The sequence below is a fragment of the Vipera ursinii genome (genome assembly GCF_947247035.1).
Source record: "Vipera ursinii genome assembly, chromosome: 2".
NCBI lineage: Eukaryota > Metazoa > Chordata > Lepidosauria > Squamata > Viperidae > Vipera > Vipera ursinii.
The window spans coordinates 241,142,012-241,243,969 of NC_139513.1; the positions used below are offsets into that span (position 1 = coordinate 241,142,012).

General features: G+C 38.1%; 1 protein-coding gene across 4 annotated transcripts; it reads right to left on the bottom strand.

Moving 5' to 3' along the window:
* Window positions 1–9,282: 9,282 nt before the first annotated feature.
* CSNK1G3 (casein kinase 1 gamma 3) lies at window positions 9,283–77,601 on the bottom strand. 4 transcript variants are annotated; one of them, XM_083356253.1, is made up of 17 exons: window positions 77,415–77,547; window positions 76,649–76,799; window positions 74,227–74,308; window positions 66,436–66,506; window positions 63,199–63,631; window positions 51,809–51,849; window positions 42,043–42,112; window positions 40,440–40,588; window positions 36,060–36,294; window positions 34,579–34,664; window positions 34,395–34,479; window positions 27,271–27,419; window positions 26,042–26,137; window positions 22,647–22,742; window positions 19,190–19,296; window positions 18,041–18,064; window positions 9,283–11,530 (listed from the first exon to the last, which is right to left on the bottom strand). In XM_083356253.1, the coding sequence occupies exons 5-17, from the start codon at window positions 63,371–63,373 to the stop codon at window positions 11,476–11,478; spliced, it is 1,368 nt and encodes a 455-aa protein (XP_083212379.1). In that variant the 5' UTR covers window positions 63,374–63,631; window positions 66,436–66,506; window positions 74,227–74,308; window positions 76,649–76,799; window positions 77,415–77,547; the 3' UTR covers window positions 9,283–11,475. The 4 variants fall into 4 exon arrangements, with proteins under 4 accessions (XP_083212379.1, XP_083212381.1, XP_083212382.1 ...); XM_083356255.1 differs by lacking the exon at window positions 76,649–76,799 and having other exon boundaries at window positions 77,415–77,601; XM_083356256.1 differs by lacking the exon at window positions 18,041–18,064 and having other exon boundaries at window positions 77,415–77,549.
* Between the last annotated feature and the right edge of the window lie 24,357 nt (window positions 77,602–101,958).

Below are 101,958 nucleotides of genomic sequence, written 5' to 3' on the forward strand. Positions count from 1 at the left end.
TTTCATCAGACTTAGTTCATGATGAACTTAGAATACTAAGTTCTGTTTTATCAAATTTATCATGAAGACAGCATAGTAGGCTGCCATAGGGGTGAAAAATTGTGGGATAGCTTTCCCACGTTTATATACTGCAGGTGGGTATAGTAAAGATGGAATATTATTTTTTTTTGTCTTCTTGGAAAATGATGTGTTCCACTTTAATAGAGGATACAACTTTCACATATATAGTATGACATAAATTAAGTTCCTTTTGGAAGGACTAGCAGTGGGAGATAATAGATGTCTAATACAAGTGCATATGCTGCCTTCAACATATATGTGTTTAATTGATGGAGTCATGTTACTGACAAGATAATGAACTACAAAGAAATTGTTATTAATACATAAGTTAAACATTTTGTTTCTATTTCTTTACAACTGCTGATAAAAAATGGCCTGGCTATGTTCAAATTATACACACAAGAGAACAGGCTTAGGTGAGGGGGAAAGTGTTACAATTCAATCTATTTATGAATATGAATGAATAAGTCCATAATTGCTCAGTGTATTTTAACAATGATATAGAACTGTGCTATGAGGAGCTTACAATTTACATTTCTTATTCTTGGGCAATTAATGACAGAAAGAAAATGGATTGAAAAAAGTAGATGCAAAAGTAACATTAGATAAATATGAGAAAATATAGTTGCATATACTTAAGTAATTTATGAAAAAAATGCTTAAGATTACCACTTCAGATAGACGAACAAAATCTGCAAGAATCCAGATAACCACTAAAATAAACCATGACACACAGTTCCTGGCTGAGGGAGGTGACTCCCAGCCCCTCCAGGCCACACGGAACGATGTGGTCAAACCAAATTAAGTCAGTGCAGCAGTTTGGGGCCAATCCGTGTAAGGTGATGTGTCTCCCACAATGCACACTGATGGTGCAGAGCTTGCAGTTGCCGAGCCAGACGCCGGTGTGGGGCAGCAGCAGGGTGCGGGCAGGCCGAGGTGGGAGCAGGTATTACAGGCCAGGCACTCCAGGATGGCCACGTAGGTGCACAGGGCGAGGCGGCAGCGGCGCAGGTCCAGCACCGGGTAGGCCGCCAGCTGGCCCAGCCCATGGAAGGTCAGCCACCCACTGCACCCCATGCATGCCACTTCCACACCAAGTGCCCGCAGCCGCCCTGCCAGCACCGCCTCCACCCCACCTGCCCCGCACAGCCCCATGCAGAGGGCCCCGCGGCTCCCACAGCACCGTGGCGTAGCCACTCCCATCTCCTCCAGGTATCTTCAGGACTACCATTAAAAAGAGGTGGAGAAGGAAATTGTGTCCGCCATGCCTTGCCTCCCCATTGGCCCAAGGGTCTCACAGGGGGCAGGGTAGACTTGACAAATGTGAGTTATTTGAGAAGGGGGGTTCTTTGCCACTGTGTTTTCTCCTTCTGACTTGTGGTCAGCCTGCCTGACATGAGGTGAGCACGAGGCAGGAATTTACATGGACTCCACTTTTTTGGCAGGGCAGAATTAAGTGCTGCTCCCCACCTCCCACTCCTGGTCTTCTCTTACTTACAACTAGGAGATGGTGTAGTTGGGCAGCAGGGATGGGTGAAAAGTTCTTGCCAACTTGCCTTCGTTGCAGACAACTTGCATGTGCAACGTTTGCCGGCCGGGTCTTTTGGCGCGCTCAGCAGCAATTCCTATTGGCTTTCGAAACCCAATAAAGGGAGTAGCACAGCTTGTGCAAAAGTTGAAAAAATCCATCAAAAAAAGGTGTCGGAACTCCGTTCTGAGCATTCTATGAGAAAAAAAGCCCTTATCACATCAATATAAAAAAAATTCTATCCAATCATTCTGATTGCCTTATCATAGATCCTGCTACAATCCTTATTTTAGTTTGTTTCTCCCAGCAAATTCTACATATTCTTTCTGGTTAAGATTTTCTCAAAAATTAATTAAATTTAAAAATTTAACTCTATTTTTTCCATCTCACATTTTTACATTTCTTAAGGAATAGATAAAACAGTGGAAAAAAAGAAAGAACAAAAGTAAGGAAACATAAAAAATAACAACTACTTAAAATATATATTCCTCCTAAGCTAATATATATCTTTCCAAAAAAATATTCTTTTTAACCATAATTAAAATGTTTAATCTTTAAATATTCCATTTAATACATTTAGTCATCTAGTCTTTTAACTCTTATTCAAAACATTTTTATCCATTATAATTTTCTTAAATTCAATTACATTTAAATATCTAAAACATTTCCTTTATCTAAGTCATTTCAACTTTTTTATATTACTCATATCAAGAAAAAGAATAAAAAATGGAAAAAAGCATACTATATTATTTAGGGATTTCATCCCTCTTAGAATGACACATATATTCCAATTCTTTTCTATTTCTTTAACCATATTCAAACAAATGTTTCTTTTTTTAAATATTCTCTCTGGTAAGTCCCATCATCTATTTTTTTGGTTGCCACTTTAGTCTTTTTCTTTTGCCCAATATCTTTCTTAGTCAATGTATTTTGCTGAATGAAAAGATTTTTCTATATGTTCGTAAATGTTAATGTAGATATAAAAAGTAAATCAGGTGAAGTGTCTTTGTACGGAGCTTCCGCCTTTCCACGTTTGTTGAAAATCTTTTTCTTTCTTTTCTTTTCTCTTCTCTTTTCATTTCCTTTCTCTCCAATGTTCCTGACATCTCTACAGTCCATTTTATCCAATCTGTTTTCTTTTCCTCAGATTTATTTTATAGTCTTAAGGGATAAGTTGTTTTTCTCAATTCTTGTGATTTTTTTCCACTAGAATTAAATCATGTTTCCTTGTTTTGTTAAGTTCCATCTTTAAGTCTCTATTCTCAATTCTATATCCATTTATCTGTTTTATCTGCTCCTTCTCTGTTGTTGTTTTCTGGGATTTTTTGTTGTTGTAGAGTTAACTTGGAAATAGATTGATTTATATTTTCAAAGTTATTTTGGAATTCTTTGTGGTTTAAAGTCATTGCTGTTTGAATTAGTTGCAGTATCCTACATATCTCCTCCTGTGAAGTATTTATGTTTTCTTGATATGTTTTTTCTACATGTCTCTGATCCATGATGGCCAGGAATTTGAGTTTTTCTCCTTTCTTTTCTCTGCAAATAGCTTTAGAGTCCCAATTAAATAGATATTTGTAATCCAAATAGTTCAAATAGTTTTTTTCTGAAATTTATAATTCTCTTTGTCTACAGCCCAGATTATTGTTGTTGTTTTTTGTCACAGCTGTTCTTTGTTGTTAAAGAACAGGTCACAAACACAGATTAGTTTTTCCCAGGTTTTGCCAAGTCTTATATTAAAGTCATAGCTGTCACAGTCTTCATCCACCACTAGGTGTCAGCAACCATTTATTTTTCAATTTCCAAAATGAACAATTATCTTTAGAATGAGTCTTAACCATTCAAACAATTTTAGATTTATCCAGATTTAAGTTTTAAATTTCAGGTTTTATATTTATTTCACTTCCATATGTTTTGATCCTCCATAAAAAGGTTATTTTGCCGCTTCTGTTAGTATAAGGGTGAGGCGGAAATCCCCCTGCTTCCCTTTCAGAGGTATTTTGATTCTTGGGGATCTTTTCCAGGAAATTAAATAGAGAATAGAGAAGATTGAATTCCTCACCCAGTTTCAAGTACGCTATTCACAGTTGTGCAGGTTAGTACTTTTAGACTTCGGTTGCTAGTAGCTTGGGCTGGTCGATGCAATACGGCCAGCCTTTCTTATGTTGGGTTAGAAGGCTTTCCCCAAATCAAATGGAATGGCTACCGCCGTTCCACAATCGCTGAAGCACCCTTCTTTCTTTACTTCCTCTCTGGGGTGACTTAGACCCATTTAGGTTCCCCTGGCACGGCGAAATTACCCACGGGGGTGTGGAGAATCTGCAAGCCTGCGACCAGTCACTACTGCGCAAAACCGGAAGTCCAAGAGTGATCTTTGTCTTTCAAATCAGATGGACTGCTGAATCTTGTCCTGATGGGATTTGTTCTATGTTGTGCCATGTGGTTTGTGAGGTGGTTGCTTTGTTTCTCAATGTACAGATCTGCAGGTCTTCATTGTACTGCGTATATCACATTGCTCAGTTTGTGTCTGGGTATTTTATCTTCAGAGTGGACAAGTTTCTGCCTTAGTGTATTTGGAGTTTAAAGTGTGCACGTATATTTTATTGGTTGAAAATCCTCCTGAGCTTTTCAGATATTCCTGCAACATTTGGAATGACAATATTGCTTTGTTTGTTGTTCTCTTCTTTATGGAAAGCTCCTGCTGGATCTTTTTTTTTGGGGGGGTGGGGGCAGGATTTCATGAAGGCCCAGTTGAGATAGTCACATGTTCTGAGGGGCTTGATGTGTTTTAGTTCTTTTTCTTTTCTATCTTTGCTTTTCCATCTTTGTTTACCATTTTCCTGCCTATTTTAATTTGTATTCCTAGTCTGTATTTTAGGAATGGGAGGTTCAGCTGAAGTAGCCATAACCTAAAAATGGAGCAGGCATGTATGCAGAGGGCAAAAGGTTGTCAAAATAGTCCCTTTGAGAGGTAGATAAGAAGGAATCAAGTTGTTAAGGATCACAAAAATGTTACCAGGAGACAACCAGACATTGAGCACCCAATGGCAACTATTAGATTTGTGGATCAACAAGAAAAAATCTGGGGCTTAGGCAAACAAAATCTGAGGGCACATTTCTACCATGTAGATTTGGTAGCTTCCGATCCTCTAGTTCAGGGGTCCCCAAGAACTGGTCCGCACAGTGAAGCAAAGCCCCATCTGTGAGATGCAGGCAGCACACAAAACCATGCACTCTCCAGTCCACGGAAAAACCTTTCTCCACGGAACCGGTTCCTGGTGCCCAAAAGGCTGGGACCTCTGCTCTAGTTAGTGTCTGGCAGCCTAACTGAGAAGGATGTGGGTGAGTAAGGATAACTGTTTGAGAGCAAGCACAAATGTACCGTAGTTTCCGGCGTATAAGACAACTTTTTAACCCATGAAAATCTTCTCAAAAGTCAGGGGTTGTCTTATACGCTGGGTGCTGAAACTTTAGGGACAGGGCTGGCTGGAAAACCTGGAACGGATCTTCCATTTAGTCTGCGCAGGGAAAGCAGGACCAATTGGAGTAGAAGCTGCAGTCTGTGATTTTTTACAGGCTGGGGTCTGGGCATCTTTCCTTCTAAAGTTGAAGAGCAGCTGTAAGCAGGTGGGGAATGCAAGGACAACTTGAAAGGCAGGTGGGGAATGCCGTAGCCAGAGCAGCTGCTTAGGTCTAAGGACACATTTGACTCAGGAACTGGGCGGGCTGGCTGGAAAACCTGGAGCGGATTTCCCATTTGGTCTTTTTTTTTAATCCCATTTATATCCCACCCTTCTCCGAAGACTCAGGGCGGCTTACAATTTAAAGCACAAATCAATGTGCTTAGCAATAGCCTTCATTCTATGTATATGCCTGCTTATTAGAGCTTTCACCACCCCCCACAAGCAGCATTATTACAAAGTCAGCTTATTGCTCCCAACAATCTGAGTCCTCATTTTACCTACCTCGGAAGGATGGAAGGCTGACTCAACCTTGAGCCTGTTGGGATGAGAACCTGCACTAATTGCAGGCAGCTGGTGTTACTTAAGGCTCTGCGCAGGGAAAGCTTTAGAGTGAATTAGGAAAAGTGAAAAAGTGAATTAGGAAAATAGGAAACAGTTGCTGGAATTGGGTATGTGTAGTTTAACGAAGAGAAGGGTGAGGGGTGACATGATAGCAGTGATCCAATATCTCAGGGGCTGCCACAAAGAAGAGGGAGCCAAGCTATTCTCCAAAGCACCTGAAAGCAGGACAAGAAGCAATGGATGGAAACTAGTCAAGGAGAGAAGCAACCTAGAACTAAGGAGAAACTTCCTGACAGTTAGAACAATTAACCAGTGGAACAACCTGCCTCCAGAAGTGGTGAATGCTCCAACCCTGGAAGTTTTTAAGAAGAGACTGGACAGTCATTTGTCTGAAATGGTATAGGGTTTCCTGTCTTAGCAGGGGGTTGGACTAGATGACCTCCAAGGTCCCTTCCAACTACTTCTTCTTCTTCTTCTTCTTCTTCTTCTTCTTATTATTATTATTATTATTATTATTATTATTATTATTAAGTTTAATCCACTTGCACTGTTTTATGTTTACATGTTTGATGACAAACAGCCTTATGTTTATAAGTGACAGTTTTCCTACTAAGTACCTGCATGTCATAAGCATTTGAATTAAAATTACCATATTAAACTCAAATCTGATGTTTTTTAATTTTTATTTGGTGTGCGTTGGAAGAGGGGTAGTCTTATACGGCGAGTATAGCCCAAACCCTATAATTTAACAGGAAATGTAGGGGGTCGTCTTATACGCCCAGTCGTCTTATACGCCCAGTCGTCTTATACGCCGGAAAATACGGTACATTGTAATCTGTAAAGTTTTGCTGCAACTTTTAATTCATTGGGTCTCAGTTGAAAATGATTTCCATGTGCTCCTACTTATTTTCTGGTTGTCAACAGGACTGTTTGTCTTGCAACTATCTACCGTAGAAAAGCCAGGTCCACAGCAAGGGCAGCTGAGAGATTCACCTGCCTTGACACATTGTGTGTGTATCAGCAAGTGACTTATGCTTAGTGTGCGTGCAACATAAACTAAATATTCAAGCAATGCTATAAACTACCATTTTATTGTTTCAGTACTATACTTGAGGTCCTCATTTAATGACCATTCATTCATGACTATTCAAACTCATCAGTGTTGAACCAGCGGTAGCTGTGACCAGATATCATGCCCTTGGAGTCAGTCACAGTACACAATGCTTCAGGCATTTACTTGGAACACAAGCACCCCTCCCCATGGCAATTTGTCTCAGGGATCTCTAAACCCCGCTCACTTTGCAACTTATGAACAAGCATCAAAATGCTGAACCAACCAGCAAAGCTTAAGGAAAGATTGGCAACAGTTGTACACACTTAGCAGGGAACTGATTTAACCCCCATACAAACAGTCTTCAGTTGCTAAAAGCAACTTAAGCATCTGGCTTCACATACCACGATTTAAGTAGAATTCTTATGATCTTGGCTTGTTAACTAAGTCCTCATCTCTTCCTCGGTTTCAGATTGATATTGGATTACTCAGCTAAGTTCTTGTATACAATGAACTGTGCTTTCCTGTTTTTGCCATTTGTTTTACCTTGCTTTGCTAATTTCTGCTGCCTTGAGCACTTTGAGCAGAGCTCAGTTTCTGCTGGTGCAGTACCTCCACTGTCATGCAATTTCGATTTGGGTGCCCTGCAACTGCCGCAGATTTACAACTGTCACAGCATTCTGTGGTCACATGCATCTTTCCTCTAACTTCCTGCAAACCAGGTCAATGGGGAAGCTGGCAGGAAGTTGGAAGTTGAGATCACACAAGATTCCCACTTAATGATAGTAACCATGAATCTCTGTCATTAAGTGGCATGACCATATGATATTCTGCTTTATAACAAAATACTTAGCAATAGAAATTGAGTGGTGCAGTGGCCTAGAGGTGAAGACGCTCTCCCCCCACTTGGAAGGTTGAGCGTTCAAAGAGAAAATATCTGCTGTGAATTCCGTATAGATGTCAAGAAGGGCATCCAGACAGTAGACACTCAGCTCCACTCAGTCGCCCTGCCTCCACCCCAAAACAAAGGATTAAAGGGTTGTAAAAAGAAAAAAAAACCTTAGCAATGCAAATTCTGGTTCCAACTACTGTTGTTGACCAAGGACCACCTGGTACAAGTAGAACAAATAAGTACAAATAAAGATTTCACTTTGTTTCATTCAGCATGGAAAATATATGTAGAACTAACGCTTTGAGAATATCTAGGAGGTAAGAAAATGAATATTAATAATTACCCATACGTAACATTATTTTTAAAAAGAGTGCAGTATAGCTATTAGAGACTTTTATTTTGAGCAGCTCTAACTCCAGTTGGAATATTCCTCCTTGTAAGTTTGAATTTGTGTCCTATTAAGGAAGTAATTTAGAAGTATTAAATAAGAGTCAGTGGGATTTTGAAATATTTCTGGTCCTCTTTCTCTCTCTTTTGATAGAGTCACAACAAAAAGGTAGAATAGACACATATACAGACATATATAATCTTATTTTTAAATAAAAGGGCAAAAGGGATTTTTCAACCCAATTCCCATACTGAATGTGAAATCAATGATTCAGTATATTAGGAATAGATTTACTTGGCAGAAGATTCTTAGGCATGATGGATAGATTAAGAGCTTTATTATAGACAAAAGTATTATACAGATGATTTGGCCCTCTCATGCAGTCTTTTCTAAGTTGGTATTCCAGAAATTAAATTCTAGGCTTTTTCCTTCCACCAATGAGCGTTAACTTGGCAGTTTGCTTGGTGGCCTTAGGCTACATAATAGTCTTCTCTAGCCCGAGAACCACTAGTTGCTGCCTCACTAGATTTAGCTCTTTTTTAAAAAAATAAAGTCTTGCACTCTGCCAATACGAATAGCCATGGAACTGAGCTAAGCAAAGGAAAAAATCAATGAATTCATTCCAATGTGCTTCATGAATGTAAAATCAAAATGTACATTTCTCTGGAAATTTTGTGTGGTTTCAAGCATGGAAGCTTTGCATCAATCTATTTCAAGGTTGTAATGGTTCATTTCAGTTTTCTGTGACTGTAACATTTGAATTTTGCTGCTCATAATGGCTAAGTTTCATTTTCAGTTTGGAACAGCATATTTTGTTCTGACCTTGAAACAAACTCTTGGAATACATACATGAATATTGTTTCAAGCTCATACACTTGAAAAGGTATCTTGAGCTTCATACATTTTTCCATACTATTAATCTAAAGTATACTGATATTTTATCTTTCCACCTTGCCACCCATTTGTTTTTTTAACCAAAACTCCTTTCTATGTCAGTGCTTCAAAAAAGAGGATCTACAATTCTCAAAGATGAGGAGTTTTTGATCCCTGAAGATCTACTTCCCTTTGGCCCATTTCCTACCATTTTTTCATTTTCAGAATTTTAAACTAGTTTAAGATGGATTTTTAATACTAGGATCACGTTCACCCATAACCTTTTACTTTCCAATTATTCCAGGCATAGGCACTCAACATTAGAAAGTATGTAATAAAATTAAATATCTATGATATCTGGCGTAGTCATTAAATGAAAACACCAATACATGAAGCTGTCTGCAAACATCCACTTTCTTATCACTTCAATTCATTAGTTCAGTGCTAAGAAAAGAATGAAAGCAAGGGTTAAAAAAAACTACCTTTATTTTTTCTTCTTCATCCATTACATATTTTTAAACAGGGATGTGTTTTATTATTCATACATTCAGGCAATGTTGATTTTATTAGTTTAGACCGGGAAAAAGCATATAAATGCAGACATTGTTGATTTAACCTGAACACAACTGTATAACTTTCTATTGGCCAAGTCATGTGTGAGAACATTCTCCTTAGCATTAAAATGGTATACTTAAAATATTGCTAAACAGCAATGTCTAGATTCCAGTATTTGCAGAAAACAAACAAGCTTTACATTGATTTAATCTTCATCATAACTGGATTAATATACACAGTGTTATGTGTAAGGAATTCAGATCATATACACTGTACAGGGCAAAGAAAACCTTGAAAATGAAACGGCTAGGTGTATGATAAGAAATATATTGCAAGTATTTACAAATATAATAGAGAAAAGAAATTTGGTCAAATACTGCAAAGAAGGAGATAACCACCTACCTTCTTCTTTTAAAAAAATCAGTTTCTTTTAGTGCTTAAAGTAAAATCAGCTGAAATGGTCAAGTGGAAATTTTTTACCAAATCATCTAGTTGATGCTTTTATTGGTCAGATCAAGTTGGTAAATTGAGAATTTATTACACTAACAGAAACAGTGATTAACAATAGCCAGATTTGCACAATGTGTTTATATGTGTGCCTAATTCAAGATAACACACTGCAGTTTGGCAGTTAAGAAAAATAAATTATAAAACAATCCCTGTAAATGCAATAATGAATTCATCTGGTGTGCATTTATCAATTAATACACGCTTTGAATGTTACCATAAGATATTAAAAATAAATAATTATGCCCAAAGGCATGCACTGATAGACAAAAGTTAGCTCTAGGAAACCCTTTTTATAAGAAGACACATAATTTGCATTTTGGTCAACAAATCTGTCTAGCCATTTTATTTCCTTTACTCAAATCCTTATGATACTGGCAGCTTAACATGATAAACATACGCTTCTGTCATTATGGCTTTAAACAAAGCAAACTTTAGGGAGAAGGAGGAAGAGAAAGAACTGCTTTTTCTAATGAACTGTTATTTCATAACACAGGCACTTTAAGGAATTATCAGGAAAGTACCTAATCAAAACAATCAGCTGTATTTTAGTAATGCAGTATTCTGTTGAAATGTAAGAATGTTCTAGAAACCCCCAGCGGCAATCATAAACCACAGGCTAACATTCACTGAAGGAACATTATGGTTAACCCACTTCCATTTTCCTTTCTTAAATCAATAATATACATACCTCAGTTTATTACTTGGCACATCCAGACCTTCATTTTTAAAACTGTCATTCAACAATAATTTTTGAATAACGTTTTGTGATTTCCCACTCTACATGTTTGCAATAATTTCCTAGTAGCGTGGTTTTATAACCCTTTCAGTTGATGTTTCAGCATTGATGTCATACATAACTGGAAGCACAACTTGCATTATACAAATATTTGCATTTCAGTACAAGCACTATTGCCACTTTAACTACACTGCATCTCAACTAGAGGTACAACAAAAGCAGATTTGAAAGCCCAGATTTTACAAACACTGATACACCTCCTCCCTTAGAAAGCACAGCATTTAGGCTTTGTCTTCAAATGATTCATCTAGCTTCTGTCTTAGTACCACCAGGCAGTGACTCTAACATATTTGTAATAATTTTAAGTGGCAAGTTTGCAAATGTACTACCACCAGAGCAACAACTGGAAAAAAAGTTAAAAAAACCCTATTACTGAGAAAAGAAATCTTAAAGCAAGATATTTTAAATGCTTGGACAACAATAGCTTATTTTCCAGTGTTCTCTCTTTTAATCACTTTCAGTATGGCATTCCCCAAACCTTAGCAAATACCAGGTTTATAAATTATCTGGTCTTCAGCTAATCACTGCTAATGTTTTCTAAGTCAATTTTTCTGAGGAAAAAAAAAGCATTTGTTTGTATCTTGGTGATCAAAAGATATTTTTATGTTGACACAGCGTTAAAGCTTCCAAGAGAGATGATCCAAATTAAAAATATGTTGAACCACCAAATCAAATCAAGTATGAGAACCTTCTCACTTAAAGATGATGCTGGAAAAATGTGTGGTAACTAGAGAGATGACTTATCATGATAAAGCAGATGAGCAAGTGAGTAATTCCACGCCGTCTGCTTTCCTCCAAAGTCATTTGTGACGTTGAATGGTTTTCCTTTTCCTTCGCTTGAAGAAACAGCAGCACCTAGAATTGTTCATAAAAACAATCTTATATGAACAGAAAAAAGCACGCTTGGTAAAGTTTACTTCATAAGTTTTCATGAAGTTTTGAAATTGAAGCCATTCAGGTAATATTAAAATGCATTATAGCAAACAAAACCATATAAAAACAAAGATATATAATACAGGTGACTCCATTACGCATCTACAGTAAATAGATGATGTGATGAGATAGTACTGTCATAGCAGAATATCAATATGAGGACAATGCAGGCATTTTCTTATAAATCTGATTTAATCAGTGTGCAGAAACAATATTATTTATGTCTCATTATTACAAATAGCCTATTATTTTAATACAGTGAACAGATTTTATGGGTATTCAAGAAGGTAATCTTAAAAAAAAAGGATTCTCCTTTTCCCTGGACCAGGGGTAGGCAACCTCGGCTATTTTATGACTCATGGACTTCAACTCCATGACTCATAAAAGAGTCAGCATAGCTGACTCAGGAATTCTGGGAGTTGAAGTCCATGAGTCATAAAAGAGCCGAGATTGCCTATCCCTGCGCCTGGACAGCTGAGAGAGCAGGATGTGTTACTAAAATTAGGACAAGTATGTAAAAATACCTCTCCATAGTTCTAGGATTTCTAGGTAATTTCTAGGTAATTAATATCTATTTAATTTCTTTTGTTGTTTAATGTTAACTGTAGCATTACTAAAAGCTAAATGCTCATAGTACACTGTAGAATTAAGACTGGCAAACAACAAAGGTAGTGAACATTCCTACTAGTTTATCAATAGGAAAGCATTCTGGACTGCTTGTGCTGTTTTTATAATAGCGTACAGAGCATATTATAAAAGATAATTACATCAAGTAAAACCATGTTATTAACAAAATTGGCTAAGATCCTGGAAGCCAAAAAAAAAGACATTGCAGTTTACTAAAACCTTGCACAGTAGTTGAGCTTCAGAAGACTACATTGGGCTTGCATGGTAAAGATAAATATTCAAGTCATTTTGCCACTGCACAATCTATACCTATCATCTGTTCTATTATTATACTTCTTGTGAATTTGATGCCAATTATCCCTAAAATAAAAGAGCTTGAAACTTTTTTTAGTTAACATAATTCCCTAGCCCTATTCTGAAAAGGATCAAGTATCTTATATAGTAGTATATCTATAATATGTGTTATGTTTATACAAATTGCTGGGAAGGACATTTCCGTCTTTCTTATATTTTCGTATTTTTGTTTCAAGCAAAACAAAAACAAATTAATATTAAACTTTGTCCTAAGTAGCTATGGCTTTCTTTGCGAAGTATCATTTTAAGGCAACTGTAGAACAACAAAATGGAAGTTCAAATTTTTTTTGGAACACTTTACATTCTAAAAATGTTATATTTCAGATATATCCATCTGAAAATTAACATTTTGTATCTCTTGCTGTAGTCAGCACTGCCTACAAAATGGATGCATCTTCCAAGAGATATCAGCAATTAAATGAATAGCAAATGTAAAGAAACTTGGCAAATCTCAAAATTTCTTCAAGGTTTCGCATTTTTGTCTATTTTACAAAGAACTATTATTTCTGCAAAGTTCGTTCAATTTCTAAGGAAGTTAAGGTAATCTTTACTTGAATAAACAGTAATGAGAAAACTCAGAAATTCAAGGGTATGAAACAAGACTTAAACTTGTACCTCCAAACTGATTTATTATAAAATCAGGGATTTAAAAAGCAGATCAATTTGAGACTTAACCAAGCCTTGTTTTAGAACATATTTTGTGGGGTTAGATGAGCATAATCAGAACTCATCCCCTACCTTTTAAAACCATGATTAAAAACATATCAAACATATTGTCCCACCAGAAGACTGTAAACTGCTCTTCTTCTAAGTATTTTTTTAATTAAACTTAAGGGATGAAATATTGATGGGCTTCATTGTAGAACTAAAGAAAATGAGAACAGTAGCATGTCTTAAATTATAACATCATCTCTGTTTCTTTGGGCTTAGAGACATTCTGTAAGATTTCAGCTATGTTAAAAGTATTTAAATACAAAAAAGAACTAACTGCAGCAAAATGTGTGCTCTTAAGTAAATGATCACTAGAGGGCCTCACTCTCATATGTACTAAATATTTGTTATTTCCAAATTCTCTTTTTCCCCTCTCTTCTCTTTTAAGGGCTGAAATATTTGTGAAGCCAGCATTCATACTAAAACTGTTATTAAAAGTCATAGTTAGTCTACACCTTATACAGGAAATTGAAATGAACTGTTTAACAAAAATTTGTTGGAAAACATTTTTCAGAGAAGCTATGTTAGAGAATGCAATCATATGTTAATCTATTAGCATGAATACAGTGGTTATTGGATCTTAAATGGGATTAATCAGCTAGTCCTACTCAGAATGGTGGATTATTTTTCAAGAAACCATTGTTTGCCTTATAGTAGGCTTTTTGCAGTGATGATCTCTGGAAGAAAGGTACTTTTAATTATGGACAAAACCCAACCATCTGCCATAATATGAAATTAAAACCAGGAAAAGGAAAAAAAAACAGGGAAGCACTTTCTCTGAAAAGATTATCTCGGAAATGCTGATAATAAAAAATGTGTATGGAGGATACTAACAAAGAATTTCTTTGGCCTAGTTTCTTGCTATTAGGGGCAGAAAAGAGGAGCTGGTTTAGTTTAGTTTGATCTTGATCATGATATAGACATCATGGTGTATTCTAACTAATACAGCAAGTATATTGTGTAGTCTGTGTACCCCAACTGAAGCTTCATTGCAAACTAAAGATATTCACCTTCAAATGTTAAGCCCTTCATCCTAGCCTTAGATTCAGGGGAAGGCTAGAATCACACATAGTATTGTATTATGTATTTAAAAGGGTTCTACTGAACACACTGGAGTACAATACAAAGCATTTCTTTTGAAAGTGTTCACACTTGTCATTTCACTTGATATCATGCCTGTTCTGAAAACTTGGATGGTGTAAGCATTTGATTAGTTACTTGGGAGTATACAATTAAAAAGATTAGCTACTTTTATCTTCTAAGAATGAGAGTAAAAAATGGGATCTTTAATTTATGGCTAGGCATCTAAATGTTCTCCACAGAGAGAAATTTTCCAGCCAAAGCCGTCCAATTTGTGAGCCTTGTAGTCTAGTGGCTAAGGCACCAGGTTAGAAAGCAAGGCACTGTGAATTCAAGTCCTGCCTTAGCCATAAAAGCAGGCTGTTTGACCTTGGGCCAGTCTCTCTCTCTCTCTCAGCCCAACACATTCACAAGATTGTTGTTGTGGGGAAAATAGGAGGAGGAAGGTGTGTTGGATATGTTTGCCACCTTGAGTTATTTGTAAAAAACAATAAAGGCGGGATGAATGGATAGACAGAAAGACAAAGTTTATATATGGCAGTCAAACCAAATTTGCACCTGAGGGAAATAATTTCATTTTTCTTGTCTTCTCTTCTGTCCATATGACAATGAAATACCCAAATGTCCAACTTCCTATTTATCTCTTTAGTTTAGTAGATGGGAGAAAACAAAGTACAATGGCTGACAAACAGAAGAGAATGCCTGGAGACAGCTGGGCAACTGTGAGTCCCCATCCTTGAACATTCAACACAGAACTCTTGATTCTGGTGGAAGGCTATATCACTCATTTGGCCCCCAGACTAAACAGTGGACGAGAATTACAGCAGACCAGTACATTCAACTGCTAATCCAAACTCATTAGTTTCCTTGAATTGGAATCAAACACCCCTCCTGATGTGATGACCACCAAGAAAAATGATATTGGATAACTACCAGTAGGTAGGTTTATAGTCTAGTCTAGTTTATAGTCAAACTCTCGACATCACGTGACATCATGTGACGTATCAGAGCTTTTTCTCCATTGCCAGTAATGGGGTGGGCGTGGTTTCCTGATGACACGTCCGGCCCGTGGGCTGGCAGTTTGACACCCTTGGTCTAGACCACAGGTCTGCAACCCGTGGTTCCGGAGCCGCATGCGGCTCTTTCAGCCATCTCCTGCGGCTCCCAGTCTTCTGCCATGTGCAGTCCAAAAAAAAAAAAGTGGGACTAAAAAAGTTCAACCAATCAATTAAAATATGCAGGGTAGGTTCATATCTCACCTTGGCTCCACTCTTCAGTCAAACCCTGTTCTGCACATGCACACATGTATGCGCATGCGCACATGTTTTTTTGCGGCTCCCAGTTTTTCCTTTTGTGATGGAACCGGTTCTGAGTGGCCCTTTCACTGTTTCAGGTTGCTGACCCCTGGTCTAGACTGTCTCAGCAGCAGAAAAATAAAATTCAAATATTCCTATCAACTCAGTTACCTCCCTCACAATCCTTACTTGTTCCATTTCAGCTATGTAAATGTCCATCTGTATTAGTTTCCAGGTCCAATATATTATATGGTGCTGATTTTGACCTATAAAGCCAGACATGGCTTGTCATCTGGGTCCCTTCCCCACCTTGTCCAGCCAAATTCTGACTGACCAACTAGATCTAGTTAGGAAATTCCACACTTTGGGGGGGCTGAGGCAAAGAGTCTGTTTTCTGTTGCAATGCTGACACTGTGACATGGCCCCTCCCTGTGGAATTTAGACTGCTACAAGTACCTCAAGATCAAGATATTTTTTAAGAGTCTTCTCCTGATAAAAGTTGTTATTGTTGCCATCTTTTATTTTCTTCCTATTTTTCTAGCGCTGTTGTAATTTTATTTCCTTTTAAAGTTGTTTTCTTTTTATGTAAACTGCTAAGAGTCATTTTTTTATTTGTAGCAGCATACAAATATGTTTAATAAATAAATAAATAGGTAGATAAAAATAGAACTTCATTATGCATACTTTTTTCCACCTAAAATCTGCAACTGAAAGAACGTTATTTTTGTGGTAAAATTCTGCATTACTTTATTTTTCCTATACTTTCAACTCCCTGGTAACCCATCAATAAAACTCATTTCATAAATTTATTGAATTCTGTAAATTGTGATGGCTTGTGCAAACAGATATAACGGAAAAGACAATATTATTGTGGTTACCATACAGAGTGTAAGGGCTGAATTATATGGTAACACGGAAAATGAAATATGCTTCACTATATAAAAATACAGCATAAATTCAAAATAATGCTATCTATAAAACATACAAAATAAATACAAAATATAGTTACATAATATATATTATCATATATATTAAAAATGTTTAAGTGTACTTATAGGGACTGCAACTGATAATTTTTCATCGACAAAAATATAGTTGCATGATTTTTTAAAAATATTATTTGAATAATCTGTCCTAACCAGAGCAATTAAAATTTAATTTCAAGCATGAAAAACAGGTTAAAAGAAACCAACAGATAGAAAATTGAGACATAATTGACTGTATTGTATTATTTAATATATTCTCCTACAGATACCTTAGGATATATTATCACGGTCTCTCCAGAATCTTCCTTAAAGGTGAAGGTATATTAATTTATTAGAAGGGTTAGTAGCTTTATGCAATGTCACTGCCACTGAAAGTGTTTTCTGTAGTTTTACTGTAACATTTTTATACACTATTATATTTGACGGTATGGTTTTTATAATATACTTATGGTACTTTTATGTCATGATTAGTAGCTAGGAATTAACTTTTTTAAGCCACTATTTTCACCTGCATTTTTCTGTTTACATCATGTATGGAAGATTGAAAACTGGAGGAAATAAATGTTTAATGAATTTATTTCCTTCAGTTTTAATAATGAAAAGGATGAGAAGTTATGAGGAGAGGGGCTGAAGAGCGGGGTGCTTTTTTTCAAACCAATAAATACAGTTTCATTAATTACATCCAAATATTTGATTATTTAAAACATAAAAGAACTTCCAATGATATTATGAATACAGCTTTCCTATCTGGTGCAATTGTTAGCATTCAAAATTAGAAAAAACAACAACCATCATTTTAGAAAATTTGTCATTCCATCCAAAACTAAAACTTGCCAATAATAAATTAAATGTGAAAAATGTTTTATAGACTGCTTTTTGAGATGAGTACAATGACTGAAATGTGGAAATGCACTAAAATATAAATTTGAGAGGAGTAATTGTTCCCTGAGTTTATTAGTTAGCAGTTACCAATCACTAACAACTCAGTAAATATGGGTGAAAACATATAGTGTAATTTAGTGCTATTAAAATATTTAATTATTTATGAAGTTAAGGTATTACTGTGGAAATTAAAATACCTGAAATTGTTGTTTTCCCTTTAAAATGGCAAATCGATGGGCAAAACAACTGTATTAAAGCATAAATTAAAATTAAAGCATAAATTCAGGCGTATTAGATAAAAATACATTAAAGCTACATCACTTGAAAACAAATAAGAATTGAAGCAGGCAAAAGTGCTCCTCAATAAGCTAGCAGGTTTCTTATATTAAAGAAGACCAATATTAAAACAATTAAATTTATTTTGGGTTTTTTCCAATTGTAATTTTGTTTTTAAATGCTCTGGAGCTATTTCTGCCTGCCTGTGCTTTAAAACTCACCACATGTTCAACACTTTCTGGCAGCTAATATGAGGAAAATACAAGGAAGGGGGAAAAATCAGAATGCAGTATATTGTAAAGAAAACTTACATTTGAACATATAGTCATATAGTCAAGTAATGAGTAAGATAATAACATATCATTTAAATTAACGGAGACCAAATCAACCAAACCAACGCCATTCAAAGTATTACATTTCAGCTTGTAGTTTAGGAATTTCTTCAACTAGTTTAGGGCACAACAAACATGCATGTCTTGCTGATTTATTTGTTGCATAGATCATATTTCTTTCTGGGTGTTTTAATGTGGTATAGAATTTCAAAACCAGAGATTGAAATATTTTCAGTTAATTTCAATTGTGCCTGTCACTAACACCATCCTTTGTAGATGGCAATCTTGACTCATTTGCAATGCCAAAAAGAAAGCTAAATGGTTAGATATACACAAATATCCCACTACCTAGAGACTTTTGGTGCACCTCAGGAGGGGAAAATGAACTATTCTGAAGTGCTTTCATGTATAAAAGCTACACCCTTTGCTGAAATACATCTGTATTATGAGTGAGAGTATTTTGTACATTATTTTAAAAAGTTCAGGCAATTTTTTTCCTTGCTTATAAGTGAGCAGAATGCTGTTGTAGACAGCAGCAAGCTGCATAACGGCATAAACCCCTCTATCACATTATTGTACTAGTATTTATTCTAGTAGTATTCTATATGAAATATATTGTGAGGAAATTGTACTGCCTGGAAAGGCTAATAGCTTCAATTAAACCATTTTATAGACAAGTAAATGGAATTTCTCTCATACACATTTCCCCTGTCTCTTAGAGCAGAGGTCCCCAACCTTTTGGGCACCAGGGACCGGTTCCATGGAGGGAGGGTGCATGGTTTTGTGTGCTGCCTACATCCCACGGATGGGGCTTTGCTTGTTTGTGCAGACCGGTTGCTGGTATGCCGCGGACCGGTACTGGTTCACGGACTGGGGGTTGGGGACCCCTGTCTTAAGAGTTAAAAAAAAGAACTGTTTAGGGGCTTCATGTATTACTTGTCACAGTTAAGAACTTAGATATCATTGGAATTTCAATTGGAAAATTCAACCTCATAAAATGAGCTGTCTCCAAAGATATTATTTCAAAGCAATACATACTTGGTTTCATCCATAACTTCTACTTCAGCAGGGGCTGTGATGGGTGCATTTGAACGGCCAGCAGTAGGATCATCAGTGTTGAGTTCTCCATTTGTTGAACTTACAACCTGCAATGGAAACAGATTCAAAAATTATGCAATAATAATTGTATAATTTACATTTACTACACTGGTTTATTATGACATCAAAGAGTTGGAATTAGTGTTATGAGCATATTATTTCATAAGTGGTAGTACTTTTTTATTCACTCATGTGTGTCTATTACTAATTATTGCAAGATCCAATCTGGATCGGTCACCGGGACCAGATGTTACTCTTCCAAGCTTTTAAGACTCCTCAGGGAACTTCTCACTACTGGAATATGTGCTTTGGTCCTCTGAGGATGGGGTCCAGAACAAGTCTAAAAGCTCAGAAGAGTATACATCTGGTCCCAGTATAGACCCAGATTAGATCTTGCAACATTATTTTGGGACACATATATCTGTCTTCATTCATTACTAATCATTCTCCAACTGCTTGTAGAAAAAGCCATCTGCAAAATAGGTGCTAGCAATATAAAATATTACAATCCTAATATATAGTAGTTATCCTTGAATAAATCTCTGGCTAACTACCCTGGAATAAATTCAAAGAACTTCACTAGATATGTAAGATTGATTGATAACAATGACGCTTTAAGCTGATAAGCAATAACATCTGTTCTTATTAAGTAATCCTGTTGCACAGAAAGATGGACATCCACTTTGCAATTGTATATAATAAACTGCCATACAACCATTAAAATCAATTCTATAAATAAGTATGCCTATGAAATAGGCTGCAATTTTAAATAATGACATTGTCATAGTTGCCTGCATAATTACTAATGCGAACATCCTGGGTAAGGTAATATAAATGAGGACACATATCCAGAAAGACTAAAACTGAGAAGGGAGGCAAGATAATTAGGTAACATAATACCAAGCATTTCATTACTATTTAGTTTTTATTCCTCATAAGTCTTTCATTGCATCAACAACTTAGTTTTACTTATGACATGCCCTGGTAAATTATACATGTTCTAGATAGAATTCATAATACACATATAATAAATATGACTTTTCCTTTTAAGAACATCACCTGGTACATTATTCATTCATTTAATGCCTTAAAGTCAGTTTTTGACTTCTGACAACTGTCTGGACTAGTCCTTGCAATTTTCTTGGCATGGTTTTTCAGAAGTGAGTTTTATTTGTGGCTATATAAACTGTATAAATAAATTAAATGCATATCTGTCGCTCATTTGTTGCACAGATCAAATTTCAAATTTATTTGGGATGTTTTTAATATGGGATCAAGGAAAGAGGAGAATGAATCCAGCTAATTTCTCTCTATAACATAAATCATGTTTTCTTTAGTGGAAATGCAAAACACAGAATAAAACCAAAGGAAGAGTATAAAAACAACCAAATTGCAATTCTAAGTGACTTAAAAATATAATTATTACCAATTGATTAATTCAATACAAGTCAGAGAATTTTGATTCCAAAAACATTATCTTTAAAGATGCTGTTAATTGCTTTATGATTGCAAAATTTAGTAATGTAGACTAGTATCTTAAATGCTAGGAAACTATGTTAAAGAAAGAAAATGACTGTAGCAGGAACAAAATGCACAAACAAATAAACCATTTTGCATAGATGAATTACTTCTTCTCTCATCACTGACAACCTTTAGTAGAAACTAATACTTATGTTTCTTAGTATACAGGTCTATTTTCCCAAAAACATAGGATAGGTCATGGTAATGGCATTAGATTCCCACTCACAGTACAAAATAACAATTATTTCCTATGCCCATTACAAAGGTTGACAAAGTGATTACGGAAGTTTGAATAAGATGAGAAATACCGCAAAGAGAAACAAAATCATCTTTCTGGCATGCTCTTAATGTGCTGTTACATGTTTTCAAAAACTGTAGTAAACAACCCTGAAAAGAATTTAATTGATGGAAAACATTTTTAAAAGTCTATGAGTTGAAGACTACAATCTAAAAGATATCCTACAGCAGGGGTCCCCAACCATGGACCGGTACCAGGCTGCAACATGCCAGCAACTGGTCCACACAAAGAAGCAAAGCCCCATTTGCAGGATGCAGGCAGCACACAAAACCACGTACTCTCTGGTCCATGGAAAAACCTTTCTCCATACAACCGGTCCCTGGTGCCCAAAAGGTTGGGGACCTCTGTCCTACAGCAACAACATAAAAAAATAATTAACAAAATAATGCATTTCCTTGGAGATATTATACTTCAATATAAGTTACAATCCACATATCTTTTTTTTACTTAGGAATTATGGCCAGGTTTCAAAAAATGAAGCAGTCTAATTTTCTTTCAACAAAGCAGAATGTATGATGCAGAAAAGCATTATTATCTCTATGGCTTATCCCTAAATTACTAATCCTGATTCAGATGCAAATTATAGTAATTTAATATAGCAAATTAGATTATCATTAAGTATGAGAGACAACAGCAGACAAGCCAACTACAGCTAGACAAATGATTCTTCAAATATATCTTTTTTGGGGGGTCTGGGTGATTTGAAATGGCTATATAGCCATTTAAAAATATACAAGAAAGATATAATTGACAATGGAGAGATATTGGTGGTAAAAAAATGAAACAAGCCCTTTGGCAGAAGCAAAAGAAAAGGACATCAAGGGAATAAAAGAACTGCTGGGAAAGCAGCAGGAAATTATCCAGATCCTATTGAAACAGAGAAAGAGTAGTAGGTGACAGGGAACTTTCCATTTGTTTCTCCCTTTTGCACAAATTTATGTAATCATAGATACATGAGCTCTCTTTACATCACATGGACTTGCAACAACTTTTACTGGATTTAGTAAACTTGTTTTTCAAGACCATTTTAGAAAGAATGAACAGCTACATATGCATAATATATTTGAGATGTATTACTCACTAAGCAATTATAAAGTTCACAAACCAGGCAAATGATATGGTAAGGCAGAGAATTTGACTACACTTCCAACGGGTTATTATAACAAAAGGAATATCAGTATTGCTTTCAATCATTAAGCATAAAAGGACATTAAATAGGGACTAGAAATTGTTACTATAAATGGTGATTCGTACGATCAAACTATTACTAGTAGTCAGCAATCATTTGAAGCTCTAATGGCACTGCCATTTCCACTACACATCATTCAATGACAATTTTACTGCCTAGGAGTCGTCCAAATATGTTTTCTTCAAAATGCAGATGGCTGTTCTTATACAAGCACTTGTAGGGAAAAAAAAACCAAATTTTGCCTGATTTTTTTTATTACGGCTTTTGTAACAGAAGACATCTAGTTATGGACACAATTAGAAGTAAATTTTCAGTGGCAACTAAACACATGCCATTTTTGTCCAAGGAAATTAAGATGTGGAAATAGTCATGCAAAAAACAGAAAATACCTGTACCGAGCCACCATGTCTGTCTGCTGCCAGGTGAGCTCTCAAGTGATGGGGATTGGCCTGATGGGGGTCCCAAGCTGCCCTGTGGTCCATTGACTGCCAGTAACATAGTGCATTAAGCATGCATACAAGAGGAGGAAAAAGAACCCAAAATATATTAAATATACCACTCAGCTAATCAATTGTATTTTATTCTAAATAAAGAGCACAAAAATGCATAGAAGCCTATGCACGTATACTAAAACATGTACAAATGCAAAATAATAATATCAGTTTAAAGTCCGTACCCCCCCTTTTTTTAAAAAAAAAAGATGCATAACAATGAGTGGAATCATTTAACAACAGTTCAAATGTGGAATTCCATGCAGAATAAAAATATTTGGGGAACTAATTTTGGAAATTATACACTTTTTTTAGAAAACTAATTTCTACATTATTCTGAATAATTACAGGCATGCAAAATGATTCCAATGAGAACCATTTTGGTTATGAAACAGCTGATCAAGCAATATGTTCCTGAAATAAAACACCCATGATCTGAGGGTGTTTTGAGAGTTTGAGAATGAAACAAAACTCAGGTTTTTTTTATTGTCATCATTTCAAGTATTGCTTCAAGCAACTTGAGTGTTTCTTGCTTCCTATGATTGGGATTTTATTTTCTAAATTTAATATCAAGTTTAATGTATGCTTAGATAACAGAGAAATGAACTACTGGAGCAAAGCAGTGGGAAGGTAATTACACACCACATGTTTAAGTCATTAGCCATTCCCGATTGAACTTTTCTTGATGGAAGAATAAAAGGAAGAACAGGAGTGCTGTGAGGGACTTGCGATTAGGCTGGAGTCACTGTAGCTGATGCTTGTGTTGCTAAGTTTATATTCTATCTGTGTGCTCTCTAAAGCAAGCCCTCTTTGGGAGTTCATTTTTTAAATCTTGTTTTAGAGCATTATATTCTGATCTTATCTATTTTGCTTGTTGATGTGGAGTTATCAGAATGCATTTATAGTAATGAAAAATTGCTGTCTTAGTGTAGTTTGCTGAAGCTTTCTGCATGCAGTCTGGGGATCATCTTGGGCCTACAAATAAGAAATCTCCAGTATGCATTTAGAAATGCAAATATGATTTTATGTTGATTTCACTTATTGAACCAAATTGAACAATAGCTAATTGAAGAACACACGCACACATATACACCCGCTTTTGGGGAGAAAGCTGTAATAATAGACTGCTATCCTACCTATTCTTGCATCCTCATATGGATGAAAAACAAAGGGCCAAGGAACTTGTTCTGAGTGTCCATTGCTACCAATGGCCACAATACTTGAAATGTTTTTAGTTCTGTTCCATTAAGACATAGAATAACTGAACACAGCCAACTTAAAATATTCTACAGAATGTTTTAGGTGGGCTGTTCTGTTGAAAATACTGTTTTCTTTCCAATTTCATAAACACCTCAAGAATTTTCACTGAGGAGCACAAAATAATAAAACGAGAACTTCAGTATTTCCGTGGCATGCACACTTAACTTATACATACTGAATTATAGTCAAATTTAATGCCTAATACTAAAACATAGGGACGCGGTGGCTCAGTGGGTTAGGACGCTGAGCTTGTCGATCAGAAGGTCGGCAGTTTGGCGGGTCGAATCCCGAGTGCCGCGTAACAGAGTGAGCGCCTGTTACTCGTCCCAGCTTCTGCCAACCTAGCAGTTCGAAAGCACGTAAAAAATGCAAGTAGAAAAATAGGGACCACTACAGTGGGAAGGTAACAGCGTTCTGTGCACCTTTGGCGTCTAGTCATGCCGGCCACATGACCACGGAGACGTCCTCGGACAAGCGCTGGCTCTTCGGCTTTGAAACGGAGATGAGCACCGGCCCCTAGAGTCGGAAACGACTAGCACGCATGTGCGGGGGAACCTTTACCTTTACCTTTACTAAAACATGGTATGTCCATAAACTATCTTACTAGATTTTAAATATAGTATTTTATATTTAAAGTTAATGTCGAGATATACACTTTATTACCAGCAAACCTGTGACCCATTGGGTCACTGTTTCAGAGATATTTCCTTAGTGAGGAACAGAGAAACAGGATGACCACAAGCAGCGAGGGGGAACCATTGGAGCAGAAGCAACTTCTGACTTCCCACCAGCTTCCCTATCGAGTTTCCTTGTGGGAAGCTGGTAGGGAGTGCTGGAAATCTTCCTTTCTTCCCTTCCTTTCCTTTCTTCCTGTCCCTTCCTTCCACTCTGCTATTTTATATCCACCCTTCCTTCCATCCTCGTTTCTTCCCTCCCTCTCTTTCTTTCCTTCCCCACTTCCATTTCTCAGGTTCCATGCAAAAGAGCTGGAAAAACCTGAGTATATACAAATACAAAAATACAGTATAGTATGTTATCACTCATTCTTGCTGACAAAAAATATTTTCCATGTGGTTATTTTTCATTCCGAAAATTCTAAGAAAAGCCAAATTGGTTACAGGAATTGTAATAATAATGTTAACTTTACATTTAAACTTCATTGTTTATTTTAAAAATAAAAAATAAAAAAATTAGATTCAGAAGATTCAAAATAAACAACTTCAATGATTATAAAAAGACCAAATGAAAGAAGTGGGACTACTTCTACAGACGAAGTTTTCCTTTCTTAGACCAAATAAATTAGTTAATAAGCATCAGTATTATCCCCCAAAACGAACAAAATTCAGTAATAAAAATATGTAAAATATGAGTTTGAAGCTGGCTTCAAATCCTGTCCTAAAGAGGATACTGATTATACAGAACTCTAATTAATTCCCATGATAATATGTTTAACCACTGTGAAGACAGAGAAATTTCCTTTGAAGACTGCAATGGGATAATCTCAAATCCACTATTAAACTTTCACATTCCTTTTAATTATGTCTGTACTAACAATAATAACTTTTAGCATTATATTGTACAATATAGTATTACACAATATTAAAGTCTAGATATTAATAAATGTTTCTTCAAAGAAACAAATGATATATATAACCGTTTACCGGTGGAGCTCCGGATGGCTCCCGACCTTCGCTCCTTCCGACGTGACCTAAAAACATACTTATTTGAACAAGCCGGCCTGGTCTGAAGGGTTGGGGTATTTTAAAATTAACTGTATTAATTTTATTGGAATTGGGCTGTATTATTTAATTCTTTTTTAACTTTTGTACATTGTATTTTTACTATATTTGCCCTGTACACCGTCCTGAGTCCTTCGGGAGAAGGGCGGTATAGAAATTAAATTATTATTATTATTATTATTATTATTATTATTATTATTATTATTATTATTATTATTATTATTATTATTATTATTATTATATAACTCTAGTCACAATCTATTACTATTACAATGCAACATGAAACAGGCATACCTGATTTTTGGACTGCTGCATCTTATCTCTGTGTGGATGTGCTTCTCTATTGGAAGTTATCGCAGGATCTGAATGGATGGAACCCACTGGAGTAGGCTGCACAAAATGCATTATAGGTACACGATAAGAAAACTGGGACAACAGTATTTTTTTTTGAGAAATAGTGAAAGATTATTTTTAGTTTCCAAGATGACTTGCAAGCCTTTAGTACTGCAACATGTGGACAGAGGGGAATTATTTCATTGGTTTATTATAAGATTAACTTATAATAAGTTAATGGTATCTTAAAATAATTTATTAGTTTTATAGGTGTATGAAAATTATAATTCAGGAGTGCTCATCAATGTTTTCCCAACAAATTGAAGCAAAGTACTACATGGAATTCAGTAAACATCTCTATTCTTCAAACCACTTTCATGAGAAAAGGGAAGCAATGGTCCTACAAAATTCAGAGGTGACACAAAACTGTCCTAACAATAACCTAAAAGAAAGAGATAATACTCAAGATTATATTGCTGTGTTAAAAAAGAGGCTGAACATAAAAGACTGGAATTTAACTGAGGCAAGCGAAAAGTTGTTCTAAGAAAAAAAGTCAGTCACAGATGTTCATTAAAATATACTATGGCAGTGGTTCTCGACCTGTGGTCCACGGACTCCTGGTGGGGGGCAAAATGTCATCACATGGAATCTGGGAAGGCTTGAAATAATGTTATGATTTAAACCTTGAGTTAAGTCTTGGGATCTGTGTCATGGTCTATGGCCACAAAATGTATTTAAAGGGGATCTGTAGTGGAAAAAAAGTTGAGAATCACTGTAGTATGGGATACTGGAACAGTACTGATTGCAAAGTGAATATGGAGTAATAATGTGCCATAGTTCGGTCTCTCTCACCCACACAATATAATGTTTAGCAGAGAGAGGAGGGGATGGTTTTGTGTGAATGAATCAACATCTTCTATTTAGTAGTGCCATTCTAATTTGAATTAGTTTTAATAGTGAACTGAATGGTTTTTACAAAATTTTAACTATGGTATGTATGCCTTTTTACAGCCACTTTGCATCAATGCATAGAAAGCTAGCATATAATCTTATCATAAAGAATGGAGCAATAAAACATTACCTAAGCAATAAAAGACAACGTAAGCTAAATAAAGGCTACTACATTTTTATACTGTCTATTAGAACATTCAATTTTTTAAGAATATAAAAAAATATTGAACTATACTTACCAGTTGTTTACCAATCCAGTCATATTCATAATCAAACATATAACCCTTGCGATCAAATAAGTCTGTAAAGAGCTTTCTTAAGTAGTCATAATCTGGTTTTTCAAAGAAATCTAGTCTTCTCACATAACGAAGATATGTAGCCATTTCTTCTACAGGAATAAAGAAGGATTGGTAATATTAACTACTAGAAAAATTAGTGTTCAATTACTGTAAGCCTTGGCTTTTTAACATACAAAGAGAAAATATCTTTATAAATTAGCGTTCAATATTTATTTATTTATTTTATTTTAATCCCATTTATATCCCGCCCTTCTCCGAAGACTCAGGGCGGCTTACACTCTAAGCACAAATCAATGTGCTTAGCAATAGCCTTCATTCTATGTATATGCCTGTTTATTAGGGCTTTTGCCCCCCCAAGCGGCATTATTACAAAGTCAGCTTATTGCCCCCAACAATCTGGGTCCTCATTTTACCTACCTCGGAAGGATGGAAGGCTGAGTCAACCTTGAGCCTGGTGGGATGCGAACCTGCACTAATTGCAGGCAGCTGGTGCGAACCTGCACTAATTGCAGGCAGACCTGTGGAACCGTTTACCGGTGGAGCTCCGGATGGCTCCCGACCTTCGCTCCTTCCGATGTGACCTAAAAATATATTTATTTGAACAAGCCGGCCTGGTCTGATGGGTTTAGGGGTATTTTAATGTTATTGTATTAATTGTATTGAATTGGGCTGTAATATTTAATATTTTTTTAATTTTTGTATTTTGTATTTTATTGTATTGCCCTGTACACCGCCCTGAGTCCTTCGGGAGAAGGGCGGTATAGAAATTAAATTAAATTATTATTATTATTATTATTATTATTATTATTATTATTATTATTATTATTATTATTATTATTATTACTTAAGGAGGCATTAGCCCACTGCTCCACCAAAGCTCCAGTACATATTTCCAGTCTTATCAAGTATATTTATTAAAATTGAATATGTCTTTCTAACAAATTTGTGATTAGAACAGGGGTGTCAAACTCAATTTCATTGAGGGCCGCATCAGCATTACGGTTGCCCTCAGGGGGCCGGGTGGGTATGGCCAGGGTGGGCGTGGCCTACTGGGTGGGCGTGGCCTACTGGGTGGGCATGGCTAGCGTGCGTATGGCCTACTGGGTGGGCATGGCCAGCTCTACATCGTTCGCATCAAGGGTGCCTATGGGGGCCTGGGCAGGAGTGGGACAGATCTGAGGGTCTCTGGGCCAGGGCCAAGGCAGTGGGGGCCGTTCCCTCACTGTTTCCAGGATGGCTTCGCGGGCCACATGAAACCACTTTGCGGGCCGGATCCGGCCCCCGGGCCTTGTGTTTGACATGTCTGGATTAGAAGATCTCTAAGAGAGAAGGGAGTATAGAAAAATTGTTAGTCAAAGATTGTTTGACTAAAAGTAACATGTTTTTTTCGTAATGCCATTAGTATACCAAAATATAGGAATGGAATGATTAAGCAAGCACATTTTACCAATTACATGCGTCACTCAGATTGTACTGCATCAAATTATTTGCATAGACTTAATAAAAGAAAAGAAAATCATGGAAACTACTTCAATATTTTTGCTTAGTATAGGAACCCAAATTAAGGCACTTCTGACAAATGGCTGTCCAGCATCCACCTGAACACATTCCGTAAAGGGGAGGCCATCATTAATATTATCTAACAAACCCATGCAAGTTATAATAGGTTCATCTTTTGACTATGTCATTTTGATATAGTCTTAGGTAACCTGTACAATGCTAATTATCTTCTTCCTACAGTACAAGCTGAAAATTTTCTACAGCATTAGTATCTTCTCTGAACAGAACTGAAATACGTTTCTACACAGGATTGTAACAGAAATTAACTATCTCAAAATCACTGGGGCATGTATATGTAATTTTCAGTGGAGAAGCTCTGTAGTAGAAATTTATTTCAGTTTTATGAAAATAAAATTTATGAAAAAGAATGCCAGATCTTCTAAATAAATTCTTCTTATAATTTGTAGGTATTCACAATATATTTAAATACCATGCCACAAACATCATGATGCAGGTTACAAAATGAACCTTATTTTTGGTAATGTGAATTACCAAATGAATTACTTTCTGTGTTCTTACATATAATTTTTGAAGTTCCACCACTTGTACTCGAAAACGTGGATCTTAATTGATATGCTTACAAACTGTAAGTGAAGTTAGTTCATCAAAAAAATTCTTTTTCATGCCTTTTGGACACTTTAAAAAGTGCTAGAGAAGCAGTACATGTGCTGGAAATTTAACATAGGTGATCTGAACCTTCTACTCTTTGGTTGTCTTGTTCTGGTTTAGGTTTTGTATTTTAATCACTATACTATGTAGAATAGAATTAACATTTAAAACTGCACATATAATGTTGAATGATGTATTGAAAACTTAGAACTTCTTGAGTTATAACAACTTTGGGTATATCACTATTAGGATGTAGCAAACAAGATACTGGGCAGTTGAAAAAAAATACAACCTCAGATGTCAAATCTTGAATGGCTTTTGAAGTGGCTCTTTATAAATGTAATGGAAAGTCTGACCAATGTAATTCATGAGAGCAAAATTTAATCTAGCTAAAAAAGAAATGAAAGTGGTTTGTGCAGTCATTGTGATGTATTTTTTACAGCAATAAAATATATTGAAACATTTTTTTCAGTCCTTAAGTGCATCAAGTGCTTATCTTGATGTTTCAAATTAATCTCACTAAATTTCTGAAATATTCCAGCCAAGTAAATAATATATTTTTCATATTTTTGTATTTATTGCAGACATTTTTTCCATATGATAGAATCTTGAATAATTCCACAAGTTGTATCAAACGGTCTTAAAAATCTACCAAATAACCATGTTTAAAAAATGAACAGACTAGTCTAGTGTTTATTATCTTAACAAAGTTGCTGAAATAATTTATTCCTTTGAAATTAAATTTAATCTTATTTATTTCATTTACCACATTTAGTGAGTTGTGTATACTTGGACATAAAATGGTCAGCAAAGTGATGATTCTTGTGAAGTATACAGTGAATACAGAAAAGATTTGGAGCTGATTCTTCACAAATGCCATAAATCTGTAATATTTTCCTTCCATACAACTTTTATCAATTACACAAGCAATAATTTTTCTTAATGGAATACTGGCATTTTCAAAGTATGCTTTTAATGCAGCAAAATTGATTTGCTATAGCGATTTGCTATAGCTATAAGACTTTTTGTAGTTGCATATCTTCAGGATAAAGTTATCTTCAAAATATAGTATACAGTCCATTAATAAAGCTTTGCTAATAAAGCTTTATCCAACTGTAGGGAGTTATCCAACTATTTTCAATATCATTACCCATTTCATCAATGCTCTTTTGTACCACTCTACTACTATTTGGTAAGAGTTTCAATATTTCGTTTAGTTTGATGCATTACTACAGAAATAACTTCCTGCAAACATGGTATTATCAATGTTATGTTAGCAATAAACTCTGGAATACCGTAAAATGAGTAAGTCTGTTTGGCCTTCTTAGAACATTTTTTTTAAAAAGTATTATTTAATGTTTAATAAATAACCCATGAAGATTTCTGAAATATTCCAAGTCTTTATTATTTTTGCCTGGATGTTTTTCATGACAATGATTACAGAATTGAGACAGTTTCACTGCTTCAGTTGAAAATGTTTCTAAAATAGTGAACACCTTTGAAGATTCTTGCAACAAGAAGACTCGATGTATATACCAAGTTGTTTGATAGGTAATGGAAGACAGTTACTTATATTTGGGAGCATGGTTTCAAAACGAGGAACAAATGGATCACTTCTTATATTTCTCATGGCATGTTAACAAATATATAAGAATTCAAATAATCAATTAAACTCTTCATGTAACAAGAATTGTGCATGCTTTTAAATTACTGATACTTCTACTGAGTTATAGATGGAATAACTCAAGATGCCAAGTACAAATAAAATAGCAACATGTTCTGACAAACACATAAACAAGGAGAATTGAACATATTTTTAAAAAAATTAACCAGATGAGCAAGTTCATTACTTTCTTCTTTTTCATTGTGTTCATCAAAAATCAAGAAACACTCATGTGAGTGGTGGAAGGTGAGATTAAACACTCAGATTAAAGAGCATAATGTTAGAGAAATGGGTTAAAAGCAGAAGAATAGGGCAAAATTCTTCATTCAGGGAACAATAATCAAATGTATATACAGTGCATTCAGAAAGTACCCTTCCCTTTTGTTAATTTTGTTATGCTGCAGCTTGATTCTACAGTTGTTAAAATTCATTTTTTCTCATTAATCTACACTCAGTACTCCAATACAATACAGAAATTTACAGGCCTGTAAATTTATTAAAAAGAAAAAACTGAGACATCACAGTGCATAAGTATCTGACCCTTCACTCAGTACTTTGTTGAAGCACCTCTAGCAGCAATTACAGCCTCAAGTCTTTTTGAGTATGATGCAACAAGCTTTGCACATCTGGATTAGGGAATTTTCTACCATTCTTTCTTTCAAATCCTCTCAAGCTCAGTCAGGTTGAATGGCAACCATCGGTGGACAGCCATTTTCAGATCCCTCCAGAAATGTTCAATAGGGCTCAAGTTAGGGCTCTGGCTGGGCCACTCTAGGACATTCACAGAATTGTCTCTAAGCCACTCCTGTGTTGTCTTGGCAGTGTGCTTAGGATTGTTGTCATGTTGGAAAGTGAACCTTTGGCCCAGTCTGAGGTCCTGAGCACTGTGGAACAGGCTTTCATTGAAGATATCTCTGTACTTTGCTCCATTCAGCTTTCCCTCAACCCTGTCCAGTCTCCCAGTCCCTGTTGCTGAAAAACATCCCCACAGCACAATGCTCCCACCACAATGCTTCACTGTTGGGATGGTATTGGGCAGTTGATGAGCAGTGCCTGGTTTCCTCCAGACATAACATTTAGAATTAAGGCCAACCGTTCAATCTTGGTTTCATCAGACCAGAGAATCTTGTTTCCCACAGTCTGAGAGTCCTTCAGGTACTTTTTTGCAAACTCCAAATGCACTTTCATGTCTTTTGCACTGAGAAGAGGCTTCCATCTAGCCTTTCTGCCATAATGCCCAGATCGGTGAAGGGCTGCAATGATGGTTGTTCTTCTTAAACCCTGTCCCATCTCCACACAGGATCTGTGGAGCACAGTCAGAGTGACCATCGGGTTCTTGATCACCTCTCTTACTAAGGCCTTCTCTCCCGATTGCTCCGTTTGACCGAGTGACCGCTTCTTGGAAGAGTCCTGGTTGTGCCAAACCCCTTCCATTTGAGAATTATGGAGGACACAGTGCTCTTAAAAACCTTCAGTGTAGCAGAAATTTTAATTCGCCTTTCCCAGATCTGTGCCTTGCAATAATCCTGTCTCTGAGCTCTGCAGGCAGTTTCTTTGACCTCATAGCTTTTGCTTTGCTACCGTATGCATTGTCAGCCTTCTATAGAGTGATGTGTGCCTTTCCAAATCATGTTTAATCAATTTAATTTACCATAGCTGGACTCCAATCAAGGTGTAGAAACATGTCAGCAATTATCAAGAGAAATGAGAAGCATTAGAGCTAAATTTCATGGGTTGTTGCAAAGAGTCTGAATACTTATGCCAAGGTGATATTTCAGTTTTTTCTTTTTAATGAATGTAAAGATATTTCAAAAATTCTGTTTTCATTTTGTCATTAAGAGGTACTGAGTGTAGATTAATGAGAAAAAAATGTATTACAACAACTGCAGAGCCAGGCTGTAGCATAACAAAATTGACAAAATGAAGGGGGTCTGAATACTTTCTTAATGCACTATATATACGGTACATGTTTCTCCCAAAAATAAAACCTATCCCGAAAATAAGACCTAACTTCATTTTTACATTTGCACCTAATAAAATCCCTACCCCCAAAATAAGCCCTAGTTTTGGGGCAAGGCACACATGTAAAAATCAAGCTAGGGCAGGGGTGGAGGGGTGTGGCTGCCCCACGCGCCCCACACCCGCTTATCTTAGGACTTCAGCCAGGCCTCCCATGCCCCAACACCTGTCGCACCAATGGCTGAGTTCTTCTGTATCCGCTTGCATCTGCATACCATATGGCATATTGCGGCAGTGCTGCCGCACCCAGCAGGAGGACACGTGGTTCATTGCACCACTGCCACCTCTCACCCGTGCCATGGCGCAATGTGCCATGTGGCCTCCTGCCACTTGTGACGGAATCAACAAGCCATGCGACCGCAGAAGAACTCGGGCAGCGGCATGACAGGTGTCGGGGCAAGGGAGGCCTGGCTGTGGCAGTCCTAAGGTAAGCAGGTAAGACATCCCCTGAAAATAAGATCTGGTGGACTCTTTTGGAGGCAAAAAAATATAAGACCGTGTCTTATTTTTGGGGAAACACGGTATATAGGCTGGAGGATACTTGCCTTAGTGAAGGCATTTGTAAAAAAAGGTCTTTGAATGATTGCAAACTGAATACTGTACAGGCAGCAATGTGAATTTAAAGTTTAAAGTAAATTTAAATGACACCAACAAAACAAAACAAATCATAGCAATTATTCTATTTTATTCTACTTTGTTAGGATACCATATGAAATACTATGTCCAGTTCTAGACATTTAATTTTAAGAATAATTCAGTGACAGTGAAACAGGTTCACAGAATACTAGAAATATTAGAAGAGTCAGCATTCTTCAAAATACCTATTAAGCATATCATACAAAAACTAGGTCAAAACCTGGTATCTTTTGTTGCAGACTTAAGAAAAGGAAATGGTGAATCTAAGTTACAGGAAGGAAGCTAGATTCTGGCTGAATGTTACATAAAGCTTCCTAACCATATGAGCAACTTCATACTGCAGTTAATTAATCAGAGAACTCATATGCTCCTCATCATTTGCAGTGTTCAAGGGAAGTCTAGACAGATTTAATTTCAATTCCCGAACTGTGCAGGAAGCTATTTGGTGGCCTAAATGGCCTTTCCAACTCTATGACTCTAATTATTGCAGCATTAATTGCACAATCTGGCACTATAATATATTGTACAACAAGCAATATAGCCACCTCATAGCCTACTCAATAGCAGAACTCTTTACCTGGAAAGTTTTCACATAGTACTTCAATAGGAGTTGCTCTCTTCGTATCTCCAATTTTCTGATACCGTTCTTTCAGTGTATCTGCCTGAGTTGAAAAAAACATCAAATTAACTGCTTCAGAAACATTCTATAAAACTTTGGTAACATCAGAAGAAACAAGGCAAATCAAAAAAATTCATACTACCTTTAAGCCTTGCCAGGGAAGGCTGCCTCTTAAAAAATACATGAACATATGACCTAAAGCTTCCAAATCATCTCTTCTACTTTGCTCTGAAAATGTAAATTGAAAATATGAAGGCTAGATTTCTGAACCGATGTATGAAATCAATGGAAAATATGTACAAATATGAAAGTGTATAAAATAATAACATTTTCTGAAAATTAGAAATAAACAACAAATTGGGAGTTACAAGCTCCATCAAATAAACCTAACAAATCCCATGAAATGCAAAAGCATTAAATGACTACATAGATCCATCACTGAACTAATTAGAATGTTATGATTCTTTCTTTTTTCTCTTTTTTCTTTTGACTACAGATGTCCAGGAGGCAGAGATCCAGAAAACATTTTCTCCAACATTTTAACACGTTTTCGCAACAATTTACAAGCTAAAGTAAGAAGAGAAAATTGTAAGCCTTCTATAAATCTATATACATCCTCATCGTGAAAATATGGAAGAACTGACACCGTACTATTTTTCAGGTTTGAGTTGAATAAATTTGTTGTTGACTGGTTTCTCCTTGATAGCTATTTTCTTTTGTTTTCCAATCTGTTTTATTTTCTGTAATTTGCTACTGATGTTCTACAGATAGTTCTCAACTTATGACTGGTCACTTAGCAACTGTTCAAAGTTACAACAGACTCCCCAAAAGATACTTACAACCCAGTTCCAAAGTTTCAATGGCCAGATCCCTCTCATGTGACCAAATTTGGGGCACTTGGCAACCAGCCCACATTCACAGCCATTTGCAGCATCCTACAGTTACATGACCGTGATTTACATTTTTGTTGAAAACCAGCGTTTACTTGCAGTTTTTGGCAAAAATAACCCACAGCAAACAACAGGTTCCCTTTACAACTGTGGTATTCACTTAACAACTGTGAATTCAGTTAATGACCATAATGATTCGTGTAACGACTGCTGCAAACAAAATCATACAATCAGGTTGGTTACATGATGAGCCAATTTACAATTGTCACTGATGACCAAAATGGACAGGTTCCACTACGTTCGTAAGTCAAGGATTGCCACCCAAAGCTGTTGTATGTGAGGTGGATGGCTATACAAATCTAATAAATAATGCTGCATTGTGTATATAAATAACTGGCCTAACTACTGGATCTGGTCACACTAAGAAATACTAATTTTGAATCTAGTTTTGCAATAGCACAAAAGGAAAACTGTGGAGTTGTGCAAGCTGTTTAGAGCTAAACTTTCATTAAGAAGAGTATAACTGAACTTGACCGTTTATTAAAAACTTTTATTAAAAATTAGAATTTTGCCATGCACTGATAACATTAAAAATTATATCCATACTCCTACACATATGTTTAAATGAAATAGACTGAGTTTGTAAAATAAATATGACTAATATATAAGCTGCTTACTAAAATCTAGTGAAGCTGCTGTGTTCATGCTTTTACTTACATACTTATATACATACCTTTTCCTAAATGTGTATTTATACTCATGTATCTAGCAGTTCCTGTAAGGCTTTTGTGTTCTCGATATGGTATGTGCTTCTTTGTTTCTGGATCTATATATTCTTTTGCCAAACCAAAATCTATAATATGAATAATTTGTTGAGTTTTGTTTCCTGGTCGTCCTATTAAGAAGTTTTCAGGTTTCACATCTCTGTATATTAAGTTCTTTGAATGAACATATTCCATTCGGGAAATCTATCAAACAGAATGAAAGAAAGTTTTTAAAAAATAAAAATTATCATATCTTTAGTCGTCAAACAAATGAAGGAGTTACTGTATTTTCCTATCTTGAACTTGAAATTCAAGATTTTTCATGAATGAAATTAAAAATTAAAAATTTCCTAACATTATTTTGGTTCATAATATAAATATAGCTGGTGATATAAATATAGCTGGTGATATAAATATAGCTGGTGACCTGATTTTTTTATCTGGACGGTGGTTGGATGATCTTGGTGGGGGCTCTCCATTTATTATGCCCCTGTCATGGACCGATCATCACCTCCTGCGGCTGGTCTTCCGTTTTGCCACCCCCCGCCGTGGGGGTACGGAGCCAATTAGATGGTTCCGCCCCAGACGCTTAATGGATCCTGATAGATTCCAAGCAGCGCTGGGGTCCCCACCTGCCTCCATTGCTCACAACTCGGCGGATGCCTTAGTGGAAGCCTGGGAAAGGGCAGCCACTGAGGCACTTGACCGGGTTGTACCCTTGCGGCCCCTGACCCGGTGCAGATCCCAGCGAGCTCCATGGTTCTCCGCGGAGCTCCGGGAGATGAAGCGTCGGAAACGGGGCCTAGAGAGCTGCTGGAGGTCTAGCCGATCTGAATCCGACCGGTTGCGGTTAAGAACCCATATTAGGTCTTATCTCGCAGCGATGAGGGTGGCGAGGTGTAATTACTTCTCCACCCTCATTGCGTCCGCAGATAATCGCCTGGCCGCCCTGTTTAGGGTGACTCGCTCCCTTCTTAATCAGGAGGTGAGGGAGGATCCCTTGCAGGGTCGTGCCGAGGAATTTAGTCAACATCTGTCGGATAAAATCGCTCGGATTCGGACCGGTTTGGACTCCAGCTGGGCAGAGTCTGGCGATCAGGACACGGGCGGTCTTGTCGATGTTATCTGGGAGGAGTTTGATTCTGTGACCCCTGATGAAGTGGACAGGATTATGGGGAAGCTGAGCTCCACCACATGTTTATTGGATCCGTGCCCTTCCTGGCTGGTTTATGCAGCTAGGGAGAGGACACGAGGCTGGCTCCAGGCGGTCATATCTGCTTCTTTGAGTGAGGGTTATTTCCCCACCGTCTTGAAGGAGGCGGTGGTGAGACCTCTCCTCAAGAAGCCTGCCTTGGACCCAGCTGTATTGAACAACTTTCGTCCAGTCTCCAACCTTCGCTTTCTTGCGAAGGTTGTTGAGAGTGTGGTGGCGCATCAGCTCCCTCTGGTCCTGGAGGAAGTGGATTATCTGGACCCTTACCAATCAGGTTTCAGGCCCGGGTACAGCACGGAGACGGCATTGGTCGCTCTGGTGAATGATCTCTGGAGGGCTCGGGATAGGGGACATTCCTCTGTCCTAGTCCTATTAGACCTCTCAGCGGCTTTCGATACCATCGACCATGGTATCTTGCTGCGGCGTCTCAGGGGATTGGGAGTGGGAGGCACAGTTCTTCAGTGGTTCTCCTCCTATCTCCTGGGACGCTCGCAGTCGGTGTTGGCAGGGGGGCAGAGATCGGCCCCTAGGTCTCTCGTTTGTGGAGTTCCTCAGGGGTCGGTTCTCTCGCCTCTCCTGTTCAACATCTACATGAAACCGCTGGGTGAGATCATTCATGGTTTTGGAGTTGGGTATCATCAATATGCTGATGATACCCAACTTTTTATTTCGACCCCAAACCACCCCAGTGATGCCCTCGCTGTGATGTCCCGTTGCCTGGAGGCGGTTCGGGTCTGGATGGGGAGGAACAGACTTCAACTCAACCCTGACAAGACTGAGTGGCTTTACATTCCGGCATCCCGGGACATTCAAAATGTTCCATCCCTTTCTATGGGGGGTGAGCTGTTACCCCCCGTGGATAGGGCTCGCAACTTGGGAGTCCTCCTAGATTCACGACTTACCCTGGAAGATCATGTAGTAGCCGTGACTAGGGGGGCTTTCGCCCAGGTTCGCCTGGTGCGCCAGTTGCGGCCCTATCTGGACCGGGATGTCCTGTGTACGGTCACTCATGCGCTCGTGACCTCTCGCCTAGACTACTGTAATGTTCTCTACATGGGGCTTCCCTTGAAGACCACTCGGAGGCTCCAACTGGTACAGAATGCGGCCGCAAGAGTTGTCTTGGGAGTTTCCCGGTACTCCCATGTTACACCTTTGCTCCGCGAGCTGCATTGGTTGCCAGTTGTCTTCCGGATGAGGTTCAAGGTCTTGGTTATGATCTTTAAGTCCTTACATGGCATGGGTCCGGGATACCTCGAGGACCACCTGCTGCCAGTGTCAACTCCCCTCCGCCCTGTGCGTGCCCACAGAGAGGGCCTCCTCAGGGTGCCTCCAGTCAGGGAATGTCGACTGGTGGCCCCCAGGGGGAGGGCCTTCTCTGTGGGTGCCCCGGCACTATGGAACCAACTGCCGGTTGAGCTCCGGATGGCATCGGACCTCCGATCCTTCCGTCGCGGGTTGAAGACCCATTTGTTCGAGTTAGCTGGTCTGGCCTGAAGGGGTATTTGGGTTTTAATTGGTTTTTATTTCACTATTGTTATATTTTAATTTGGGCATGGTTTAATTTTCTTTTAATTTTTGTATACTTATTTATATATGCCCTGTGAACCGCCCTGAGTCCCTTAGGGAGAAGGGCGGTATAGAAATAAAATAAAATAAAATAAATAAATAAATAAAAATAAATAAATAAATAAATAAATATACTGTATACCTGTCCATTAAAGACAGTACTTTTTAAAAATATCCCGTCATTAAATTATACACTAGTTGCCAATATTTATTGTTAATAATAGTTCATACAACAAAGGCATTTTTAAGCTTTGAAACACTGAATGTCTTGTAAATTAAGTGGCTGCTAGATATCCATAGATTTGAGAATATTTTGCTACACCTGTACCATTTATGTGTTAAAAAAGATACCACCTACAGAATCACACTATAATTCAAAGTTTTTTTCACTAGTAAATTTACATTATTTTTACTTATACAGTTATCCTTTTTATGAATTGTGCAGTTATTGGCTATATGGATAGACACTAGTGCAACACAGAACCAACAACTATACTACCTTCTAAACCCATGAAAAGATCCCTTTATCATATATCCAACATCTCAGAAACTACCAAAAAATTACAATAACTTCTATGCATTATGGTAGCAATAAATAAATGATATCTATCTAAAGCTATTTAAGCAAAATCTAAAGACCAAAAATATTTACAATATATAATGCAAGAACTGTGAAAACCATTACGGGGGGCAGAAAATTGAGAGAAAATATCCAGGAATGTCAACTGGCAGTCAGAAGTCATGATTAAAAAAAACTCCTTAGTTTCACAACAGACAACTTCAACCCACTTTTTAAATAGGGAAACTGTAGACATCTTAGATTAAACCAGATGAAAAAAATGATAGAGAATTCCTAAAGGCATAGCACCCTAATTAATCACCCAAAGTAAAATAAAAAGACGAACAAATCTTTTTTCATCACACACTTATTAATCAATACCCAGATAAAGAACCAGCACCATTTAAACAGAAACTACGAAGCTACGAAGCTGCCTGCAATTAGTGCAGGTTCGCATCCCACCAGGCTCAAGGTTGACTCAGCCTTCCATCCTTCCGAGGTAGGTAAAATGAGGACCCAGATTGTTGGGGGCAATTAAGCTGACTTTGTAATAATGCTGCTTGGGGTGTGTGAAAGCCCTAATAAGCAGGCATATACATAGAATGAAGGCTACTGCTAAGCTTGTAAGCCGCCCTGAGTCTTCGGAGAAGGGCGGGATATAAATGGAATTAAAATAAAATAAATAAATAAATATCCCTCTCTATTTTTTTTAAAATAAAAGCAACCTCAAAGTCAAGGATATCTCCATAGTTTACAATAATGCCCAAAATCAATCAAGGAAAATCCAAATCAAATCAGATAATATTACCTACCACTTATAAACAGTTAGCAAAACTTCACTCTCCCATTCACTGATGAAGTTACCTAGAGTGGTAATGAAATATCGGCAGGAAGAGAAACAAGCTCAAAAAACACCAGGAACCTAATGATACATTTTTTGTACATTCTTTATATTTTCATATTATTTAAGTATAAGACACAGAAGACAATTTATAGAGAAGCTGTACTCACCAGTTGTATGGCTATCATAAGTACAGTTTTCAAGGAAAAAGTCCTATCACACAAATCAAATAAATCTTCCAAACTAGGTCCCAGTAGTTCCAGCACCATGGCATTGTATTTGCCGCAGGGGCCAAAATAATAAACCTGAGGTATTCCATCTAAAAAGAAAAAAAAAACAAATGTTATTCATCACATTTAATTGCATTCAGTTCCTAAACAGGATTTTCTTTATTTTAGTATTTGCAAATGAAAATTTATGTTGCTTGGTTGTAATCATTAAATGAAAAACACAACAGGCAACAACATCCCTTCATGGAATTTCACAACAGTCCAGTCTCAGCCTTTTATTTAACAATAACAGTATCAAGTGAAAGCTTAAATATATGGAAGAACATGTTATTCAATACAAGATATTAATGGGTTTATTAACTATACAAACTATCAATTTCACATTATTAATGCTTTTAATATTAGGATTTCTGTTCTCTTAGATTTTGGGCAAAATGATTCATAAGCAAATCAAATAATGAATCTGGATAAAATCTGTACAAAGGCCGAACCTGTAACAAAGATTATTTCTCCTAAAAATCACTGTGTGTCCTCAAATTTCATTGTAACAAATTCCCATTTCATTATAGATAAAAATTTTAATGAGACTACTTTAATAGTAATGAAGGAAATAGCTAATGCTTTTTGCTGCAAGCCTAACCACTAGATATACTTTAAAGCTTCAAGGACACCTTTCATTAGTATCTAAAATAGCAAACAGGTTCATTTTGAAAATCAATGAAATCTTAATTTATTATAAATTTGTTCTGAAAAACTTTATTTCACAATGATGATTTTTATAATGCTAGTTATGTGAAATAAATGTGTATAAAAAGCTTGTAAATTTTTACCTAGCTCTGTCCATGAGAAATAGAGCATCTTGTTTGAATAGATACCTTATCAAAGCTTATTATAACTTTTAAAAAATTAAACATGTACCTTATGTATGTAGTATCAAACCTATAGCCACATATGACTAAAGCACATTAACTTCTTTTTCAATTACAAGGCAGTTTGAAAAGGATGAATTATGAGGATGAAGGTACTTTGATGGGTGAGTTTACCTGTGAATAGCCTATCAGGCAAATGCTAAATGTCACTGCACTGAAATGTCTAATTTGCTATGTATCAATAATACATATAATTAAATGTTTCACTGTCTAGTACAGCAACAATGTTCTAGTTAATAAGCTTTCATAATCTAAATGGCAAGTTCCCAATTTAATACAGATACTGCAAAGTAAAATATTGATTAAAAATAAAGTTATGATATTTAAATAATTAAAATATATTTAAAGCAAAATAATAAGAAATAATTAATTAACCAGGTTATTTAGCTTTTATCTGCAAGTTGACTTAAGCGTAAAAGGCTGACTAAAAACTGATCAAATCTTGCCTGCCAATGAAAGGACAAAAGCTATCCTGACTGCCTTATCAGATTTAGAGTCTGAGAAGACTTATTAAGAAAACTTTCTCATATTTCTGAGGCAAACCAATACTAGTATACTGACCGATACATATTTGTTTCAATAACAATTTCTATTCCACTACAAAATATACTTACCTCCAGACCCTAGCTGCTTGTAGAATCTGTATTCCAAGTGCAGTTGTGGTGCTCTTGACTTCATTGGCTCCTGGAAAAACCAAAATGGTTATAATACTGATAATAAAAAGAGGCAGGCAGAAAAAGATTTATTTGCAGATATGTAACTCATTTACTGCATTAGTGATTGCCCCGTTAGTTTCTCCATGGAAAAAAGAACACCTAAGCACTCTTAATATATGAATCAGATGCATGCCTAAATAACTACAAAATATATATTACGGACACAGTGTTTCTCAATCTCAACAAATGTGTGGACTTCAGCTTCCAAAATTCCCCCACCAGCATGTGATATATACTTATTCTAGTTGGCACCATATACCTCCTAGAGCAGGACTTTTCAACCTTTTCACCCATTGTACCACTTTTAGGCTATGGCAACATCCAAGTACCACCAGTCACCTAGCAAGGTGTCAAAAACTTGATGACCAAAAAAAGGAAAAAAAGTGATGAAGTACGGGTAGTCCTCGACTTACAACAGTTCGCTTAGTGACTGTTCGAAGTTACAATGGCACTGAAAAAAGTGCCCCCCAAGCCACAGCCAAGCAAGACACCTGCCTGCCTGCCCGGCAACATTCTTCCTCCTGTCCGAGTTTTCATTGTTGAGCATTTCTGTTGAGGATTGGCAGCGGGGGTGGGATGGGGGGTGTTTGGTTTTTATTTCACCCCCCCCCCCGTTGGGTGGTTGCAGCAGGTTTTGGTCACTTCACATGACCCTGGGACACTGTGACCATCATAAATATGAATCAGTTGCCAAGCATCTGAATGTAAATCACAAGACCCTGGAGATGCTGCAACATTGCAGCTGATCAGCGCTTCTTCTGGGCTCAGAAGCACCAGGATCAGTGCCGAGCTCCAGCTGGAGCCTGGTGCTGATCCTGGACCTTCAACTGAGCCCTGACAGCACTGCAACTCCAGCCATCTCTCGCTCAACCTTGTGTGGTGCTGCCACCAGTTCACCTCATTCCCTTTTCCCGCTACCACTTTTCTAGGATGGTCGCGTACCACCTGCCAGGTGCCAATGTACCACAGGTAATACCCGTACCACTGGTTGAAAAGCCCTGTCCTAGAGAATAAGTATATTGTTTGAAATGCTCAAAGACTCATCAATCTTACTGGAGCATAATGTGACTCTATGGCTATAAACATTTATTACCAGCTCTGATTGGTAAATGAGTTTAATGCTTTCTGGAATAGAATAGCTAGGCACCATCACCCATGTTTAAATTATTGCAATACGACTTATATGGATCTACACAAGTTCCTAATATTGAAGTTACAGTGACATACTTAGACATGTCCAATGTTGAATCAAAAGTATGACCTACCTATTAGCTACAGAGTCAGGTTCAAAGCTTTGCTTTCAGCACTTTCAGAAAAAGCCTAAATAACTTTGGATCAGAAACTGCCATTCCAGAAACAGGCTTGACAGGGGGTAAGATTATCAGATGCTGTCATATGATTTTTGCCACAACTTCACATATACTTTCTCTGTAATCGTACCTACATTCTGGAATGTTTTGTACTGCAGTATTTAGAAGGTACCTGATATTATATAGTTTAGGTTTTTTTAAGAGTTATTTCTTCACACAGGCCTACCTTATCAGATTTTGTTCTGTATCAAGCATTTAAATATCAGAAATTTTATTCTCTGTATATTTCAAGATATATTAACATTCCAATTCAATACCTAGAGTTATTAAAGAAATATTCTACAACTTTCTAGAGCAGACTTTAACAATGTGTAGGGACATGCAAAAGGAGATAAAACTGCCTGACGCAGTCAAAATCTCCAGAAAATTTAAACAGAAGAAAACAATTGGGAGGGGGGGAGGGAATTGAAATACATGCAGTACTTTTTTTAGTACTCTTATAGGTATGTTTTGCTATGCATACTATAAGTATGCATAGTACACAGTCCAGGATTTTCCCCTTGAGAATCAGTCCTGAAACCTATTTTATCTTTAAGATTCTTAATATATCCTTAATATTCTTCCCTTGTGTGCTTTATTCATGATTGTCCAACGATTATTTGCATTTGGTAATTATTGCTGGGCTTATCAATGTGAGAAATTAATTCTCACCCAATGCTGATGATACTCAGATCTATTAGTCTTTTGAAGTCTTTGATGAATACACACAGTCTGCTATATTGAAATGCCTTATTAATGTTTCATCTTCAATATCCTTTCATCACCTCACTTTATATGGTTGATATGTTTCAGCCTGATGGTCCTTTTCATTCTTTATTGTGTTTTCCTCCGGTCTACTGATTCCCAAATTATTCCAGTGTCCTCCACTGGAGCCTCAGGGTTTTGACTTATGTTCATTCAATTCTCTTCCAATTTATGACTCTCACAAAGAAGGTTGTATATTTTTGTTTCATAAGTATTCAAAGGATTAGGGAGTTTCTTTTTTGTGTATTTTATTAATTTTGTAGGGTTAGGGTTAAGGTTAGGGTTGCTTTTTTAAAAAAAACATTCTTAATACTTAGCAAACAGCATATTGTCTGGGTTCATGTATTTAAAAAACAATAAGTAACAGTTAATTTCTGTATTATAATCAATATGTTAATTAATCACTCAATAATCTTCTTCTTACTAGTATATATTCAATGTTACATAGTACATTTCAAGTTCCTTTCTCTCTAACTCGCTTTTCTAGCCATTGGTAAAAATTGTCCCATGTTCTAAAGTACACTGAGTCTTCTTTCTCTTTTATTTTTAATGTCAATCTGTCCATTTCTGCACAATCTAAAATTTTCTTAGTTCTTCTTCCATTGGTAAGTTTTCATTTTTCCAAAATTGGGCAAATACAATTCTTGCTGCAGTAAAATTAGATATATACAATCTTTCTCGTAGTTTCCTCCTATTATGCCTAACAGAAACAATTCTGGTTTGAAATCTATGTTTTTAGTCATTTTTTCCAAGCATATGTGTATTCTTGGCCAAAATCTTTTAGCTTTAGAGCATGTCCACCAGTACCTGGTTTTTGTTTACATTTCCAAAACTTGTTTGATGTATTTTTAAACATTTTCACTAATGTCACCGGTGTTGGATGCCATCTGTAAAACATTTTGTATAAGTTTTCTTTGTAAGCCACTGCTTTCGTTAATTTAGCATTTCTTTCCCATAATCTTTGCCAGTTTTCTAATTCTATATTATGTCCAACCCCTTCATGGATTACTGCCTTGTCGTGGCGAAGGGGCTTGCGTAATTCAATGAAGCTATGAGCTATGCCGTGCAGGGCCACCCAAGACGGACAGGTCATAGCAGAGAGTTCTGACAAAACGTGATCCACTGGAGAAGGAAATGGCAACCCACTCCAGTATCTTTGCCATGAAAACCCTATGGACAGTACCAAAAGGCAAAACGATATGACGCTGGAAGATGAGCCCCTCAGGTCGGAAGGCGTCCAATATGCTACTGGGGAAGAGCAGAGGGCTAGTACTAGTAGCGCCAGAAAGAATGAAGCGACTGGGCCAAAGCCGAAAGGACGCTCAGCTGTGGATATGTCTGGTAGTGAAAGGAAAGTCCGATGCTGTAAAGATTTTTTCTCCATAGGAACCTGGAATGTAAGATCCATGAATCAAGGAAAGCTGGACGTGGTCAAACAAGAGATGACAAGACTGAACATCGACATCTTAGGTATCAGCGAACTAAAATGGACAGGAATGGGTGAATTTAATTCAGATGACCATCAGGTATACTACTGCGGGCAAGAATCCCTCAGAAGAAATGGAGTAGCCTTCATAGTCAATAAAAGAGTAGGAAAAGCAATACTGGGATACAATCCTCAAAATGACAGAATGATCTCAGTTCGAATCCAAGGCAAACCATTCAATATCACAGTAGTCCAAGTCTATGCCCCAACCACCGGTGCTGAAGAGGATGAAATTGACCGGTTCTATGAAGCCCTACAGCACCTTATAGAACTAACACCAAAAAATGATGTCCTTATCATCATGGGGGATTGGAATGCTAAAGTAGGAAGCCAAAAGATAACCGGAATAACAGGCAAGTTTGGCCTTGGAGTACAAAATGAAGCAGGGCACAGGCTGATAGAATTTTGTCAAGAGAATACGATGGTCATAGCAAACACCCTTTTCCAACAACCCAAGAGACGGCTCTACACATGGACATCACCAGACGGTCAACACAGAAATCAGATTGACTATGTACTCTGCAGCCAAAGATGGAGAAGCTCTATACAGTCAATAAAAACAAGACCAGGAGCTGACTGTGGCTCAGACCATGAGCTTCTCATTGCAAAGTTTAGGCTTAAACTGAAGAAAGTAGGGAAAAGCACTAGGCCAGTCAGGTATGAATTAAATCATATCCCCGTTGAATATACAGTAGAGGTGACAAATAGATTTAAGGAATTAGATCTGATAGACAGGGTGCCTGAAGAACTATGGACAGAGGTTCGCAACATTGTACAAGAGGTAGCAACCAAAACCATCCCAAAGAAAAAGAAATGCAAGAAAGCAAAATGGCTGTCTGAGGAAGCTTTGCAAATAGCTGAGGAAAGGAGGGAAGCAAAAGGCAAGGGAGGAAAAGAAAGATACGCCCAATTGAATGCAGAATTCCAGAGAATAGCTAGAAGAGATAAGAATGACTTCTTAAATGAACAGTGCAAAGAAATAGAAGAAAACAATAGAATAGGGAGGACCAGAGATCTTTTCAAGAAAATTGGAGAGATGAAGGGAACGTTCAATGCAAAAATGGGCATGATAAAGGACCAAAATGGCAGGGACCTAACAGAGGCAGAAGAGATTAAGAAGAGGTGGCAAAATTACACAGAAGAACTATACAAGAATGAGCTTAACGTCCCTGATAATCACAATGAGGTGGTCACTGACCTCGAGCCAGACATCCTACAATGTGAAGTGAAGTGAGCCTTAGAAAAGCTGAGCAACAACAAAGCTAGTGGAGGTGACAGTATTCCAGCTGAGCTATTCAAAATCTTAAAAGACGATGCAGTAAAAGTGCTACACTCAATTTGCCAGCAAATTTGGAAAACTCAACAGTGGCCACAGGATTGGAAAAGATCAGTTTACATTCCAATTCCAAAGAAAGGCAGTGCCAAAGAATGTTCAAACTATCGCACCATTGCACTCATTTCTCATGCTAGTAAAGTTATGCTTAAAATCCTACAAGCTAGACTCCAGCAGTATGTGGATCGAGAACTACCAGAAGTACAGGCAGGATTTCGAAGAGGCAGAGGAACTAGAGATCAAATTGCCAACATACGCTGGATCATGGAAAAAGCTAGAGAGTTCCAGAAAAACATCTACTTCTGCTTCAATGACTATGCTAAAGCCTTTGATTGTGTGGATCATAACAAACTGTGGCAAGTTCTTAAAGAGATGGGAGTACCAGAACATCTTATTTGTCTCTTGAGAAACCTATATGCGGGCCAAGAAGCAACAGTGAGAACTGGACACGGAACCACTGATTGGTTCAAAATTGGGAAAGGAGTCCGGCAAGGCTGTATACTGTCGCCTTGCCTATTTAACTTATATGCAGAGCACATCATGAGAAAGGCAGGGCTAGATGAATCAAAAGTTGGAATTAAGATTGCTGGAAGAAATATCAACAACCTAAGATATGCAGATGATACCACTCTAATGGCAGAAAGTGAAGAGGAACTGAAGAGTCTCTTGTTGCGAGTGAAGAAGGAGAGTGCAAAAGTTGGGTTGAAACTAAACATTAAGAAAACTAAGATCATGGCATCCGGCCCTCTTAATTCCTGGCAAATAGATGGGGAAGAAATGGAGGTAGTGACAGATTTTATTTTCCTGGGCTCCAAGATCACTGCAGATGGGGACTGTAGTCAAGAAATTAAAAGACGCTTGCTCCTAGGGAGGAAAGCCATGGCAAATCTAGACAGCACATTAAAAAGCAGAGACATCACCCTGTCAACAAAAGTGCGTATAGTCAAGGCTATGGTCTTCCCAGTTGCAATGTATGGCAGTGAAAGTTGGACCATAAGAAAGGCTGAGCGCAAAAGAATTGAGGCCTTTGAACTCTGGTGCTGGAGAAGACTCCTGCGAGTCCCTTGGACTGCAAGGCGATCAAACCGGTCAGTCCTAGAGGAGATCAACCCTGACTGCTCTTTAGAAGGCCAGATCCTGAAGCTAAAACTCAAATACTTTGGCCACCTAATGAGAAGGAAGGACTCTCTGGAGAAGAGCCTAATGCTGGGAAAGATTGAGGGCAATAGAAGAAGGGGACGACAGAGAATGAGGTGGCTGGATGGAGTCACTGAAGCAGTAGGCGTGAGCTTAACTGGACTCCAGAAGATGGTAGAGGACAGGAAGGCCTGGAGGAACATTGTCCATAGGGTCGCGATGGGTCGGACACGACTTCGCAACTAACAACAACAATTATGTCCAAAGTTCTTTGCCCATGTTATCATTGCTTCTTTTACTTGTTCCTCTTCTATCTCTAAGTTTAACAAATATTTATAGTTTCTTAATCAATTTTTCATCTGTTTTTAGCAGTATCTGGTCAAATTCTGTCTGTTCTTTATAAAATCCCATTGTTTTAGCATCTTTTTCATATCTTGTTTGAATTTGCAAATATGGCCACCATGATAGATCAATACCTTGTTCTTGTAAACTTTGTCTTTCAATTTCCCTTCATTGACCAAAATATCTTTATAGGTCACAACTTTCTCGTAATTGATTAAATTTGGGTAAGCAAATGTTTCCATCGTTAAAAGCCATCCAGGTATTTTAATATATTTTCACTTTTATTTTTTCCCATTCTAGAAGAAGTGCATTTCTTATAAAGTGGTTTTGAAAGTATCTATGTATTATTCTTCCCATACCACATGCCATCCAAGTTGTAGGTCATGCCCCTCTAGGTATAATAGTCTTTTATCTCTAAGCATTATCCACTCTTTTAGCCATGTTAATATACGTAGTTGCTTGGTAGTATAGCGACCAGTCCAGCAATCCAAGTCCTCCACTTTCTTTCGCTTCTTGTAACATTTTCAGTCTAATTCTAGCTTTTGTTCCATGCCAGATAAATTTCAGTAGTTTTATTTTGTTCATCAAAAAAGGTTTTTCTCAGTTTTATAGATATCATTTGAAATAAAAAGAGTATTTTTGGTAAGATATTCATTTTTACTGTTGCTATTCTCCCCAGAATTAAAAGTTGTAAATTTTTCCACTTTTACAGATCCAATTTTATTTGTTTTAACAACCTTACATAGTTGTCTTCTTTTATTGTTGCACATCTTGCTGTTAAATAAATTCCCAAATATTTAATATTTTTGACTATTTGAAGGTTTGGGTTTTTGCTAGTTGTTTTTTTTTCCTGTTTTTAGTTAGTACTTTAGTCTTTTCTCTGTTTATTTTCAACCCTCCCACTTCTCCAAATTCTTCTATTTTCTGCATAAGCTTAACATTTGTTTCAAGCAGTTGTTCTAATATGAAAACCAAGTCATTTCCAAATGCTTGCAGTTTGTATTTTTCATCTTTTATCTCCAGTCCTTTAATTTCTATATCTTGCCTGATATTTCTATTCAATACTTCCAGTGTTAGTATAAATAATAGCAGAGATAGTGGACACCCCAGGATCAGGGAGTTTCTGATGGAGAAATTTAGTATTTTTTCTGGTTGTTTCCCTTGGTTATTTCATAATCAGATTAGTACAGTCATCTTTTTGCAGATGCTCCTGACTTCTCTCTCCATCCTTTGAATTCAGAACACTACACCTGGGTATTTCCAAACCTTCCATTCTATACTTATGTCTCATTACTCCACCAATTCCCATTTCAAGCCAGTTTAAACTACCAATGCTTTTGTTTAAGAGCTTCTGACTCATCAGTATTTGCCTGCTTGTTTCTCTACAATCATCCTCTTCCTACATTTGAGCAAGGCCTTTTTAATATAGATTATAAATTCTGTACAGAAATGGCTTCCCCTGGCAACTGGCCCCATGATGCTGAAATTGGCTTCTTGTTCCTTTTATTTTTGTGAAGGTTTGATAACCCTTCAAAGGGGGTTTAAAGACCTATTTACTGACTTGTGGGTGGCTGTTGGCCTTTTTTTCCCTACCTTATTGGCAGCAGTTTCTAATTTAAAACCTGTTTTATATTAATTATCAAGAAAGCAACTGCCTGAAATATTGTAAGGTAATTCATCATTTAATACATATAGCATTTTAGAAAAATGTATCAATTCTTTTTTTCAATAAATAAAATCGGTATACTGATTCCTTACCTCCGCCCGGCTTGTTCCACGGCCTCATGGTAGCGGCATTGCGAAAAAGGTGGCAAACAGTGCAATGTGGCTGTTTGACACCAGCTGCGGCCATTTGCCACCTCACGCGTTGCACCCAATGCCGCTGCCATGAGGCCACAGAACAAGCCGGCGAAGGTAAGGAATTGCTATATCGGTTTCTTACTGCCACACAGCTTGTTCTGTGGCCTCATGGCAGCAGCACTGGGCAGGAGGCAGCAGATTTCGGCATGACGTGGCTATTTGTGTGTCTTGCAAATGTGTAGGCTTCTCACACAGTATTTATCAGACGTAATACTTAAGAACTGAATTTCAATAAGGCAAAATTACAATATTGATACTTTGAATAGGAAGTCATATAACATCCACAGATGAACTAGTGATTGCTAGAAAAACCATCAAAGCTATTATCATAGCACATGCATCTTTTTATTTCATTAGAGAGAGTAAAGTATTGATTGCTTCCAATAATAAGCAATAACCTCATTTCTGTCCCCAAATCCTTAAAAACTTTTCTATTCTGCTCCATATACAATATATCAGTCTTTGTACAGTATAAACAGATAGATGAATGTGAATATAGACCAACGGTGTGCACAAAAATCATACTTCAAGTTCAAAAGCAGGGCCTTCAAACAAATTACACCCAGCCACTCCAGAAGTTCTTTGAGTTTGAGCTCAAACATCTTTTTCGAGTTCTGGATATTTCTGGCATGGTCAGACCACTTGGTTATTGGGTCAAAGTGCTTTGGGGTTTAAAATATTATGTGCAATTCTAAATATAAGCATGCACACTCAAACATTTCACCCCTTGATATATCAATTTTCCTCTTTATCCAGAGATAAGAGTTTAGGCTACAGCTGCAATTCTGGACATGTTTACAACTTTTGCATTACTTTATGAATATGGGATAAAGGCATTCTGTATTTCCTGCATTAAAATATACATTGCCATATTGTTTAACTTTCAATTATTAACGATTAATCATGAAAGAGATTGGAAAAGAGAATATTGCTCCTGGGTTGCCTTTTCTTGACTTTATAAAAATTAAAAGAAAATGAGCTATGAAAGCATAAAAGAAAATACACTTCATAAGAAAATAGTCTTACTTTTTAAAATCAAATACTTTTCTTCCAATCCTAAGAAATAAGGTTTTTGGATATGAATAATGAAATTATATTGTTTTCAGAATTATTTCATGAGGCCAAACTCTTACTATGTAACATGGTACAACATCAGCACAAAGTTTCTTTATTTTGACTTTCATGTTAAAGTGTATAATTTGAAGGGATATATATGTTACAGTCTTGTAATTTAAAATTTCAAAGAGTGATGGGGGAGGGATATCCAAATAAAAAGAGAAAGCCTGTATTTCACTGAAATTATTTGAACAAGCTCAATGATTTTTTTTAAACTTCTTGAAAACAGATTAAAATCTTGTGTATTTTTATCTCAAATAACTAATGTTAACTTACCAGTTTAATTGCCACATATTCATTAGTATACAAATTTTTTCCTTAAAAATGAAAAAAACAGAAATGTTAGAATTTATACCTCTATATATAAGAAAATTCATCCTATCAGTCAAATTTCAATGAAAGTATAGCAAAAAACAAACATATTTTAATAGCTTACGCAAAAATGGCATACATTAGTGTACAGATCAAAACATACTAATATAATTCAATCTTTTGGCTTATCTTATTATTTCAATGACTGAACATTATTTTAATATTTTTACTTGTGCTCATAGTAACAATTTAATATATTCAAATGTTATCTTACAGTTAAAAAATATCAATGCAGACCTTAAAACAATGTTTTTAATTCTCACCTTTCTTCCATAATACACAAAGGACCCTCTCTCTTCCCCTTTTCAGAGTTATGTGGGAGCTTGAAAATCTGAATATTAGGATTTGTAGGAATGAGTGAGAGGGGAGCATAGATGAAGAGTTCTCTAATTATGTTAATGGAAGAACAAGCCACAGCAAGTACATTATCAATATGTACAGTATTGTGCAAAAGTCCTAGGCCACCACCCGCTTTGTTTTAATAACCATTCATAATTATTTTTCAGTCTCTGAAACAAAAAATATAGGAAATATGTACACAAAATTTAAACAAGCAGAGTTTTCAGAACAAAATGGCTTCTTCAGGCAAAATGTCAATATTCAGTGTGACCTCCCTTGGCTCTAAGCACATCTTGAACTCTTTTGGGAAGATTGTCCTGAGGTTTTCTATAAATGAATATTTACATTTCGTGTTAAAAACACACCATACACCAACAAAGACAAAAAAAACATTTACAATATACAAAAAATGAAGAAATCAAAAAATTGAAAACCATTTCAAAAATTTCACATTATATCTACTTCTAAACTAACAATTATATTCCACTCATTAAGTCTCTTATAACTATTCAACTCCAAAGCTTATTCATTAACAAAGACTATATTACTTCATTTTTGACCAACCTCCAAGCCACCCTCATTTCTTTAATCTTTTATCCATCCAAATATACCATTTATTCCATGATAGAAATGCTGGTGTCTCTTCTTTACCCTTCAACTTCTTGCTCAATGTGTCTACTTCTGCACAATCAAGTATTCTCCTAATTATAACTTCATCCGGCGGGGTATGATTTGCCTTCCAAAATTGAGCATACCCCGTCCTTGCTGCTGTTAAGATATGTAAAGCCAAATACCATATTTCCTACTTAATATTTCCAGGCCTGGAGCCAAGCAGATACGTCTCTGGTTTAAGATCAACTAAACACCCTGTGATTTCCTCTATCCATTTTTGGATCCTCATCCAATATCTAACCACTTCCGGACATGCCCACCATAAGTGATAGTATGTGCCAATCCCTTTACCACACACTTCCAACAATCGGCCGACAATCCGGGAAACATTTTGGAAAGTCTAGCCGGAGGGAGATGCCATCTATAAAGCATTTTGTATATGTTCTCCTTATATGACGTGGAAACCGCCAGCCTCATATTAGTCCACCAAATCTCTTCCCATTTCTCAAGTGGAAGTGCATAACCAAAATTCTTCCCCCAGGCAATCATCGCATCTTTTACAACCTCCTCCCCTACTACCCTAGTTAGCAACAATTTATAGCACTTAGATATCATCCCTTTCTCCAGACCCAGCAGAATCTTATCTAATTCCTGCAGATTCAGATAAATACCCCTTCCTTCCTTCCTTATCCTTCTTATACCTTGACTGGATCTGCAGGTAGGCCCACCACTCCAATTGAAACCCTTGCTGAGCCAGATCTTGTCGTGTTTTGAGTTCTCCCCTGCTATCTAAAAGTTCTTTATAAGTTGGTCTTCTTCCCTTCTTGAGTAGGGTCGGATGGGTCAAGGCTTCCAAAGTTGATAACCAACACGGAATTTGTGCATAGTACGTAGCCCTTATCTTATCCCAATTCCAAATCAGTATATCCCTTATGTAGTGGCGAGTAAACTGTTTGCTTGGAGGAGTACCTTCCCGCCAAAGAGCTGCATGCCATCCCTGCAGCAAATCAAATCCTTCCAAACTCAACAATAGATTATTCCTTAGACTTATCCATTCCTTGCCCCAAACTACGAGGGCAGCCTGATAGTAAAGTTCCAGTTCGGTAGGCCAAGGCCCCCTCATTCCTTAATTTCTTGCATCATTTTTTTCCCAATTGTCCTGAGGTTTTCTGAGGTAATCTTCTGGTATATTATATCAGGCTTCTTTCAGCACTTCCCAGGGTTCTTCTTCATGTCTTTTCTTTCTTTCTCTGTCCAGGTGATCACATACTGCCTCTATAATATTCGGATCTGGACTCTGTGGAGGGTAGTCCATGACTGTCAGTGTTTTATCTGCTGTTTTCCTTCCTAAGTATGATTTAACTGTAGTAGCAGTGTACTTAGGATTGTTAGTATGCTGAAAAATAAACCCATTCCCGATCGGGTGTTTTCCAGAAGGAATGGCATGATGAATTAAAACTTGTCTGTACTTTTCAGCATTCATGATCCCATCAATACAGACAATATCACCAATACCACTGACAGAAATGAAGCCCCAAACCAGGACAGACCTTCCATCATGTTTCACTGAAGGCTGCAAGCACTTATTTGTCCATTCTCTCCAACTCTTCTTCTCACATATTGCCAAAAATGTCAAATTTGGATTCATCACTCCATAACATTCTTTTCCACTGATGCTCAGTCCAGTTTTTGTGAGCTTTAGTATACCTTAGCCTTTTCACCTTGTTCCTCTGCTACTCTTCCATAAAACCATTCCCAATCAAGCTTCTCAGACTGTAGAGGGATCAACTTGGCATCCTGATGAAGCTGCCAGATGCTGAGTCAGGTCCTTGCTGGACCTTTTCCAGTCTCTCAAAGAAGAAACTCTGAGGAACTTCTCAAAAGAATTTGGAAGTTTCCTTGGCCTTCCAGTTCTTCTCTGTCCTTGACCTCTTCTGATTTCTCAAATTTCTTTATAACAGCTTGAATACCATATCTTGAATATCCAGTTTGTTTGTTGAGAGTGGCCCTGAAAAACTATGATTTTATGTCTGTCACATTCTGTGATCTTTGGCATTTTGACTGGAATGATGTGATTGAAAATAGTCTTATTAGCAAGCTTCCAATGAATTACAGTCATAGAACATGTGTATGTACTGAATGTAATGCTCAAGCATGTCTTGCATAAACCTGGTGTTACAGACCTTTTGGCATTTTGGCATTAAATAGTAGGTGTTAGCAATGACAGCATGTAACGTTGCATCCCATTGAGGTTTACGGGAGCCAAGTTAAGGGGAAGTCATACTACATACCTGCCACTTTGGTCTATGGAAGCTGTTTTTTTCTTGCTTTTTCCTGTTTTTGAATATTGCATAAAAAATTCCTGTGTTTTCTGGTTGTATTCTAATAAGGAGATTGACACATAATTATATATGGTCATTATACCTTTGTTATTACAACAGATCTAATTGGTGCCTAAGAGTTTTGCACAGTACTGTATATTTTGTTATTTGTTCCATGATTCTTTACCTAAACACAGGAATCAAGGTATCAACTTGTTACCGGAATTTCCAAATTTGATTCTGATTTTTTTGTAACGACAATTAGAAATTGTTACCTCCATCTCAAGGTAAGAGGCTATAATTACTGCATGATACAACAACTGACCTCATAGTACTGACTTTTAATCATGTAAACTCTCCTCCCCCTTAGGTTCACTAAGTGAGCATGGATTATAATTATGAATAGAAAAGAAGAAAAAAGCTGATCCCCCAAACCCTTTATTCTTGCTGATTTTAATTTTATATAACTCTACGTCAGTATTTAAATTACTTTTGTTTCCATAAGCTGTAAAGCGAAGTTATAAAGTCCTGAGGAGGCATTGCAATCTTCAATATTTGAGATTACCCATAGCTTCTTTAAATAATGTATAGTGGTACATAGTACATAGCTATCTATGTCCTTGTTTGTGAACTGCTCATTCATATGTCTAAAAACCCGAGGAAACTCAGAAATAGCTTCCCTGTCATAGGTTCTGGCATGACAATCTGGAGACATGAGGAGACAGTGCTAACTTCCTTCCTCCCTCCGTCCCTCCTTCCCAAATCAGCACTAAGAAAGCAACACCTCTGCCAGGTCCATGCAAGGCGCATGGCAATAACCTAGTCCTCCGAGCGCCAAGATGTGCCATGACTGCAATCAGCAGAGGACTCAGCAGGGGACCACCAGCTGGTCTATTTTGAGTCGTAATCCAAAGCTCACATATGTTTGCCTTCTAGGGAGTGCTACCCCCATGGAACAAGCAGTTCCTTTGCAAGACCATATATGGCCGCTAGAAGGAGACAGTGCGTCATGCCTGGCATGTAGAGCACCAGCAAGCAGACTGGGGTGCCTATGGGAATGTCGGGAAAATTGAGACGGAAGCGAGCCAGTATGTGGCGGCAGGAGAAGACAGCCCAAAGGACAGAGATTGGGGCAAATTGACAAGTAGGCGGAGTTGAAGTGCACTCTGTGCTTGTAAAAGCCAGAAGGCTGCAAGTGCCCAAATTTTGATTGCATGATTGCAGGGTCACTGCAATGACTGTAACTTTGGGGATGGTTGTAACTATCATTTGTTTGGTGCTATCATAACTTGGAAGGGACGCGGTGGCTCAGGGGATTAGGACGCTGAGCCTGTCGATCAGAAGGTCGGCAGTTTGACGGGTTGAATCCTGAGTGCCGCGTAACAGAGTGAGCGCCTGTTACTCGTCCCAGCTTCTGCCAACCTAGCAGTTCGAAAGCACGTAAAAATGCAAGTAGAAAAACAGGGACCACTACGGTGGGAAGGTAACAGCGTTCCGTGTGCCTTTGGCATCTAGTCATGCCGGCCACATGACCACGGAGACGTCCTCGGACAAGCACTGGCTCTTCAGCTTTGAAACAGAGATGAGCATCGGCCCCTAGAGTTGGAAACAACTAGTACGCATGTGCGGGGGAACCTTTATCTTTACCTTATCATAACTTGGAATGGTTGTTAAGCAAAAACTAACTGCACAAAACACATAGCATCTCTACTAGGTCAAAACAGAAAGTTTTAGAAACAGGTTCAATGTAAGAATTCAGCTATTTATATAAATGTTCATCTAGGTAAGCAAGGAGGGGAGGAGATATAGAACACGGTAGAAACAAAACAAAAACAGACCTTCATAACACTTCAGCCTGAAGGGAGAGGAGAAGGAGACCCAATGTGTTACAATGAATTAGACAAGCAAAGGGGAGACCCTGGTTTAAATCTGCCCTTAGTCATGGAAATTCACTGGGTCACTTCGGGCCATACACTTGCTTTCAGCTCAACCCATCTGATACCAAGTTGTTATGAAAAAAAAGAGATGTCTGCTTTACTTAGATAAAAAGTGAATACCAAATAAAAATACTAAATTCTACTAGCATATGATTTCTTAAAGCAGCTACATCTTTTCCAGAGATCATGTAACTACCCTTTGATGCTGTAACACCAGGTACAGTAGCACATTTGGTTCAGAAAGTTATAGAAAGGTACTACATTTAAGTCTGCATACACTGTATAGGATCTTTGTGCCCTCAAATCCAAAGTACCTCTCTAAAAATTCTCCCCAAAGGTAGTAAATAATGGTTCCTTAGTGTTCCACACAGACCAGCCTTCTGCAAAACATTGTGGGGCTTGCAAACCTCTTTCATTAGCCAAAAAGAATCTTTACAGTAAGATTCTAAAATCCCAATTTTTGTTCAACTGAAATGCCATAAGGGCAATGGTCACAGATATGTGAGAACAATTAAATACCAGGGATGAAACATACACGAAAGCATCATATTTCCTTAACTCTGCTTCTAAAGCAAGTTTATGTAATTCATAGTGTCTGATGAAAGTGTTAGAAACAAACTACATGGCAGTCCAACAAACGTGGCTGCTTGTCAAGTCGAAAGAAGTGCAGTCAAGGGCTGTTTGTCAAGGAGTATATGCAGTTTGTATTGAGTTTTGTGCACTGTGAAGCTTTGTTTGTTGAATCATCATGGCAATAAAATCTTTCCACCAAGGATTCAATGAATACAGATGCATTAAAAATGCAGCAAGATATTAAAAAAAACTCTTGCTGGTGCTATTGCATATATCCAGTTTATATCCATTGGTAAGATTTGAAAGAATGGAAGTAAAATTTATCCTGGGTGCTAGAAGAAATGAATTTGTTTTAGGAATGAAAATATGACAATAATTTCCATGTGAGATAAATAAATATTATTCATATCACCTCTAACTTAGTTGAAGAATCTAAGATCTTAAGGAGTTGTTCTGATACATCATTTTGGCTCACAGACAAAAAACCCCACTACAAATAAATTAATACAGAAATTGTATCAAAGGAGGTAACTGGTTTGGTTTGGTTTCTGAAACCATGGCCTCCATTACTTGGATAATTATTTCTGAAGACTCTGATAAATGTGCCTGGCAGAGTATCATGAACTTGAGATGTCTTTTAAACTGAATCCTGCTGTTGGGAGGTTTGAGATGAAAAGACAGAAGAAATTCAGATGACGTGCACTACAGGAGTGTGTCAATATCAAGACTGGACCCTATTAAATTACTCAATTAAGAAAAGAAGAAAATCACTAAACAAATCCCTTTGTTATTCATATAACAACAATTTCAAAAGATTTTTTCAAAAAAAGTTAGCTTTAGAGGGGCAAATATGTTTTAATATGTATAATCTGAGATCAAATGACATAACTCTCATGACTGAAATATTGAAAACTTGAAGATTCAGCTTATTCAAAAAAAACACAGCAATAGAAAGAATTGAAATCCTGTTCAGAAATCTCAGGGAGTAAAGATAGTGATGGTGTTGAGAACTTTAAATGCCATGCTAGGAGAAGATAATGCAGAAAATATTGAGGGTTCATTAAAAAAAAGAAGAAACTAAAATAAAATTGCAAATAATTTCAATAACAAAAAGATAGCAGAAGCAGCTTGTAAAAGTAGACAAAGGCTAAGAGACTACACAAATAAAGATCAGGGGGCAAAAAGAAACAAACCAAAACAAAGACATACAGTATATAAAAGATTGAAAGCAATTCAGGTCACAAAGAAGATTACATAAAACTGGAATTATAGAGAAAGTGTTCAAAAACATTAAACATTAAAATGAATTCAGTGTGGAAAAGCTGCAGTGATGACAAAAGATCAGCACAGATTTGTGAAGATCTGGTATTTTCAAACTAATTATTATTTTCTTACAGGTTAACTTTCAGTTCTGGGTATATTCTAAAAAAGATACAGAGAAACTGTAACAGATTTAGAAAAGGGAAATAAATATTATCATGGGATTAGAAATCTTAAAGTTGAGACTGAATAAACTGGGCATGTTCCAACAGGAGAAAAACTGAAGATGATGATGATGATGATGATGATACAGATACAGAGAGAGAGACAGATGAGCATTTTTTCATCTACCTTAAGAAATCTTGCACAAAAGATTAGGTCGTGTCCTAGAGTACAGAACATATAAAATGATCTAATGATCTGTAAAGTTACAGGAAGGCTGATTTGACAATGGAAACAATTACCAAGGAATGTGATGAGTTCTACTTCACTGGATATATTCAATCTTAGGAGTCACCTTTATTAATTAAATAGGTCAGTCTTACAAACATAAGGCTTCTACTTTGAGGGGAGAAAAAAAACTCATTTCCCTTCATTTTTATAGGCAATGTTTGGAATTTATTTATTTTTATTATTTATTTATTAATTTAATTTATATACCGCCCTTCTCTCAAGAGACTCAGGGCGGTGAACAGGGCAATACATAAAAGTTAAATACAAAAATTAAAATTAAAATTATTAAAACATGATTAAACAATGCCCATAAATAATACAAATTTAAAATTGAAGTTATTAATAAAAATCCCAACCCGTCCCATCAGGCCAGGCCCGCTTGTTTGAAGAGATGGGTTTTAAGGTCGCGCCGGAAGGAGCGGAGATCGGGCGCCATCCGGAGCTCAACCGGAAGATGGTTCCATAAATCCGGTGCACCCACAGAGAACGCTCTCCCCCTGGGGGCCACCAGTCGGCATTCTTTGACCGGCGGCACCCTGAGGAGGCCCTCTCTGTGGGAGCGTACTGGGCGGAGGGAAGTTGACGCCGGCTGCAGGTGCTCCCCAAGGTATTCTGGACCCATGCCATGAAGGGCTTTGTAGGTCATTACCAACACCTTGAACCTCACCCGGAAGACAACTGGTAACCAATGCAGCTCGCGGAGCAAAGGTGTGACACGGGAGTATCAGGAAACTCCCAATACAACTCTCGCGGCTGCATTCTGTACCAGTTGGAGCCTCCGAGTGGTCTTCAAGGGTAGCCCCATGTAGAGAGCGTTGCAGTAATCAAGACGAGAGGTCACGAGCGCATGAGTGACCATGCGCAAGGCATCCCGGTCCAGATAGGGCCGCAACTGGCACACCAGGCGAACCTGGGCGAACGCCCCCCTAGTCACAGCTACAATATGATCTTCTAAGGAGAGTTGTGAATCTAGGAGGACTCCCAAGTTGTGAGCCCCATCTACAGGAGATAATGACTCACCCCCCATAATGAGGGGTGGGATATCCTGAATGTCCCGAGATGCCGGTATGCACAGCCACTCCGTCTTGTCAGGGTTGAGACGAAGCCTGTTCCTCCCCATCCAGACCCGGACCGCCTCCAGGCACCGGGACATCACATCGAGGGCATCACTGGGGTGGTTTGGGGTCGAAATGAATAGTTGGGTATCATCAGCATACTTATGATACCCAACTCCAAAACCACGAATGATCTCACCCAGCGGTTTCATGTAGATGTTAAACAGAAGGGGCGAGAGGACCGACCCCTCAGGGACTCCACAAGCGAGAGGCCTCGCGGTCGACCTCTGCCCCCCTGCCAACACCGACTGCGAGCGTCCCAGGAGATAGGAGGAGAACCACTGAAAAACCGTGCCTCCCACTCCCAATCCCCTGAGACGCCGCAGCAAGATATCATGGTCGATGGTATCGAAAGCCGCTGAGAGGTCTAATAGGACTAGAACAGAGGAGTATCCTCTGTCCCGAGCCCTCCAGAGATCATTCACCAGCGCGACCAATGCCGTCTCCGTGCTGTACCCGGGTCTGAAGCCCGATTGGTACGGGTCTAGATAATCCGTTTCATCCAGGACCAGAGGGAGATGATGCGCCACCACACTCTCAACAACCTTCGCAAGAAAGCGAAGGTTGGAGACCGGACGAAAGTTATTCAAAACAGCCGGGTCCAAGGCAGGCTTCTTGAGGAGAGGTCTCACCACCGCCTCTTTCAAGGCGGCGGGAAAACTACCCTCACTCAAAGAAGCAGATATAACCGCCTGGAACCAGCCTCGTGTCCCCTCCCGGGCTGCATAAACCAGCCAGGAAGGGCACGGGTCCAATAAACATGTGGTGGAGCTCAGCCTCCCCATGATCCTGTCCACTTCCTCCGGAGTCACAGGATTGAACTCCTCCCAGGTGACATTGACAAGATCGCTCGTGTCCTGATCGTCCGATACTGCCCAGTCGGAGTCCAAACCGGTCCGAATCCAAGCGATTTTGTCCGACAGATGTTGACTAAATTCCTTGGCACGCCCCTGCAAGGGTTCCCCACTAACCTCCTGGTTAAGGAGGGAGCGGGTCACCCTAAACAGGGCGGCCGGGCGATTATCTGCAATTATTTTAGAAATTACTGTTTCTAAAAGGGGAACTGCCATTAGTTCTACTTTACTGTAAAGCTATATTAACAGACTATTGTAAGCTTGAAAGTATAATGTTTTTACCATCCCCTTTACAGTCCAAGAATTTCCCTCTGAGGGTTTCTCTTGCTCTGCCTACTATGCAGCTGCAGGCAATCCTGTCTCTTATATGACTGTTCCCTAGGCACCATCTCTTTCCCATCTCCCAAAGTCTTTCTCATATACCACTACTCATTAGGACAGAAGTCTCCAACCTTTCCGAGCTCGCGGAGCGGAGGGAAGGAAAGCAGTTTCAAACTGATGCGTGTACGCACGGGGCCATGCACATTGGCGCAGCCCTATTCGCGCATGCGGCATGCGTTGGCACTGCGCACATGCATGAATGTCCACGCACCCCCTGTGGCGGCTAGCGCCCCATTTGCGCATGTGCAAATGGGCTGCGCAACCGCTATCGGCCTTGTTTGTGCATGCGTCCCCTTTCGCGCCCTTTTAATCTTATAACAATCCTATGAGGTAGGTCGGACTACAGATTGAAGTTCACTTGAATTCAATCAGTGATCTCCAAGCTTAGCTACAGGGCTTGAATCAAATGAAAGTCCTATAAATTATTACACTACAATGGCTCTCTGCTTAGTACAAATTTGCTTTTTCACTACAGAGGCAAGAAAACAAGGACTGCAATAAGACAACAAAAGTTAAAAAAGAAAACAGAAATGAAAGGTTGAAAATGAATAGGAAGATAAAATTTGCTGGGTAAATAAATAAGTAAATGAATTGCTAAATCAAGAGTTTGATGCTTAAGTGAAACTCTTTTTCTTGGAAAGACTTAAAAATACTGCAAAAATACATGACTTAGCGCAATGTACAAAATCATACAAAACATCACTCTGGAACTGCTCTCTCAGAAATCTCTATCTTGGGCTCAATCATGGGATCCAAAATTACATTTATTTGCAAATGTATTTTTCTGAAAACTAGGATTCAAATTAAATTACTATCAGATTCTAAGTCCACATCACAGTCCAATTGAATTCATCATTTCTTAATACATTACAAGGTTAACATGAGTTTGAATCATCTAGTAAAGGGGTGTCAAACTGCTGGCCCGTGGGCCAGATGCGTCATGGTGAAACTGTACCCATCCCATTGCCGGCAGTGGAAAAAAAGTCGTGATACAGGGCAATATGTCACATGATGTTACAAGTTTAACACCCCTGATTTAGTATATATTTCTTCAAACACGGCAGTTAAATATCAGTGTTAGTGAAAATTGTTTGGGAATTATGTTTAAGATTAAACAAGCAGTATTTTCATGTAGGTTGCCTGATTATTTTGGTTTTCCAGTGGGAACAGCTAAAAATTATTCTATTATCTTTTTAACATTATACCCAACATGTTTTATTGTGAAGTGTGATTCAGCTGACTATAATGGTTCAACAGATTGTAGTTTAAAATCCCAAGTGAGTGTTATGTGTGAATAACTTCAAACACCTAAGATGCTGTTACATTATTATACATTATTTCCTTTCAAATGTTAATATTGGCAGAGCTAATTTTGAATGTGCTAGCAAATGAAATTATTATTTAGACACACAATGTTTTTAAGAAATGTTTAGATGAAGAAAGGCTTACCTAATCGTAGCTCTCCAAAATTGCCACAACCAATTTTCTTTCCAACTCTGAAGTTAGGCCCAACCATTAACACACCAGAATTTGATGAGCTGCTACCACGTGGATTGTGACTTGAGCGTCCACTAGGCCTTGCCATTCTATCATCCAGTTTGTCTTTGTCTTTTTTTTTATCCATATCAAGTTTATGGTACTCCACTTTGAATTTCTTCCCCCAATCAAGACAAGCCAAGACAAGCCAAGTCAAATGGGGTAAAACATGCAAATGAAAACATCCTTAGTTAGGCGCTCCACTTAGTTAATGTGAGTTATGAAGCTGCTGCAGGCAGTCACTCTTTGCGTATTCATCCCATTCGCAAAGTGTTTTTCACTGGTAGCTATTAGAGCAAAATCTCAGTAGATCTTCTATCAGCACCATTTACTGCTTAAAGTGCTTCTGTAACAAAAGTAACCATTTATTAAACAATTGTGTTGCATACAGCACAAAATTAAAATTTATTAAACCAATAAACATTTAATAAAAGCTATACACAGGATACCAGGTTACAGTACCTGCAATGAAAAACAGCAATAAAGATACCTCAAATAATTATTCAGAATAATGCACACCAAACTGCAATCAAGAAGTTGAAGAAATCCACATGAGTACAAAACAACTATACACAGTAACATTTGCTGAATCCTAAACTTAATCCTAAACTTAATCCTAAACTTGGTGGAGCAGTGGGCTAATGCCTCCTAAAGTAACACCAGCTGCCTGCAATTATTGCAGGTTCGCATCCCACCAGGCTCAAGGTTGACTCAGCCTTCCATCCTTCCAAGGTAGGTAAAATGAGGACCCAGATTGTTGGGGGCAATTAAGCTGACTTTGTAATAATGCCGCTTGGGGGGTGTATGAAAGCCGTAATAAGCAGGCATATACATAGAATGAAGGCTACTGCTAAGCTTGTAAGCCGCCCTGAGTCTTCGGAGAAGGGCGGGATATAAATGGAATTAAAATTAAAATAAATAAATAAAAATTTCAACCCAGTGTAATCCATATACAATAATGAAGCTGATCTACCACCAACACAAGAGTTATCTTGACTAAATGGAACGCTGGGGAAAAGGTAAAAAACTGTTGCAGATAGTATTGGATTTACCAATGGAATTTCTATCACTAAGCAAAGCATTCATTAAGTGCAATGTCATGTGGCCACATTGCTTAGTGACAACAATCCAGACACTCCGTTACCATTGTTAAATGAACCCCATCCGTCATTAACTAAAGATTTCCCCCAATTTTACCTGTATGTTCTTTTTACTGAAATATGATGCGAAAGTGCTATATGATAAATCCCACCCACCCCCCAATACAATCTATTCCCAACTTGATCACTCACAGTTCCAAATCTCAATTAAGGGACCACCTCCTCTGGAAGTCTCCCTGCTTGCCTATCTCCCCACCCCCACCCCCGCCAACCCTGCCTTTTGGGCTGCCCATCTCCTCAAAGCTGCCATCTGCCCTTGTCACCTAGTCCTATGATCATCCCCACATCTACCGCACTGCATGCCCTTATGGCACCAGCCAGGGCTTTTTTTTTTTTTTTTGCATTCTTTTGTGTTGGTACTGCAAGGTCTCACGGATGCTGTGGCTAAAAGGGTATCATAAATTGGTGGAACCTGATAGGCCAAAATTTTGTTCATATGACTATGAGGGCACTGCAAAGAATTTTGAAAACTGGTGGCAGATCCCTTCCTTCAGGGCCACTGTACTTTTAAATATCTGACCAGCCTTTTGATTGTCATCAGTAATCCTATTCTTCCATCTCACTTTGTTTCAGAAAGCAAAATAGCAATTTTCAAGGCTCCAGTTTTTTACCGAAATAAAGGTGATATTGCTCAACCACCCAACAATTGTCTCCTCTATAGATTGAATTCTTTGAAAGTTCTTTAAAACTTACAAAAAGTGTCCAGTATTTTAAGGTGAGGAATTAAAAATTAAGTCTTACCCCAAAATTTTTTACAGCTCCTTTGTCTTCCCATTTTCTTTTGGAGCAGATCTTCGGGTATTTCCATTCTAAGTAAGTAGTCCTCAGGTTACAACCACTCATTCAGAGACCATTCAAAGTTATGATATCACTGAGTGAGGGGGAATTATGATCAGCCCTTGAGGTCTGGCCATCACAACAGCCCCACAGTCTCATGCTTGTGATTTGGGAGCTTGGCAACCAGCTCTCACTTACATCAGTTGCAGGACCCACAGTCAAGTAATCACTATGTGCAACCTTCCCTACCAGCTTCTCACAAAGTCAATGGGCAAGCTAGGAGAGATTGCAAGTTGCCCCGTCTCTGTCAAGCACCAGGGAAATCAGGAGATTCAAATTCAATGAGTATAAACATTTATTGCAAGATTAAGCTCTCTCTACAAGAGTCTGACCAACCAACAGTCAAGGGAAATCAGCAGGAGATAAGAAAGGCATTCAAAGTGGGCTGGACTTAGATCTCTTGGAGGAGCGCAGGGATTCGTGTCTTATGACATAGTTAACGCCTCCCTTGGACTCAGCCTGATCATCTCCTACAGTCTCTTTTTTTACTCAGCTGCACTTCATAATGCCTGTCCACCTGTGCTCTGTAGCACCCACCTACAGTATTCACTTGTAGCTGTCACCTGCCACACTGCTTGCCTGGGATTCCTGCCTCTTCCCACATTACTGTCACATGAACTCCTTGTTTAACATCCTGCATGATCCTGGGGTAACAACAGCAACCTGGATTGCCATCATTAAACAATGCAATTATGTGATATTGTACTTTACAATTCCATCAGTTAGCGACAGTAATTCGGGTTCCAATTGCTGTCATAATCTGAGGACTACCTGTATCTGTTAACCAATTCCCAACTCTCACTAGAGCTAAACTCATAGACTTAACAAGGAAGCAGCACAATCTGATGACAGGCTCATCAATATCAAAAGCAATGAGCCATCAAAAATATGAGTGCATGTCAAACAAAGTATTTCAGCAGAGGAAAAAGGAATTTCAGGAATCAAAAATGCTAAACAAATCTAACTTCTCAGTGCTTTATGTTACTGTTAACAATTTGTTAATTAATACTCGCAGTGTTGTTGACTAGCTAGAAGGCTATCTCCTGAAGGTGTTCACTTTAATTATCTTTCCTGAACTCCCTGCAACTACACTTAATATCTAAGAGCCATTTCTCTACCTTTCTGTAAATAAAATAATTTATAAATCACTTACCCAGGAAAATGTTCCACCTTTTTCATATTTTCTCATCACAAATTACACACTGTTTTATTTGTGCATGGCATCTGAAAATAAAATTTCACTTAACATTAGCAATAAACACAATTCAGTATTTTAATACAAAAAAACCCTGTAATATACTTACTTCTTGGTGCAATTAATATTTTTACAATTTATCCTATCAAATATATTTGTACTCATGTAGGTTGACAATGAAAAGTACACCAGCAATGTATTTTGGCTGAAAATGTTATTGTGAACATACTTAAGGTTTTCTAATCTTTATGAATTTCTACTCTTGCATTCCTCCACAATAATACATTTAAACCATCCTGGTTTTAGCCACTTTACTGGTCACTTCTTATCACTAAAACCAGCATTCATACCAGAGGACTGATAGGTAGCTAAAGTGAGAGAGGTTCAAAAAGCAGTAAATGGGATGGACAGTCAGCAAACGACAGGTCAGTTACCTTAACAACATTTGAACACTCTTAAAAGATAGCTATTATCAGTCACATATCTTGCTGATGAAGAATCAGTATAATTCTTGCAAAGACAAGATCTATACCTTTTTAGGCTTTCAGTGTTCACCAGAACTGTGTGATCCAGCATATTTCATTCGTTCAAAAGGAACGTGACTTAAAACTTATCAATTCAAGTGGCTTTCTTATTTATTTATTTATTTATTGATGGGATTTATATCCCGCCCTATCTCCCGAAGGACTCAGGGCGGCTAACAATAAAACATATAATAAGTACATAAATCAAGATAAAATGAAATTGAGAACATCAGTGCAATAAAAAATTAGAGAATTTAAAAATGAATTAAAAATACTAAATATAAATTAATTAAAATGCCTGTCAGTCTAGGTCAGCTTGGTGGAACAGGTGTGTTTTGAGGCCGCGGCGAAAGGATTGGAGGTTTTGGGCTATCCGAAGCTCAGGGGGGAGCTGATTCCATAGGGTTGGTGCTCCCACAGAGAAGGCCCTCCCCCTGGGGGTTGCCAGCTGACATTGCCTAGCTGACGGTACCCTGAGGAGGCCTTCTCTGTGTGAGCGTACTGGACGATGGGGATTTGTTCCCGGCAGCAGATGGTCCTGCAAGTATCCCGGACCTAAGCCATGTAGGGCTTTAAAGGTAAGTACCAGCACCTTAAATCTCACCCGGAGGGCAACTGGTAGCCAATGCAGCTCACTCAGGAGGGGTGTAATATGGGAGTATCGGGGAGCTCCCATCACAACCCGTGCAGCTGCATTCTGCACCAGCTGAAGCCTCCGGGTGGTCTTCAAGGGCAGCCCCATGTAGAGAGCATTACAGTAATCAATACGGGAGGTAACGAGTGCGTGAGTGACTGTACGTAGGGCATCTCGGTCCAAAAAGGGGCGCAATTGGTATATAAGACGAACCTGTGCAAATGCCCCCCTAGCCACGGTTCCAATGTGATCTTCGAAACTGAGTCGTGAATCTAGGACGACGCCCAGATTGCGTGCTTTATCAATGGGAGGTAACATCTCTCCTCCTATAGTCAGAGATGGAACCTCTTGGACCAAACGAGATGACGGTATGTACAGCCACTCAGTCTTGGCCGGGTTGAGTCGAAGCCTGTTTTCTCCCATCCAAATCTGTACCGCTTCCAGACAACGGGACATCACATCAAGGGCATCACTGGGTTGGTTCGGGGTGGAGATGAATAGCTGGGTATCATCAGCATATTGATGATATTTCACCCCGAAGCTACGGATGATCTCTCCCAGCGGCTTCATATAGATGTTGAACAGGAGGGGCGAGAGCACCGAACCCTGAGGCACTCCACAATTAAGAGGCCTAGGGCTTGACCTCTGCCCTCCTGCCAACACCGTCTGCGAACGGTCCGAGAGGTAGGAGGTGAACCAACGCAGAACGGTGCCTCCCACTCCCAGCCCCTCAAGACGACGCAGTAAGATACCATGGTCGATGGTATCAAAAGCCGCTGATAGATCTAATAGGACCAGGACAGAAGAATAACCTCTATCTCGGGCCCGCCAGAGATCATTCACCAGCGCGACCAATGCCGTCTCCGTGCTGTGCCCTGGTCTGAAACCCGATTGGTACGGATCTAGATATTCAGTTTCCTCCAGGTTCAAAGGGAGCTGTCGTGCCACCACGCTCTCAACGACCTTCGCAAGGAAGCGAAGGTTGGAGACAGGACGGAAGTTGTTTAAAACAGCTGGGTCCAGTGCCGGTTTCTTGAGGAGGGGCCTTACCACCGCCTCTTTCAAGGCAGCAGGGAAGTACCCTTCACTCAGTGAGGCATTGATAACTGCTAGGAGCCAGCCTCGTGTAACCTCCCGAGAAGCATAGACTAGCCAGGAGGGACACGGGTCCAACAAACATGTGGCGGCACTTAGTTTCCCCATGATCTTGTCCACTTCATCCGGAGTCACAGGATCGAACTCTTCCCAAATGTACTCGGCCAACTTCATCGTTTTCCTCTCGTTAGATACTGCCCAGTCAGAGTCCAGACCAGCCCGAATCTGAGCAATTTTGTCCACCAGATATTTACTAAATTCCTCAGCCCGTCCATGTAGGGGGTCCTCTCCCGTCTCTTGACTTAAAAGGGAGCGGACCACTCTAAATAGGGCGGCCGGGCGATTATCTGCGGACGCAATGAGGGTGGTGAAGTAGGCGCGCTTCGCCACCCTCATTGCCACAAGATAGGATCTAGAAAAGGATCTTAACTGTGTTTGGTCAGACTCAGACCGACTGGCTCACCAAATACAATGAGCATAAGAATCACTTCATGGAAAAGCAGGATTCTGGGAAGACAGAACAGTTTTAAATGTTTTCTGTTTTCTTCTGGTAATCTAAGCTTTAAAAGCACCGTCTAGAGACATATATTATGAACTGCTGTCTCAATCTGGTCTATACTCTATACTCTACTGAAGTTCCAGATGACACACCTTTAGACTATATAGAAAACAGGTATGTAGGAACACCAGCAATGGAATGGGACTTATCTGATATGGCAGACTGATGAATTGGTGCTCTAATTGTTTTGCTTGCTTTATGTAGGCTCCAAGAAGAAAGTATTGACACTCTTTAAAAATTTCACCAACCAGCAGCCTTGCAGAATTTCCTTGTACGGGTAATCCTTGGCTTACATCCATTTATTCAGCAACCATTCATAGTTAAAGCAATCCTGACATATGACTGCTATATGTGACTTTCCCTGTGGCTTCTCACTAGCAAAGTCAGAGGGAAAGCCACAGGAAAGATCACAAGTCATTACTACCCAAGCACACATCCCCACCATGGGGACTGCCTGGCCTTCTGCCAATTCACATGCTGCCTGCATTGTCCTTCCAGGACTTCTCCCATCTGCCAAACCACCTTTCCTAGGACTCCTGCTGCTTCCCACTTAACGACCTGCACGTCTTAGGGTTACGACAGCAACCACAATTGCCAGTATTAGTGTTACTAAGTGATCCAGTCACGACATCACACTTTTATCACTGCATCATTTAGGGACAGCAATTTTGGTCCCAATTGCCATTGTAGCCTGAGGGCTACGTGTATTTGATATATAATTAATAATAATATTACTTTTTCGGTTTGAAATATAATAAAAGTGAATATAAATAATGTTTGTTTTAGCATAAATAATTATGCTACAAATTTATTTATTTATTTATTTGTTTGTTTTTATAAACCGCCCTTCTCCCGAGGGATTGCACAGATATGTCATGCAACTAACATTTTAAAAATGTTATTGTAATTCCATTTCACTTTGTGAGGTCATAGGGCTGTTTACAATAAAATCTGAATTGACTTGGTAACTTTGAGCAAAAACAGAAAATTTCAACAATGAAGTTTTTTAAAAAAAAAAAAAACAACGACAAAACAAACAGTTATACAAAGAACTATGTTGGGACCAGTGCCTTTTAATAAAAATGAAGTGTGGGTAGGAATGGGTTGTAGCAGATTACACTGTTTATAGTGGTGAAACCAAAATAACTACGAAGAACTCAAACCGCTCTTTCAGCTCATGATAGGCAACCAAAGGGCAAACACAAATACAATTCAATGTAAGTACAAAGAGATATATAAATAGGGAATAGGAAAACCATATTACATATACTGAGGAAGAGCAAAGATGAAATGCCTAGTGTTATTTTACATGGTACGTAAATTTCTGGAAGCTAAAATCAGGAATATCTTTTCCCCTTTTATGTAATTGGATACAGATTTGAGATTCTATATAAGTCACATGTATACTATCAAAATGACTGCAATTTGGGGTACCGTTCACTTAGAGTAAATATAATATCTGGCCAACCGGTCATGGATTATCTATGTCACAGGAAACAAACAAACAGAAATATACTCCTTCCTCAAATTAATCCCCATGCTGAACACTTCTCAGTGTTTTCCATAAGCCTTCATTGTTTGGGAATATGGAGTGGGGAGAGGGAATTATGGCAACTTTTGTGAAACTTTGACTCTATGCTTTGTGGTACTTTGCCCAGTATAGGATGAAGAAATTATATTCAATACAATTATACAAAGCCTAAAGATCTTCAACATTTTTTCAGCTGGAGGTGGGGTAGAACATTAAATTTGACTGTTTAAACTTTGTCACTGTTGTCTTTGTTATATTAGTTGCTATGCTTTCAAATACTCATTCTAACAATCTGAACATTCTAAAATAACGTACAACATTTACAGTACAATCCTATGCTTGTTTGCTCAAAAGTTAACTCCAAAGTTATGACTATAAAAGGGTAGGATTGCATATTTTAAATTACATACATCATCAAACCATGATTTAAAACCTTTTTATAACCCAAAGAATGCACTAGTAAGAGAAAGGAAAACGTCACAGGAGTGTGGATTATTTGGGTGGACGAAGGGGAAAAAAAGATGCTGCCTGGGAAACAATTAGAGGGGAGGGGAGGGGCGTCCTCGATGGATTAACGGTTAGAGGAAATGTCAGGACCCCTTTAATTGATCAGGTGGTTAAAAATGCAAAGTTTGTACCTTCAAAGTTGTATGATTCTGCTAATGTAGCCTCACAATAAAGTAGAATTAACTCACCTAGTCAGGTTTTCTCGCTGGTTTAAGACTGACATTGTTGGGTCTATCTGGTTTATGGCAGACATGTTTGCTCTCTGGGAGGGCTGACATTGTATGACTGCTGCAAGGCCAGGGAAAGAAGAACCTGGGGTGTGATGAGTGAAAGGTGAAAGAAGGGTGTGATGTATGGGAGCAGAGAAAGGTGAGCGAGGTTGAAGTCTTACCAAAGCAACTTGAAAGCTTCATTGCTGGCTTCCCTACCCGCTGACATTGCTTGTGGGAACCTGGCAGGCAAGTCACAAATAGTGATCACATGATTACAGGACACTGCAGTGCAAACTGCTTGCCAAGTGTCCAAAGTTTGTTCATGGAGTGCTGTAACGGCCAGAACTTTGGAGTACTCATCCTAAGTCCTTTTATCCACTGCTGTCATAACTTCAGATAGTCACTGAACTAATGGTCATACATCAAGAGCTACCTGTACGTGGCTTTGATTCATTTTCCTCAATAAATAAGTGGACAAGTATGTTTTGTATTCACTTAAATGGGTTGTTTTAGGACATGTGGAAAACATAATTTTTAGGTCATATTTCTGTAGAAATATTGAAAATTCAAAAGGCTTCACAATCTTTTAAACCCCACTGTACATCAATGCTACTTATGTTTGCAGTGTAGCCATTTTATGTTAAGCTCATAGGTTAATAATACACAAATAAAAGTGCCACCATTACCTACATTATATGAAACAAATGCCAGGGAAATAGGACAGGGGAAGCTCTTAGAATTTTAACCAACTTCAGCTTTATTATAAAACTCCAGAAAAACTCTGAAAATCTGTAGAATTAACACTTAAACCTCAAAAGGTTATGTATATAGATAATACTGCATATTCTTTAGTATATATAGTCCATATAATTGCTCATATTTCTTCTAAGAAACATTTTCAAGTTTAGTTTTCCCCCCCAGATTGTTACAATCCTAACCAGTCTTTTAACTTGGGATAGGCTATTAGAATTAGCAATCAAAATGTAAAGACATCATCATTCTCTCTTTTTTCCTCAACTGATTTTTTAACAGTACAAAAGGTTTTAAAAACAGTAAAAACCACTGGCCTCTATGTAAAATTTTATGAATTGGGCAGGGCAACTCCCCAATAAAAGCTTCATTGGAAGAGTTCATTTTGGTCAGGGAAGTAAAATTACTTGTTTTAAGAAAAGACACTTCAGTTACTCAACAGCACTTTTTGCTGTTTACATTAAACGAACATATGTAAAGAAAAAGGAGTAAATATTTTTAAAAAGTTATTTCCTAATTGCTTTAAATATAAAAATTGTGGAATAAATCCCACAGTCCCCTCCAGGAACAACTGTATTGAGAAACTGCATAACTTTTTTTTTAGTTGGGAAGTAATGATATACTGAGATCTCCCAAAAGCATGGTAGTTGAACATTACTTTTTTCCCTTACAAAACATATTAGCGTGGTGCACAAGCTTAAGAACATCTCAAGGGGTGGGAAAACTGGTAACCAAAATATAACATTATTTGAGGTTGATCTGAGAAACAGAATGTGGTAGGTTTTGAAGTTCAATGGTTTTCTTTGGAGTATACAGTAGCTTTCATGCTTTTTCACTTCAAAATGAAAAGAAACTTTATAAGGATTTGTTATGGTCCCTCGTAGCTTCAGGGACTATAGGCTGTCATCTTGTTTTATTTAAACTATTGCTATTGCAGCAACAAAAATTAGAATGATGTGGGATGACCCCCAATCCTGCAACCACACAACACTGAAGATATGAACAGCTTTTTGAAACATAATTTTTTTCAAACATATTTATTTGTATGTATTTTTAAAAGATCACATATCACCATATAACATGTTATTTTCAAAGAAACTGAAACAAAAAACAAACTATATTACAATGAAGCAATACAAAAGCTAAATTAATTATGGTTTATAGATTCATTTTAAGATTATTATAATCTTAACTCAAGGATATGCAACCTGGCATGCTTCAGATTTCAACTTTCAAGAATGCCAACTACAATGAGGTAGTAGGATTATGAAAATACTAGCTCACATTAGGACAACTTGATGACCAAGAAAAAGTTGTCTGAACTACATTCTCTGGTTATTTTTAATTGTGTTTCTGATTCTGCAACTGAGTGCCTCCAATTAATAGGTTTTCTTGGGGAGGAAGTGTTTGAGCATTTAGTATTTTGTAAATCAGAGATGGAGAATCAATATACTTCCTAGATAATGTTAACAATTCCAACCAGGAATGATGGGATCTGGACTTGGCATACCTGAGCTTGAATATTCCCCATTCTTCTTCTACATTATGATGAACTTCTTGAATTAGGACTGATAATCAGAAAGGCAAACAGAAATGTTGTGTCTTAGTTAAATGGAAAACATTGTATTATTACTAATGTTTTGCTTACAATAAAGGGGTCAGTCACTATTTCTCAGCCTAACTTCACACATTTATTCATTTGCTTATTACCAAATTTATACCTGGACATTTCTAGAAACTCAGTACAATACACTATAAAATCAGACAATTTTAAGACAAACTCCAACAGCATAAAAAAACCAATGTAAAACATATATAAAACCCAAATCAATATCAAACATCATAAATACTCTGGAAATAATGGAATGTTTATTTATAGAAACAGCTTATTTTATTTTTTTTAAAAATTATCCAGTAGGGGTGAAATCTCCACTTACCATTTATAATATTGGTGCCACCACTGAGAAGGCCCTGGACCTAACCATTTCTAGCAAGCCATCCATTTTTCAGCTGCTCTTGCTATAAGCCCATAGATGATAAACAGAGATCCCAGTTAATGAGATAAAGTTGTTTAGGTAAACAAGACAAATATGTAAAGGGTGTTATTTGGCTCAGGTACCAATAGGAAGCTAGTGCAACTGAGGCAGGGTAAGTACTGCATGCTTTCAACGGAGAATGCAAGGCAGAAATCTCACCACAGGATTCCTAAATCATTGCAGTTTCAAAGCCATCACCCATGTAAAGTGCTTTACAGCAAACTATTCATAAGGTAAAGAATGAGTCCGTTTAGCCCATGGATAGGCAACCTTGGCTTTTATTACTCGTGGACTTCAACTCCCAGAATTCCTGAGCCAGCCATGCTGGGTCAGGAATTCTGAGAGTTGAAGTCCACGAGTCATAAAAGAGCCAAGGTTGCCTACCCCTGGTTTAGCCCTAACCAAGAAATATGGATGCAGTAGAAAAAAGGAATTCTTCACCACCAGTCACCTGAACAATCAGACTAGGTGTGTGTGTGGGGGTGTCAACAAGTACCCCTAGTCCATCCATGAGCCTTTTTCAGTGAGTTTGAAATCTCATATGCAATGAGATTAAATAAATTGGTGCAACCAAATGATAAGAACTGAGTTATTGTGGTTTACAAATCTTGTTATGTATTAATTATTCATATTACTTATTCAAAAGATTAATTGAAACTAAGTCATGTTTAATGTTATGTAAATCCTGCCATATTGTAAATATGTATATTTTTTCAGTTTTGCTTCTTATAATTTATTAGTCTATACTCAGAAAATAGCAACATTTATCCAGAAATTTAATCAAGAATAGAAATAGGTTCTTCAAATCTTATATTAGGCAATTTTCCACCTAGTATCAAGTCTCTCTCTGAATTCCAGGTACTATAAAACAAGATTTGCTTACTCTGGATTAGTAGCCTCTACTAATCAGTTAATAATCATGACTGATTATTACAGCTAGCCAGCTCATTAACTCAATAGTTTATCCTCTTGTGCAGAAAAGTTTTTGCTTATGCTACACCAGTGTTTCTCAACCTGGGCAACTATAAGATCTCTGGATTTCAATTCCCAGAATTCCCAGTCAGCTGGCTAATTTTCAAGCTTGATTAAATTTCTGTTTAGCCTTGTTTAATCATGGTTGACTGGGGAACTCTGGGAGTTGAAGTCCAGACATATTTCAAAATTAAAAACAAAATTCAGGACTCCATAGAATAGTTTGTTTAGCACTGTCTATGTAAACTATGTTTTGCAAACAGTCAAAATCTTTCTTAAACTTTTTCATATAGCAAGAAGCAAAGTATTAATACATAAACTGTTACACACTAATTTTCCAAGAACTGTAACACAATTTAGCAATAGACATAATGCAAGACCCTCTGAAGTTATTTCATACAAATATTTTAACAAGTTAATCAGAGTATTATCCCTGATCTAATGTACAAGTACGGTATATTTGTGAAACTATGAGTTTTCATAATCTAAACCTGAGAACAGTATTTTATGAACACATTATGAGCCATCTATTAAAACATGAACAGTTTTAGATTGTATCATATATCCAAATCTTGAAAGAAATGGTATCAAATTATACAGCTATAGGTATACAGTAATAGGAAAAGTCTAATAAAGAACTATTAATATTACTGTGTGACCTGCTATTATACATTAATCCAAACTTTACAGTCTTAACGCAATTCCTAATAGCTTTACAAAATACAACTTTTCAGAGTGCAATGATTTGAATGGATTCTTTGAAGAAGAGATTGAATTAGTTCAAAATGAATTTGAATAGGCTAAAAATATGATACACACAAAAGCCTTTATAACAACTCACAAGTAAAAGTAATTACCAACTTTGAAAGGTAATTGGGTTTCTACCCATTATACAATTTTGAATTATTATAATTTGATACCTCGATATAATACAAAAAATTGCACATAAGACCAGTAAAATGCACGCAATTTAAAAGATCTTCACAAAAAGTAAATAAGAGTGTTCACTCTTAAGATAATTCAGTGCTCATTGTAAATACTTTTTTCCCAGTTGAACAATTCATACAAGTCATAACTGCAGCTCAATAAACCCATTTTGGAAGGAGAAAGATAGGAGTAAGCCTCCAGAAAGAGACCTTCAGCGTTTTGCGATGTTTGCCATCAGTTTTTTGAAACTCTGAAGAAGGTCTAACAATAACAGATCTTTACAGAAAGCTTTTCTGGTTTTTCAACGCAAGCATCAGTGAGTGATCCAAAGTAAATCACCTTGCTTTGCATCCTGGGTGACTGAGAAAGGGAGATCCGATACAACCAAGCAACAACAACAACAACAACACAACTGGTTTCTTACCCTGATAATAAATCTCATCTGCGGAGGATGGTCCCTCATTGGAAAAGGATCAGGCTGCTACTTGTCTTCTGTTTTCGGGATGGGAGCAGCAGGCAAACCGCAAAGCCTTCGGTCTCACCTCCCCGGTCATCACAACGCGTTAACAACACTCCTTCGCAAGGAACAGCAGATGCGTGCGCGTGTGAGAGAAGACTTCAACCCTCATGTATTATGCACACATAACCCCTTTCCACTGTACGCGCGCTGGAGGAGGAAAACAAAACACCAAAAAAAAATCCCCGAAAGAAAAAACCACGCATACACAACGCGCTCCCCATCCACACGGCACGGCAAGAGAGGAATTTACCTCACTCACGTCTGTTCCGATCGGAAGCCGCGCTTTTACCCTTCGCGGCGCGGACCCCCCCCCCCCAAAGCTTTCCAGCGAAGCCCACGCAGAAGGGACGTATATATATAAACACCTACAATCCGCCGCAGGGTTACGACTGCCTTTTCCCCCCAAAAAAAGCAGCAACAAGCCTCACAACTAAAGAGGCGGGCCCCGATCCTTCGCCTCTTCCGCCCAGACACCACCACCACCACCAACCCCTCCCGCCTTTGCCACCTTCTCCATTGTACACCGTTCAAGGAGAGCCACCCCTCCCCGCCGCCGCCGCCGCCGCCGCCTTTTCCCCCTCCTCCTCCTCCTCTCCCTCCGGAGCCCTCTCCATCCCCGCCGCCGCCTCCCCCACCTTTTGGCCACGGTGCGCTGAAGAAGCGACTCTACCTTGGAAGAGCCGCTGCGGCCGACTCCGGCCTTGCCCTTCTCTCGCGCCGTGGCTGGGAGGTGCAGGTGCGTCTCAGGCTTCGGGGGCAGCAGGAACCGGGAAAAGGAAGGAGGGAAGGTGGCGCTGCTGCCGCTGCCGCTGCTGCTGCGGTTACGGGGGAGGGTGGGAAAAAGAGGGAAGGGGAGGAGTCTGCGCTGCCCCCGGCCGGCGCGAGGAGGCAGAGAGGCGAGGGGAAGGCTTTGGGGACCGAGTGCCGCCGGGAAGTGCGAGCGGCTGGGCTCGCCGACCTTCTGGTTTCCTCTCCTCCGTCCCTCCCTCTGGCCAGCGGGAGGGGAAAAAAAAGGAGCCCCGCGAAACCTGGACGGGAGATTCCGATTCAGCAAAGAGCCGGCTTATATTGTGGAACTCTTTCCGGGACTTGGTGGCGGCGCTTCGATACAACGGAGCTTCCTCGCTGGCTGCTCTTCTCGCTCCGCCTCACGAAGCCCAGGAGCGGGAGCTATCCGGGCCTCAGGCCTGAAGTGGAGGGGCGGAGCCTCTTGGAAGGGGTGGAGCCGCGCCCACGAGCGAGCCGACCATGAGGACTGTTCTTTTTTTTTTTTTTTTTAAACGGATTCAATGAGGAAAGTGGGCGGAGCTAAGAGCGGTGATGACTCACGCCGAGGGAAAGAGGGAGGAGCTTCGGGAACGGCGTGGGGACGGAGGGAGGAGGTCGGTGGGGAAAACGCGCCAGGTAGAGCCTAGCGGCCTCTCGTTAGAGAGGTTTGGGGAGCCCGCCTTCCTCTTTCCCTTGAAAGACAAGCATTCTGGCCAATCGACAAGAAGAGGCTGGCTGAGCGAAAGGGGGGAGGTTTCCGCCTTTTGCGGGCCGTGGTTGTACCTGCCGGGAAGAAAGAGGGACCTGTGGGTTGGTGGTTGCCTTTCTGTTTTTTTACCCGCGTAACGATTGGATTGGAGGCATGGTTGGAGGGTCTGTCCTGCCTTTATCCGAAAGGGGTAACCTGACAAGGGAATTGCAGTTTTATAAGGCATTCCTGGTTGCATTGACTGCAGAAATCAGTTCCTCTGATTAAAATGGAGTTTACTCCGAAGTGAGCGGACGGAGGATTGTATCTGATGGGGCACAATGGCTTTTCCCGGTGGACACTTGAATAGGGGATTTGCCAGGTGGCTGGCTCTCTTCTGGAAGGGATTGTCACTTTCCCCAGCGGTAAGTGCTAGGATGGTTTGGTCTGTAGTAATTCTGGACATATTGAGTTTATTTTATTGTTTGTTTTTTATCCGGAATAAAGGGCAATTTAAACCCCGGATATTCCATTAATCAAGACCAGAGTTTGATGTATTTGTTAGTCCGAGGCTTTAAAAACAGAATTAAAATATTTTTACTCTTAATAGCAAGATAAGAAATTGAACGAGTGTAGTCGTATACTTGATTGATGGATGTAGGATTAGAATGGCAGCTAAAGTGGAGAGTGGATGGATGCTTCAATCATAAGATTGGAAAAATAGGGGTAGAGGAGGGGATCAGAGCTCAGACAGTATCGTATCTTGCCTTCTTATCAGGCCTGTAACACATTCTCTATCCCCAACGACACTGTACTGTAAATGAAAAAGATTGTCTGAACCAAAACCTTAAGAAACATTAGACAATTGGTGAGCTAAAAAAGCTTAAAAGAGAATCATTGAGCAATTGTTTTATGCTGTGTTCTTACTACTGTTGTTGTGCTGCTGCCAGAACTTGCTTTCCAACTAGATCAAATAAAAGCCATGATTTCTTCAACTGTTTCTATTGTTGTTGTAATAAACAAAAATATGGGAATCTTGGATACTTGGATTCACATACTGCCTTAAGCCGGTGGGACGTTTTAAATTTTTGTCAGAAGATTGTGAAAATTCAGCCAATTGTCATTTATTGGGGGAAAAAGTGGGACTTAGCCTGCTGTATAAACTTGGTAGCTTTTACAGCTGCTCTTTTATTAGTCAGACCTTCATTATGCTTGTTCCTATGTCATGTCCCATAGTGTATTATATTTTATAGTTGCTTGTAAGCCGTCTAGAGTCACTGAGTGAGTTGGGAGGCTATATAAGCTTGTTTAATAAATAATTATTTTCTAGAAAACATGAGTTGAAAATATGCATTTAAACAGAGAATTGTCTTCTGATAGCTGATTACTGAACACACTATGGAACAGACAGCACCTTCACCCACACACAATTTCCATCCATCCCAGCTAAGAGTCTACATTGGTCTGGACCTCTCCATAGGAAGATAGTAAGAATGGATTTATGGCTCTTTGTGAGATTGATCTCCAGGATTCTTGAAAAACCAGTTGGGTGACTTTGGGCTAGTCACTCTGTCTCAGTCCAGTTCACTTCACAAGGTTGTTGTTATGGGGAAAATGCTGTAGGAGGAGTGGTGGAACATTCATTACTTTGAGTTGTATATGAAAAAGGATTTTTTAAAAACCTCTTGAATCAAAACAGTTGCCTCAATTAACTTTGGGAACTTTCAGTTATTTCAAATCACTGATTATGGTTTCACTCCCTGAATTCCCTAAAAGAAGTATGGTCCTTAGCAATTCAGTTTATGATAATAGGTGAGATAAATTTTAATATAGGTAATTGGTGGGAATAGACACCTAATTTCTGGCTTTATTTTAAGAAGTTCCTTTTTTTACTAAGTTGTGCCTCAAATTGGCCATTATGACATACACGGTTGGACTACATCAGATATGTCAAACTCATGACATCGTGCAACATATCTGGACTGTTTTGCCATTGCCGGGAATGGGGTGGGCACAGCTTCCGCATGACGCATCCAGCCTGCAGGCCGGCAGTTTGACACCCCTGGGCTAAATGTTTTTTTTTATCCTGAACATCAAGGATTGTTGCTAACACTATAAAGTTTAGACATAATAACTCATTGATGTTTAGAAACTGCTCTGTCATCAGTGGAAGAAATCAGAGCAATTATTCAGCAGGTGAAATTGACCTGATCTAAATTGGATATAATCAGTATCAGTTTCATTTTTCATATCAATACTCAAGCCTGCTGAAGACAATAACTTTCTGAAAAACATACAGTAATAGTTATTTTTTATTGCATTGTCCTTGGCTACAACAAATGCATTCTTTTGCAATTGGCCTTATGAATTCTCCACATAAAGCTCCTATCCTTTGACCTAGGGAATTGGTTGCTTACTGTGCCAGAGATTCTCATTCCATTCTGGACCATCCCATTGATTGCTGGATTTGACCATTGTCTGAGAGGAAGCATGTAGCTGTCATGTCCCTTGATTCAGCTTAACATTTAATGTTTCCCTTATTTGTTAACTGCTTGATAAAGAAAAGAATAGTGAACTCTGGAATATTGTATGTGTGGACTGGGTTTCTGGTATAACCATGGAACTTACTGATGCCTTCTGTGCCCATAAATTGTGAAACCACTGTTGTTCAATGGATTGGTGCATTCAACCACAATTATTTTAGATCTCCTGATTGTAGCACTGAGTGTTAGTATGTTATGTACTATTTCTTTGTTTTCTGTTTTGCAGATTAAAGTACACAGCAGTTAGAAAATTATATTAGCATTACCCTGGGACAACAGTTGCTTGTGTAATATGTAAGCATCTAACCATAGCTAAATAAGCATATTGTATAGATCAGGGGTGTCAAACAGCCGGCCCATGGGTCAGACGTGTCATGTGGAAGCTGTGCCCAAACCATTGCTGGCAATGGCAAAACTCCCAATACATTGTGCGACGTCATGTGACATCACAAGTTTGACATGTTTGGTATAGATCAGGGGTCAGCAACCTGAAACAGTGAAAGAGCCACTCGGAACCGGTTCCCTCACAAAAGGAAAAACTGGGAGCTGCAAAAAATGTGTGCTCATGTGCGTACATGCGCACATGCGCAGAACAGGGTTTGACTGAAGAGGAGCCAAGGCGAGATATGCACCTACCCTGCATATTTGAATTGATTGGTTGAACTTTTTTAGTCCCACTTTTTTTTTTTTGGACTGCACATGGCAGTCCTGGCAGGACTGGGAGCCGCAGGAGACGGCTGAAAGAGCCGCGGGTTGCAGACCTGTGGTATAGATGGAAAAGATAGCTGAGTCCATTTCTTTTCAATCCCTTTGCTGTAATGTAAATCTAAGATTCAGAAGATACATTTTATGCTTAATTTAAAATAAGCCATCTCATCTAGAAAAAAGTTCATTTTGACAGTGGTTTGCTCTCCAAGCTTGTTTCAATATAGTTTCTGAACATTTCATTACCAAACTAGGTAACAATATCAACAGGATTTTATTGTCCTATTCTCCTTAGTTTACAAATGTCTTGTGTGGTCAGTTGGTTGTGCGATTGGTTGTTCATTTAGAGCTATATTAATTCAAATGGTCTGGTCTATCAAGACATGACATTTATCAGCTAAGGAGAATAGGACAAGAAAATCCTGCTGAAGATGTTACCTAGTTTGGTAAGAAAAAGTTCAGAAACTATATTGAGACAAGCTTGGAGAGCAAACCACTGCTAAAATCTAAAAGCCAAGCTACAAGTATTTTCTGTTATTAAAAAGTTCATTGTATTTAGTTTTTCTCCCCAAGTAGCAAAGATAATACTAGAAAAAAATAGGATTTTTTTTAAAAAAATATCTCCCATAGAAATTCTGCTATTTACTTTATGGTATTTTTGAGCTTTTATCCCTGTAAAATATGTTACTTTTATTAAAAATATATTGCACCTGCATTTTTGCCGAATTATTGTGTTATAATGTCTATGTGTTTTAAACAGTATTTAGTATGCAGTTCTATTTGTTCCTGATTCAGCTGTTTTGTCACATTTTTAGCTTTTCAGAATATCCAGAGTTGTTATTAATTTATGTAACTCGGACAAGCACAACTTAAATCATTAAAGAGGTCATCCTTCTAAATAGTAAAAAATGGCAGATTCAGTCTGATACTAACTAGATTTTAACAGAGCGTTTTAATTCTCACATTCAGCTTGTGCCCCAGGGGTTGATCCAGTTTATATAGAATTGGAAGTAAATATTATCTGTATTGATAACCTACCTTGAATGTAATGTGACATCTTTTTGTTTAATTCAAGGTCTGAGGATGTTTTGAAACACAGTTTAAGATTTAATTAATTATTTCACATGCTCACAAGTTCGAGAACCAAAATCCATTTGTTGGAAGATGATTAAGAAATGGCCACCATCCAGTATGCTGTTAAGCACATTAACTCCCATTGTTTTTTTTTTATTTCAATGGAACTTAGGCATCCTTAATTTTACGTTGGATTGTTGCCTCTTCTTGGATCCTGTTCAAAAAAATGTAATAAACATTTTACTCTCAGTCAATGCAGAGTATAAAATGAAGAGCAAATAGAGATCTTGGTTTGCATAGTCTTGTCAATCCCATTTCTTTAGATAAATATTTCATGATAAATCCTGAGATCAACATACATAAAATTATGATGCTATGAACTGAGCTTGAATCATCAACACCAAATATGCTGTTATGTTTGCTGTAAAAAAATGAGAATATATTTTTGACTCTTAAGAATTATTCAAACCAAATATTGGTTATATATCTCTTAAAAGAAATAAAAGGCTTTTATACCCAATGAATCAGTATGATATAGTGCAGGGGTGTCAAACTCAATTTCACTGAGGGCCGCATCAGCATTGCGGTTGCCCTCAGGGGGCCGGGTGAGTATGGCCAGGGTGGGCATGGCCTACTGGGTGGGCGTGGCTAGACTGTATGGCCTACTGGGTGAGCGTGGCCAGCTCTACATCATTGGCATCAAGGGTGCCTATGGGGGCCTGGGCAGGAGTGGGACAGATCTGAGGGTCTCTGGCAGAAGGAGGGTCTCTGGGCCAGGGCCAAGGCAGTGGGGGCCATTCCCTCACTGTTTCCAGGATGGCTTCGTGGGCCACATGAAACCACTTTGTGGGCCGCATCCGGCCCCCGGGCCTTGTGTTTGACATGTCTGATATAGTGGTTAAGGTGTTGGACCACAGGTAAGGCCTGGGTTTGTCTGCTCTTTAGCTACAAAACTGACTAAACATCCACATTTTGTAATGCACTCTGCATCAAGGTATTGTATATCTGAATACAAAAGACTCTTACTTACCTACTGCTGGAAATAATGTATTTATGGAGTTCTGTTTTTTCCTCAAATTTATTTATAACCAGTAACCTTCTAAATCAATCTCAAATTCTTTGATGTTTGTCTTAAAAATTGTCAATTACCTAAAATTGAAATACACTACATACTGCATATATTATCTCTTGAATTTCATGGAGCAGTTGTGTTCACTGTGATTTTGTTAAATTAAAATTTGTACTAAGTAAATTTAATTGTATCTTTCTCAGATATTACTAAATAATAGTAGCCAGAATGATCCCTGCTAAGAGGATATTTCTATTGAGGTTAATTTTAGATTCTAGCTTTAGTAAACTAATTATTTGTATTTCTATACACTGTATTTAACCTGTATCAAAGCAATTAATATTCTTCGAAGCTTCTGATATTTAGGTCAATACAGTGTAAAATAGAAATGTTCATTTTGTGGCTGTATTTGGAATTTCAAGCCATCTTGTAATACCTGACAACAGGTATGTCCAACCCATGGCCCAGATGCTGCATTCAGCCCTGAGCAACCAGTAATGCAACCCCACAAGATCATAAATATTTAATATTATTATCTGATTTATAAAGTATATATTTATATACTTTAACTATATATTTTATATGTGCCCCAAGACAATTCCTCTTCACACAAAGAGGCTCAGGCAAACCAAAAGATTGGGCATCCATGCCTTATACTATTGTCTTTTGTGTGTAGTCAGTGTTGACTCCTGGAAACTTCAGTTTTATTCACAGTGCAAGTATTACAGTGAAATATACTATTTGCACCATGGCAATCTGTATAAAGGTGGCTAGTGGTTCCTTCTCTGTGCAGTATTTTGGCTATCATTAAAATAAGTACTTGGGATCTTTTCCTATTCTCACACAAATGACTTTGTGCCACATTTCAATTTAATATCAGTTGACTTCATGGTAGAGACAAAGACATGAATGACCTGACTAGCAATTCCCAAAGAGATATTTTCCTTTGCATCAATAGCAGACATCTGGTTTCTCATTGTTGTTTTGTATCCTCTATAGTGAAACCATATCGCTTAGACCAGTGGTCCCCAACCTTTGCGGCTTCGAGGCCCCAGGTGGGGAAGAGAGGTGAATCGGGCCACATGAGAGGTGGGCCGACGTGCATATACCCCTGCACAGTTCAACTTGCACAAGTTGAGCTGCACACATGCAAGCCGGCCCACCACTTGCAAGACTCATTTCCAAATAGGCCATGGTCTGGTACTAGGCCGCAACCCAGGAATTCGGGACCCCTGTCTTAGTCCATATAGTCCATTGTGAACTGTTCCTCTGGTTGGTCAGATGTGAAAAAAGTCAGCTACAGTGTTCTTCCATCATTTCAACATCATTTTATGTAATAAGTGAGGCTGTGTGAGTTTTACTGATATATATAAAAAGTTTAATAAATAAGCTTTTAATAAAGATTGGGTTCAATTTATCATTTCATTCTTGATTGAGATAACATCATGGTCATCTATATACTATTAAAACTCTCACTCTAACTTTCAATTGGGCAACTATTATTTAACCAAGGTAATTCAAACTTACAAAATTCTGGGACTTATAACTCCCATGGAATGAAATTTGGAAAAATTGTGATGACTTTAGTGTTGCTCCACTGGTGTTGCTTCAGCACCACAACTGATCAGCTGCAGCATATAATTTTCATTTCCAACACTCCCTGAAACCTTCCGAATAGCAAAGTCATTGCTTGTGGGAAGCTTTCAGGGAGAGAGTCGATCAGGGAAGATTGCAAGTTGCTGGGGTAAGTCCCACCCATGCCCCTCATCCAGGGTCTTTACATTCACTCCAGCCACCCGCACAACCCCTCAATCCCTCTCCCACTCAACAGCAGCTATTCACCTGCCTGATGGCTTGAACTTGCTACTTCCTGCTGGCTTTATGATCCTCATTTAAGTCGGTGGAAATGCCAGCAGGAAGTCTAAACATCATGTGGCAAAAAGGCAGAGGGGGGAAGAAAGGAAGGAACAGAGAGGAAAGAAGGGAGAGATGAAGATTTCTGATACTCCCTACCAGTTTCCCACTGGGATACTCCGTAGAGAAGCCAATAGAAAGCAAGAAGTCCTGTTATCACTGTTTTTTCCCCTGTCTGTGGTCACTCTGTTTTTCTGATTAGTTAAGGAAATAGCTCTGAAGTGATGGCCCAATGGGTCCAGTTATCTATAATGCCCTAAATGGCACAGGGACTGATTACTTCAGGGAAGACCTATCTTCCACCTAGACTAGGTCAGAGGTGTCAAACTGCGGGCCGGACGCGTCGCAACAAAACTGCGCCCACCCCATTGCTGGCAATGGGGAAAAAGCTCCGATACGTTGCGCAACGTCATGTGACGTCGCAAGTTTGACATGTCTGCTCCAGGTAGTTGATTCTGTTTGTCAGGGTTGGTATGCTCTGGGTTGCTACAGTTAAACAGTACAGTCTGTGAAATACACCTGCCCTCTGGAATGAGATTCCCTGCAAGATCTGGATGGCTCCCACTTTTCTGATGTTTCGAAGGTCCTGAAGACCTGGCTTTTCTCCCAGGCATTTGATGAACATGATTGAAGCCCCTTTGGATTGTGTGGGTCTGTTTCTTTTTTGTTCTTGTCTTGTTATCTTCTTGTATTTTACTCCTTTGATTTTATCTGTTATGGTGTGTGTATGTGTGTATACATAAATATATACACTGTTTAATATTTTTTTTACTTGTAAACCATTTAGAATTGTTGGGAGTAGGGCAGTATATAAATTTAATAAATATTTTAAATTAAATATACCAGGATTTTTATGAAAAAGTAAAATTAGACACTTGGGATAAATTTTATAATCGTCCTTTCCTACAAAACTTCTTTGCATAGACTATAGTGAAAAAATTCTTCCATTTGGTTTAATACTCTGAAATTCAGAGAATTCAACCATAAAGCATAGACTGCAAAATCGGACTATATAGGGCTATCTCTGTTCTAAGAAATTCATGGTCCTAATACAGTTTGCTTGGTTGGAAAATGGGAAGTCTCTGCCATGAGATTCAAAACCCCGGAAAAACTATTTTTATTCTTGCACAAAAGTCCTTAAAAGACTTTTAAGACTTAAACATGTTAAAAACAGATCTTCAATTAAGCAAAATGATTCCAAGAACCTCATAGGGCCCCTAATCAATAACCAACACACACACCCAAGTTCAAACCATGCAGACTACAAATTCCATAACGTAATATCTCTTTGGACCTATTTCACTGAATAAACCTTGCAGAGACATGGGGTAAAGCATCTGCAAAAAACCAGATTAGCATCTCAGTATTAGTGCTGCAAAGTCTGGAGAACCTCATCACAAAGCCTGTAGAAGGATGAATACAGAAATAGCTGATAAGACCAAGTTTTCCACATTCTGTTCTTCATCAAGATTGTCCAAGATGACCAAATTAATTTCAGTTCCATATCTCACTTGAAAGTGATTTGAAACCCTAGTTAAGACCCCACCCACTCAGTCCTGCCATCTGGTTGTACAAGAAGTAGTGAGATACACACGTAAAAATTAAGCTAGGGTGGGGGGGAAGCTGGCCCAGGCTTATCTCAGGACTGCTGCAACCAAGCCTCCCAAGCCCCGACACCTATCACGCCACCGCCCAACTTCTGCAACCACTCACAGGCCGTGTGGTGCATTGCTTCGGTGCTGCCACTAGCACATGACACGTGTCTGGCCATGAGCAGCGGCACCAGCGCAATGTGCCCTGCAGCCTGCGAGTGGCTGCAGAAGTCAGGCAGTGGTGCAACAGGTGTCGGGGCATGGAAGGCCTGGCTGCGACGGTCCTCAGGTAAGTAAATAAGACATCCTCTTAAAATAAGTCCTAGTGCCTCTTTTGGAGGCAAAAAAAAGACCAGGTCTTATTTTTGGGGAAACACAGTAGATCTACATAATTAGTAGTATCCTTGTGTATCCTAGAAAGTGTAAGGTAAAGTTCATTTAATAAAAGTTTATTAATATTTTTTTAAAACAAGAACAACTTCCATAACATTGTGTTTCTCACTTCCGCGGGATAACTCCTCTTTGGGATTGTCTTATGGAACAAGAAAGGCAGAGGAAAACAGCTGATAGTCTTTACCGATTCATATGCCTATCAAGATTTCCATGTCAAACAGAATCCTAAACAACAGCCAGATGACTTCCTCTGATATCGGAGCCAAAATGATTATGGATCATTGTCCTCAAAAAATTAAGCATCTCCAATGTATAAAGTTATTTCAAATGAATGTTGGAAATGTAAAGAAGAGACTTTTTATCATTTGTGGTGGACATGTCCTAAGGCAAAGAAATATTGAAGTAGGATTCATATATTAATGCAGAATTCTTAAAGTGAACATAAAGATTAAACCAGAAACTTTTCTTTTGGTCTAATGGAAAGAGAAGTGGGGGAAAAAATTTGGAACTCTGATTTTATATATGGCGACAGCAGCAAAATTGCTCTATGCACAAAAATAGAAGGATGCTTGGATTCCTACCATGGACAATTGGTTACAAAAGCTGATGAGATTAGCAGAGATGGCCAAATTGACTGCTGATAAAAGAAAAGAACATTAGGTACTTTTGTTTCTACTTGGAAACCACTTCTGGACTTTGTACTTGAGGTGGAAAAAAATGATATTATGATTTTGGGTTTTACTGATTAGACTGATTTGCCGATACAGAACTGGCTAGTGCATACTACTATAGAAGTGTAAAAACTTGAGATTTGATTTTAATGTCTGATTTTGCTGCAACAGAGAGAGTCAGAAGTCAATGCCTTTTGTTTCTTCTCCCTTTCTTCCACCTTTTTTGTTTTCCCTTTTTCTACTGTTGTCCCCTACTATTTGCTTTTGTATTTCACATTTTATGTTATAAATAAATAAAACTAATAAAAAATTAAGCATCTCTTACACACACCCCATTCCATTTATATGCTACCCATGGAAGCTATTGTTGTGATTCAGGGTCAGCCTGTGGGTTCGGCAGTTGGGTCGGACGATTCAGAGGAGGATGAGGGGGGAGAGCCTGCAGAGAACAGCCCTGAGGCTTTGTAGAGCCCTCAGCCAGGCCCCTCCCATCTGGTTACTACGCAGACCCAGCTGTGTGAGCCTGACAGCGTGGATGAAGATGACCCACAGCTGGCCCTGTTCAAGGATGCCCAATGCAGGAGGCAGTCAATCAGGAGTAAACAGAGGAAGGCAATGAGGCACCTCGGAAGGAGGCAGAGAGAAGCCATGCCTTGAACTGTTTAAAAGGGGAATGTGTGGGAGGGCTGGTTTGCTGAAGACAACTGTTTGAATAGCTCCTGTTTCATGGTTCGTGTTTTTGTTTTGCTCTGTTTGCTCTGTTTTGGGTCAATAAATTTGGCAGGCTTAGTTCCAGCCTCTTGCCTTTTTCTAAAGGGGTTTTCCCTGCCTTTTCTGCAGGGCTGGTAGTAGGCTGGTACAGAACAGCTATTTTAAGAATAACAATCCTGTGAAATAGGTTCTGCTTAGTGATCGAGTCCAGAATGATTTGCATGGCTAAACATGGGCCACCTTGTTTCTAATCTTAGTCTTCAATTATTACATTAGACTGATTTATAGAAGAACATTACCAATCTAATCTGAGCATCCAATAATGACAAAAACCATTGGTCTTAAATTTTCTTCATTGCTGTAGGCTATATATCTTCTTTTTTTTTACTCTTCCTTCTTTTATTAACAACATCCAATTTTGTTCTGTAAATTAATCTGTAGTGCCCTGAATCCACTTAAAATTGCCAAATACTGTAATGAATATCTGTAGCACAACACTTATTTTATTCAGCCAGAATTCACATCAGATTAAACTGATCAGATTAAATCATAGAACAGCAAGCAAAAATGGATTAGAAAATATATTGTTTAAAAAAAATCTCTTGAGGCTACTTTCCATGCATTGTTACCTGAGAGTAAATCCTAGTAAGGTTTTTTTTGCAATAGATGCATAATTACGGCATTAATGTTGCTATAGCAATATTGTGTAAGCAGTTTCTTGGTTTTTATTAGTCTGATGATATTTGCGCTTCTTCTTTTTTTTTGTTATATAGAAAACAGCATAGTTAGGATAAATTGTCCATCTAACAAACTGGTTTTTCACATTTCTATTGAAAATATCTTTAAAGAGCCTACTTTGTTTTTGCAAACAATCCAAAGCTCGTAAGAAATTTATATGCTACATAAATCACTATACAAATTATTCTGGATCAAAGCCGTTGTACTGTAATTAATCCCTTATTAAGACTTCTATGGTCTATATACGCAGATGCCATTACCATTAACAGCTCTCTCTCCAGATAGCTGAACTTGTGGAAACACCCTTTATCATCTAAAAAAATACCTTTATTGCATGTAGAGTAGAATACAACAGGTGGGGTACGTTAAGATGATGTCTGAACAGTATTTCCAAGGTCAGAAGATAGTAATAACTCCCAGCATCTGCACGTGGATCTGGAGTACATGTCTGCTGGTTATCACATGTTTGCCGGTAATGGAGAATGAACATCTCCAGGGATGAAGAAGGAGGAAGTCCATCCCAGAAAAGGGGAGGGGAGAGGAAATACATCATAGGGTAGGAGGGGTTCTGGCTGCCCACATTGTAATTTCTGTAAAACAGCCACATGGTGGCAGCACACTCCCCGTCTGGTATTTCATAATACCACCATATAAAATTATATAACGGTAGTTATTCAAATGCAAATACATGTTTGTAGTTTGCCGGTTGTCATAAAGCACCTGAGAGATATATAAGAGATAACCTGAGATATATAAGACATAAAAACCTGAGAGATATAAATATAAGAAATAAACATGCATACATATTGCAATAATAAGAACTGCCATTACAGGCTGCAAATAGTCTAGATTAAAGTTCAAATAACTTGTCTTCTTGGAGTCAGGATCCAACCAGGAAAGGCGACGAATTTGGTCTTCAAGGGGCAAAAGCAAGACAAGTTCTGCAATAGTCTGATGAAAGTTTTTGGTGCCTTTCGATTCTTGAGATTGATGGTCCTTAAATAGAACAAGGTCTCTGACTTGAAGATTGGGGTAAAGATGAGAGCTTTGTGACTGGAGCGGGAGCTTGTTGCTCCCCGCCATAATTTGAAGCAGGGTTGGATACAGGTGATTCCTGTGGATTGCCTAGAAGTGGAACAGGATGCATAGCTGTATCGTGCTTGTCGCTATCGCATTCTGTGCACTTGACAAAGGCTTTACAGTTTTTAGCAAAATGGTCATATGAGGCACAGCACCTGTAGCATATTCTAAGTTTTTAGAGAACCTCTTTCCGCTCTTGTATAGTCTTAGCTCTAAGCTCACGACATTTTCTAAGAGGATGAGGTTTTTTGTGAATAGGACACTGGCGATTCAGGTGGTGGCATCTCACATCCTGTACCATCTCCTCCTCAATGGAATGATTCAGGTGGTGGGGATGAAGATCCTAATCGCCAGGCGCTGTGCAGGCGCTGTGAGTTATTACCATCTTCTGACCTTGGAATACTGTACAATATCTCCTAACTCACCTTATCATGCTGTAATCTATGCTACATACAAATAAAGGTATTTCTGGATGATCAAGGTATTTCATGAGTTCAGCTATCTGGAAAAGGGTTGTTAACAGTGATAACAAGGGATTAATCACAATACAGCAGTCTCGATTCAGAATACAAATCATTTTCAGAACACTTCTTACTGTATTTCCTTCCTAGAAATGAAATCCTTCCAATTATACATAATTTGGCATCTGTTCTACTACTGCTGATTTTTAAAATGCTCCATAGAGAAAAATTCCTGACTGAAATATTTTAAAACGGGTATAAGAATGGACAAATGCAGTTCAAACAATATATTCACTATTTTTACCTAGAAAGCTATTTCTGTTATAAAATATTAATATAATTTTGAAATGGCAACCAGATTTGACACAAACTATCCTTAAATGTAGCATTCTTCTGAGCTTTTTGCTGTTGTGTTTGCTGTATTTTAAGCTTGCTGTTTCTTCAGCTAAAAACATAATTAATTTCTTATGCTACACCGGTTTATAAAGCTGACCAGTAAACCAATAGCAATTATGAATAATTAGTGAGTGATTTTCACAATTTCCTAAAACATTTTTTATCAGAATGAATAACCAAATGAGCATGCTCTCCAAAAATGGTTGTACAACTCCCACAAAACAATGAAGGAAGAATGCAGTTTATGAAATGCAGCTTTATAAGAAGGTAATGTTATCTTTTATGTTTAATTCTTTGATGACTTGCCAAAATAGATTTTTAAAGAATGTTATGCCACAGAGAATTTTAAGTAGAAGATCCTATCTCAAAGTATTTTTCCAGAATGTTTGAGCCTGTCGTGTTTGAAATACAGTAGTAATAAATTTTTCATATATTATACATTGGTGTCAGAAGCGCTGAAGAACTTCCATAGTGAAAAGATTAACTGGTGACATCGCCATTGCCCAGGGGACACCCAGGTGGGGGCTCCTTTCATATCTCCATTAATGAGCCACCTAAGTACCTATTTATCTACTCACATTTGCATACTTTTGAACTGCTAGATGAGCAGGAGCTGAAGCAAATGATGGGAGTTCACCCCATCACAAAGCAGCAATCAGGCTTCGAATGCGGGCTTGCAGATTATCAACCCAGTGTCCTCACCAGGTGTGTCACTGCATTCCTATAAAATTTCCATAATATGACACGAGGTAGATCTATATAATTCTGATGTTATAAATCGTTAATACTTATCTGTTAATCTTAATAAAAAAATCTGTAACTTGCCTTATGAAATCATATTGAAACAGATAGGTAAAATGAATATATAATGAAGATTTTTAATTATAACAACAAATACAATCTATATTCAGAAAAATAAAGGAAAGTAAAAAGAAGTAAAAAGTACAGAGTAAGATAAAAAAGAACTATAAAGAAAAAAAATACAGTGACTTCCAATCTTGACAACAAATATAAACAAGAAAATAAATGTATCTTGTTCCCATAATCTCTTTTATCCGACCTGTTCAAGATTAAAAAACCTTCAGAACTTGCAAGCTTTATATTCATTGAGTGAGCCTTTCTTCTATCAGTTTAAGAAGAAAAATATTTGTTGCCAGTTTTGTAACATTTTATTTTAAGTAAAACATAGCAAAGGGGAACGATAGTGTGGTTTTAGCTTTTAAATACTAAGAATTTGAATGAAATAGATTTTTGAAAAGATGAAGAAGTCAACTAAAAATATCCTTTCCTGTGGGAAGAGTGATTGCACTTATAAATTGCTGATAAGGCTTTGAAGGTTACCCATTAGAAAACACCAGATGGACTCAGGAATTATATGACTTAATTTTATTATAACCAAAAAATGTTGAAAAAAATCAAGTGCCTTTGAATAAAATTGAATGTTTTCTGTTAATTTATCTTGAAGCCCATTAAAGTTCCAAAGTCATTTAACTGTTTCAAGTGTTCTATACCAGTTTTGTGGTCTCGTAGAAATGTAACTAAATCATCAGCAAAAGCCCTCAATTTATAAATTTTCTAATTTCTATGCTTGTTATTTCCTCATCATGTCTAGTATTTCTGGTCAAAATTTCCAATATTAATATAAACAACAAAGGAGATTATGGGACCTCCTAGTCTCATGCTCTTTTGAATTTCACATGGTTTATTTAAGTCTCCATTAATAATAGTTGCTTGTTATGAAATTTAAATCACTGTAACCCCTTGAATAAATTTCTGTCTGAAGTTCATATCTTCCAAGACTTTTAACATAAAGACACAATTTAAATTGTCAGAGGCTTTCTCCACATCCAGAAATATTAAAGCTGTTTTCTCATTGTTGTGTTGTAAATATTCGATAACATTCAAAACATTCAAAATATTCGATAACATTCAAAACTGTTCTCACATTAGAGCAGACATGTCAAACACAAGGCCCGGGGGCCGGATCCTGCCCGCGAAGTGGTTTAATGCAGCCCACGAAGCCATCCTGGAAACAGTGAGGGAACGGCCCCCACTGCCTTGGCCCTGGCCCAGAGACCCTCCTCCTGCCAGAGACCCTCAGATCTGTCCCACTCCTGCCCAGGCCCCCATAGGCACCCTTGATGCAAGGATGTAGAGCTGGCCACGCCACGCCCACCCAGTAGGCCATACACACTCTAGCCACGCCCACCCAGCAGGCTACGCCCACCCTGGCCACACCCACCCGGCCCCCTGAGGGCAACCGCAATGCTGATGCGGCCCTCCATGAAATTGAGTTTGACACCCCTGCATTAGAGTATCTCATATTGTCCTTTTAGCAAAAAGACCAGATTAGTCTTAATGAATATAAAACTAAAATCTTCAATCTTTCTGCCAAAATTTCAGTAAAAAGTTTGTGTTCATTATTTAGTAATGAAATTGGTCAATAGTTTTTTATTTCTCAAGGCATCTTGACCCTCCTTTGGTAATAGTGCTGTGTCGGCTCCTTTCCAAGTTTGAGACAGCTTAGCTCCCTATAGTTCACCATCCATTATATCTTTTAATGGCTGTGAGAGTTGGTCTCAAAACATTTATAGTATTGACTTGTGGGACTGTCTGAACCCTGAACATCGCCTGTTTTGTTTTTTAATAGCATCTAATACAGGTAATCCTCAACTTACACAGTTCGTTTAGTGACCGTTCAAAGTTACAACGGCACTGAAAAAAATTATGACCGTTTTTCACGATTGCAGCATGGCCATGGTCACATGATCAAAATTCAGGCTTTTGGCTCCTGAATCATACTTATGACTGTTGCAGTGCCCCAGAGTCATGTGATTCCCCTTTTGCAGCCTTGTGACAAGCAAGGTCAATGGAGAAGCCAGATTCACTTAACAACCGGGTTAGCAACTGAACAACGGCAGTGATTCACTTAACAAATGTGTCAAGAAAGATCGTAAAATAGGGCAAAACTCAACAAATGTCTTACTTAGCAACAGAAATTTTGGGTTCATTTGAGGTTGTAAATTGAGGACTAACTGTATTGCAAAGGTGGTTTACTGGTTCATTTGTAAGATGTCTCTAAGCTTGTAAGGGACTAAGTAAATATTGTCTTTGTAGATGATCTTTTTTTTTGCATGACTAGTTCCTGTTTCTTATAAACATTGGAATAAAAGTTATAAAAAGACTTTTTAATGAGGTCATTTTATTACCATTTCACTTTCTTGGATTTTCTCTTTCTTTTCTCTTTCTTTTCCCAAATTGTATGCCAGCCATCTTCCTGATTAATTGCACATTAAAAATACTTCTGTTTCACATAATTTCTATTTCTCAGACTGTTAAGATAGATAATTGTTGGTAAAACAATTTAATTTTATGTAAGATTTTAGAAACCATTGGTATCTTTTCCAGTCTGATTTCTTTATTTCTAATTTCATCCAGTATTTTTTGCACATTTTCCTGGATTTCTTGTTCTCTAAATGGTAATATTGTATAATGTAACCTCTTTATTAGCATCTGAAACAGTCATTAAATTTGTCCCTTTTCCAAACTATTGCCAAGTTGGAAGGGAGACATGATTTTCTCTGAGCAATGTTTCCATACCATCCAAATAATTTGTGCATGTTATAACCAGAGAAGTGTGGGACTCTAAACTACATGTTTGTTGTCCTTAATAATTTTCTTAGCTAAACTTTTAACAGCATTGCTGGCATTTTCATATATTGAATGTTGGGGACTTCTACTTTGGAGCCAAACATAACCAGGAATTGTAAGCTACAGTATACTTCATCAGAGACTTAATAAATAGCCTCTGTTTAATTCAGAGATTTTTGCTTCATCTTTTTATCACTGGAATACCTATAGATAGGTTTCTTTGCTAGGACACTTAGAGAAACATAACTGCAGATAAGCCAAATAAGTTTTTAACTAAAATATAGTGAAAAATGTACCACCCACAGATGCCATCCCTTGAAATTTTTTAATGTTTTAATTTGTACAACTGGATTGTCCATGATTTTCCATTTTTCATGATCAGTTTATATAAGTTTTGGTTGCTGACATCACTTCACCAGTAGAGTATTTAAGTATTATGAGCTCAACAAAATTATTCACCTTCATATTTTTTTTCATTGCCAAGATTCATTAAGTATGCAAGATGACATTTTTTACTTATTTTTACCTGGATAATGAATTTAATTAAGTTGTCTATACTTTCAGCTAAAATGTTATCTGCCTATCTGAAATTTTTAGTAATTTAACCCCCAATTTTGACTGCAGTTACCTTTTTTGAATCCTGCTATTTTATTTTTTTTAATAATTGCTTTACAGGAACAAGGACAGCATGTATTTTTGTCTCACTATCTTCCCTATTCTGAAAAATTCTGTGCTTTTTTTTCAAATTCAATTTTTTTACGTTAGATTGTACAATGTGAAGTTCATTAAAGCAATAATTATTCATTCTGGCACAACCATTTCACTTTAATATACTCTACATTTTGCCTGAGCTACACACTTAAAGACCTCTTTCTTTGTTCCCTCCACGGTTGAAAAACTCAAATCCATCTTGACAATAAGATCAAAGTAGTCAGTTGTTTGTTTTCACAGTCCTGTTCTGTCAGCTTATGCCATGACTAAATGGATTGACAGTCCAAGGCTTTCAACAAATGACAAAATCAGAGTCATTCCATAACAACATAAGTTCCTCCTCTTTGTAAACCCAATATAGCACAACCAACATAATCTGTAAAAAAGAGTACATCAAAAATGTCTGAGAAACCACCAACAAACTATTACAACCACACGGAATTAGCATAGCACACAAACCAACTAAAGTCCTCCAAACATCCTAAGTAAACCAAAACACCCAGCCCACTCAGAAGAAAAACCAGGAGTCATCTACAATATATAGTGTAAAGACTTGCAAAGCTACTACATAGGACAAACTAGCAGAATGCATCCATGAACGCCAACTAGTAGTTAGAAGACATGGAGAAACTATAGCTTCAAATGGAAAACCGTGACCATCCTAGACTAAGCCTAGTCCAAAAACACTAGAGAATTCCTGGAAACCTGACACCCTGACAAATTGGCCATCAATAAACACATAAACAACATCTACATACTGCACACACAAAAAACAAGCCAAAAAAGGAACATAAAGACCAAAACATCTCTCCACCAGCAATCAGCACACAGACGAGCATAGATTAATAACAAAATTAACATCAGACCAACAATCAAGAAGTAAACAATACCCCAATCAAGGAACTGCCAAACAAGCTAAGAGTAAATAGCCCTCCAAGACCACTTCTACCAACACTGACAGGACAAGCCACTAGAACAGGGATGTCAAACTGCTGGCCCATGGGCTGGATGCATCACGGTGAAACCGCACTCCCCGCATTGCCAGCAATGGAAAAAACATCACAATATGTTGCAACACGTCACATGATGTTGCGAGTTTGACACCCCTGCACTAGAATATAAACAGAGAGTAAACTCACTCCTTACTAGCACTGATGATGTTACCTAGTTTGGGTAATGAAACATCTGCAAGAAAACAACCAAGCTTGGAGAGCACCAAGGACCCTTCTGTATTTATCATATGATTTTTAAATGGCTTTGCTTCTCTCGGTTGTATTCTCATAAGAGGCTTGACCATTGTTAATTGAATCATGACTTATCTGATTCTTAGGTTCATATGATACATTGAACAAATTAGCCACAAGGGATGGGTTTGCATAAGATTAATGTAAAATATACTGTAGTTTGTGGTTCACTGTATTGGGCAGATTAAGAGCATTTTAAAACTTCCTGCTATGGTAACTTGTTTTAGCTGTTAAAATAACAAAGACAGAAAACAAATGAACTGTATCTCTTTTGAATAACTGTCCTTTTAAACCAGTTTTCTCCAGGCCTCAAACCTTCTGTTGATCCACAATGATAGGTGTATAATCACAGAATTAGGTCAGCTGCTGAGCTAATCCCATGAGAAACTGGAAAAAGCATCCTGTAGGAACTATTTCCATAAAGTGGCCTGGCTCACATACTACTTAAGACATACAGTACTGCAATTTGTAATCTGTAACTTCAGATGTTGCTTTAGTAAAACTAAAAATTCTTCATATGACATGTGCCCTATTAATCAAAATGCAATGTAAAGTCAATCCTTATGTCTCAGGACATTAGCTCTACACAATGACTTTTTTCCCCAAGCAATTTATATTCTCCTGTTTTCCAGAAGTCCTATGCTTAAACTGTGTGACAAATACACAGTAACATAATCATAGACTTAACCTATAATATTTCTCAAGCAAATCCTCTTGATAATTCCGGTTAAGAATAAACATCTGTTGTCAGATACCACTTTCACATACAACTGAAAAGCTTTTGAAAGAGAATGCTGTTGGGCAAAGAGCCAGGCAAAAGCAACACCGGTTCTGCAAGATGGGAAAGTCAAAGCTATACGCTTCCATCTACTGACAGAATGTGTCTCCTAGGAATTCCTAGCAAGTAAATTAAAACCCCTGACTTATTCATAGCAGCAACTGAAGAAACTCTTATTTCTTATAAACAACCAAAGCCAGTTGCTGGGATTTCTCTAGTGTATTCAGATGTGAGGACAATAACTCAGGTAAAAATAATCACTTATAATAATCCACATATTAGTTTAAGGAGCGTGGCTCACATGGTTAGGACACTGGGTTGACAATCAGTAAGCCCGCATTTGAGACCCGAGAATTGCTAGTGGCGTGCAAGCTTCTGTCATTTGGTCCAGCTCTTGCTGACCTATCAGTTTTAAAATTAATAATCATGAGTAGATCGATAGGGACTGTTTCAGTGGACACATTAATGGGGACATGAATGGAGCCCCTAACTGGGTGTCCCCTGGGCAACGGTAGTATCACCAGCTAATCCATTCACCGTGGAAGCGCCTTGGTGCTTCCGACATGAAAGCAGCAGCAATGTATGCTCATTGGTGGAGGAAAAAATTAGAAGAAAGCCAAACTTCATTTAATTTTTGTCTACTACATTCCGTTTCATTTTTGCCCAGCCATGTCACCAAGAAAAATATCCATTGGAGTATATTTTGACATGTGAAAATACGTTCTCTAAAGGACTGCTTTATTTTTGGGTCCTCTTCCTTTTATTACACCAATAGTCTGGGTTCACATGCCACATTATTACTCAAAGGCATTTACTTTATGGTTTAACATGTTTTTGAATTAAACCTTTGTGCCTTAGTCAGCAAAACATGATTTATACAAACATGATGTATAAATCTAATGTGTTGTGTTGTAGTTTCTTGAAGCCCAATTCAGGTACTTTTAAATGTGTAACTCAACAATGTGAAAGGGAATAGGGCTCTGCCAAGTGGCCACATGCTGGATGCGTCACACAACAAAGTTCAAATCCTGGAATAAAAGTGAAATAAATATCCAACTATAGAGATTTTCATTCCTTCTGTACCTGAATTCCTGCAGCTCATCCATCTGGATTTTCACCACTGACTTTTAGCGGAACATGACTTAATTTTTTTTCATTTTTACCTCTTCTCTTTTGACTTTTGAATCATATTTTGTGTTTAGACCAGTGATTCCCAAGTTTCTTGGATTTATTTTTAATGTCAGACTGCAGTATGAAATGTGCTCATTTCTTTTTTAACGATATGAGTTCATTCCCCATTTGTTCTATCTTATTGTTTCACTACATTGTCCTATTTCTTCTATAAAATTTCCCACAATAAGTGAATTCTGCTGGGTGACTTAGCTCATGCTGAATATGACCCAGGAATGAATCATAATTTTCCACCCAGCAGTTTTAGACAAATGTATTAGACAAAGCACAATTCTCAGATTAAGAAATAGTTCAGTCCATCTTAAGAGTTGTCCCAGCTGTTTCTAATGTTTGCCACTTTATCTTGTACAACTCCCAAGTTTTCATCTATTTTTCTGACATATTTTTTAAAAAATATATTTCATATTCTGTTTGTGAAATGTTGTAATGAGTGTGGCAAATGCATAATTTAGATTAGTCTACAATATGGCTGTAGAACAACTTATGATACTGGTATTTACCTTTCTGCTTTGATTAGATAATTGTATACCATCTGGGATAAATTGGCTTTATGTTGTGTAACCACCTCAGCTAGTACAGTATGATACAGCTTTATTCACTCCTTATTTCTGTACACAGTGGAAAATTGGCAAAGAGAGATTGCCTGAAGACTGAAAAATACTCTAGCAAGCTATTAACTTCGGCAAGAATTAGATCAGCTCCAAAATGAGCACATACTGTAATGTTGTTACTAAAATGCTGAAATGTAACCTTTTGGAATGCTGTATCAAAGTCTATTTCTTGGATGGTACTTATAGAAGACAAATTGGACTAAAGATCAAAGTCACAGAGCAGTACAACATGGCATTATCAGGATTATGATGACAGAAGTGCATCTTCACAACTGACCAAGGGTTTTTTTCCTATTCAGTGGTAATAAAACCAAAGCAATGCAGCTAAAGAGGCGCATTTAACGATGAACAAAGAAATACTGTATAGGATCAGACCAAAGACTATAAGCAAGACATGAGAGAAAGAACACTTGCCCATCCTGCCCATAGCAACTAATATAAAAAGGGGAGTTGCGCATACTATATGAAGTACACCCAAAGGAGCTTTTTTCTTCAAAAGGCAACTGGACTGTTTTTTTTCCTTGAGGAAGAAGAAGAAAATGTTTCATTTCTCATCTAAGAGGCATCATCGGTTTCGATGAATCATTTGAGACTGGATAGTGGGGGGATGGAAGGATAGGTTTCAATAGGAGGGGGGAGGGGGAAGGATTATATTTCTTTGCAGTCATCTTCATTTGCATTTTTTGAGAGCTGTTGAGGCCACTTAGGGGTTTATCTGCACCCTCAGGTTCACCTGAATTGGTGCAATTGGTTGTGGAATTTTTTTTGGAACTGCTGCAAAGGCTGCATTGTAAACTAGAGATCAGTGGTGTCTTATTCTCCCCCTATTTTGAGGGAGGGGTGTTCAATTCTAACATAGATTGATTCTTTTACCTCTCTTTCAAACCAATAGTCCTCTCTATCCAAAATGAGGACTTTGCTTTTTTTCAAAAGAGTGACTTTCTGACTTGTTATATTCTTGGGTTTAAAGTGTACATGTATGTTGTATTAGGGTTTTATCCTTGGGGTCGACAAGCTTCTGCCTTAGTGTATTCTTTAAACCAAGAATACAGTAAGGCAGAAGCTTGTCCATACCAAGGAAAAAACACCCAGACTCCAACTGAGCAATTTGATATATGTAATACAACACAGTGAGACTTGTACAGATCTGTACATTGGTGAAACAAAACAATCACTTCACAAGTGCGTGGCACAACATAGGAGATCAAACTCATCAGGACAAGATTCAGCGGTTCATCTGCATTTGAAAGACAACGGCCACTTTTGAAGCCAGCAAAGTCCAATTCTTAAAAGCAGCTGCATTTGGTGGAGATCTTTTCAACATTGATGAGGCTCAGAAGTGACAAACGGAACAAATTATTTGACAGCAGAAGGATTGTACCACTTTTGAAACACAGCAAGCAGAAAAGCCAACAATATAATTCTTTTTACCATGTGTTTCTAGAAACGGTTTTTTTTCTTTAAGTTTGAAACTGAAGAGGCAAAATGATGTACTCATTATTGGCCAGCAGAAACACCAATTAGAAACAGTACTTGTCCATTGGCAGGAATGGCAAGTTTTTACCAACCATCGATTCTTTATGAGTGAAATAAACTCAGTAAAGAAAACAAGCCCACTCTGATTATTTTTTAAACAGGACAGCTTGCTGAAGTTATATTTTATTTCACAGGGCTGAGAAGACTGGCCTGAAGTCATCTGATGAGCTTCAGGGGCTGAGGGTTCCTGGTTCTTAACCTACGCCATCGTGAATCAGCTATTACCTATTTTCAAACAAACAGGTAAAGATATTTTAGTGATACTGTAATATTATGGGTTACATGGTAGTGAAAACCTTATAATAACACTTTGGAGATGTCTTGGATAGCTAAAGTAACCTGGTATAGAGCACTTGGCTACTTTTGCAAGTGAGATATAAGAGAGGATATGATATCGGGCCTCTGGGGGAATGACTAAACCTTGAAGAACCACAAGAAATAGGATCAGCAGCAGTCCAATGAAGGTATTGGAGCTATAAGCTAAGTATACATTCTTCTGTTCTGCATCTTCTACAGGAAATGGTTTATATGTATTTTCAAGATTTTTATGATAGAACTCACCAGGAAAATGGGTCAAGCAAATAGGTTAATAAAGATTTCCCAGTGAATGTGGTTATCATGGCAGGGGTAAAAAAGAGTATTCAGTGAATTAAAGTCTAACAACATATCATTTGTAATTATATGAATGT

Bases quoted from the DNA above. Each gene is read 5' to 3' on its own strand.
- CSNK1G3 (XM_083356255.1), bottom strand. From the start codon at position 63,373: ATGGATAAAAAAAAAGACAAAGACAAACTGGATGATAGAATGGCAAGG. The intron at 42,113-51,808 runs GTAAGTTAACAT...TGGTTTTTCCAG, and splicing joins AATATGTGGCAATTAAACTG to GAGCCAATGAAGTCAAGAGC. The intron at 27,420-34,394 runs GTAAAGAGTTCT...TTATTCCTGTAG, and splicing joins ACTATGTGAAAACTTTCCAG to AAGAAATGGCTACATATCTT.